Source organism: Molothrus aeneus, chromosome 1, assembly GCF_037042795.1.
Source record: "Molothrus aeneus isolate 106 chromosome 1, BPBGC_Maene_1.0, whole genome shotgun sequence".
NCBI classification, from domain to species: Eukaryota; Metazoa; Chordata; class Aves; order Passeriformes; family Icteridae; genus Molothrus; species Molothrus aeneus.
In genome coordinates this window covers 60,411,502-60,533,397 of record NC_089646.1, presented here as the reverse complement: position 1 = coordinate 60,533,397, position 121,896 = coordinate 60,411,502, and the positions used below count along the sequence as shown (strand labels likewise).

General features: G+C 38.8%; 1 protein-coding gene across 1 annotated transcript; it reads right to left on the bottom strand.

Annotated features, from left to right (window-relative positions):
* Positions 1-604: 604 nt before the first annotated feature.
* Positions 605-57,460, bottom strand: KIAA0319 (KIAA0319 ortholog). Its single transcript, XM_066557914.1, has 21 exons — positions 57,313-57,460; positions 45,525-45,689; positions 35,614-36,383; positions 28,191-28,374; positions 25,941-26,039; positions 25,184-25,281; positions 24,716-24,803; positions 24,069-24,161; positions 23,326-23,458; positions 21,424-21,652; positions 18,986-19,109; positions 17,482-17,614; positions 16,411-16,559; positions 14,367-14,518; positions 13,161-13,299; positions 11,802-11,961; positions 10,323-10,465; positions 9,227-9,349; positions 8,145-8,235; positions 6,523-6,614; positions 605-5,669 (listed from the first exon to the last, which is right to left on the bottom strand). Exons 2-21 carry the CDS (start codon positions 45,571-45,573, stop codon positions 5,491-5,493), a joined length of 3,228 nt encoding a protein of 1,075 aa, XP_066414011.1. The 5' UTR covers positions 45,574-45,689; positions 57,313-57,460; the 3' UTR covers positions 605-5,490.
* Positions 57,461-121,896: the final 64,436 nt, after the last annotated feature.

The window sequence follows — 121,896 nt, the reverse complement described above, 5'->3', positions numbered from 1 at the left end:
CACCCAGACTGTGGTACTGGGTATGCAAACAGACTTAAAAAGTTGCTTTAATGCTGTGTGATTTTTCCTTACAGAAAGACACTTGTATCTCATAGCACCGTTTATTATCACTATTCAGCACAAACTTAAAACACGGTGATGGAAGGATTTTTCTTTTCCAGTTCAGAAACAAGAGGCATAACCTACCCCTCTCTAACAGCATATTTGGGTTATATTCCACACCTGTATCTCTGATTACTGCTAAGCAGCTGACTCAAGTATGGAGTCTGTGACAGAGTAAGCCACTGAACCTGTGAAACTACCCCACTTGGCATGACAGCTGGTGATTACTTCCACACAGACAATTAAACCAAGTAAGGACAAGCACCACATGAAAATTTATTGTGAAGTGCAGTAAATTATTTTTTTCCTGCTCTCTGATCTACTGAATTATATTACCTCTCTAGTAAAAGATGCTTCTGCCAGTAGGGAGGGAAGGAATCAGCTACTGCATTGCTTTTATGTTTGAGTATGGACAAGCTATGGAAGACAACATATGTCTATTAACCTGGCCTGACTGTGGGATCCAATACAGAATACCATGCCTAAAAAAGTACCTGACAAGTTTCTAAAAGGAAAGACAAAACTTTATTAATAGTTACATAAATGTAGTAATTTCAGCTCAGAAATGGTTCCAGTTACAATACAATAGCATTTGCAATAAATTACATTTTCTAGAAACAGATTCCTAATATAAATTCTGTAATAGCTCACCCATCCACCCACAGGGAGAAGTGCTTTCATACAGAGACAAAATACAGATGTGCAGCTCATCTGCACCTGATTCATAGCCTGTACAAAAATCATTTGCCTTTGTTGCCTCCTTCTTAAAATTTTATTTCTAAATTTTATATTTCCCTCCTTTGCCTTGGGGAGTTAAGGATATAAAAGGTACATGAAATGGGTTTTTCTTTGCTGCAGAAGTATAGGATTAGTATTCAAGTTAAGGATCCCTGATAAGCAATAACTGACATTAAGAAACTAATTCACCTGTATCCCATTTCCTTCTCCTGAAGGAACGTTTTCCTCTCTCAAATCTCACCAAAATGTCAGAAGACTACACTTACTGTTCTTTTATTACCACCACCCTGAAGCTCCATCTGACTACTGCCCATTACCGGAATACAGGGAGCAAAATTAATTTCACTTGAGGTGAGCAGGAATAGAACAGGAATAAATGCAGGAATAGAACATTTCCCTAGGAACTCAATTATTTCAAGAACATTAGAGTATCTGAGGAAAGTTTGCACCAGCACCAAGAACACATGCATGCACTCACTGTCTCACTGTTAAGTTCCTTGCATGTGTGTGAACTTTTGATTGCCCAAAGGAGACAAAAGAAAGGAAAATTGACATTGTATAAGCAAACATCTGACAGGACAAAACAGATGCTTGAACAGCACTTTTATCTGATGCATCTGACAGAGGGAGAGTAAGACTGTTTACCTAAAAGACAGAGTTGATAATCTATTCTTACACACAAAACAAGAATAACCTTTTTCACCTATGTAAATAAACAACTGTCTGTAATTAGACATACTGCATTATGCTTTGTTTTTCTACTTAATATGACAGGTTGAACCACAGGTCAGAGAACTTGCATGTGGATCTCAACAGATTTGCCAAGGTAAACTTTCTTCCATACTGCAGTATGATTCTAGTTAGGAAAAGAAAATCCACAAGACAATTACCTGTTGACAGCCATGGCAGTTTCATGCTGTGTATGTACTGCATTGAATACTACAATTGGATACTGAACCTTTTTAATACTTGGGAAGTTTTTTTCCAAAATACACTCCTTCCTTAAAATGCAAACAAAGGCAGTCCTTTTACATAGCTGGACAATCCCTTGTGCGTGTAAAATCAAGATGCAAATGAACATCCAGTGCTTGCACTTCAAGGCAATGAGGCACTGCAAGTATCACCACACTGCCTGCCTTCAACAAGAGGCAGTATCTTAGCAGTGCCAAACTGAATTATTCTTTATTTTCAGTAGACTCTGAGCCACACATGACAAGCTATCTGGTCTCCTCTGCTTTTCAGTGCAGATGAGTCTTTTGGGAATTTTACAAATCAGCTGCCAGTACTCTTTCTGTATGTGAAGGAAAACAGTGTGCAGAAGTAAACGTGAGGACTGAGAACCTTCTTGGAATCTATAATAACCTGAAACAAAGGGTTAGAATCCAAATTCTGCCATTGTGTTTGCATTACAGCCAGTTTTCTGACCCTTCATTCAAGGTATGAACTGACATTCTGCAAGAAAGCAGTAGTTCTAGAAGTAACAATTATACTGAATCAAGATACAAGGCTTGCTATAGTCCCTCCTAAATTCCTGACACAAGTGACACAAACTTGCCCAAGTGACACAAACGTGATACTACAAATTCACAGAGCCAGAAATTATTGCTTTCAGCTTCTGTGCAATGCCACATATTAAAAGCAAGCCTGCTCTTATGGTAAGAGGAATAACTTCTTCCAAGCAGGTGGAATAATCAAACTAGAACCAGAAGCAGCTGAAAAATTTAAACTATATTCAACTTTGAAAACACAGCTAAAATACTGTTAGCAACAAAGATGTTAAAGTATCATCAGAGAACTGAATTTACCAAGCAACTTCCACTTGCTAGTGCCTTATACAATGAGAAACTGGTCTAAATATTTCTCATTTGTTAGAGTGAGAAACACTTAGCCAAATCATGCATATGTTCTCATGGCCCATGAACTTACCAGAGATCCAAAGGATCTGGGCCCACCAATGTGCATCCGTGGGCATGGGAATAGTCCTGGAAATTCTGCAGCATTAAGGAATGCAGATTTATGATTCCTGGAGTTGTTTTACTAGAGAAACAATTCTTCATTTTGGTGGGGTTTGTATGTTTGTTTTTTTTTTTTTTTAAGATATTTCAATACCTTCAAAGAAGAACATCCTAGGTTTCAGCACTGGCTTTAAAAACATAAAATAAACCCAAAAGACATAAGTCACTAATTTCACAAAACTGACAGATGCTGCAGACTGCACTGACATGTCCTAGCATGTAAGCTTATAGATAAAGGCACACTGGAGACAGTATTTATCAGAAGCATCAGTGGCAGGACAGCACGTACAAACTTGAAATTATTTAGGCAACTTATTTCCTTGTTTAAAATGCATGTTTTCAAGAGAATAATTCCTGAAAAATCCAAATCCCAACATTTGGATTTCAAAGGACAGAAATAAATTACTGTTTTGAGTGGGCTTTAAGTTTTTTCAGGAATGCTTTAAAATGAACACTGCTTTTATTATGTTAACACATCTGGAGCAGGAACTGAAAGACATCAGAAGCTGACCTTGCTTTTGTTGACCAAGATATTTAAAAATATATATACACACACACACTCACACTCTCAAGAAGAGGGAGAGTGTGATAAAGTAGATTTGTTTCAAGAAATACCCCAAACCCCCCATACACAGAGCTGAAACTTGGTTTCTGAATAAAGCAAATCATACCATTCCTACTGCACTCCTTATGGGAAAAACATAGACAACTCCTGTATTAGCCCTTTTTAGCTCTTCACAGCCTCTCCCACCACAATGACTCCTGCAGCCACACAAAGATCTCCAGAAAAATGCAGGGCTGGACACAGGATAAAAATACTCCTCAGTGCTGAATTAGTAGTCTTAGGGACTGTTGCTGACTGCACTTGATAATCAAAAGTATGAAACAAGTTATGAGCATGCTATGTTGCTGCAACTTCTGACCACTGATTTCTTCCAGCCTAGACAGTTCTGACTGTTGCCCAAGTCCAGTAACAAGAGAAGCACAGAAGCCACAGTGTTCAAGCCAGCTACTCTGTTGTGTCAGACTTCAAAGAAAGGATGGAAAAAGCCCCAAAATCCTCAACTACATTATTCCTCATGATGGAAATGGGCTATGTACCCTCCCTGACCCTTCTAAACTGCTCCCCTTGATCTCTATACTCCTCTATTCTCTGATAACAGGTTCTTTACCACTGGATTAAAAAAAACCAAAACAACAAAACAAACCCCCAAAGCATTAAAAACCTCTTCAAAAATGCTCCCAGAGGAATGCTTTCTCCATCAAAACACATCTTCCTCCATCGCAGTCCTAGACTTCAGTACATCAGTAGAGTAGCCCCAGGAAAAGCTGATGTCATGGCTAAACAGTACCACTGATACAGATGCTCCCACAGTGAAGCCTGTGTATAAAAGTCAGGTCTTCAGTTCGGGATTTCAAAAGCAGTATTGGGGACATGATTTCAAAGCCTAACAAGCAGACTGTGAAGAAATTACCCAGTCTGTAAACAAGAATGTCAGAACTGCAATACACCTACCCTTGCCAAAGACCAAAAAGGACCTCTTTAGGCCAATACACCCAGTCACTCAATAGCCAGAGAAAAACAGTCAAACAATCTTATGTTCAAGCTAAAACATTGCTCAGTACCAATTACCATGACAACGAAAGTACAATGAACCTCCTGCTCCACACAGGGTATGTGCCACAAACATTTCATTGCACAAGTGCCCAGCGCATCCTTTAATTGGGCACTTGATGCTGACAGATGGAAACTCAGCTGAGCATTCAGTCTTAAAAGGTCCAGAGCTCCTCAAAGTGATCTAAAAAGATTGTTTGGGATGCTCAAAATGCTTCTCAAGGTGCATCACACCAAGTCCTTCCTGCTACAGTTTCCTGGATGGACATGGCAGAGCCAAAGCAATTTGATCATTACAGAAGCAACCTAAGGCTGGATTTCCCTGAAGACATCACACCTCCTATGTGAATACAGGGGATGTTGCATCCTACAGGACACAGATATACCATGTTACATTACAGCTGATCCAGTGCAACTGCTCCAGATTTTAACTTTCTCTGAAAATAAGAATGTTTTCACCCAATGAACACTATCCTAGAAAAGGAAGTCCCAAAGTACAGATGGATAAAGACAATGCACTAAAAATGCCCTTTGTGTTTCCATCCTAAACTAAAATTAAGATGGAGCCTGTGGCCACATATTGCTCTCTATAATTGTAAGGAACTTCATCTATATTGGCTTTTGCTGTTGTAAATCACACCACTTCTCAAAGAGAGCATGAGGAGCACATATGAATCTGTATGCGGTTGTTAGTTACCATAGTTTATAGCAGAACAGCCCTGGCTAGTTTTGTAGCAGTGATATAGAAAAAAAGGCCTTCTGAAGTTCAAACATTCAGCACAGAACATGCAAGGAATAAGATGTGCTTTTTCTTGTTCCTAGAATGGTGACAAGAGGAGTTAGCTGACCATCTAATCCTTTCTCCCTCCTTCTGCCTTCCCCTACCTGTGCTAAAAATTTACACTTTAATCTGCAATTAGTTGATATTTTAGGAAGATTTTGGTTCTGGAAAAACAGAAGTGGGCCAACATGTTTCAGATGTGTCGCACCAGTGTGTTCTGTGCTTTTACCCTCATTCAGTTATCTGTCTTTGGAGCTGTAGTTGAAGGAAACTCCATTTCTGATGGACCCATTTATAAGTGTTCTAGAATTCTCTCTTTCGATCTTTTCTCTGCTGAAGATAGTGTCCTGATCACTGTCAAACTCTGACTCAGAGACCATCAGACTGGAATTGTGTTCTGTACTTCTGTGTTTTATACCTGACAATAAAAAAGCAAAACAAACTCATTAGAAAGGCTTGGATTTTTAGTAGCATATTACCATCTTCTCCCCTGCTGTGATATGAAAAGCAAGTGAAAACATTCCCTGAAGTGCAATGTAACAGCACACAGCACACACCAATACAAAAACTGACTTTAGAAGTATCATATACAATTTCAGATACTTTTATGACTTCATTGCAGGCCCATCAGTTTATAACTCTGAAATGTGAATATATGTATTTAAATTTAAATGTAGTTGAACAACTGAATTATCTTAGTACACACCCAACATATTATTAGTATCTTGAATCTGGAATCAATCTGTCCACTCAATGACCTTATTAACATGACTGGCAATGAAAGGTCAAGATTTCTACAGAAACATTATCTCTGTATCTAGGACAGCAATTTCTCAGAATGATTTTGCTTCCTTGGATTCCAACATTTCCCTTGCTAAAAACTGAAAGTCAGGTAAATTAAAAGACATGTAAACAGCAGCTGAAATCTACTGATCTAACAGGGCACTGATGGGTCAGGAGGGAACTGCTGTGCAGCCACAAAACCAGCTCCAAATTAAAGCATGTGCTGAGGAGGAAGGCTCACATGGAGAAAATCTGTGGGGCAATTGAATGTTCTAAATTAAGATAAACTCTGAAGCTCAGAGCAGAGGCTGAGCCCAAGGCTTTATCAAAGGAATTAACTGATTCTCCCACAACCACTTCACTGTCTGTCTCTACCATTCCCAAACTTGTAGGCCTGCTTCTGGGCTCCTCCTGCCTACAGGTATCAATTCAGACACACTGGCTGCAGATTTGGAGGGTGAGCTCCTGGGCTGCCATACAACACCTACCATATTTGGGCCGTAGCTCCATCCTCTCCTGTTCGTCTATGTTATCTAGGATGGTATATTTTGTTTTCTTTCTTATCTTTGTCCTCTTCCGGCTAAAAAGATAGTAACCAAAAAGACATTTAATTCTCATGTACACACATAAATCTGCCCCCTGCTTCCTTTTCACATACATACACCAATATACAGAATGTTATTGTATTTTCTCACCTCTACTTAAAAATATTGCTAGTTTATACCTGAGTAAGGCAGTTGTACAATATGGACGAGACAGTATAGCTAATTTTCACTGATATAAAAAGATGAAGAAAGCAAGGCAGATTGATTTGCTATCCTAAGCCACAGTTTGTTCAATTTCAGCATAGTAACTAAAACATGGTAGATGAATATTCATGTGCCCCACAGTTCACAGTGGAGAAGCTACCTTACTGCTCAGCCAGCATTACAGCAACAGCCAGCCTTGGCCTCCCCTCCATGATCTTCTGTAGAATTCATCTGGCACCTCAAAGTTTTTAAAAACTCCAAATCTCCAGACAAATCTTGAGTCTACACTGTCTTTTTCATGTGGTTTCCACAAGGCAAAGGGAATCTCTTGACATTCTGTCCCATGGTGTAATTCCCTCCTCTTTTTCACACGGATCTGTATCAACCAGCCCTCACTCTCAGGCACAAGCCACATGAGGAGAAAGGACAAAAGCAACTGAACTTACAAAAAAATCCCTCAAATAATCATCCAATATGCACAAGCCTGTGAGGCTCCACCCTGCACTGTGGGAGTGGAATGGGACACACTTTACTATTTAAAGTTTTCTATTTACAGCGCTGTTCCTTCAACCATAAAAAATAAAATTGGTATCAACTCCTACACATCCTTTACATATTGCAAAGACACCCTAGAAAAAGATGAAAACCCAGAAAGATTGTGATGGCATTTTATTTTTGCTAACACCTGAACAAATTATCTATTTGCTAAGTTGTTTGAGCTGCAGCAAAAACACTTGCTCTCATGACAGAAATTGCAGGGGCTTGTCACTTGAAAGAGAATTTCTTATCAGCTCACTAGGGAAGACTGGAGGGGAGGCAGGGAGGGAAACAACATTCAGTAGTATGAATGCTCCTGTTTAAGGAAAGAGGAAGCAAGAAGTCTGCATGACTGAGATCACTAGAGTAAGCCTTGCCTGTAAGCCACATGTAGCCTGGGCATCCACCCTTCTTGTCCAAAGCATAAAATAGATTGGGAGCAGATCCTTTCCCATGGCCTAGAACACTCCTACATCAGTGACCTTCAGGGTGTGCCTTTTATTTTTTTAGCACGGAGTACCTGCAGGTCTCAGTAGGAGACTGAAGATCTGCAGTATACTCTCAGCATTTTAACATCAATTATCACTTAATATGAAGGATACTGCAACATCAACTTTTTGGTTTTCATAATGCAGAAGAGCACAGACACACAAATGGATACTCCTTTTTTTCAAAAGAAGGATGTGTCTACAGAAACAGCTACAGGAAGCTCCTTGCATGTCCAAAATGAGCTCAGTGGTTTAGTGCTATGGACTGGACTAAAACGTGGCAGTTGTGTGCAATTTTTGTGTGTACCCCATCAAAAAGAAACACAAATCATGTACCTTTTACAGCAGCAGATGCAGAACCAGGCAAGCCCTACCATGACCACAATGAAAATAAAAACAGATACAGTCACATAGAGTATACTCCACTCTGAAAAAAGAAACACAACAGTGCTTTGTAAGGTCATATGAATAGAATAACTTCTAATACAACTCCATTAAAATAACCAATCCTGAGGAATGGGGAGTGACAACAGGAATGTAGGAAAACTCAGCACCAACATATTCTTAGATGAATTCCTAAAAATCTTTAAGCTTTAAGATTAAAAGTGCACATTAGATATACTATTAGATATCAGATACTCTCAAATAGCTTTCACCACCTCAAGATATCTGAAGTCTATGTGGGAACTGACAGTCCTGCAAAGGGTCGTGGTTATCACCTCAGTTATCATTCCCTAACTGAAATAAAAAGAGGTGCTCTGGGTCTGGCACTTTAGTAGTGCTTCATAAGAGGAGCTGATTAGAGTAGATCCTTCTAGCTCCACATTTATATTTATAAATCTAGGTAAACAGGAAAGGATATAGAGAGATGTGCAATCATTTGAACTCCAACATGTGTATACTCACAGTTGTCAGTGTTATCAGGTTCTAAAGGTCAGTATTGTTCAGTCTGGAAGACTGATGTCTTTTTTGCTTAGATGAGATCATATTCTGTCACAGAAGCATCAACCACCCACTCAGAGAAATTGAAATAGTTTCCTCTTTTCCAGCTTTGCAACAGTTCTACTCAAAAGCTTTGCAATGCCCATGTTATTCAACAAACCCTCCAACTGGCCGCAAATTGTTTCAAAATCTCCCTCCCATTACCAAGTTTTCACATTATTTGATCAAATAGTGATTCTCTTCAAAATCTAGGCTACTCCTGTCAAGAAATTTCAAGAAATCATTCAAGAATCATTTCAAGAAATTATTCAAATATCTTTCTATAGAAAGGTATTGTTGGGCTGGAAAACACAGACTGTTCTAGTCTCCCCTCAGCATCTACCTCTTAAGTATTCCCCATTCTGAGAACAAATAATCAACAGTCTCACATGACAACAAGTTACTCTTGAAAGACATCCCACAACACCCAAACTTACCACAATTACTCTCTCCATCATTGAGATAACGATGAATCAAGTTTTCCATCCACAGCTGGTAGCAAATGCAGCGCTTTGTTATGGGGTCACAGTGCCCATGTCCAGAGCATTTCAAAAGACAGGCTAAGAACAGAGCCAAACACAGGGTCTGTTGTGTAAAGGAACAACTTTTCATACATCCTCTTAATGTTAGACTAGATTGGTGGCAAAGCATCTGGCTCATAACACTGTGATATGTTTTGAAACTCCCCTTCCTTTGGGGTTATGTGTCAAATAGATCTACAGTCTAGCAGACTGCTGGTTGTGTGAAGAAAGAATGTAATCAAAGTATATTTATAATAGAACAACAACCTTTTCAACCAGTAAATAAAGACAGAATTTACTGCACAATCAGTGACTATTTTATCACCAGAGCTTGCTTACTTTGTTTGTACTTGAATTGTTGTGTCCTGATTTTAAATTATGGAGAAGTTATGTCTGTAATACCTAAGGATCATAAAGGGTTGACATTACTAGTGAAGCTTAAAATAAGCTTAGAAGTTCAAGCATCTTTTGGGGCAAAATAAAGACTTCATTATAGGAAACCCCAACGGCCTGTGTATATTGTAAAGATTAGAAGACTAGGTGGTAACACTGATATCATCCATTTTGCCTGATACAGGCAGACAAGAACAAGTTAGATTACAAGCCTATTTACTGTAAAAGCCCTGAAGGAAGCATAGACATGAAACATATCTACTTTATGGCTATATTAAGTTTTGCACATCTTGTAAGAAAATGTATCTTTATCCTCATATCCTCATTATCCTTAAATATACCTTTAAGGTATCTATCCTCATTCCACAGGCCTTCCTGATGCAGACCAGATTAAGATGTGCCTGCTGATACAGATGGCATCTTTTAAGAGTGACTGACACCAGTCTACCTACCACAAATCATGAAGCATTATAGGTATTGTCCTCAACATCATCTTTTGTAAAGCTACCAAGCCCAGACACCAGATGGCAGCCAGAAAGACTTCATGCAGTGTTTCCAGGTGCTGCGTTAGCCAAATGTCTGCAAAGTTCTGAGATGGGCAAGCACAATCAAAACATACCAGCTGTGTCAACTCGCAGGACTTTAAAAAGCAGGAAGTCGGCCTTCTGTTTCAAAAGCTGCACGTGCAGAGTCCGTGAGACATCTGATGCCTTGATCACCGTGGAAGGATGCCCATTCTGCACATAGAACACAACTGCAGTGCTGCAGAAAGAACAGCTAAGGTCAGGACTGCTGTCACAGACCACTTTTGTAATGCATTTAGCAATAAAGTATAAAGGCATATCGCGTTTAGTCTTTTTGGCTTCTGGAAAGCCAACATCACTACTGATAAAGACTAGAGAACTCTGTCTGTGGAGCCCTGAACTGATCTTCATTCTGAGCTGGGAACACCAGCAGTTCTTGGGATTCTCAGTTTCACAGACAATAGAGAAGGATAACAGCAAATATAATTCCCTCCTTGGTCTTCCTGACTTTTGCTTTAAATATGTATACAGTTGCTTTCTCCACTGTCATATAAAGCCTGTCACAAAACACTCTGAAGCAATTTCACTAAATTTAGGAAACTGAATTTAATAGGAGAAAAAGCTCAGAAGCAAAGGATCCAGAGAATTTAATGTGGAAGCCCTTCTGCCCTGTCATCCACAACTTGTAAGTTGGGTGGTGCTGATCTCACCCAGTATCAGACACTTCAGGGAACATTTTAATTTGAATTTGAACAATTTAATTTGAAAAGCTGTGATTAGAAATACCATAGCTATAAATGGTAGACTTTCCACACTGTGTTTTTAAATTTTAAGAAGCTCCCCAAAAGCTAAACAAACATCAAAATGGGTTTTAAATTACAAAGTGGTTGACAACAGGTAATTTAAAGCTAACTCATGTAAACAGCTTCTACCAATCATGCTGAGAAGTTTCTCAGGATACACACAGCCATTTCTAGCATTCTACACCAAATGGAGGGAGTATTTCTTCTTCATGGTAAAATACCACAATTAAGAGAATCCACTGGGGAGTTTTCTGTGCAAAAAATAGATTTTCATCACCAGTTACCTCAGAAAATGTTTATAAAATATTAAGAATATCAAAACCATGGAGAAGAAGTAGAAAAAAAATGGGGAAATAAAATGGGCTTGATTAAACAGAGTTGGAACATTATTTTGAAATACAATACATGCTTCACTATGAGAAAGTCTGTTTATCTAACTCCATCCAACATTTGGAAAAAATAGCAGCACAGTATGGAATAAAGACACTGAAATATATATGCATGCACTTTCTTTAAAGGAAAAAGAAAAAATTTGTCCAGAAGAAATAGGATTTTTTTTTTTTTTAAACAAAACACATCAGTTCTGGGCGTCTACAGAGTTTACTTCGTCAATTTTCTACCACAGAAGGAATTCACCTTTTAAAGTACATTCTGTTGAGAAGTATAGCATTTTTTGTCATCTTAGGAAAGATTATTTTACAACTAATTATGAGCAGTGAGAGAGGCAAAGTAAATCACAAGTATTTCTGGCACAACAGGACATCTTTGTACCTTATATCCGAGTAGGCTTGTATCTTCTGAACTTTGATATCTGAATCCAAAACATTCAGCAGTACAGCCAACTGTCTCACCAGAGTGTCCTTCTGCTGCTCACTTAACTGTCCCACTCCAACCTGCAGGATCAGCTCCACCAGGCCACTCCTTTTGGGATCTGACAGAAGAAGAACATGCTATTCCTTCAGAGACTGGCAAGTATTTCAGTACCAACATGCAGTGCTTGACAGTATTTATTAACACTATAGTTTTCTGCGTAAGACCCCTATCACTGATAAGCCAACTCTTTTGTGTTCTTAGAGAAGTACTCAGCTTATTTTGTCACATTATCTATGAAACAAACCTGGTGAGTCCTAAGATAGTAACCCATCTTATCAATAGAAATAAAGTACTTCAGAGGGTGCACTTTCAGCATTTACACATTTCTGTGCAGAAAAGCAACTTCTGCTCTCCTAAGTGCTGCCATCCTGAAGTCAGAGGTAAGCACTAGATGAGTCCAATTATCAAGTTCCCTGCTAGTAATCTACCGCTGACAACTCAGGAAAAGGGAGCCAAAGATGGACTTGTAGCATGCAAGACAGAGAACAAGTCTAAATGAGGATGGTAAATTTGAGAAATATCAGGTATGTTTACCCTGCCTACCCTTACAAACTGAGGTTTCTGTTACATGGTGCTCGAACTTCTAGAGTGCCTTGCAAACAAAACAAACTTCACAGATATCTCATGAGAATCATAATCCAATTACTATGACTACATTAAACAGTAAACTGAGGAACAAAAATAAAATCATTGCCCCAAAGCCAGATAAACAAGGTGTCTCTGACAGAGCCAAGATTTCAGACTCTTTTCCTGAGACTTCAACTTCCATCATTTAGCTATTTCATCTGCATTTAAAACCCCCTGAAATTCTTAAGAGGAATTTTTTGGTCTTTCAGGATGAAAGGAGAAAAACAAACAAAACCACACTTTTAACCACCAAACAGCAGCATTTGTACTTGAATTTAATGGTCAGCACCCATCTCTTTCTATTGGTCAAACTAATTAACAACTAGAAAAAGAAACAAAAAACCTAAAATTAATGAGAAGCAACAAAAGCCTAATGAAAATATTAACTACTAAGTATAATTTTTATTTATTTATGGTCCTAACTGTGGCAACTGTAGTAGTTAAGAATCCTTATGTCACTTTTTAACACACTTGGGCCTAGTCACAGAACAGTAACAAGGCAGAAAGAGAGAGACCTGTTTGCTCTGTGTTTTAACTTGAGAGATTCTCATCAACATCTGAATAAATAAGTGAAGAGGAGAACAAAGATGTGGTATTCACAACATGTCGATGACCTTTTAATTGTCATACCAGGCCGAACTTCAACAGTTGCTGAATCAACATCTGAGTCTCCCTTAGCATCTGTCACTTTCAAGTGGAAAATATAGGTTCCTTCCACAAGGTTAGTTAGCTGCAGTACTGCCTCGTGGTCTGAGCCATGGATCACATCCTGCAAAAACAAGGTTCAGAATAGTTACACCTTCAGAGAAAGATTTCATTTGCAGGTTTCATTATCAAGTCAGCTATCTGGTATGTTGCTGTGTGTTCTTGCTTTGACTTTTGGGACAAATGTGACCTAGCCAGAGTTTATAGCAGAGTAATGAAATTTGGCAGCGATAGTTAATGAGGATGTCTGCACACTATGGATATTTTCATTAAAAATACCCAAAGAGAGAACAGCTGACAATTTGAAGAACTTATCTTCTTGAAAATCCAAGACAGTTACATTATTATTTCCCAATTCTATTCTGGTATCCTTAGTTCTGCTTCCTTAATTCCTAATTTTTTCTCCTTGGAGTTCATGCATTTTCAACTATCAACTCTGCCAGCTATATTTAGGCTAAACCTCTTCAATTCTTACAGCTTCATGTAAATTTCTTCTCGCAGTTTTTTTTATGACTTGGCTTCTTCTCCTCTCCCAGTACTTGCTGATTTACTGATATTGCTGATCTTCCTGAGACCAAAGAGCTATCCACAAAACTTTTTGCAAATAGGGAAAAAAATTATCCCAGTTTTATTAGCTGACACATAACTGAAGTTTATCCTCAGGTATTTCTGCTGTCTGCCCCGCTCAGAGAGCAGAATTCCCTGCCCTAACATCCCAGGCTAATTGTCTGCCAGGGAAGGTGCCTACACATGTAATGCCAAAGACCATTTTTACCTTAAACTTTACCTCATATGCTACCAGGCAGGAATCCTTAATCTTTACTGGTACTTGCTCTCTCAGACCCTCCCTCCTTTGGACTATCTGGGTTTCAGATTTTATTTTTCTCTAAAACACATTAGCTTCATGCTATCACCAATTACTCTGCATTGCTGCAGTCCTTAGTTACTATATTCTCTAGCTGTGCTGAAAATATCTCCAGCCTCTTGAACCACAGCATTACAGAGAGCAGGAGAGACAAACCAGAAACAGGTAGCACACCTGACAGCATCTTATGGGTCATACCTGCTCTCCCTGCTGCAGTTATGTGCACAACAAAAGCCAAATTACGTTACAACCTTCAAGAAACTTACCCCAGCTGCTGGGCTTTGACCATCCCGAATCCACAAATATGACACAATCCCCTGGTCATCAGCAGACCCTGAGCCATCCAAGGTAACAGAGTTGTTTGGAAGCACTAGAACATGCTTCCCACCAGCATGTGCCCGGGGTGGACTGTTGTTTTCTAACCATAAAAATAGTGGAGAAGGATTTGCTTTCAAAACATGTGACATGCCATTGTCAATACACCCACATTCCAATTCTTCACCTGACAATTACAGACAATAACAACAGAACCTCATATCAAAGCTACAGGGAAAGGATGAGTTGGCATACAAAATCTGGCTCTGAGCATACTGCAGTTCAGGAGAAAGATCTTTTTCAAAAAGCATTGTGGGATATTCTATTTATAGCCCCACAATAACTTAAGCATCAGATCTTCTCAGTCAAGCAAAAAGATTTTCTGCCTACTTAGAAACACAGCACAGCGTGAGATCACCATGCTGGGACCTTTTCATCTGGAAAATCACTTATTACCCAATAGAAGCTTGTGCAAGATCTTGTATCTTCAAAATGCCTGTATTTAGGCAAAATGCAATCAGGAAACTTAAGAGCAAGTCTAATTCCCAAATGTTTTTTCTCACCACTAGCAGTGGAACTACGACATGCATAGGGCATACGGTGAAGAAAAGCCAAAGAAGGATGAACATGCTCTCTTTTCAGAAACTAGACATCACTGATTTTTTTCAGAACACAACCAGTAAGCCACGGCTCAAAGAAGCTGTGGGGCTGAGTGAAATACCTCACTGTACACAATCAGCTGGACATAAATAATCAATCGCAGGCAGATCTCAAGAGTGTTGTCTGTTAACAACACACGGTTGTGCCTCTTCCAAGTAAAATCAGTTGACTAAACTAGGCTACTGGAAAACTGTGTATTTTTAATATCAAACCCGTGCCTGTAGACAGAACTTTATTGTGGCTACACTTCACAGCACAAACAAGACCATGGACATATTTGGGCGGAGCTGTTGCCACATACTTCTAACTGAACACTAACTGAAACTCTGAAACAGTTCAAGCAATGTTGCACATGAGTAAAACAAAGTTCAGCTTCTTCTCCAAGATGCACATGGGTGACAGCAATGCCGATCCCAAGTATAATTTGGGCAGAGACTAGATCGGGAATAGTCAGCATAATGCCTCGAATCCTTGAAGGACTTGGGGTGTTGACTGACAAGAAGCTCAGCATGACCCAGCAATGTGCACTTGCAGTCCAGAAAGCCAACTGCATCCTGGGCTTGCTGAAGTCAACACATCCCTGGAAGTGTCCAAGGCCAGACTGGATGGGGCTTTGAGCTACCTGGTCTAGTGGAAGGTGTCCCAGCCTATGGCAGGAGGTTTGGAACAAGATGATTTTCAAGGTCCCTCCAAACCCAAACCACTCTATGATACTGTGATTTTCCTAAAGCCTCTTCTACAGCTTTCATGTTGGGGAAAAAACTCACAAAATGTAAAATACCCCACACTACAGCAACTGTTTCTCTGTATAATTAAAAAAAACAAACAAACAACCCCAACAAAAATAAACCCACCACAAGAACACACCACCAAAAAAAAAACCCCAAACCTAATAAAACAACTAAACAAACAACCCAGGTCTTTTAATATTAAATTTTTAAGTGGAACTTGGTTCACTGAGATGTCACTTGGATGTTACTTTAAAATCCACAGTGAAACTGCTTTTCTGCTCAAAGCTTAATTTCAAAGATAAAATAAAAAAGTACCTTAATGATGTAGACATACAATTGTCAAAAATATTATTTTGGAGCATGTTTATTATAACTAATTTTGCATATATTGAACATTGAAACAGCTTGCAACAAAGGAAATTAATTCTTCAAAGGAAATTAATTAATACTAGTTCACTACAAAAGAGCCGTTTTCTTAAACACATATGAAATATAACAACAAATATGTTACACCTTTCTGTTCTGATTTCCTTCACATTACACTAGCGAATGAATGAAGTGTCCAGTTGCACGCCCTGCCCTAAGAGGCAGCAGCCAGGCTTACCTTCCTTCACAGTAATGGAGAGCACAGATGCACTGCTCAAGCCCTGCTGGTCTTTCACAGTCAGCCTGAAGTGATAGGTGCCAACCTGGAGACCAGTCACGGTTGCTACTGCCTTGTCAGCGTTTTCCATCTGTACAGAGCTTGGCCCACTGAAATAAAACATCTCACAAAAATAACTGTGCCCAGCCAGCCAAACTGTGACTTCAGCAGCATTGCTCAGGCCTTTTGATTTTGTGTGTTACAGTTCTACTACTGCTGTAGGCACTGATGGCTAAAGAACCATTTGAGACATGAGATTAGTTTAGAGAATTCATTAATGCCTTTTCTCAAGACATTCAAAGCCCCCAAGCACATATCCTCACCTATCAGAAGAGTAGAAAACACCCCCCAGAAGTTCAACCTCACCACAGCTCTAGCTCATGACAGCATGAAAATAGAACTATAACTAATATTTCATGCAAATTGTATTGCTCTAAGAGCCACTCACAACCCGTACTGTCTGCCAGCATAACTCTTCTTGTACCAAGAACAACAGCTGCACGAGTAAAGTACCTTTCCCTTTTATTAAGGATCAGTTAGGTTTGCACATAAACATACAGTTATAAGATTTTGTAAAATATTTTCAATTATCATTCAAGAGTGATTTAGTCACCCATTCCTGGAAGTTCAGGGTAAAGTGACTGACACTTTACTGTTCAATAAACAAGTGACTGAAAAACCCTAGTTCTGAGCACAAATGGAAAATTTTGTGTATTACAGGATGCAACCCAAGCCTGCTACTTGCTTTTTAACAGGAGACACAGAAGTTCCCATCATTTTCTCTTAATTTTATAAAAGTAGGCCTCAAAATGAAACATTGCAAAACATAGGCAGAGAGTGTCTGAGCTTTTCGAGTTCAGCTTAAAATTGCTATTTCTTATACTATTACTTACTCAAGTGGGATTGTCCTGAAAACAATTTTCAAACATAATTCACAATTCATCATTCAACATGATTGGATAAGAGGCTCTAGACTCAATCATTTACACTTTGTTCTCTGTTTTACTAAGGATTAGTAAAATCTTTTGATACCTGATATTTTCCCAGTGATAGAAGACAATGCCTTGGTCATCTTGGCTTTTGCTTCCATCCAGTGTAGTACTTTCTACTGGGAAGGTCAACTCCTTGTCAAGGCCAGCCACTGCTACTGGAGGACTGTTATTTTCTGCAAAATTAGTATTTAGTGCATGACATTTTTGATGTAGTCACTGGCAAGGCCTGCCAATCAGATTTTACATAGGGTATTTTAATAAAAATTTGGTATATTGGCTCAAAAGGTACAAACCACAAGTATGACATGCACAAGCCAGCAGGTGGGAGGCCCACTCTGCAGCAAGCCAAATCCCACAGCAAGTGGGATCACAAATCCCACATCAAGTACTTCCCTTTTTCATAGTCCTAGCTGAAGGCATAGTCACACTCCCAAAAATCTTGCTGCATGCTCAATGCATTATATAAAATGTCATAAAACATGAGGGGTATTCTCCTGGTTCTACCAGTCCACCTCCTTCAAAACCTCCCAAACAAATATGATTCTTTGCCCTCAGAGAAGATACTGACCCCTTCTCTCTGCTGCTCAAGGCCACTAAGTTACTGCCAACTGAGAGCCTTTGAGAATTTAGCAAAGAAACATAACCTGCTACTCTGTTTTCAGCCTCTGCTTTTGTGACATGGTAAAACTGGCAACGCTACCATTTTTCTGTATATTCATTTACCCTTGAGCCTGACTTCAGCAACAGCATCTTTCTAACTCCACACTATAATGGGTTCTAAAAGGCACCACCACACACCACACTTCCAATTCATGTTCTTGTTTCTGCAGTGAATGACTGCTGTAAACTTGCCCCAGAGGGATAAACTACAAAGGATGCATGTTAAGCAGCAACAGGAAGATAAAACATTTCTGCATGGTGGAATATGAGACCTGCACAGGGGCAGAAAAGGCTACTGTGGATGTAAAAGGCAAACATACAGTGAAAAAAAAAAGGCATTAAAAATCACACAAGATCATTTTGGCTTATTCATCATTTGGCTCCCAAACCTAAATAAACATGTGAAAGATGTAGCTTTCAAAAAGTCCTTGGTCGACACTTCTTCCTTGGAAACACAAGACAATTTGTTTAAGTGAATTCAAATCACACAAGGACTCTTGCAGGAGAATTGCAAAACAATAAGAAAACTGAGCAAAGCACTGATTGATACGCTGAGCAGCTTTCAAAACAGACTCTGTAGGACATTAAACTCAAGAGCTACACTTTGGGTTATAGAAGCAAATTCAAACAGACCTCTGTTGCCTTACATAACCAGGCTGGTGTGAGCCCTCAGGATCACCACCTGGATTTTGTTTGATTCTGCATTTGATTCTACACTTAACTGCCTGCTTTGACAGAAAATGGAGGTGGACAAGTCCTTTTTGTGGGGTACCAGGCACTGGGGCTGCCCTATCAGTGGTACAATGCGAGGAGAGGAGGTGTTGGAGCCAAGGCAGCAGGCTGGGCCAGCCCTGAGGGAGCCAGCCATGCCTGCACTGACTTACCAGGCTGCACAATCAGCGTCACCTCGGCCGTGGAGCGCTGGTGTGCAGAGTCTGTCACAGTCAGCTGGAAGGTGTAATCTCCTTCCTGCATTGCAGAGAGCTGCAGGTACGGCGTCCGTACTCCCTTCACAGCATCGGCAAGGACAGGGCACAAGATTAAACAGAAATGGGTTGTGGGCAATGAAAGGTCTTACAGAGAAAATGTAAGGAGGAAGAAATGCTTAGAGTCGTAAATACAGTGTTTGAGCAAGGAGTTATGCACCTTGCAGATAAAGAGGAGGCTTAAAATTTGGCACACAGACAGAGGTAATGTGTTCACTATTCCAACTCTTCCTACCAACCCAGAGAAATATCTATAGGCAATAAATCCTACTTTCTTCTGTTGGTATAACCACTGCATACACCACATCTCCACAACAATAATTGTGAAACACATGGAACACTACCATTCTCAATTAGGAAATTAAACAGTGGTGAAAATTCCTACAGCTTATTCCATTTCCTTAGGGATATTTTAAAACCAAACATAATGACATCCTTTACTACTTATAAAAACTGTTAAATGCAAAACCAAGCTTGACTTGAATCCAGACAAATAGGGTTATGGAAAAAACCCCCATATTAAACAAGACAACTCTGTTCTGAGTTTACTCTTCCAGCAGCATTTACTGATACCTATAGAAGTCATAAAATGACTGGGCCCAGCTAAAGGTCCTTTTGCTAATAAAATGAACATTTGTGCATCTTTCATATGAGGAATACCAAATCATAATGCAAATAAGTATGGCTTTCTTTTTTTCTTTTGGATAAAGATGACAATAAGAACAGAGACTTGATAAATGATTAACTAACCAGCAGGGGTACTTGCTACATTGCACTCTAACAGTGGATACCATCTAATACAGCACAGACCAGCATCCTCTAGCATGGTCAAAAGAAGGGCCATGAAGAGGGGTCAGAGGGCTGGTGCACCAAAAAGAGGCTGAGAAAGTTGGAGTTGTTCAGCCTGGAGAAAAGAAGGCTCTGGAGAGATCTCATTGCAGTCTCACAGTACCTAAAGAAGGCTTATAAAAGGAGGGAGAGGGACTTTTTATATGGGCAGATAGTTTCTAAGTGAAAGAGGGCAGGCTTAGATTAGATATTAGAAGAAATTATTACTCAGAAGGTGGTGAAGCACCAGCACAGGTTGCCCAGAGAAGCTGTGGATACTCCATCACTGGAACTGTTTAAGGCCAAACTGGATGGGGCCCTGAACAATCTGGTCTAGTGAGTGACATCCCTGCCCATGGCAAGGTGTTGGAACAAGGTGATCTTCATTGTCCCTTCCAACCCAAACCATTCTATGATTCTGTGATCCTCAGCTTCAGGCACATGAAAAAGATTACTAGTCTGTTGAAAAGAAACTGTAACATGCACTTGCATTTCCACATTAAATACCCAGTGAATCCATTGGATCATTCGAGCAGTTATTCCCTTCCTTCAGAAAGGTTGCTCTAAGATTGAACAGCTCTCAAAAACTACAAGTTCAGCTTGCTTGGGTGCTTTTGGAAAGTTTTTGTCGTGGTGAATGATCAGAGTCATCATGCTGTAAGTCTTTCCATAATTTTTCATTTCCTCTACACTGTAGTCTTGCATTAATAATATTACTTCTTTCCTGAATAGATCTACAGCGATCTCTTTTCAGTTCTGAAGGTCTAAAGCATTTGCCAACATGGCAGAAATCAAGTCTCATAAAAAATGGCTCCTGAGTTTCAGCTGTATTCACTACATTAATTATCTCAACCACCTACAGAGCTGTAAGAATCTCCAACTTAACAAATGCAAGTCCAATGAAAATATTTATTAACTTCTCAGATTAAAAAAAAACAAAAAAAACCAAAACAACAACAGAAACAGTCATGAAAATAACAGAATAAATTCTCTTAAGCCCTCACTGGAAACCCATGTTTTAGTGAGGATAAAAATCCACCACAGAGCATGGCTGCATAAACACTGCCAAAAGGTCTTGTCATCTTTCATTCAGAAAATGAAGGTTCTATTTGAGTTCTACTCTCTCCAGAAGAAAGTGTTACAAGAAAACTCTGACCATCCCCACATTCTCCTACAACCAGTTTTCAGCCTGCCCAGAGCCTCAAAAGATGGGATTCTGTAAAACAGCTTCTAGGGTTCAAGGACAGACAATGTGATCTTGAAGTCTTTCCAAACCACCAGGGAACAAGCAAGTTTGTTTGGCCCCAAATAATTAAAAAAAATATGAAAAGGAATTAAAAGTAGTATCTAAAATAAGAGCTGAACACATGTGAAAGAAAAACAAAAAAATAATAATGTAACTCGAGTTATTTCAGTGCTTCTGAGCAGTTACGTAGGTATGTGTTTGCCCATGTTAGAGGCAAAGATAAAAGAGCTTTTCAATCCTATGAAAGGAGAAATACACATACCTGCATTGCTACAACCTTGCCTTTGCTTTTGGGACTAAGTGACCACTCATAACTGACAATTTCATGGTCATCACTGCTCTGGTTTCCATTCAGTGTGATGAAGTTCTGGGGCAAAGTGACTGCCTGATTCGGTCCTGCATTAGCAATAGGTGGGTAATCCACTGGCTTGTTGACAGTCAGAGATGCAATGGTGGAGTTGGCTGCTCCATCTGAATCAATCACTGTGAGTCTACAACAGGAAAAACACTATCTGTTAAGATGAACTTCTGCCAAATGGAAGTATTAATCTTTTTCTGGCACTTTTTCAAACACCACCTAAACAAAAGCCACTCATTATATGATATGAACTTCTGCTTCAAACACACATATCCCTCAGTTAAGGCAAGAAAGAAATTCAGAAAACTTTACAAAGCCAACTTTCAACCTTTCACAACAAAAAAAAAACAAAACAAAACTAGATATTCTGAATCCCTTTACCTGCTGTCAATAGCAACTTCACCATTCACTACAAAATCTTAGAAATGTACTCAGTAAAAAACAAGGATTTTATTCATCATCTATAGTGAAACAGCACAGAGAAACATCTAAAACTACTCTGGATGTTCAGAAGCTCTCCTTATAGAACAGTAGCAGATCCTCACTTTTTTTTTTGTGGCCCATCATTACTAATTTTAATTAATATCAATGTCAAGTTACAAAACTAAAAATTTACAGGGTTTTAAAAAACCTCAGACATTACTGCCTCTCAGAAGCACAAAATATTCTTAAAATGAGACTACTGCAGGCACTCCAAAGGTGACCAATTAATCTGTAATCCACCTCTGTTATGAAAACTGCATACAGCTGACCACGTGGAAGGGAACTTGAGCAGGAACAAAACTAGTGCTCACTACCTCAGACAGTAAGGAACCCATACATTTTGCAATGAGTGCACATCAATGTGTATTAAGGGCACTGGACTTTTTTTTTCAGGTTAGTCAGCCTCCCTCAAAGTTGCAGAGATGCAACAACTGACTTCTGAATTCCCTATGGTTTGGAACACACTTAGAAGCATTGCTTGTAAGCCAGGCTCTGCCCTTTTTAACACAGAAAAAAATTAACACTCATTTCTGCTACTGTTTGTTATGGAACAATTCCAGTAAAAAATACAGAATTCAGAAGCAGAAGCTGTAAAACTTTTGGTGTAACTTATGTGAAGCACCACAGTTAATGTAGATGTATGCTGGCTTCAACAATCTGCTGATGATAGATAATACATTGACTGATAGGCAACCCACTGACAGCCAAAGAACCCAAGCTGGGTCAGTGGGAAGTCTGCCTCTGTACACACTGGGCTTTAAGTTAAACAGTTCAGAAAAAGGACTGATTTTTACTAAAGCACCTTGAACCACAAACATTCCTTCCACTATCTGGGCAGCCCCCAGCTTCAACAATGCATAAACAGAGGAAACCAGTAGCAAGGTAAATGCTTTTATAAAGAACAGAATGACTCTTAGTAAAATCAGCACACAACAATGTCTTGTGAGGACCAGTCTGCCAATATTATTCTGTCTGCCACCACCCTTCAGAGGATGACTTTCACAGCCTGACTCATAGTTTCATTCAGGGCACTAGCCAACTTCTAGGCTAGGAAAGAAAATTTAGTCTGTCACAGTTGTTACTGCTGGAAGTGGCGACATAATTAATTTATGATACTTTCCTTTCTGTAATTTTGAGTTATAAAGGATCACTGCAAGCATTTTTTGATAAAACCACTCCATGTTTCTCCACTGTGCAAAATGAAGAGTAACAGCATGCAGAAGAAAAATTCTTTTGTTTGAGGAGATACAGATGAGCACAGAAAAAAATGAAAATTTAGCTGATATCACAGATAAGCCCCCAAGAAAATAATCATGCAGGTACCTGAAGGTGTAGTTTCCAGGAACAAGGTTAGACAAGTGCAAGACAGGTGTGTCAGCAGATGCCTTCTGCTCTCTCAGGGGACCTTTAATTTCCTCCCAGTGGTAACTCACTATCTTCACATCATCTATGCTTTCTACATTCATTGAAGAAAAACACATCAGTTTCTTGTAGCAATTGCTGGAATGAATATTTAAGTAATTCATTTGTTCATCCCTAACTGGTTTTCTAAAATTGTCTCTACAAGTATAATTGAACTTCATTAACGACAGAGTCATACCAAGTTACCTTTGGTATGATTTATCTAAACAATTCTTTACACACATGAATTAAAAAAAAAAAAAATCAGTCTCAGATTCTAGACTTTCTGACTTGTCTGTACTTGGTAATTATGAATGTAGTTACAACACCTCATCACACCCTATCTGACAGCTCTCTACTATGGCCCCAGCTGTACTGGCACAGAGACTCTCTGGGCAGGACAGGAAGAAGCTGTAAGAGTAGCTGCTGTCTGGATGCAGCAGTCTATGACACACTGCATCTCAATCTCCATGTGCAAGGTAGTGTTTTATAATTTTTTAATTTATTAAAATCATTTAGAACTGGACACGTATTCCCAAAATCATTATTCAGGGAACTTCTGAGAAGAGTGAGAATAAGAAATTTCACTTGAAATTGACAAACAATAATGTTGTAATTGTATATTAAAAATATAGGATATAAACACAGGATGGTCCAGTACATACGACTGCCATCGATGAAGGTAGAAGTTGTGGGCAAGGAAATTTCTTGCACTTTGGGTGAAGCAACAGCAACAGGTGGCTGGTTAATTCTGACTGCTGTGAGAAAGACAGGGGGGGAAGAAAAAAAGGGCAAGAAAAAAAAATTAGTGAAAGCCCAGGCAAAACTTATGTTAAGTCTACAGATCAATAGTCCCCAGTGATTAAATCTAGGAACACACAGCTTTGCAGCATCTGCTGTCCTTTTTGGAAAAGGCAAAGAAGAGGTTAGCGATGAGCAGTGTGCTGACATAGCAGTGTTCCACTGCAGTGCTCCCACGTGGTGTAATTCAGATCAGAGCCGTGCACTGTAACTTGCAGATAGAGCTGGATCAGCACATGATTGCTGTCCCTAGCTGGAGAACAGGACCAGGAAAGGTGGCATGACAATATCTCAGGCTTTGCCTGAGGAGGGGGAAAGACTAGAGAGTATTTAAACAGTGAGCAGGACCCTTAGCTCTGCTTTCTTAAAACCCCTTATAGACACCAAGATATGAAACACATCAGCATGACTGGACTGCCAGATGTCCTTGACAAACAGTAACTGAGAGACTGTTTGATAAGTATGCTGTACTTGTGTAGAATAAATTTATTATATAAGTCAACTCATTTACCTGGTTTGACTGTGACATTTACAAAACCTTCGCCAAAGGCATTTTCACCAGAAACCGTCACTTTGAAGGCATAAAGTCCCACTGATAACTGAAACAAATACAGAACAAATAGGGTTACATGCTGAATTATATAAAAGTATGCTTAAATCTGACAATCATATCACCAAAGAGCAAATATGTATGTCTGAATCCTCAAACTACTTTAATAAACACATACATAAAAGGCCACTAGCCACCGCCTGAAAGTGGAGAATATGAAGTAAACACTGAGGAGTTTTTACTTTATCTTAGAAAATTATTAGAGCACTTTAAGATACTGGCATAAATTTGGTGACACAAGCAAGTGAAGAGACTCAGGATGGCTTGAAGCCATTTGAACTCCTTGAATCAAGGTGCCCTTCCCCACAGCTTACAGTTCTGTGAAAGGACCACACAAACATAATGAGCCTGAGCTTACAGCTCACTTACATGAGAGAGCTTCAAAGTCTGGCTGTGCCTGCGCTCCATTTCCCCACTATAGTCAGCAGGGTGACTGATTAAGCTCCACTCATAGGTGTAGGCTGTTTCTAAGAGCAATAACACAGGGTAAGAACAATCAGTTTTGTGTTCAAGATAAGGCCATAAAACAAAGAAATTAAGTTCACCACTCATCAGATAAAACACTACAGTATGAAATCATGACTGCTACTGCCTAAGCCTGTAAAATGAAGCAGTATGACCACATGTTAAACTCCCATTGTGTTCCAAATTGGTAAAGCAGCAAGGATATAATGGACTTCACAAATAATAACTTTTTCACAAAAACCAGCTTCGTGTGAAGCCAACATATTTCATATAGCTACTTATGAAACATACTTGCTCCTGAAATTCAGAAGCTGGTAGTTTTAAGGCAAATGTTGCATTCAAAACCTACTTTCCCACCTCCCCTGAGCTTTATAGCAAGATGCTATAAACTAGGCCTCATCATCTTTTGGTAGAAATTACAGGCTTTCTACTGAATCATTTGGCTAATGAGTTCAGGTTCTGAAAGGAAAAGCCACTTAAAAAAATTCCTCTTTAAAATCCAACAGAGGAAATCTCTCTGCAGTTAGAGCCACAAAAGAGGCAGTAAGAGAAATAAGAAAAATTGTTCTATCCCAAGTGGTGTATGTTCACATAACTCAGAACTTATCTGCATTTACAAGTAGTGTATGCATCTCCTTGTATACCAAGGCATTCAACTCACCTGTAGATGGTGGTGGGACAGCAAAGGCATTTAGTTCAACTTCATTTTTGGGTAACATCACTTGTATGTTATCTCCAGCAGACACAGTAAGTTCTTTAACTGCATATAAGACAGGATGACTACATTGTTATAACAGATGGAACTGATATAAATTTAGTATCATCAAATATTATTTGGAATTGATTAAGTAAAATTTGACAAGTACTCTACAGAGAACAGGCAGCAATAATTAAAAAAAATCCTTAATGTATTATAAAATAATGATCTATTTAATCATGACTGTGATTCCTTCACCTTTTACCAAACAAAAGTTTTTTTTCTTCTCCAGCTATGATGCCTCATTTTCCCTACTTCTGTTTCAGAGAAAAGCATTCTCATTCTTCCTTTATATCAGAGGTAACAATGCTCTGCATAAAGAGTTATGTATTTTTCTCAGTAATTGGAAGTGCATGAAGACAAAAAAATCATAGTAGAACTTTATTATCACACTTTCCTTCACCAAGAAGTACTATTCCTATGTTCGTGTGGTACTTGCAAGGCAGGTTCCAATGTCCATCTTGTGTTCCTTTTAAAAATTCCACTTGCATAGCATGGCTAATGGTTACTTCTTATCTGAACTGCCCATTCAATCTACTTGCTATCCTGTCCTTGTCTGTGAAAACTTTTGCCTTTCAAAAAATGCCAAAGTACACAAAACCAGCCCCCAGAAGAAATATACCCAAGCACAACTTAGTCCTGTATTTCAAATGTTTCAAATATCTTCCTTTTAATATTGGGAAACCACAGAACAAAAGTTCTCCCAAGGCAGCATTCACTAGTTTCTAAATGTCCAACTCACAAACTCAGAAGAGATGCCAAAGAAGCTACTCAGCAGTGGCAGCTGATGGGTCTAAAAATGATGAAATGAAGACACTGACAACACACTTTCTGTCACTGCTACCTAAATTCACCCAAGGCTTCACAATTGATCGTGGAAGTTGCCCTAGACACCTGAGGAGCAAAGGTTTGCACTTGGACCTTCACATGAGATGATAATAAAATGGCTAGAAGAGGGTGATGGCCAAAAGAGAGAATGAGGGACTGTCATTGAGACTTTCTAGACAGTCTGGCTGAGAACACACAAACTTTAGGCAATCCTTGTATAAAGCAGTACCTACTGTGAGATTCATCACAACCTTCCCTTCAGTTTCTTCTTCCAAACTCCTTTTTGGGCCCTCTTCAACCTCCTCCTTCACAGGAGGAGGAGGAAGAGCTCCCTAGGCAACAGTCAGTGGTAATGATGATCCACTGTCTTGGAGAGAAATCTCTTGTAGCTTATCTCTTCCTCTTACCTTCTATTGCTATCCTGGCTGGCAGGTTGCATTTTGGTAGAGGCTGTCAAGAATGTTCCAAACCAGACTTGCTCTACCAGGAAGCAAAGGGCTTAGCTCTCAACATCCCTCAGTACATTAGGAGTGCAGAAAAACACACATCTGTGCTTCTCTGCTTCTTGTGGTCATTCAAACCCTTTGTCCATGTGCACAGAGAGGCAGGAAATTCAGCAGGAGAAAGGAGATACATGAACATACACACAGAATTTAACACAACTACAGAGGACATGATATTTAGAAGTCCTTTTCAAAATAAAACCGATTGTTCTGCAGCTCTAATTATCATAAGCTTCCCCACAGTTTTGAAATTAGAGCAAAATTTTGTTTTCCCAGGATTTGGAGGCCATGTTCTCCACTGTTAAGGGCTGAGCTTCCTCAGGTCCCACCTATGTTGCTGCATGGTATCTGGCAACTATGGATAGGCTTCTACTGCAGAGTTTCTGAGAGGGAGCAGTGCTCTGAAGAGTCACACCAAAAACAACAATATGGGTACAAGAGACTATTCTGAAACCCCAGAGAGCTTCAGGTATTGCTTACAAAGTTAAAAAAAAAAAAAAAACCAAACCAAAAAACCCCAAAACCTAAAACATTTAAAACAGGTCTTAATCTCTGCTTTTTACTTTGCTGTATTTCCTTGAGTTGTCATTTCCCACTAATGGTGGACTTGGCCAGGGTTTTGTCTCAGAATTAAGTGACTACAGGCTCTGGGGTTTGCAGTGGTACTGTAGGTCTACAGGTTTAAAGTGGGATTATGTAACATTTGGATAAAGAATGAGCTCTTACTAACAACAGGTTGGAAGCCTGACAGTAGAAAAGTCATGCTCACCCTCTGCCCAACCTGCAGGTACCCCTCAGATCACCAGCTCTGTTGAAACATTACCTGCTTTAGCAGCAGTAGCAGGTGGTGTGAACAGCTGCATGGGCTCGGATGGGGCAGTATTAGTGGGAAGTAGCATGATCCCACCTTCAGTGGCATTCTCTGGGGCCACTGTGGGAGTCTGGGTTTTCTCTGACATGCCTGGGGAGAAATCTGGTTTATCTGAAGAAGAGGAAGGTGTAGCAGCCTGAAAAAAGGAATTATAGAGAAAGAGTTGTTGTGAGACATTTTTCACATTTCTAGATTTAGAGGTATGCTGTGTTTTAAATAGCATGTAGGATGACCCAAGTGATTTATGTTATTAAGAGATTTTATTCACATACAGAATATCCATTGAACCAGGACTGGGTTTTTTTCCAACCAGGCCTTGTAACAATTGCTAATTTTCCAAGTTTCAGATGTAGAACAGTCATGTGGTAACCTGGAATACAACTAATGCTACAAGTTACCAAAATATTAAAAAAATCAGTACAACAGGTCTAAATACAGTCATAAACCTTTAAAAGACAATGTCAGAAAGTCTATGTGGTATTATTGTCTTTGTGCCATACACAAACATAACAGAGTCTTTGCTTCTTACTACATCTGCTCAGTACACAAGTTGCTTGTACCTTTTTATCTCCTCAACAGGAATAAAACACCCTACATGTCTCTACTTCATTCATCAAGCAGCACTGCCTCACCTTGTTAGTAAATCAGAACTGCCTCAAAGGACATGGCAAGAGTGGCACGAATAACTCAGCACTGGGTTAATCTTACCTTTTAATGACACATTACCCTCAATGGGTCAGCAGGTTTTCCTTAATATTCTTAAGACTTATTTCTGATCTAATGATATGGGAAAAGCATTTTTCTAATTATGGCTACTGTGTTTGGCATATGAAGGTACAGCAAAATACTATTATTTGTACATCATCTATTAACTGAAGAATAGGATTATGAAGGTTGGCAAAGTGTACACTAAGATCACAAACAGCTGAGGTGGAAAGGGACCTCTGGAGGTAGCCCAGCTCAGCCCCCACCCCCAAAGCAGGGTCAGGTACAGCAGACTGCTCAGAACCAAATTCAGTCAGGTTATGAGCATCTCCAAGGTCAGAGAATCCATCTCTGTGGAAAACCTCCAACGTTTGGGCATCCTCACAGAAAAAAATACAGTGTTTAGTGTTTAAATAAAATTCCATGTATTTCATTTTGTGTCCATTGTATCTTATCCTGCCACAGAACAGCACTGAGAAGAGCCTGGCTCCATCTTCTTCACACCCATAAGAGTTATTAATACACATCTGTAAAATCCCCCGAACCCTCTCTGCTCAAGACTAAACAGTCCCACTTCTCTTCCCACTCTTTGCATTTCAGGTGCTCTACTTTCCCTTTGCAGTTTGCCTCCCTAGGAAATAAGAGCAGCCCTGCCTTCTGGACAGGAGAAAAAGCTCCTTGTGCAGCTGGGAATGTGAAAGCAATGCCAGGAACTGTTCATTCCCAGCCTACAAGAAAACAGAGCACAGAAGTCATCTGCAACTCCATCTCAACCTTCAACAATGGACACAGGGAACAAATCCCTGTGCAGTGTCAGGGATTACAGCTGCCCACCCTTGAAGATGCTGAGGAAAACACCAAGAGCTGCACCTTTGGGTGAGTCCATAACACAGACAAGACAAGCACCTTTGAGGTCGCACCTCCAGCTCTGCTCCATATGCAGACAGTACTCTCTGAGCAGCTGGACACTGAGAGCAGGATCAGGGACTGCAGCTCTCCTAAAGCAGTGCCTTCAAGAATCTCACCCTTGACAGCATCATGTACAGGGAGAACCTCAAGCCCATCCTGCTTTGTATCTTGACAAAAGGTCTTTCCTCCAGATAGGTCTCCTTGACATACTCACTCCACCCCTCATCTTTATAGAAGATTTTCTTCCCACACTTGGGCAAACCACAGTGTTCTTTTGCCTTCTGAATTTGAGGGAAGTCTCGAGCTTCCTCTGGCTTCTCTCCTCTCCTCATTCTTTGCCAATCTAGCAGCTGAAAAGCAGCCATCATGGCTTTGTAGGACAGATGGAGACAAAGTTACCTCAAACATACCTTTCCAGGGTGCCTCTTCTGCAGTGGCACCAAACATCACTTCAGTCAGCAAGTCTAGGCAAGGCACAAAAAAGGTGCCCTGTGGCATTGTCATGTCTGAAGCGCTGTCACAGCCAAAAAGACAAACTAAAAATGTTAGCAGACAGCAGACAACTGGGGCAGGGACAATATCAGAAATTAAGCTCTCAGACAGAAACTGAGAGTTTGCTGGAACAGATGTGGAGGGCAAGATCAACCTAAATTCCAGCTTGGGAAGTGAAAGTTAAAGGAAAGAAAAGACTTCTTTCTGGGAGTGAGTCCGATAGGCAGTTCTGCTGGTAGGGACTTTGTGGGTTGTTTGCTTTTACCCTTTTTTACAGCCACTTTTACTTGATACTAACACACCAATGGTGAGGGCCCACATCCTCCAGTTCCCTGGGTTTGACTTGAGCGCAAATCTCTTGAGAATTCCAACAGAAAATAAGAACAACAATATACCATGAAGTACACACTTCAAAATAGAAAGAAAGATAAATCTAAGTATCAAAATATCTTTCAGGGGTTTTATACATCCTCTATGGATCAAGTCAATGTATTTTTAACCAAACAGAACTGTTCAGTTTCTGCAGACATCAAAACTGAAACAAAGCCAAAACAAGAGATGAATATCTATGTTATTCAACTGCATTCTAAGTCTTAAATACGAATTCTGAAGGCAAGCCAATCAAACACTAAAAGGCTCACCATCACATAGAGTCCATCAGCCATCTTAAGGCTTCTTAGGTAGAGATTTATGCATTTTGACTGCACCATTATCCCTGCAAATACAATAAGCACAAGAATTAAGTAAAGCCTTATCTATTGAGTAAATGTTTGGAAGATTGCAGCATCAACATAGCAGCAGCTAGACTCTGGCTAAGACCTTAAAAACCCTACTTGGCTTAGCAGATCAGCTGGAAATTAACTGTAAATTTTAAAAATCAATTTTAATTAGAAATTTTAAAAAGAAAATTAATTCTTTGCAGATATCTCACTTCAAGGATGGGCAGCACTGCAGATTTCTGATCTGGGCAGGTGGACAGCACATACTCTGTACAGGTTTCTGAACACACTCATGTTATTGAGCTGCCAGAGACTGACAGTCCATAAGATCCCTCTGAACTCAGATGTAAACCCAACAGTCAGGTGACTCATTTAAGTGACAAACCCCATATTCTCTCTCCCAAATCACATACAGAAACTCCCTGCATTTGACTGCATTTATGACAAGGATGCTCCAAGGGCACAGACTCCAGAGGTCTGTATTTGGTTGGTTTCTCAGTTTAAAATCTCTGTGCAGGTCCTTGCTCAAAGAACACAGCACCTGACACCACATCCTGCTGACTACTGTGAAGGGAGGGAATCGGGGAATTGCATTTTTGCCACCTTGCTCTGTCTGGCTTGTCAAAACAGCTTTGTCTGGAGAAGGGAGTGCATCAGCACAGATCCAGGAACAGAGATATAGAATTGCTGTGGCAGAACTGAGAGGATGATAGGAAAACATTGCATAATGTGCAATAAGGAGGGCAATTCATTAAACTTAGTAGCAAGCATGATGTTAAGACCTTCATATTTTCATAACCTATAAAAAACCACTACAGTTTGAGAGGTTGTTTGGATTATATACCAATGAAAAAACTATTTGGAAACCTCTCGGCATTTTTAATCCAGGGTGAAAATGTAATCTTTCCTTCATAACAAAGTTTGGTTTTCAAAAAACAACCTTTTTTCAGAAGGAAACACAAATATGTGCTAAACAATCCATATGAGATTTGATGAAAATATGTGCTTGCTGGAGAAAGAGACACATAAGAAGGAAATCCTATCACCACTATACACCACAGGCAGCTTCTATTTCACTAGGGTCATAAGTAAAGCTCTCAAACCAGAAAAACTTGAAGCCAAGCTGGAAATTTGTGTTGGGCATACCTGACAGGGCTTAGGTGGCAGAAGACTGGCTGCAGGGGCCACCCTGGTGGTCCCAGTCAGTTTGGCAGTGGATGGAATCAAGCCACCATGCACCAGCACCACAACCTCTCAAACCTAGTCAAACAAGGGCAATAGCCACTGTGGGCAGGGGATGCAGGAGGATGTGGGGGGTTGCACAACAGGAAACATCTGGAAGCAAACATTGTGCACAGGGCTGGAGACACTCTCATGGAAACATGCACTCCATGCCACCTCCCAGGGAAATGAGGCCCACAGAGAAGCCACACCAGTGCAGATGAAACAAAAAGGAAGGAACAGTGGCAGGAGAGAGAAAGAAATGACAAGTGGCAGAAAGGAGACTGCCATGCACTGACTCCAACCTCCTGTGCCACCTGTTTCCTCATCAAAGCAACTGAGCATAATCTGCAGTGAAAGGGAGTGGAGACTAGGAAGGGGACAGGAGATGGGTCTGGACTGAAGCTAATTCTAGGGAAGGTCATTCAAGGGAAAACTATTTGCTAAAACTGCTCATCATCTCCATTTCTCCACACATGTCTAAATTCAAAGGAATTCCCACCTAGGAAACAAAGGTCACTTAGACTTTGGCAGTTTCTGAAAGCCTTCTGCTTCCCCAGATTCTATCTTTACATTAATAGAGAGCCTTTAGAGCCATTTCTCAATACATGTCATGAACAGCTTTTGATGTTATCCCATTAACATGCTTTCTACAGCTCTGCTCACAGAGCACTTCCCAACCACCTTCTAACTACACTTGTCTTACCAGTTCCTCAGCATAATTATCAGCAGTCGCTAAAGACTGACCCAGGTTTGGCATCTCATCCCTTCTGCACGGAAAGCAGCAATCTCATTCCTCAGCCTTTTTATTAGAATTTCAGTGGCTGTGCTAGCATAATGTTAGCATAATATAAAGATCACACAAAAATAACTCTGTGTCCCAGTGAGAAGTAGGTTTCTCTCCATTTCACATTACAATAAACTCCCGTCTACAGTTAGTGTAAAAAGATAAAGCAAAATCTTTATATTCTGGCTGGGATGGGAAAATCAAAGAAGAGACCTACAAAGTAGGCTTGGCCAAATATATTTATCACTGCTGCAGGATGTGAAATCTCAACTTTCATAAAATAGTATTCACATGATCCCTTAGAGACAGGGAACAAACTTGCTCAGCTCTGACACATAGTTTAGGTGAACTTGAAGTTTTATGACTCCTCTAAGGCACAAGGCATAAGCAGTTCAGTCAGCATGGATCCTGACAATTAGCTAAAGATTAGCACCGTGCTAATGGCTCTTCCATTAGGCAGCAAAATGCAATGGAAACAAGTTTCAAGTCTTACTGCATACCTAAAGTATAATATAGAACAAATATAGTGGAGCACAGAGCTACTGCAGGTTCTTGGTGTGGCTTGATTTCCACCACACTACACAGGCAGCAACTAAAAGATGCTTGCAAGTTTTCCCTTGTAGATGGAAGGAAATATGGGAGACGAGCTTAGTATAGCAGTGGTTGGATGGCCTTTATTTTAGCTCAGCTATTGCCCTGTGCTAGGACTAACTGCACCACTAGTGCATGACAGAATGTCACTCTAAATTTTATTAGCAGTGACAGTCTACTTTGTTCTCATACTCTTCATATGTACATATATACATATTTTTTGCATGCTAAGAAAAAAACAACCAATATCTACTCTTCTCACCTAAACCTCCATGTTAATTATGCTCATTTGGAAGTGTGCATGGAAGGAACTCTTAAAAACAAGTCTCCCATCATCAATTCTGCTTGCAGAACCAGCTTGCCTCAGCACTCGTTCTATTTTCAAATGTTCTTCCATACACATGAAAATGAGTTCTGATCTCTTCTCACTTGTGCCAATACACTCCAGACCAATTTAGTCAGTGATAAAAGTCACAGGCTACCTTGACTCTACAGGAGATGGTCCTCAAAAAGCAGCCTGCTGTCATGGCCCCCACTTAACTCCAGGGCAATAATTTCCCTTGCAATTCTTCCAAACAGATCCCACAACAGACCAAAGACTGCTCTACTGCAGCCCATGGTTGTGACTCTGCTTCCTCACTTATTCCTGCCCCTCTTAGGAGCTTCTACCTCATGCCTGCATCCCTAACCAATCCTTTGTTTCCTGCAAGGGTGAGGTCCAGCAGAGTCTCTCCTTCTCAACTCCTGGAAACAACTCAAACCAATAACATTCTTGAAGTTATCAAAAACCTTCAGAAACTTTCTGCACAGCTTTTGCCCTGCTCTCTTGCCCTCCCAGTAGGTATTGGGGTGTCTAAAATCCACCAGGAGGACCAGGGCTGTTAATAAGAGGTTCCTTCCAGTTACCTGAAGTCTTTATCTGTTTCTTATGACTTGCTGCTCTCCACACATCAGTCATCCCCTCCCAGAACTGCAGTTGTCACAGATTTCATGCAACTTTCTTATTTGCTTGCATTTTACTTCTGTACAGTAACAATAATAAATTACCATTTTTACAACAAGAGATACTTACTAGTTACAAAATCTTGTGGTATTTAGAGCAAGTCAGCTAAAACTGATCAATTTCCTCTTTCCTCTGGCAAGGGGAGTCAAACCCAGGGAATACTGAATTTACAGCCTGTTTAAACTTTCCAGCTGAACCTACCCCGTTCTTAAGAAACCAAGGCCCCTTGAGTCTCAACTGATCAAACTAGTTGGCATAAACAGAGAATAAGTGCACCTTACTTATATTGACTTAGATATTGGATTTTAGGTAATTAACCTATTTTTCTAATTATCAGACTCAAGGATTCTGAGAACAGAAACACCTTATCCACTTTATCCAGCTGTACATCATGGTCCAAAACTGCTATCATCCCTCCTTAAGTTCCATGCCCCTCTCATGTTTTAAAAGCATTATAAAAATTAACTCAGCACTTACATCTGTAACACCACTGTGCATTAGTAGCATGAAACCATGAAGCAGGCCTAATTTTGTTGATGGAGGAGCTTATGTTCCCTGATTCTGGCCTTTGGATACCACAGGGTCTGCTAGTACTGCTCTGCTAACTTCTTCCAGTGAGTCACCAGGGGTCAGAAATGAAGAACACTGTAACACTGTAACACCAGGTCCAGGTTCACTAATTTGTACACTTTCAAGGAAACCTCACAGTGCCCTAAAGGGAACGTTACTCCTTATCATCTGATGAAAAAAAAAAAAAATCCTTTAGTGATTCATCTGTCTCTTAAGACAATCCTCTTCCCTTCAGCCTCTTCTACACAGTAACACGACTGTAAGCCATTTGAGAGTTGTAATATTATAAAGCAATAACCTAAGATTTTCAAAGATTTGAAAACTAAAATAATTGCCAAGTAGCCTCACCATAGCCTGCTTCCTTAGGGGTAAACATACCTCTTTTTGCAAAGCATCCTCAGGTTGTGAAAGGAGTGGAACTGCTGCTTCCCTTTCAAATGTTTTCCCAGGGAGTGGTGTAATCTCCGGAGGGGACAACCTCTCTGTGGGGTGTTCATTGACAGAAGTCAGTTCAGAGCTGTTTTTATTCAGAAGGCTTTCTACCTTCCCAGATACCCCTTTCTTTTCAGCAAAATATTCCTGGTTATCTCCATCATCACCCGTGGAAGTGTTGAAGCCATTTTCACCTGCCACTATCAGGCCCCAGTCAGCATAATCCATACTGTCCTTCTGCTCATTTTTGATGCCCACCTGAAAGGGGTCCTGCTCCAACTCTTTATAATCATCAATGTATTCAGGTATCTCCTCAAGGCTGGGATCTTTGCCAAGCAGAGACAGCTTCTTCAGGCTGCTCACTTCCTCTGACGGCTCATTCTGGACTCCTACAGAGTGGACCATACTTGGGATCACTTGCCCAAGCCCTAGCAGTGAGGCTGGCCTCTGGGAAGGCCTCAGCACAAAGGTAAGGTAGGACTTCACAGTTTCAATTTTTTTAGGCTCACAATTGTCCTTGTGTTGGCAGTTGACGATGTAACAGCGTCGTTCAAACATCCAGGACAAGTCACAACCAGAGAGGTCACAGCACGCTGCGATGCAGTCGGACACGGACAAAGCGTGAGGAACTCGCATGATTTTAGTGGTTTCTAAGTTGGGAGATATTACGGCACCTGAGTATGTGGCTCCTTCTCTGCACTGCTCACAACTGGAACCTGCAACAACACCACCAACATAAGGCACAGCACTACATCCAAGTGATAATAGAGTTTATTGTGACCATAAATAGCTTTCAAGATAGAGACACATGGTATTCTGTTTAAAAGAGCGCATTTCCTTTCACTAACATCATCACTACTTTTTTAAGCATGTCCCTTTCCAGTAAAAATTGTACTTTAGAGGATTTTTCAGTGTAGGACCTTGACATATTTTGCAGAAGTAACTTTTACTCCTGTGCTACAATTCAAATACATAGAGATAAAAGCAAATTGCCAACACTTAAAAACAAGAAAAGAGCAGAGAAAAAAAAATACAACACCAAAAAAACAAAACAAAACAAAAAAAACCCAAAACAAAAACAAAAAACCAAAAAAAACCACCAAAAAAACCCAAAACCATGTGGTATCTTCATTACTTCCGCAGCATGTTCCGACTGGAATCTTTAGAAACATGTTTAGAAACAAAACTCAAATAAGATGCTGTAACAGGTCATTTTTTCACTTGAGAGAAAAGGGAGCAAAACTCTAAATAGGAGAAAGATTTGCCATCTCATCTTAATGTCATGACGAGTTCCTCACCCCAACATACTCACTGATCTTAATATAAAACCTGGATCAATTTCTCAAACTTCTGCTGCTTTACCCACAAGTTCATGTGAAAACCCAAGAGCTTGCTCCAGTATGGAGCTCTTTCCTTCATTTCCAGTAACGCTGAAATTTTTTAACATGACATTGGAATTATTTTCATAGCACATTACAGACTGAGAGTGAAATGGTCAAAAAAAGCATGAATCAACATTACATATTCCAGTCAGTTTTTAACATCTTTTCTAGGTGTTTTTTCCCTGCTTATAACTGCTCTTCATAATTCTTCTCCCTAAAATCTGATTATGTTTCAAGAAAGTTGAGTAAAGACAGAAAATTATTCTCTTTGGTTTTCAACTGGAATTGCTATCTCAATGAATGAAAACAAATGTGACCCCACTGTGGAGCTAACACAGGAATGGAAGACAAAGCTGACTTTGCTTGCTTGTACCTCATTATTCACAATAGGAAAAATGAAATCAAGGAGTAGGAATAGTAGGAGTGGCAATAGGGGTTAGGTCAGAATATGAGATGCAGAGATTCTCCAGCACCACATTACAGTTCCCACCACCTCATCTGGGCTGAACTGCAGCACACTCCTTCACAATACATGGTCTGAATATGGCTATCAAAATATATGTGCAGAATCAAACTGCCTGGGAAGAATGTAAAGCTTGCAAAGTAGGTTAGTTCAATGAAAAAAACCAAACAAACCCAAATCAAACAAACAAAAAAATTGCACAATATACTGAGGGACAGAGAGGGCAAGATGGTATGATGGTTTTGCAGAGCTGGCTGTGTGGGGTAAGGAAAAACATGAAATGAAACAAATTTTAAAGAAGATTGATGATATGCAAAAATATAGCTGAATAGGAAGCTGACAAAAAGGATAAGAACTTCAAGAACCATTTTTCTGACTGCAGCTGCTCCTTCACACAGAACTAGGATGCTGTCAACTGTTCCACTTTACACTTTCAGTGAAAAAAATCTACCCAGGGAAACAAGCACTTAAAACAACCTATCCTGTTCTTATACAGCCCAAACATGACGTATCCTTATCTGTACCCAGAAGATGCTCAAGATTTCTGCATTTTTTTTCTGTTACACTGCATATAAACATTTTCTCTACATTCCCTTTTACCTCCAAGAACATAAGACGGTGGCAGAGACTCAGAATTGCCATCACAAGTCTTTTGTTTAAGTTGTCTGCACAACTTAGAACAGGGGAGCCAGAAAAAGTCTGGGTTAAAATGAAGTATAGGAGTCAGGCATCCCATTCAACCATTCTGTCTTTTTGCAGCTCAAATGCATTTAGTTAATCCCATAAATCAGTAGAGAGATGAGTAACAGGCCTTTAAAAAGGGAAAACAGAAACATGACTCTGTGCAAATGTGTAATATCAGGTCAGCAAAAAATCATTGCAATGAATACTTTAGGAACAGCACTATTAATGTGGGCCAAAAAGCTCCTTTGATGGCTGCTTTCATCACCCCCACTTCTTTAACTTATTCCTGAAACAGAACGTGAAGAGTATGTTAAAAAAAAAAACAAACTGAAAGTTTCACTATTTATTTGCTCAGAACAGAATGACCAATAGTTTTTGCTTAAGAGACAGGCCTACACAACTGGGACACTCCACAGCTCTAACGTGAGGCCAGGCTTCAAGTCCTCAATCAACTTCAAATCTCACTGCACCACTTTCAGTTTGACACATCATTTATCACACTGCAGTGTCAACATCCCTCAAGATTCATGGTGCTTTTTTAACCATAGAGAGAAACTTGTGCAGCATATTTCTAAGATGATACATGACTTTGAACCTAGATCTCCCCAAGTACGCAACCTAGCCACAAACCTTGGCTACCTGCTTTTGCAAATGTGAGAAGGTTTCATCCCAACAAGGAGCAGAAAAAAATCTCAAAGTAATGGAAGTTTCATCTTGCTTTATCTAGCATTACACCTGAGCTGAATTGTAGCAGTAGGTGTGCAAGAAAGGATGAATTCATCAAGCTCTTTTGGCCTCATACTGGGTGCGTCTACTTCACATAAAAAATATGTATGATTTACTTGGAGTGAACTTGATCTGATCTCTAATTTCATATTCACTTACATCTCATCTCCAGTCTGCAGTGGACTCAGAGATAGCGAGGTCTCTTATTTACAGAAAATTAACTGAAGGTGTGCAATATAAAAGGTCACTTAGTAACATTTGTATCTGTCACAGTACTACCCACTGTGTGAGATCACAGCACAACTATTTTATTTTAATAAACTTATCTCAGTTATTAAACCTCTGTTCTACTCCGACCACTAATGGCAAAACCCAGCATCATGCAATTCTGTTTCAGAAGAACTCATTCAAGTTACCAATAGGAAGACTGATTCCCTTTATTTAAACCCCCCAAAACCCTCTGGAACATAAGTCAAAAGCCTAAAACTTCTGCAAGCAAAGTGTTTCCCTCGCTCTTAGCTGCACCCTGTTACATCTACAGCAGGACAACACTGACATATCCAGAGACCTAGTCAGGCAAGATGGTTACCATTAAAAAAAAACCCAACCTGTATCCCCTACCAAAATCCTAACAGAGTCACAGTGTGGAATACAGTTTCATTTTAAAGAGATTCACTCTTTTAATGAGGGAACATCCATACGTTTCTTTGAGCTTCACACTTCTGCTCCTTCACGTCTTGGAGCATGAGTCCATTGATGTCAGGAGCCCATTGGGAACACAGCTGTTCCCCTGTTGCGGCTGGCTGGAGACCCTTCCTCAAGTGGACAAGGAAACCTAAGAGTTTCTCTCCCCCATGCTTGTCACAGACATATTTTATGAAAAATCCTTTTGCCAGGATCTTTTCTCCTGAGAAGCTGAGAACCTTCAGCTTCTCCATGTTTTGCTGCTGTGGAATGCATAAGGGGCATCTTTGATTGGTCTCATGTGATTGTTTTTAACTAATGGCCAATCAAAGTCCAGCTCTCTCAGACTCTCTGGTCAGTCAGGAGATTTCATTATCATTCCTTTCCATTCCTTTCAAGCCTTCTGATGAAATCCTTTCTTCTATTCTTTAGTATAGTTTTAATACATAATTTTCTTATAATATAAAATATATCATAAAATAATAAATTTTAAATATATCATAAAATAATAATTTTTTCAGCCTTCTGAAAAATGGAGTCAAGATTCTCATCTCTTCCCTCGGCTCTGGGACCCCTGCAAACACCACCACACGTGCTCACACAGCCATGAGCACTTGAAAGATTTGCCAGCAAGTATTCTTTAGAGAGTCGGTAAAAAATTGACCATGTACTAACACTTAGGTCATCACAGCTCATCACCCCAGCAGAACTATCCACTCTGCTTGCTTTCCCTAGCAGCAAGCACTGTAAGAAGAAGCAGAAAGAAGTGGCAAAAGGAAATGTACAGTAATAGAGAAAAGCTCAGATTCAGACCCTGCACCAAGAATCATCACATTTGACCAGAATCCCATTACCTTTTTTCTGGCAGCACAACATTGAGAGTCCACATAGCACATTATTCTCACAGCCTAAAAGCCTCTACCTGAGCATGGAGGATCCTATAGCATTTTGCTACAGGAAGAGTAGGATTGTCCCTGTTTTCTTGCCATATGCTCCATCTACTCTCTTTTAGCAGCAAACTAGTTCTATTCTGTTTTTAGGCTTAGTGATCCTTTTTAAAATCTATTCAAGTAACTTTTATCTCATTTGGTGAATTTTGAGATGAAAGACATCGCATCAGTAAAAAACAAGTTTTGTTTTTTCCTACTACCATTATAACACACTGAAACAATTTTGATAAGTTTCTGGAAACAAAATTAAAGTAAGTTTTTAATTTTAGTTACAGTCATCTAAGAGGAGAAAGTAAAATTCCAATTTTCAAGCTAGAGATAATTTCCACAGCAGAGCTATAAACCCCTGCAAAGCACACTTCATATCATAAATGATGAAAAAGGCTTATACTCAATCACCTTTGGTAATGCCCTACAGAGGGTACTGTCCTTGAAACCAGAAAAGCAGTAGCACTGACATCGGAACATTTCAACAGCTGAAATTTTACTGCATTGGTTCCTCTAGCAGCAGCTAACATCCCTCCACACCATGAAAGCACTTTCATTCTTTTACTTCAGGCTGCCCTGAGGTTGTCTCTCAGGTCTTTAAACACAGATACATATGCGATAACAAAGGCTATCAACAGTAATCATCTGCAAATAATGATTTGCAAAGCCTTTATGGTCATTACAGCAGCCTTCACACTTCTTTTGTCCAAAATCTGTCAAGGCATCATAATTAGTTCAGTGGGTCTGATCATCCTTTCCAAGTATTGTTTTCATTCCATCAATTGTCATATTCCCTGTTTGTCGCTGATAAATCAACTAAGTGCTATTTAAAAAGAAGGGGGAAAAATATTAAGAAAACAGAAGGGTAGATGCACAGCTGCAACTATTGCATCCCTCCACAAGGAAATACCAGATCACTTCCAATGGAGGCATGGACAATGTGAACTAACCTGGCATATGGTGTAACTCACTATGATCTCAGAGATTGTAATCAAGCACTACACCACCCTGTATCTCTGGAAAGACCTGTGTGAACCAGGACACTAGAACATCTAGGCATGGTAGTATAAGTAACAAAGAATGCACCATGACCCCAGGGCAGTGGTTCCACTGTCATTTCAAAGGCGCACCCACATCGTAAAGTGTTCCTTGACACTCCTGGCTTGGGCTTTACATGTTAGACATGTAGGAAGAAAAGGGTATTAATCTTTTTCAAAGTCCAAGACCAGTAGTAGTGAAAAGTGTTGAAAATTGAGGGCTTGTAATATATTTAGAAACACCTTTTGCTAGAGTAAATAAAAGGACATTGGTTATCAAAGTTTTATCAAGTAAATAAAAGGACATTGAAGGTTATCAAGGAATCTGGGAGGTCATATAATCTACATCTGGGCTAGGTGGACTTGAAAACAGGAGACCAGATGACACAAGACCTATGACTGCAATTACCTGGTAATTGCTGTTTATATTTTTGTTGGAGAGGCTAATCTCAAAACAAAGCACACAACACGCACACACAATATGACCAAACCAAGAGTCAGCCATGAGAATGCTATTGACAATATTTGCAGAAATGCATTTTAACAGCAGTATTTACAAGGTCTGCTTCAAATGCCAAATTAAATATGCCTGCTCAAGATGAGAGCTAGACTTAATTGCTTCCAAGATCGTGGACTCCCAGTTGCAAAGTAAACTCACTTTTCTGTGCTGGAAAACAATGTCTCCTCTCTCTCATAGAGAAAAAAGAAATTGATACATTAGCAAAAAAACATTAATTAATGGCCAGGATAATTGAAATGTATTTCAATATATGCTGCTTTCATCAATGAATGGATTCAAAAAACTGAAACAAGATTATAAGCACACTAAGGAATATGTATATGGATAAATTAGGAGCTGCATCCAGAGATTTTGGAAATCAATCACCCAAAATGCATGAGATGTTGAGTGACAGAGGCATGGTACCCACTCATATCTATTGCTACACTCACCTCAAGCCTCCTGAGAGGCATGCACATTTGTCAGTGATGGATATCTGTATCAATTAGGTTTATGTGGCACATCTTGGTAGTTGGGGCAGGGGGAAATTGACTGCCAGAATATCTTTGTGAGAAGACACCAGAAAATGCCCCATGTCAGGACAGAACCTGTTACAAGACTGACTCACAACTGGCCAAGGTTGAACCAAATGGATGGTGGCAGCTCCTCTGTGATAAGGTTTTACAAAGAGGCAAAAAATCTGGCACAAGTGCAGCAGGCAGGAGAGAGGAGCAAGAAAATGTGAGAAAAGCCATGCTGTATACAGCAAGGTCACTGAAGAAGGGGTAGGAGGTGGTCCAGTGCCAGTGGAGGGATTCCCCTGCAGCTGTGGTAAAAACAATGGTGATTCACTGCTTCATTGTCCTGCTGCGGTCCATGGAGATCCACACTGAAGCAGATACCCAGCCCTAAAGCCCATGGAGGACCCCACCTTGAACCAGGTGGGTAAGCCTGGAAGGAAGTTGTGAACCCTTGAAAAACCCAGGCTGGAGCAGGCTCCTGGCCTGAATCACAAGCCCATGAAGAGGAGTCCATACAGAAACACATTTTCCAGCAGGACCTGTGACCCCACAGGGGATCCATGCTGGAACAGCCTGTACCTGAAGGACTTTCATGTGAAAAGGACCCATGGTAGTGTAGTTCTTGAAGAATTTGAGCCAATGGGAAAGACCCCATACTGGAGTAGGGAAAGGGTGAGGAAAAAGCAGCAACAGAGTGGAAGCATTATGAACTAATTGCAACCTTCAGTACCCTGATTTTCTGAGCTGCTCACGGAAAGAAGAAAGAATAATTGGGAGTAAAGTTGAATATAGAAAGATGGGAGAAGTGAGGGCAAGGTGTTTCTATAGTAGTTCTTACTTCTCATTATCCTGCTCTGCTTAATTGACAATAAATTAAATAAATTTCACTAAGTCAAGTTTTGTCAGCTCTTGACTGTAACAGGTACATGAATGAGACATGACCTGTCTCAATCTCAGTCCATGGAGTTTTTAATCTTATTTTTCTCTTCTATCTTGCTGAGAAAGGGAAGTGATAGAGTGACTTGTTGTGTTCCTGGCAGCCAGCAAAGGTCAACCCACACATTCATTAGAAGCAGTAAAACACTATTAGTCAAAAACTATCATGCATGAAATAAAACTAAGTAAACATTACCTAAACAGGACAGAGTAGCCCACCTCAATGTCTTTTAATGAACCAGAGCACATTTTTCAATATCCTTCCAACATTATTCATCAGTGAGGCTGTTTTTCTCTTCCCTCGGTGATGGAGTATCAAGCCTTTCTTTCCTATATTAAGTCAGTCTTCTCATTATCTTAAATTAAAGCAAGTGTTGAGATAACTTGGGGTTTTTTTTAAAGAAAAGGTAGCTTTTAAAAGCACAAGCTCATGTGCAGAAAAAACCTGCAGAATGAACATCTAGCAAATTCCTGAGTGTCAGTCAATTCACTTTAAAGCCTGCACTGAAAAGAAGTCCTTTTGACTTAGAAAAGGTAAGTATTTACTGATACACTGTAGTAAGCAAATCCCGGAACTTAGCAGGAACCTCCCAGTTTAATATTAATTGTACTAAAATACCACAAATTACTGAGATGGAAATAAATACTAACATTTTTACTAAAATAATATGAGCTATTAGGTTATATTATCCTCTAAACACTGTGAACTGGTAGTGAGATACAGGCAGAGGCTTGAAATACAGCCGGCATTTTGAGAGCAATGGTCTTGTTCTCAGATAAGCAAAGAGAGCATAGCAAATTTGCAATTAAAACAGATAACTTCCTATATGCATGTGGAAGATGTTCTAATCTGCTAACATTTAACAGTATTATCACAAGCATGAAACTGTGACATTCTCTACAGGCAAATTTCAGTATTTACTGCACATTACTGTCTTCTGCTGAAGTTGCTTTGTTTTTTTTTTTTTCCCTAAAGATGCTAGCATAGACCGTACAGCAGGTACTCAGTATCTCACAGGAGAGGATTTTATTTACAAAAGGCACACTTCTTCACTACAGCAACAAAAAACTCAGCTCCATGTTCTCTTCAAAAAGCTTGGCACTATGAGATCCTCACGGTGATCTTGATGACTACCTCAAACACCACCTACAAGCTCAGACATAGGTAATGACTATCCCCCTCAGCTGTAGGCTAATATCCATCCCCTTTAATCCAACTTTTCCAAATTCAGCAGTCAAATTAAGCTTTAGCATATTAAGCAAGTCTCTCCCTCATGAAACAGCTCGAAGTGAGAGTCAGACAGTGGTGCATTATTTTCTCAATTTCTGCTAATATGGATACTACCAGTACCACCAGAGATAGAATTCAAACAATATTTTTTTAAGGAAATAAACCCCACTTCTTAATATATTTTTCTTCAGTTACAATATCAAAACTACCTGCACCAGATTAAGTCTCTCTCTGACAGAGGCAGTATTAATCATTCTTCATCTGTCTGCTTATGCAAATAAATTACCTATTCCTGTGGCTGAAGCAGAAACTTACAGGACTTTCCTGTGTTTTTTTGAAACGATAGATATGTTTGTAGAGAGTATGATGAGGTGAGAGATGTGAACCATGCTACTCATATATAAAAATTCAGAACAAAAATGTAGCTCACAATGCAAGCAACACATTATTCCTCAATTGCTCTCCTGGAAGTGAAAAAGAGGGAAACCTCTTTGAACCCTCCCACCACCCACTCTCACCCTATGCATCTCCCCCAAAGCAGCCTGCTGAAACTGGCTTCAAACATCTACTCACAACTGCTTTCCTCCCTTGCAACTTACAAAGTTGTAACTTACCAAAACTTTTACCACTGAGGAATCACAGCATTTCCCAACTTTTGCCTTATTCATATTTATTTCACAGCTGTATACACACTTCAGGAGTATTAAATTCATTTGTTCTGTCTGGATGATTCAGACACAGAAAAAGTACTCCTACCTGTTATTGTCCATAGGAACAGGCAGAGTACACCAGGTCCAAATGCCATGCTGCACCAGGAAGGCAGTGACAACCGCTTTTCCAGCCAGTGGTGTGGGAATTATAGGTCTTAATGCTGGGGTTTTTTTCTAATATTGTTTAGTGCCCTGCTGTGGCCATCAAGCACTGAAACAGATAGCACAGGAAAAAATTAGGTCAGATGTGAGCATTAGAATTAGAATTAATTAGAATGTCAGAGTTAAAGACAATAGACAGGTGACATGCAGGCTTTATCATTACTTCCTGACTTCTTGATGGATGACATAGTAGATCAGGCATGCTGAAGATACAGAACAAATTACCTACCTGGAAATCTCTTTCTCTAGAGATACAGAAACACCCTAGAAATATTTGCACTCTTGGCCTCCAGTATCTCAAACCCCACAAATTCTCTGTCTGCAGTTATCCAGACCCTGGTTTAGCTGTGACTTTAAACTAGCAGGTAATTTTAACCAAGGAATCACAGACAGCATTCTCCATGCTAAAATCCATGCAGTGTTAAGTCAGCTTTTGAGTGCTCAAGCTATTCTTTCCCAGCTATCAAGGCAATGCAAGCAGACACTACTCCAGAATTTCTAGGGAGACATCCCTTGTCAGGACACTAAATTCTCCAAGTAAGGTATCCTGAGCAACAAATAGATGTAAGGAATGAATAGTTCAAAGCAACATTACTCATGCAAGACTCATGCAACAAAAAAACCAGTTTAGCCAAACTCCCCCCACATAAAGGATCCTAAATGGATGCTTGACCAAGAAACACTTGTGTAAATGAAAACACAGGTAGTGTTTTTTTCAGTGAACAGCCCTTTTCAAGGCAGAGTATCACACATTCATTACATGACTTTCATATTTCAGCTGCCTATATCTACATGTGATAAAAATGCTGCTAACTGGCTGTTCTTGGCAGGTTCCTTGCCACACATAATTTTATATGATGAAAAACCGCCTAGGTTTTTCCCTTGCAAAAGGAAAAGTAAGTTACTTAGACAAGCCAGGGCTGACTGAACTAGATTAGAAACCCTAGCAGCTCAGCAGTTGGACTTTTGCTCTCTGAAAAGGGATCCTTTATAGGTGGCATGTGTTTAAGTCACACAAACAACTGGACTCTGATCTGCAACTTGCACTTCTGTGACTGACCACAGCTTTTGCAAAGCAAGACATGTATTTATCTCAAGACAAAAGGGACCAGTTGTTTGTTTTAGATATTAGGAGTTCTATCAAAAGCTGAGTGGATCAACTGATGGAATAAATATTTCCCCCAGTTAGCTCACTAAAGAGTGTGGCTGCCTCCCTGAGGAAGCTGGACCAGCACAAGCCAAGTGAACACGAACAGGTCGCTTAACCTGATACAGAGTATAAAAACTAAACAACTAGCAAAAAAATCTAAAAGACAGCAATGGGCTTGAGCTAGCTTCAACCCATATGTCCCATTCCTCTGACAGAGGATGCTGTGATGCTGGGATTATAGAAATCAATGAAGGGAATCATACTGGTATTCAGATAAAACTGCATACTGCCACTGCTACATTTTGCCAAGTATAATGGATTTTGCATTGTGATTTCAGCATACTCTGTATTGCTTCACTAAATCAGAAATCCCATGTCACAGTAAGTATCTCCAAATAATTAAGTCTGATATTAGACATTGCATTATTCTTACTCTTACTAACTTTCCAAAAGCCTGATCCTCAACTTCTTGTTTTGTTCTATCCAACATAAAACAAAATCCCCTTCCTAAGGCAGCTGCCTTAGTGAGGATAAGGTGGTCTCCCAACCTATTCCATGCTTCACAATTAGAAAAATTATCTCTGATCACAAAAAAACCAAACCCAAAACAACAAAAACCCAAACAAACACACATTATACTGCTTCTAAGACGATGCTATTTTAATACCTGTTGTTAGATGTTCTCTCAGGAAGCAATTCCTGCCAGAGGAGCTGTGCTCCTCTGTAGCAAATTTAGTAAGTCTTGACTTGAGAAAGAGCAAAAGGTTGTTTGGATGCTTCCAGGTACTACTTCTGTGATACAAAATTTTCAGCAACAGGGCCATTTTTTGCTGTCTTGCATTACCTAATTGCTCTTCTGTCCTTCTATTAACTATAACCTTATTAATATACTATAATATATTCCATATACTTTAATCTTAGTTTTGTAGCAGACAAAGACCAAAAGTTCTTATTTTCTTTAGGCCAAGTCATTCTAAACGATCCACTTCTGCAGCCACTGAAATAGCCACTGAGCAGGGTCAAGGTACAGGATCATTGGCAACTGAACAGAAATGAGCAATTTTGCACAAGAGGGAAAGTGTCAGTCCTGAAGGTCCCACAACATGGAACCTTGTATTTTGATTTCACTGTAAAGGTGATGCGAACGGAATTGCTTAATTTCACACTGAAATGAATTATGAAGATTAACACAACCCATCCACACAATGGTTAGGGTTAGAAGGGACTTCTGTAGATACCTTATCCACACCCCTCAGCTCAAGTGGGGTAGCCTGGAGCTGGCTTCCAAGGACCACGTCCAGACAGATCCAGTATCTCTGAGGATGGAGACTCCACAACCTTCCTGGACAATCTGCCAGTATATGGTCACCTTCACCATGAGAAAGTCTATTTATCCAGAATCTCAGTTATGCAGACTGATCTCCAGCTGAAGAGAGATGGCTTCTTAAGCCTTTCCTTAAGCTGAATCGAGCAGCATACACTTGCCCATGTAACAATGTGTCATCTAACACATTACTCAAAGTGATTATTTTTATTTGGTGCTTTATTTCAGACACTCAAACTAAACCAGAAAGATATACAGAGTGTAAAATGTTTACAGGCTTCATCTTGCAATGGTTTTTGAAACATTTCTGTGGATTTTGAGAAAAAACAGAGTAGCAGAAGTATGCTATGTTCCTACTAAATATCCCCATCTTATTAGCACAAACCCCAAATACTTCATCCTTGAGAGATAGAAGAGATTATTATGGTAAGATCACAATTTCACATACAGCCTTTTTCTTGTTTCTATAGAAATCCTTCTAGATTTGGAAAAGTTGTTAGCCACAAAAAAATCACAATTTGCAGAAGAACCTACTACTGCAGATAAAGGTTTCTGAGATACTGTGCATTTGCTGTAACCTTCACCCATTCCCAGAAACAGCTAAATGGACCAGATGCCTAAGAGAGACTTTTAGTTCTTTAGCCTAAGGAAAAATGCATCAGGCTTGGTATCAGAACATCACAAGGTAAAAATTAACCACAACCAGAGGCGGAAAAATATTTTATTTATTTAACAGGTCTTTTCCTCTGCAAGGCCAACTCTACAATCTCACTGCCACTAAAAAGAGACAAGTAGCAGCTTCTTTTTACCATAGAACAATTCCCTGAGGAGTCCACATGACAGCAACACTTACAAGATAGTCCACATTTTAGCAACACTAAGAAAAACACTGAGAGATGGTGCAAATGATCCAGACTTTTTCAATGTTACTTGTCCCAGATTCAGAAACAAAAGTTCCTGAAGCAAAGGGTCATAGATTTGGTTGTTTGTTTTGGTTTGGGTGTTTTGTTTGTTTGTTTGTTTGGAATTTTGTTTGATTTGGTTTATGTTGTGTTTGTTTGTGATTTTTTTTATAGTTTTGGGGTTTTTTGGGTTTGTTTTGGCTTTTTTTTGTTTTTAAATTTATATTAAGAAAACATGACTTAACAAAGCTGCAAAATGGTAGACTTTGTACCACATGTACAATCTTCACTGAATCCTGATGGGACACACCATGTGAGGATACAGTGAATGCACAAAAGCAGCACTGTGTCCTCCCATGCTCCATTGTGGCTCCACATCTACTGATGTTTAATATCCATATAATAAAAGAGCTCACATTCACTGCAACACTAGCTTGTGCTTCCTGATATTAGGATCAAGCTCAGACACAAAGCACACCCAGTCACAATTCAGTGCCCGGCTTCTGACCCACAGATGAGAACAAAGCTACCAGACACTGTGTGCCTTCTTAAACTGTTAAAACAGTAAACAGTGCTGCAGTGTGTGCATGCAATGCTCCTCTTATCTTCCCCATGATACTTTTCTGTTCCACACAAGTGCAAGTTTCATCACACAAACACAAGACACATTAAAATTTAAGGTGGCCAGCCCTGAGATCCTAGCAATTAAAAATAACTAAGGCCACAAGATTATTTTGCTAGCTGAATCTCTATCCTTCACATATAACACAAAGCCTGCTATTTTTATAACAACACAAGCAGACAGCATTGCTGGTAATTACTTTGACATTTCTTGGCTCTTAAAAGTTCAAGTCTGACTTGCACTCTTAGCTAGAAGACGGATGGCAGCCTTGAGCAGCAGGTATGGTCAAACCAGGTATGTATTATACATATATTGCCTTACTCTGAAAACTTGTTTTTCTGTTCCAGCTGGCAGCTTTTGGCAGGGCTCAAGGAAACAGGATAAGAGAAAAGTCTGAACTGATCCCTCTATACAAACATTTTGACTCCATGACCTTTTAAACATTTGCAGCTGCTGATCAGGACCACATCTTTTAGTAGCTAACACATGAACTACAACAGATTTCCAAGGAAAGAAATTACTTCCATATTCCTCTTCTCCTCCACATCAAATCTCACTCTGCATTTTGGTTCACCTGAGGCAGACTCAAATAATTTTCTCCCACAGAGAGAGAAAGGGGTCAGCAATGCAGAACTATATTGCCACTTCCTACACATAATTAGGCCAGGGCCATTAGCAGTAAGAATGTGTACAGACTGAATTACCTGTGTCTGGGAATACATTCAAATCCTTCAGCTGTGAAACGGCAAAGAGAGCATAAGGTAGTATGCAGGTGCTCCACAGAAGGTGTAGCAGAATCCCTGCATGCCAACAAAATCAGAGACAGGGACAAATGGTGCCATGAAGGCAGTCAGAGAACACTGCCTGGCAGCAGAAACCTCCAGGAGAATGAGGGGCCTGAACGCTGGGCCCAGCCACACTGGCATCAGTGAGAAAGGCAGGCAGGAGGTCCTTGCCTCCTTGCCCTTATGGTCACTAGTACAGCTAGGGAACATGCCAAAAGAAATACTGAAACAGCATCTGAAACTCAAGCCACAGTAAAGCAAATCCCTATTTTTGAATTGACAGCATTTCCTTTATAAAGCAGCCTGGCTGAGTAAATGAACATATAACCACACTTAATGAAAGTGTCTATATGCATAAACACACACACACATACACACATATTTGTCAGCCTTTCTATTAAATGTAGTACAAAACAATCCTTCAGGAAATCCACCTCTCATGAAGAATTAAAATTATTTATCAGTTATGGTACCTGCATTAGTACCTGAGACAGTTACTTAATAGCTGAGCATTGACATTGCATAAATACTGTACAAGGAAAGAAAATTAAACTTCATGCCAGTAGCATTTGTCCCTAGTAACAGAGAGAAATACTCAGGACACGTGCAGCCACTAGGACTTCTAACAATAACATATGTTGTCTGAACACACATCATCAAAACTGCCACAAGTTAGGCATCTAAATAAAGGAGAGAATTTTCACGCCCTTGAGCAGATGTGGCAGGTATTGCAGAGTCATCAATGCTTATGACCTGTGCAAAGTCACCTTCCTCTCACACAATTTGCTAACAATAGGTATACCTATACTTGAAAAAAAACCCATGACTTCTGATGGAATGTTATTGCAACTGCAGGATATAACTATAATTGCAAATGTCTCTCTGCTTTATTAAGAGGATCTCCCGCAGGTCTTGGTGAAGGCTGACATTAGATTGGTATTACATCCCAACTCTGTATCAATTTCCTCAGTCAGGTCCAGGGCACAAACAGCAAGGTGATGGTGACAGAACAACAAACTGAATAGCTTAATATGTTCTGCCATGTTCAGCTGGATTGGATACAGGCTCAACTAGCTCCACTGGTAACCAATCCAGCTCTGTCAACTGCTAAGTGACACCAAACAGCCAGACAAAGAGAAAAGAGCAGTGCTGCACAGAAAGAGCAATTTTATTCTATAAGATCTCAGGAAATCTTCTACAAGATTTCCTTCATTACAACTGGGGTGGAGAGTGCAAACAATAGAGCAAATCCTAAAGCTGAGAGAATTAGCAGGGGTTTATGGGGTGAAGAGACCAGGAAGAAAAAATTTTGAACCCACCAATGAATGGTGGAACTACTCTCTGCTAAGCTATAAAAACACTATAATTAGTGTCAGGATTGACATGTTTCACGATTGTTACTACTTAATTTTCAATACAGACATTTGCATAGCCCTGAGGTCAGAGAGCCCAGCAAGGAGGGAAGGCTAATCAAAAACTCATCCTTAAGAAAATTAATAGCACAGAGTGAGATCAGTAAACACCTGAGAGCATTTCCCTCCCCACAACAGGCCAGACACATCAAAATACCTCTCTACAGAAGGCAGTCTAACTGTTGGACAGTTCCTCTAAACCATTATACTCAGTTTCCATTTGCTTTCCACTTTCACAAGGACATCGAGGAGAGAGAGAACTGATAAGTGAGGCAATTTTCAAATATGTACTCCACAACGAAAATTAAGTGACACCCATAAAGGGAGAGCTTGAAGGAATCTTGTGCCTTCCACAGCAGAGGCAAGACAAAGCAACCTTGCATAATCCTCTGGATTTTCATCTAGCCTGTCATTAGCCTACCATGAAGGGTACTTTAGAATCTATCTATCTATCTATCTATCTATCTATCTATCTATCTATCTATCTATCTATCTATCTATCTATCTATCTAATCTTCTAGTATTTAAATACTTTTTTTCCCAACAGGAAAACAGGTGACAGAAGAAAACTATCCAATGGGTGTACATAACATCATTTTTGACCTTTGGATGGAAAAAGCAAAACCAGATTTAGCAAACTGCCTGCAAAAAGACACATACAACTGCAGAGAAGGTGGTAGAAATCTTCTTCAGTTTGCAGAATCCAAATTTGCTGCTGCCCAACTGCTGACTGAAGGCCTGTGTGACAAAGTCGTGTGGTCTCAGTGGTGTGCCATTCTGGCAGAAAGCAATTACACACAGCAGGCTGCACTGCACAGCAGGCTCCAGCTAGGTACTGAGGTATCTCTGCGCAGCTCAGGGACAATTTGCAAGTGCAGGTTGATGCTTCTGGAGAAACTTGATGAAATTAAAAGGAGAGGTGCAAGAAAGATTCTCACATGGATAGTTTAATCTGGATCGCATAAACGCAAAGAACACAAGAATGTATTTATTTTGCACTTGCTCAAGGTCAAAAATTACTATATCAAAACTATGAAAAGCTTTGCTATAGCATGGAGCTGCAACTAAGAGCAATTTTTTTCCACTTATATTCTACATCCTCAAATTAAAAGGAAAAAATAATTGATTCAAGATGCCATTATTAAATTGCAGTTCTTAGGATTTTGACAAATTTTCTTAAAGTGCCATTTCCTGAACTACAGTAATTATAGAAAAAGTCTCAATCTTCAGTAGGGAAAGAAACCTCTCTCTACTGAAGAGAAAAATCCCACAATTTAAACCCACAAGATTCATAGTTTTCATAGATTGGTCAAGACTTTAAATATTGCCAGTTTTTTTTTTTTAAGAAAAACTTCATGGGGCAAAGTCATGACCACATTTAAATCAGTGCTAGGATTTAGATAATCTCTTTTATGATAACTTGAACTGTTGCAATTGTTAATACTGATATTTAGTATCTAATACTTAAAAAAAAAAAAATTACTCTTCTGGTAACATGATCTCTACCTAGGCATCAAAGCTAGTATTTCCAGACTGGTGACCAAATTTTCAAACATACTATGCAGGAACCCCAGACACTGATCTCAGAAGTGCTGAATACAGAGATGATCACACTTCAAAGGAAATGGCAGACATCTTCTATCTTTGAAATGCAGAGGACAGCTGTCACATAAAACATGAGGGTGTCTCAAAAAAACAAAAGTTTGGAACCTCAGCCAAAGGAACACTAGCTACAGAAAGAGTTGCAAAAACATGTATGTTATTGTCCAGTGCAATTTGTTGCACTTAAATTAATGACTACATTTTACTTTGACACTCTAGCACTAATACCACTCACAAGGCAAACACTGTGAAGAAAAACAATGCAAAACTACTACAGTAAAATTTAAGTTTTACTGTAGAAGTTCTCTGAATCCACTTCCCTTACAGGAGATTCAAGCTTTCTGATTTATGGCCTTCAGGTGATAAATACTACCTTCATTAATGAACAAAGCACCATACAATAGAAGAAATGACAGTCTGACACTTGAAGTCAAATGGATGCACTAGGATGTTAGGTAATGTTTTTTGTATCATGCTACGGTGTGATGAAACCAGACTTAGGGGTAAATCTAATTTATAAAAGCTTTCCAAGCTCTTCACAGATTGATTGGCAGAGACTGGATCAAGAAATATAAGTATTAACATCAACTAAGTTAATTGACCATTTCTGAGATTAGAGTATTGAACTCAGTGACTGCCTGAGATAAAACAACACACACTGCAGGAAAAAAAGCTTGCATAAGGGGCGTGGATACAACAGCAGATAGCCAGAAAAGCCCAATTCTTCCACATGAAGTGGAACATCTCTCCATTTGTCTTGTTATTTTATCACCTTCAAGGAAAGAGCTTTAGAGCAGTTGGATGCTGAAAATCCATTTCTAGACATGGGAAAGTCTTTTGACCCACATGACAAAGGCAGGTTTTTATGCCCATTGTTAGTCTGCTGCCCTGTAGAGAAAAATCTTGTCTGAAAGACTTTTTTCACTTATGTACCCTTTAAGCCATTCATTGATTTCAACCAGAGGAGAACTGATTACCAGAAGGTAATTAAATTCTCATGACTTCTGTAAAATAAGCTAGGCCAGAGAAAACGAAACTGCAATTTGAACATCTTTAGGCTCAAACCTCATACAATGTGCCATCCAGATTCCATAATTGAAAATGGCAGCTCACGTATTGCGAAATCAGTCCAGTCTGTGGAAAGAGAAAGCTACGTGGCAAAAAAATGCAGAGGTACAGGGAAAGACAATGAAAAAATCAGGTTTCAACCTCAATACACCACTTTACAGAAATTTTAATTAACTCTGCTGTTCAGGAAATCACTTGCTTGTAATAAACAGCTAAAGCACATGTGCACACACAGACTCCGCTCAGATGCAAACTTCTGGAGCCCAATCTCATATAATTGAGTATGTTTTACTTCTCTAAAATCCCCTTGTAAAATAAAATCTGTATTTTACAAGGGGAACTCCTTGCAACACACAAAACAATTAACAAACTGTACAGAGAACAGATTTATCAAAGAAAATACATCAGGATAGGAAATAACCTTTGAACTGTCTCTTCATCAAGGTCAACTAGCCTGAAAACTGGCATTAGCCTTACAACATTTATATTATCACCAACTGGACTGACTCAATTCCAACCTACTCAGTAAAAAGTCACATCATGCTGAAAAATACTCAGTGGTCATACCCTGGCATAATTCAGGAAGAGATTAGATGCTTAAATGGAAAAGCAACTATATCTGCTGGTAAATTAGATTATAAATTTGTACAGAAAGATACCTTGTGACAGAAATTGAAAGGTAACAGCCTGACAGTAGGAAAGATTTCTCCCTATGGGTACAATATCCATTACAATGGTTTTTGCCTTCTCCACTGTCCTGAAATTGGAGACTGCTGGATATGCAGGACTTGTTCACAGCTCTACCTTTAATCACTGGTTTTCCATTAAGGATATACCTAACATATCAAAACTAGCATACATAAACCTTTCCCACACACCTCCTTAAATGAAAGATCTGTAAGCAAATCTGTACCACTGGTATGGGTGGAAGCCCGCAGAAAGCCTTTTCCAACATTACAGAAAGTACAGCTGGGAAGGTTTAGAAAGACTCCACCTGAAACAGATATTGTGTCTTTGCACATGGGTAGGAGAGAGAATAAACTGTTTTTAAAGCATTCCTGATGGAGATTTCACTAGCAGGTTCAGAAACCTGTCCACAGTAATTCCTTCATCTCCATGCCACTGAAATTAGCAGCCTGCCTAAACAGCATCCAAAACCTAAGTGGTGAGAGGTCAACACAATGCAAAGCTGAACCAAACTACAGCATCTCCAGGTCACCAAAACTTTGTCACTTCATGCAGTTCGTTAAAATCGACAGAATTACAGCTCACTGATACACAGCTAGTGAAGATGAAGCAGATTAATAGTTGCATGTGTTCTCTGTGGAACCTGAAGTTTTCCTAAGTGTTACAGAAGTGTCTCTGTCCCTCTGCACAGAAGTATTCCTTCAGCCCTCCACCACAGTATTCCCCAAAGGAAATGGTGGGGAAAAACCTAAACTGGGCAAGCAATCCCTGCGCACAGCATCCTCACCAGACCACCATGATCATGATTCTACTTATCTTAAATAATGTAAAATCCAGGCTATACTGCATTCTCCACTGCCTTGTGCCTAGGGAAAAGCATCAGCCCAAGAAGCTTGTACACACCACTCTCACCTTACCTGTACCACTCAGACTTAGAACATGCTGAGCAGCTCATCTCCCATCATCTAAGCTACCAAAATGAGTATAGACAGTACCACCTATTAACTCTGGTTTTTAGAGATTCAAATTTGGTTCAACACAATGTCTAACTGTGAAATATCAACTGCAAAAGTCAAATTTTGTAAAACACAAGGATACTTACGTGATACTTACATCTCTCAGAATTGTGTGGCTGAGGATCAATCTCCAACTACAAGACATTGCAAAGACAAAAAGAGATAGAGAACCTACCCCAAAGAGTTTAATATATCAATTCCACTATCTTGTCATGCAGTCAGTGTGAAGAATATGAGGGTGTTCCTACAGTATAAACAGATAAGGGAGGAACAGAGGGCAAAACAGTTTGCATTTCATTTTGTTCCCTCAACTATCTGACTATTCTGCAATAGGCGCCTGAAGGGGGTCAGGAGAAGGATGGAAATGTTTCTGTACAGCAACCATAATGCAGATAACACCCAAAACTGCAGTGATATAAAAATCACACATAGCACTTTCTCCTGTTTAAGCTCTGTCCTACTGCTCAGAATGAAATCTAACAAAGCATTTCACATACTACACATTAGCACCATTCTTTCTCAGCAGGCACATAAATACATGTCTGGGCTGTAACAAAAACACACTTTGACAGAAGACTGGAGGGCAGCTTGGTGAGAGTAATATTCTTACATTCCTTGGATTTATAAATATCAATATATACACACACACAGAGAACAACATAAAGCTATGATTGGACACAGATAAATGCACATGAACACCTAGGAAATATCCTATCAAAAATGATCCTTCATACATAAATACTTATTTTTCTACACATACATAAATAAATACATCTATCTGCCAACATGTACACACGCTTCCCCAAAGCAGCCCACTGTTGTATCTCCCCACGCTCCCGGCCTAACAGGTCGCACAGAATACACACGTTGCTTCACGCAGACGGGGGAGTCAAGGAGTGAAGGAGAACTCCCTGGGAGACCGGGTGGCTCATCGCTACCGCTGTCCCGCAGCCTTCCAGCCCGGCTGCGCCCCGCCGGGAGCCGAGGGCGGCTGCCCAGCGCTCAGCCTGGGGAGCGCCTCGCCCGGAGCACCGGCTCCGCTTTCCGCCCCTTCCCCACCCTCGCCCAGGCCGCGGCGGCGATCCCATCTCCTGGCGACCCTACCTAGCGGAGGGCAGGAGCCGGCGCCGCCCCGCCGCCCCTCCTCGCTCCCTCCCGCGGGTGCTGAGCGCCGGGAGCCGGGAGAGGGCGTGGGGCCGGAGCCGGGCCGGGCTGGGCAGGGCGGGAGGTGCCGCCACCTCCTTCTCCTCGCCGCTGCTGACTCAGGAGCAGGCGCCGTCCCTCACGCCGCTGCCGAGGGGCGGCCGCCGCGTTCCGCGCAGGATCGCTGCCCACAGCCCCCGCCGGGCACGCACCACCCGCGGCAGCGGGCCACACCTGCGGGCAGCCCTGGGCACGGCAGGGAGGGCTGGGAGGTGGCTCCGGGCGGGGAGGTGGGGTCCGTCCAGTTCCATCCCAAGAAGGAGTTGGGGGCGGGGGCGGGTTCCTGCTGGCAGCAAGGAGAGGAGGTGCCGCGTCTCCATCTTGAGGAGGGGGCGAGCGGGAGGCGCAGCCCCTGGGCGCAGGGTCTCGCTGCCGCTGCTGTCCTCCCCGCCCGGCCGGACAGTGGTGGCACCTTCCACGGCATTGCACCCACAGGGCTTTTACTGTTCCACGGACGCGACCTGGAGGTAGAGCAGCGAGAGGTCTCCCAGGTCTGAAGACCTTCAGCAAGGGTATGAAGGTGTTGAGCCAAGAAGCTGTAGCGGGGAGGCAACCGAGCTCTGCCTCACGCCACTTTGGGTGCCAGCGGCCGAAAGGCGACCACGGCACTGCTGCTGGTCTGCCAAGGGCCTCGAAGGTGGGATCTCGCACCCAATCCCTGAGTGCAGGTCTCCCTACTTTTGTCACCTGCTCGGCTTTTCGCTGCTCTGTTTCCACGTGCAGCGTTTTGAGGGACACTGTTACTGCTAGTAGGGATTTCCCACGGTGGCTGCAGCAGGAGGCCAGCACCTGTCAGGCATGAGATGCACTGGGGCATGCTCCCCAGCTCACACATCCTCATTGTATCTTCCTTCTGATCCTCACCTTTCCAATCTTCTGATAACGTTGGGCTGGGGAGCCAGTGCTGCTCATCTGATAAAGTCCCACATCCTAATGGCAAATATCTCTGTTGGAAGCCTCTGCAAGAGAACCCATAGCTTATTCAGAATAGCTTTTCAACAAAATATTCATCATTTCTCTGTCTTTGATTTTGCTCTTTTCTTGTCACGTTGCCATTTTCCGTTTGCAGTCAGAGCATGCAGAAATGGTTTGATTGCTTCTTTGATTTTTACAGCTCCACTCCAAAATAATACACCAGTTTGATTTGGAAACAGGCGTTTTTCTACTCAACACCAAAGTCCATGTGGCATAGAGAAGTGATTTAAGTATATCTCCCTCAGCAACATTGTAGAACAAGCAATTTCATTTTTAAGTGAAATAAAATTAAAAAAGCAGTGAATTTCAGACTTGTAAAGGTTTCATGCTTTGCACCCGCCTATCAAGGTCCCAGATCCTCTGTTCTACCTGTTTGTGATGCTACTGTATTGCCAAGTTCTGCTCAGTCTTTAATGAATTGCTTGACTCGGGGTAAACAGTGTTTTGCAGGTACTACAGGATGATGAAAATATCAAAGCATTTTAAGGATGTAATAATGTCATCTCTTGAGTGAACAACAGCTTTTACCTCCTCATCTGATTCCCACCTTACCAACTGTATTCAACAATGGTCTGTTATGATATTTCCTGAAGCTACTTTATGTCTTCCTCAGTATGGGAAGGTCATGACTCATGTGCTTGCTCTCTAAAGTAAGGAATGATATCTCAGAACTGTAATTGTGGATTGCTTTTGAATATATATGAAAGAGCCTAAAGGAGTTGTCTGTTGACATTTAAAAAAATTTTTTTTTGCTGTGTTCTTGTGCCAATTTTGATTCCACAGTTTCTGCAATTTCTGCGTGTTGGCTGTTTTGGCCAGCTTAGGGAGACCAAGTCTACTCATTTGAAGTAAAAAAGTATCATATGAATTCCTAAAACATGTTCTAATAACAACACAAAAGGAAGAGAAGACTTATTATTTCCACAGTTGACCTAGTCTACTTGACTTGGAAAAGGATGTGTGTGTAGAGAGAGGAAGCCTGGATATCTTTCCTTTGTGGCAGCCCTATTTCTCATGCCTTGAAGCCTTCCTGCCAGCACTGGGACTCAATTTACTCATCCAGTGGGAGAAGAAAATTGACCTCCAATGCTTCATACGGTTATGTGATCCTAATTTTACTGACTGCCAGCAGATACAGTGGCACTGTTTTTTTTTTAATTATTTTCTCTGCAGGAATGATTATTCTCTCAATGTTAGCACTTTTTGAAGGATCTGTGCAGGTATGCAAAAGGTTCCTTAGCACAGCACATGCTTAGGAACACAAGTCTTCTGCGTATCCTGTCAGGAGGTTCTTCCCACTCTCTTAATTAAAACAGGGTGAAAAAGGATGAAAGCAGTAACTGTCCCTGTTTGCTTTCCCTGCACAGGGGTAGATGATCCAGTGCCTTTGGCTTTTCAGACTGCCTCTTCCACTGAGTAATCAAGATGCAACTACTCCTACACAAACACAGAGGAATTGGAGCAAACAGCTCCTGTAGAAGAAACCCAGCAGCAGCACCTGGTGCCTGTTCTGCTGCTAGTCTGCAAACTCCAGAAATTCTATGAAATGAAATGGCTAAACAGATTGTGAAGGCAGGTTTGCTGCAGATGGGTGAGGCTAAGAAGGTATTTTCTTGCTGAGCCTTTCTTGCCTTTCATATAATTGATAAATTAATAGGCTTAATCCTCCCAAAATAATAGTCTTAGCATGCTATAATGTTATCTCAAAATCATTAAAACTTCAAAATATAGCCCTCTAGGTGAGAGGGCTATAGTGTTGATCTGGTTACCTCCAGCTGCCTTCCCACAATAAGTGCTTTCATTTGATCAGACAAAAGTCTTGTGAAGCTGTCATCACCCAGGACAATTAACTCGGCACCAGATATCCAGGTTCATTTTGGAGTCTGCCCCTGACATGCACCTCCCATCACTGCCAAGTGGACCTTATGAGCAGCTTCTTGCTGTCTCAGGGAAGCTCTGACCTGAGACATAACACAACATTATGATGATGTACAGGAGGTCCCTCCCACCACAGGGGGTTGGCACAGCCCTTCCAGTCACCCTGCACCCTACTCTCCTATCCCTTTTCAACTGGATTGCTAAACCAGCAGCTTGGAAGTTTTCCCTGGGACATCTGTTACAAAAGAAAGAGGTTTGGGGCATATGCCACTTAGTTCACATTACTTAACCCTGATTAGATCGTGTTGCACTTTCCTGAAAATAACCTTTTCCCACCTCCCATTTAAATAAGTAAAATAACTTCATCTGTTTCAGTTCAAGGAGGTGTCTACCAACACTGAAAAAGAGGGTAGTATTCACCTTCAAGGCACCTGGGACAGATGTTTTTTTTTTATTCATCAGTAATTGTAAAAGTTTTTGAAAGCTGGAATGAGGTGCGTTCCTCTTGGCCACATTTGTCTGGTTGCTCTTACATGTCATTTCTACTGCCAGCCCAGGAAAAGCTTTTGCCTTGACCAATTGTGTCTGAGTAGGTTTTTATTGGCTTCTCTGTCCCACCAGTGACAGTATCAGGAAATCTAATAAGAGTGCAGAAGTTTAGAGTGACATGGTATAATCCTTTCCTTCTTTCTGTTATGTTTCATTGAGGCAGTCTATACTTTTTCCCTGTTCCTTAATCAAAACTGTAGTTTTACAACATCTCTGTATGTTTTTAAGTCCATTTATTGTTGAGTATGCATGAATCTGTAAATAATGACAGTGTAATGACCTTACCATGGGTAGTTGCAGATGCAATATTACTTTCATTTCAATTGTAATGTAACAACATTCCTGCCTACTGTATCTCCCATTTAAGCCTCCTGTTTTCTCAGCCTTACTGAAAGGACAGCCTCTTTGTAAACACATTTTTGTTATTTACAGTTTTGGATTATTTTCTGTAGTTAAAATCAGATTATTTTCAATAGCTAAGAGCATAAATGTTCTTTAGATGCATACTTTTAGTCATGATAAAATGATTTCCTGTTATTACTGTTGTTTTGCTTCCCCCCTTTTTTCTTTTTAAATCCATCTAATTATTATTTACCTCATAGTTGTTTAACATTTCTTTATTTTGTTACATCTCTTCTGTTTTAGTTATTTCAGGCTATTTTCATGTAGAAATGTTTAAAGCTTTGCCCAGATTCTCAAAAGAAGTTGCTTTTCTTGATATGTAAATCAAAATATTAATAAAATAAGGCTTCTGATCATACGGAATTTTATCAAGGTCTGTTGTTGTTTCTCATCATCAATGGGAGATAATCACTGCATTTTCTTACATTCCATGCTCATGTAAATCCTTTGTGATGGATTGTTTCCATAACATCACTGATTCAGGAAAAGAATTCAAATTCCAAGTTGTAGCCTAATAAATATTTTGTTAGGTTTCACATTTTTCGTTTTTGTAACATTAAATATTTTGGTGTTTTCTTACCAGTTTGGGTTGCCATATTCAGCAGGTATTTTGCCTTTTACATCAAAGAGGTAAATTGATGTTAGTGCTCTGTCATTTGACTGTCAGTGATATTGGTACATATTAAGTGGTTTAAAATGTATTTAATTAAAGATATAGTGCTTGGTTAATATTCATTAGTCAGTAAAACATTTAGCCTTTATGCCTCTTTTTTTTAAATATGATTGCTTTATTGCAGTTCAAAAAGATTTTTAAAAGCTGTATGCAAGATTTTCTCATTCTGGAAGAATGACTAACCACTTAATTGCACCAAATATAATTTTCTTCTTGCCTGTCTTTGCAATTAGAAAAATGAATTGTCTCTTACAAAGTGTTATGACTTTGCTTGTACCTAATAAAAATATTACAGCCCCACTCACTCACTCTTTCAAAGGTGAAGAAACCCTACTGATCAAAGGAGGGAGCAGTTAGTCAGCTCTGGAGATGGATATGCAGCTTAAGTGTGATGCTAAGTCGCTCAAAGTTCTGAAACGTCTTTTTTCTTTTCTTTCTTCTCCAAATTAAAAACCTGTCCTACAATATCAGCCATTAATAGCATTTTTCCTTTTTTTCAAAATAGTCCTGAAGGTACACAAAGAAACAGAAGTAGTCATAATGTAGTAGGGTGTGTAAACTGGTGCTTCTTTGACAAAGCATGAGTTTATGGTGCTTTCCCTTTCTCAGGGATTCTTAGGAATGTTAAATTCCTACTCCCTGTCTTCACCTTGCCCATGAGTCCTTCGGCTGCAACTCCCAGGGAGGTATAGGAGATATAAGCAATGAAAGCAAACCTCATGGTTTTTCTTTCCTCTTAGTGAGGAAGAAGAGAATGTGAAGCAAATCAAAATTTGTGAGCACTGTTTGCTTGTGCTGGCATTGTCACTCACAACCAGATGTAGGAGAACAGGGAACACTTGCATTGTTAAAGTTACAGATGTAAAGTGACAACTGGTGCAGAAGAAATTCCTTAAAAATTCCAGTAAATATGAACTGAAATTGTGAGTCTTAACTAGACTGACTTTTTTTCTGCGTCATATGACACTAATAATTAGACTTCCAAATTTCATACCACTGTTATCACTTTAATTACAATCTCAGGTCTTAGCACTCAAATGCTTCCAGTCACTTAAGAAGGAGGGAGTAATTTAATTTAACATTAGATTCATTCCTTGTAAAAAAACCCACATAGATTAAAGGTGTATAAAAGGCAAACATAAAAGATAGTTTGGCAATGTGGGAAACCACAAACAAGGTTTTACCACATTTTTCTCTATCATCATCATTTCCTTGAATGTCTAAGCAAATATAAAGCTTTTCAAAATGAAAAAAACCCCAAAAAACAAAAACCACAAATACTCTCTATTGGTGGTATTTTTGAGAGTTGTTCCATAAAAATTAGCATGCACCTGAGGATTTAGTTATTTGGGAACATAAATGAATAAATAAAATACGGAGTTTTCTGCCTTAGCCGTCATGAGACTTTACAATGATGTTTCTAAGCTAAGTTACTCCTGAGAAGCTTTCTGGGTATGTTAAGAATAGATCCTTTAAAATTTTATTTCAGTTGTCATATCATGGTTTCCCTTCATGTAGCCAAAAATAATGAAAAGCTGTGTCTAGTTGTGACTTTCCTTTACACCTGGGCAGCTCATTGAGGCCAGGAGGAGACCAGGGCTCCTGATTGTAGAGGAAGGGCTACTTCTCACTGTCTACCCCTCTCCTCAATTTGAATGTCCTCAGTGATTTCATGTCGTGCCATGACCTTCTGAGCAGATAGGCACAGTCATGACTGTGGCTGTAGGGCATGAGCACCCTCGTGCATGAGCAGGATGAGCCCCCTGCCCCAGCAAGGCCAGGGCATTGCACAGCCCCCAGCAGACCCCAGGGAGGGCCCTCAGGTCCCAGGGTGGTGAGAGGGGAGGAAAGGGTGTGTGATGAAATAGGAGGTAAGATGGGAGCTCTTAGCCCTCTGATCCCTGCAGCTGTCTTCCCCTGTGTTTGAAAGTTTATTACTGTTGCCTGCAGTAGCAGGATCCTGTAGCATTAAGCAGTCCTTATAAGCAACTGAGCTGTAGACAACACAGGAATTAAACACAGTGGCATAGGTTGCACACATCAAATTAGAATAAAATGATTGGCCTTTTTGACCCATGGTGACAAAGATACTCAACCAGAAATTGTTCTGTGATACCAGCCTTCCTAAAAGAAATAGCTGACTGGAACAAGGAAATAAAAGCAGATAGAGCCTTTTGAAAAAAGAAATGGTGTCATCATGGTCCATTTTTATAGCCATATCACTGTACTGTTTCTATTTATGGGGAGATGTGTGGGGCTCAGACCAGAAAATCCAGGCTATTTCCAATTATCCAGGCTGAGCTTCAAGTGTTTTTGTATCTCACAGTGTAGTTTTATCTTGAGCAGAATCTTTCATGTAACACTCATACTTACTGTCTTTTATGTTGGAGAGCTGATTGTTAAAATTACATGTCAAGGGTTTCTTACATAAGCACAGTCAACCCAAATGTTCATTCAGTGTAGTTCCCTGTCCTATATTGCTGCCAAAATCAGGCAGCTAGGGAAAAATATATATGGTAGCTTTTACATTTGCCCAGCATCCAGCTAGTTTTGTCTTTGTGAGCTGATTGTAGCATTCCTGTGTATTTCTAGTCCATGAGAATCCAAGTTCCATTTGACCTTATGTTAGTTTTCATACCATCTGTAGGCAAGAAGTTACAGAGCTCTAAGACTTCAAACACCTACAGCTTGATAACCTAAAACAAACTCAAACAAAGCTTAGGGAGGTTGAATTGTCAAATAAGTGACTCAGAACAGGCATCAGAAAAGTCTGATAACCTGAACCCACACCAGACAGGCACTGTGCATCATATTCTTGCTTTACACATTTTTTTTCAGTATTGCTGAAATTCTGCAGTATATTTTTTCTGTTTCCATGCAGCTATTTTCAAACACACAGAAGCATGTTCCATGGCTAAGAGTGCAACTCTCCTAGAAAAGTGATTTTGACCAGTTCTTGAAAGTCACATGAAAATCCTGGACTCAAAAGCTTGCTAATGTTTGAGCTAACATCCCAATTAAATTTTTGTGTTCAGGTCAAGCCTAAAGATTTAGCTCCATACTTTGCGTCAACATTTTTGACAGTGTTACTAGAATGTTTTCTGCTTGATTAGCAGATTAGTGTTTTGAGGACAGCTTGAACATAAATTTGCAGCATCCTAGTGAATTCTGCATGTAATTTTAATGCCTTTGGTTTGTAGCACTGGTAACTTAAGAAGTCATTCCTCAACTACAGTTAATATTATTTAATTTGGTCCTAAATTAAGTATGATGATGATGAATTTGCAAATCTCTTCACAGAGATGTTTACTCAGCTGACTACTAGCATTCTTAATCAGCTAGCAAACTCAAAACTCAAACTTTGATGTAAGTTGTGAAAACCTGTTTAAAAGAGAGGAAAGGAGGCAATTTGACAGAAGAAAAAGAATTACTAATTATATTTAAAAAAAACCAAACAGGCTTTTTTCTTCTGCAGCTAATCAGACTCCTGCCACAGATTCTGTAATATCTTAGTATAAGAATTGTCAGCCATCTAAAATTGCAATATAATATTTTAAGCAGCAGACTCTGGGTCTCTAGAATTTATTCTTATGTTTCTAAGCAGATTGTAAGGCTGTCCATTAACTTTATCCAACTTTAGAAGGAGAGTATATGTTTCAGAAATGAAAGCCATTTCTATTTTTTGCCCACATTTTGTACATTTAAAAAGTTACTGTCAATAATACACAGTTAACACTAGAAAGAAAGTACTAGGAATTTCCTGTGTGGATTTTAAAAAATATTTATAAATTAAATGTAGTGTCTTAGACAAGGAAATAGAGAGATATCCATTTACAAGGAAAGATCCCCAAAAATATCAAGACAGAAGAAAAATAATTCAAGCTTTTTTAGACACTTAATTCTCAGGATTTCTAGAAGTTGCAGCAGAGAGTGAACATCCATTAAAAAAATTAAAGCTTTCTCTTTCATGGGGGGAAAGGTGTTTTTTATTCAGTTACATTCTATTTCAGAAACGTGATCTGTTGTTTCAGACAGCAATAAAATTCAGAAAGGTTTCTAAAATATACTTTACACTGTCTTTCATAAAATAAATATTATTACAACTAGGATGATATATTTTGTGCTATAGCACCCTGTAACAATTTTTGAGTTTTTACAAGATCAGGAGTTATTAATTTTCAGCAAGTTGTTTGTTGTATCTGAAAATTATAGGTATTCTTATTTTTTGCCATTTGAAAGAACTTAAAAGCTTAGATCTTAGTGAACTGCGTGCTAATGAAAATACAGGGGTATATTTTTTAATATAGGTGAGCTGCAAAATTAAAAAGAGCATCTATTTTTTACATGCTGATGGAAGTTATTAAAAGCTCAGGTTTTTAATATAGGTTAACTGTGTCTATTGTGTATTTCCATGTAGTTTAGACACTTAGACATACCAATGCCCACATAAACCTCTTGCAATTTTGTGAACAGAAAAATGTAAACCTAGTTCGGTGCACTTCCTATTCTATCTCTTTTTACATTTATAGGCTGTTAGGTCTCGTTTTGTCAGTTTACATGTTGCAGCAGACATTTGAAAATAACTGTGGATTTTTTTTAAACAAGGATCTACAGTGCAGGACATTTTCACAGTTGATAAGATAATATTGACCTTAACTGTAGACAGCACTCTGCTCTGATTTAGTTTCTATTGGTCTGGGTTGGAATATTATAATACAGTAGGATCAGGATATTCCTATCTTTTGCCAGAAGGTACTCAAGTGGTTTATTTCAGGCAGCGTAGCCATGTCTTATCCATTTTATGTTTGGTGAGCATCCTCTCCTTTTAAAACAAATTTATTAACTTGATTAACTCCAAGAACTCCACTGATTATGCCCTCAGGATTCAAATGCTGTGTCAAACAAGATACATTGCATATATGTGCAGCATGCAGGAGGACTATACTCCTGCAATCTTGACTTGTAGCTGCTGTATTTTTTGACTTGTATCCGTGGCAACCAATGGTGTGGAAGAAAGGCGCCAGAATCACCTGAGTAACCATGGAAACCAAAACAATGTTTATGGGTAATTGCCCAATCTAACCCTCCTACCTACACAAAATAGGAAATAATTGATATTTAATACCTGGTGACACTGGCCTGAAATTAATAATTTGGAATGATTTATGTCTTCTCATCATTGGTCTCTCCAATCCAAGCTATTCTATGATTCTATGTTTCCAACACTTGAAGCAAGAAGCTACATGCAAAACATATGATAAAGAAAATGAGATCACCTCTCTGTAGTCTTTTCCTTTTGTGATCACACCTAGGTCAAGTTAAATACCCTTGCACTGTGAGGATATTGTTTAGTCAGTATTTGTTTTAGATGTCATACAAGGAATTACTGAATTCTGATCCAACCTTGATTTGTCTTTGATATAAAATATTTATTCTCCCATGTCATTCAAGGAAAAAAGTGTCAAATCATGTGAAGTACTTCCATAATGAAAATCTGTCTATGTTGCTGTTTTGAGTAAGATGTTCAAATCAAGACTGAGAAATGGGGAAAGACAGTTTGAAAGGGCTGTGAAAATACTCTGATCTGCCTGGTCTTGACTGCTCTCTAGAGTTGCAATAGGAAACTGTAACTGGCTTCAGCTTACTCAGGGAACTGCTGTGGGAAGCAAGTTGGTGTAAGCCCTGCTAAAAAAAAGAGTTTTGACAGTGTACTTTTATCTAGGAACAACACAGTGTCCTTTGAGAAGGAACTGGCATGGAGGAGGAGATCTAAGACTTGATGCAGGAGGCTTGATCTTTTCTTTCTTCCCCTAAAATTCTCATGCTGCATCTTTTGAATGGGCTTGGAGTCCTCACTGCTGAGCCTGGTGGGAGAACGTTGCAGGGTCAAAGTAGAGGGCAGTGAGGGTAGTTCAGTGAAATTATTACACTTGCAGCTGAAGTTTTATATCTATGAAACTGCCTTTGCTTCATAGTGGCCAGCTCCTGCATCCAAAAGGGAAGCATAAGAGCAGCAGAAGCTGTATTCATCCTAACTTACTGCTCCAGGCTCATCTCAGGCTGTCAGGAAGCAGCCCAGAGAGTGTATCTGACAAATGTATTAAATCAGGGAAAAGGAAAGAATGCCAATAGAAGATACTCAGTAAGAGAACCTTGGAATGTAATTGCAGGGAAAGGAGAAGGAGTCGTAATAAATGACAACCATACATGATGTCATTGAGCTTATTGCAGGAAAAGTCACCAGCACTGATTTAGGGTATGAAAGCTGCTTTAATCAAAGGACAGAAAGGTAATTACAGTCAGGGACTTTTACAACAAGAAATCAGATACTGAGATATCTAAAGCAAAATTAACTGCTAAAAAAGACTTTCAATTAAATAGGTGACAATGGGAAAGCAACAATGAAGGTCGTTAGCAAGTTGAAAGAAATGTCTGAAAAGTGAAAGGTAAGAGAGCATTGTGAATGAGTGGTCTAGGTCACTTAGAGAAACACTGACCAAAATATTGACAAAAGCGGGTTTAATATAAGTTTGCAAAAGCACAAAGTTTGGTGATAAGGTTCATTCTATTACTATATGCATAAAGCACACAAAGTAAAATCAAGTTAGAATCAATCTAGAATGGTTTACATGAAGACCAGGGATGGTCTTTGTTAGGAAACAGGACCTCATTAGACAACAGAAATTCCTGGGAGCAGACAGTGTTTCCAATGATCTCAAGGGGAGCCTAACTGCATAAGAGGCATTAATCAAGGCTTGGTCCTAACAAGCATTCCAAAATTGTAAAAGAGCCCGAGGGGTAGTGGGGGGATATGCACCTCAGCAGAGAAATATGATTACTTTGCCTAACAACAGAGAAATAACAGGTTGATTATTCCTGGGTTGAAGGTGAAGGGTTTTTTTTTTGATACCCTTTCTTACTAGGAACTTACAATGACATTTGAAAACTCTCAAAGCACAACCACACAAAAGGATAGCTCCTGAAAATGACAGTCTGGAGAAACTGGCTGGAGAAACAATTCATGTTAGCAGAAGGAACAAAAAAAAATAGTGCTAGGATGGGTATCTAAAAGAATTACTACATCAAAGATTGAAAACTGAGCTTCTAAGCCATTTAGGAGATATTTACTGAAATTGATGTGAGTAAGACTATGGCAGATACCCAGACTACTCTTGGAAAAGTGTGATTATAAATGCTGCTCTGGAATAATGGTTTGTATATGACCTTGTAATTGTAAAAAATATCAGCTATTTCATCTGTCCTTGGAGCCTTCAATAATTTAGGCATGATAATAAATTGCACCAATGGTTGTTTTGTGAAACATTGAACATTACTATTTCATTTGAGGTGGTTTGAGAGATTTTCTAATTCAGTACTTCATGGTACTAAGAACTTAAAAACGTATAGATATACTAGAATAGCTAAATATTATCTTCGAGAAAAGCAAAAATCTGTAACAACAACTAGATTTTAATTTTACTTTCCCTTTCAAAAAAACTGAAAGGACTCCTTTCCTTTCAGCAAATAATTGAAACAAATAATTTGTACAGTACACAGAATGCAATAACTAGTCCAAATTATTAGACCACTATGTGCAGCCTAATAATTTATTTGAAAATCAGGATCAATACACTATTAACTAAATGAATATTGAATATTAATTACCTCATTCTAAATGACATCTCTAATTTTTATTTGATTTACCCAAACATTTCTTCAACTTTTTCAATTTTATGATCAAGGAATTTTGATGTTGACAAATTTAATACCCGCTTAAGACTATCTAATGTAATACTGAGGGAATTTCAATGTAATACTTAAGGAATTTCTCATGCTTTCAGCATAAAAAATTCTTGCTTTCAACCAAGAATTACTCTTCTATTGCTGCATAGGGAAGTTCCCTGTATTTATAAGAATTGAGATGACTGTGTTAAAAGTATTTTGTACATGCAAAGTAGCAAAATGCCACCCCTGAGATTTCTGCACATGTGAATTAATGTTTTAATGTAATGGGAAGTTTACTTCCTTTCTGGGGTGCAAATGAATTCTGATAGATGCTCTAGTTTAAGAGTGAAATGGCAAACTTATTTTAGCTGTGATGGTGTCAGTGAAATGAAATTCCCTGTGTTTTCCTTTTCTTCTAATTCACATGTAAGCACTGGGAGAAAAAATATGACAGCAGAAGTACATGCTAGCTAAACCTCCTTTTTATTGCCAGCAATAAAGGTGCCTCTGGGATGAGAAGGACCCTGTGTTACAACTCCAGATTCTTTAAAAGCAACCTGAACACTACTTGCCTGTTTATTTGTACACTTTACAGACCATATTTGCTGTGGCCATGATATCATAGAATCATGGAAGCATTAAAGTTGAAAAAAATCTCCAAGATCATCAAGTCCAACCTTTGGTCTATCTTTGGTCACCATTCACTTGTAAGTAAGTGATTGTACATGCAAACCTCCGTGCCCATTTATTAGCTGAGTTTATATGAGTTTGTTGCAGCTTTCTTTTAATACTCTTTTCAAAAGCCTTTCCTTCCTCAAAGAGTATGGAAACATCTTTTTACTTTCAGGTAGAAGTGGAGAACAAAGCCCTTGGAATATGTAATTACTGAAGTCTGAATTATCATTCACAGAGTGCTTGGCAAACCAGATGGAGTGAAAGACAGTGCTATGTGATTGATTTGGGAAGCTTGGAAAAGAATCAGAGGGAGAGGTTTTATAATTCTACTCTATGGTGTGACTTTCATATATTTTTTACTAAGCAATAATTTTAATTTTTATTTTAAAAAGGATAAATATCTGATGAATAATAGTTCCATAGTTAGATGCCAAAATTATTAAGCAAATACACTTGTTGCAATATTTAATTCTTTCTATAATTTAAAGACTATTTAAAGACTAGTAAAGCTCTATGAAATCAAAGATATAAATTTACCTTATAATATAGGAAACTACAAACTTCTGATGAATAAAGTTGAAGAGGACAGGCTACAGCAGATAAACTAAAAACCCATGAATTCCAAGGAAAAATGGGTGAGCAGCTGAGAATATTGGCAAAGAACAGATTCTTTATCCCCACTTCTTCCACTCATTCTTCTTTTATTCTATTTTGTTTTATGGAATTAATTTAATTTTACATGTGAAATATAGTCAGGGATGTAGTGGGGCCAAAAGTTTTAATGAGTTCAAGAGAAGTTCAGTTTAATTGTAAGACATATATCAACATTACTGCTATAGAAAACTATTTTGATAACTACACAGATGATTCAATAATTTTGTCTTGTAGCCTGTTGTATGTTTATTACAGTTGAAAAGAGTGTCTGCCATGCAAGCAGTACAACAGAACTTTGTGTTTACAGCTCATGGGCAGTATTCATTAGATGATTATTTTTACTCATCTGAAATAGAATGGCAAACATTTCATAAGTAATCAAAAAAATTTGCTTTTTTGAAAACCTCCTTGCTGCTAGACATATTCATAAGGTAACATTATACTCTATAATGGAAAAAGGTAGTGGAATTTTACTTGAGAGTTTATTATTGTTTATGCTGAAGTAAAGCTAAAGGGCAGTCCTGGAAAGAAGGACTTGGCCTAGAAGCTTAGAGCTGTCTGTGAATGAGAAAAGACATGCCTGGGTGACCTAAACAGCGCCAGCATCCTAGCTCCTCTAGCACATCTCTGAAACCCTCCTGGTGTCATCTGGCATCATAAGGACTTGTCTGTCTCAAGACTGACTCCAGGAGCATCTGGATCAACAGGCAGCAAGAATGCTGCAGAAATGCTGTTGCTTTGCAAAGTTTTACTGCCACCAGTAATTCATAATAGGGGAGTTATTGATGACTCAAATTGTGTTGTACCTGAACAATTCAATAAGACTGTAAAGAATCAGAAACCTGTGTCAGTCCATATTTGGGGTGCCCCAGTTTGGGTGGGGCACGTGCATGAATGAATATATACACTGGCAATTCTAGACTTTGTGTCCAAGCTCTGCTCCTCAGTCATCACTGACCAATTGCCATTTTTCTCAAGAGCCCCCATGGAGGAGGGTTTTGCTTGCCTGAATCTGCAAGCAGATTCACTGTGTTCCCATAAAAAATAGTGCCAGTAATGAAGCATTTCATTTCTTCTTAGGCTTTTAGGACTTTCTTTAGTGCTTTAACTTAAAAAAATGGGGAGGGGGGGAATGAAGAAATTATTTATAAGTTCAGTGAAGATTAAAGCAACACGAAAACCATTGATGTAAATAAGGAATTAAATCCAGGGGCAGAAACAGTGAGATTAGTAACAGCTTGTACAGAGTACAACAGTCTGGAGAAATGCTGTCCTGGGGTCAGAATTTCAGCACTAATTTCTGCAAATATGTTGCAAATAAAATATTCAGTTTCCAGAACAAATTATCTAAATTCAATGCACAGAAGCCAGGACGGCTCAGCCCTGAGGCACATGTGCATTGGTTGTATGCACACGCATTAAGTATCACGTACCTGGTGTGAGCAGAGCAGACATTCAGCTGCTTTTCTGCACTGGCACAGCCATGATGTACCCTTGGTTCATCTGTAGGCATTGCCATCATGTTTGGCATTTGTGTGGCACAAGCCTTCACGGCAAATTGGAGTGCAGACTAAGTAACAGTTCCCCTTGCCTCAAAATGCACCAATAAGCAAAAAAATCCCTACATTTAAGAAGTACTATGGACAATGCAAAAAATGTTTAAAGATAAAGAAGAGTGTGATGTACCAGTAGTATCGGCTCATTTTTAGGTAGGTATTGTGTTTACAGGAACAATTCAAAAGTTTGGATTTTTTTTTGATGTTTATGTTCTGCAGTTAGGAAAAAGCAAACTGAAGATGTATTTCTTTTGAAGAATGACAAGTAAACATGTTGTAACTAAGCTGCTGTTCAGAATAGGGAGATGAATAAAGACAGAGGGTTTAAGCCAGCAGTCCAGAACAGCTCCATCCAGCAGCTGTCCAAGAATCTCCATGAGCTGGCAAGAAGCTAGCACTGCACCAGAGTCAATAAGAGTGAATAAGATAATACAATAAGTTATTAATCCATCAGCTGTGATATTGGTCCTGGGCAAAGTGATAGAATGGATTCTTGTGGAGCCACTTCTTGATGAGGCTGCAATTTTGGTTGATAAAGGTATTTTTTGATGTAGCAGACTTTCTTGTGAGGCATTTAACTTAGTGCTGCATGGCATCTTGATCGATTATCCAGCAGGATAATCAACTTGGCACTAATGAATTTAGGGCTGATTAAGTGACAATTCCCAATAGTAATTATAAATAGGAAATTACTGAGTGAGTGTGTATCTCATGACACCATGCAGAGATCCATTTTCTGACTTCTGCTGCTTAAAGATTTTATCAGTGTTTGGGAAAAAAGTCTAACATAAGTGATGAACTTTGCAGTTATGCTGAAATATGAACTGTTTCATTTTGGGTGATTTAGGTTATGAAGAGACCATGTATTCAGAACAGTTCTCTATTTCTGCATGTGCCACAGAATGCAGCCTATCAACAACCAAAATAAGGTGGGGCAGTGGCTTCTCTGCCAATCAATTCAGGGTGGTTTAAAATTTTTTATTTACTTGTGGGAGTAAAGGTTGGAATAGATGCATGCAGTACTAACTTGACTTGCACTTGAAAGCAAAGTCAGGATCATGCATTCAGTCTGGAGTGTGAGCAGAATAGGACACTATAGAGGTATCTGCCAACCCAGTTCTTCATGGGATCCTAGCAAGGTATAGAGGTCTCTACAGTATCTAGAAACCTACTTCTTGGAGAATCATCATGACTACCCCCCCTTTTTGCAGCTGTGCAGCTGTTCTAGGTGGCATCAGTGGGTCGCAGAACCTGTTCTGTTGAGCCACAGGCACACAGGGCCAGAATACGCTTGCACATCTCTCAGAGGACCAGGTTTTGCCTGTGTACAGTTATTATTACATGATTTTTAAATAGCTCAATTTTCACACCAGTTCAACTATGTTGTCTTCATTGGAGCTGAAGGGATATTCCCTGAGAAAACCGATGATGAAAGCTGTTTTTGTTTCTCACTGCTAAGGTAATATGACATATTAGATAGAGCCACATGGCATGCTTTTCTTTGCAGCATAGCCATTTTTTAGAGTCACCTAATTTTCCTGTGCTACCTACTTGTTCGCTGTCCTTGTTCTCCTTCACTTGCACCAATCTTCCTGGTTTTAAATATTAAAGACCAATTAAATTTACCAGCTTAAAGTGACACTTTTGTTTGTAAGGACTGACTATTTTAATGGAGATCTTTGCAATGATGAAGTGGTCCATAAAAGTTGTACCAGCACATCTGGTAGACAGAGTTTATGAAAGAGTCAGAAGAGACAGGGCTGAGAGGACTGAGGAGAAGGAACTGCATATGCTGGCTTTGCTGCCAAGGGTAACATTATAAAAACACAGTTCTATGTGCTTCCACAATTTAAAACATGTTCTGCCCATTAGTCTCATAACACCTGTGATTGTTTATAGTATAATGACCTTCATGTGTTAAAATTAACATTTTAACTATTAAAATTGATCTTTGTCACTATCATGTCTCTACAATTCAAAGTAGAAGCATTACCCTATCATCTTGTAGATAAATCACTTGCAAGGTACCTTTATTACAGAATTAATTTTAGAGTAATTAGGAGAGAATAAGTCCTTTTGTGTGACTTTTAGTTTGATAATACATGGTTAATTTAGTTCATAGAGATATTTCATATTAAGCCTCCTTATTATGATATTTTAATAATCTCAAATAGTGAAGTAAAACTTTATTGTAACAGGATGGCAACATTTTGAAGGGATGAGGAAGATTGCTGTGGTCTGACTGCCAAATATTTCTCTGTGTTGAGAATAATGTTTCTCTAATGCTAAGGTGATTTCACAGAGAGGTTCAAAAATTTTCTGTTTGATTGCAAAGTATCAAAATATTTATATATTTTGCATGAAACAACTTGAAGATATCTGTCATGTATTTTCCCAAAAAACATTAATAACTTCTATTAATATAGTTGTATCCATCTCAGCAATTAATTGGAGATGATCTCCTCCTTTTCTTCTTCTCACTCATCTTTTGCATTTGCCTTAGTAACTCAGCAGTGATTAGGGGTGAAAGGAAAGTTCTTAAAATGAAATGCATTTTAAAAATTTAAAAGTAAGATTTTAGGAACCAGGATTCCAAAAGGCATGCTAGAATGTGTTATGGAAAGTTATGAAATTAAGGGAGAAACTGGAAGCAAACATTAAGGTGTTTTAGATTCTGATTGGTTGTTTTGTAGTCTCTTTAAGTTCTCAAAATGAAGAAAAAGTCAAGGGAGACTGAGATAAATACCATAAAACTCATAGTTATGGATTCCTAAAAAAGGACTCAGATTGTTTCATTTATTTCCAAGCTGAAGCTTTTCAAAACTTCCAGTGAGTACCTAATGTAACAAGTTGCCTAAAAAACTATGTTTAAAACTATGTTTGGCACATGTTTTTCAAGCTTTTCTCTACACTTATTTAGACCAGGAGTTTCCTTAAATAATTGAAATATATTTGAAACCTGTAAATCTAAGCTTTAAAATATTTGGTTTCTATGAGGGAAACATTGCAAGAAACCATTTTTGCACACTTAAAATGGCAAGTATTACTATCTACATTTTTAATAGTTGGTAGTTAGTAAGGATTGAGTTGTCAGTCATTTAAGTTGTCAGTTTCCACCTTTTTCTTCACTTTTTCAGTTTTATTTAATTCTTACAGATAATTTTCAGAGTAGGCCAGGAGTCTTTCTCAGTATAGTATTTGTGCCTTGAAAATTCCAAGATGTTCTGAGGATTCCTTATAAAAGATCCTCAAAGAAAGAAATTCTCAATGAGATCCTAGAATATAGGCCTAAATTTGATGAAAAGAATATAATTTTAGCAGTTGCCGTTCCAGTCTCTAACACTAAATACGTTTGTCGTCCTGGGCTTCATCAGATTCTGTTGCCAGTCTGGCCTGTTAGCAAGATATTTCAGGACTCAAGACTGTCTTGAGATCTCACTTTCCTTCTGTAGCATTGAGTGTGTGTCATTTAGCACTGATAAAATTCAGTGGCTTAATTAGTTACAGGCTATATATGGTATGAACATCTTTTTTTCTTTCTGGAATGAAAAGTGTTAATTCAATTCATGAAAAGTGCTGCAGTATAGCTATTGTCTAAATTACTCCTTTTTAAACAAAAATAGCAACCAGCTTTATTGAATGAATTGATTAACTTTCACTGCAAATCTGAGAAAATATCTTGTGGGTTTATTTATTTGTTTGTTTTTTGAAATTAGGAGTTCAAAATTCTTTCAGGCTTCTGTTAAACCTGGAAGAGCTGGAGAAACAGACTGTAATACTGAAGATGAACACAGAATTTTTAGTATTTTTTAATATCTCCTCAGTGTCAGTGAACACTAAATAAATAGTGTCACATGTTGTTATGATCCGATTAGCGAGAGATGCATTTGCCTGAATTAAGGTTCAGACAAGACCATGTGTCCAAGCCAGTAGTACAGATTTTATTTAAAAGTAAGTGTGAGGCAGAGAGATAGAAAGAAATAGAAAAAAAAAAAGATGAGGGTGGGGGGAGAGAAAGAGAGAATGATCAAGCAGAAGGAAGTCATCACCCATGGTGATGCATCCCATTGGCCCTTCCTCACCCTTGTCTTTGTGCCTTCTCAGCAGTGGGGGTCCCCAGGTTGTTAAAGGCTTTTTGCTATTTACACATTTTAGCAAAAAAAGGATTTAATGCTCATTGACTACACAGTTCTCTTATTGTATTGGTTAAATGAGTCCCTCACTTCTAATGCTTAGTCCCATGCTAAGTCTTTATTTTCTTTTGGGTTGGTGGCTTTTTTGAGTTGGTGGGTTGTTGAGTCAGTGTTTGCACTCTCTCTCTGCCAGAATTGCATTTTACCCAGTCTGAGCTGATTTCAGCACAGTTTCTGGGTTGCCTTTTCTCTTGGCCCATAAATTCTGTATTCTTTGCATCCATTTTCATTGATACATTCTGCTTCCCCAGCTTTGTGTATCTCCCCCAGGTTTGTTAGCCCCCAGTAGATCGGAGATGACATCTGGACCACCTTTATCTTATCTCAAGGATCTCTTATCCCATCATGGTGGCTTAACTTAAAGACCAAGCTCCAGGCATCCACAACAGCAAATCTGGGGAGGGGCTTCAGGGGTCACAGATGCCATCCATCCCACAGACCTTTTTTTGACTGGTGATATGTGTATGAGCACTTCTTTACCCGTTTATCTGCAGTGGGAATTTCTGCCTGGATGCATTAGCCAGACCTCACCTCCACCAGGACAGAGGTTAGTGCCCTACAGTCACTTATCTCCTGGCAAAGTCTTTCTGTGATCTTAACAGTGTTTGAGGCAGGTAATGTGCTCTTTAAGCCCTTACACATGTCTTTGTAGAAGCTTGCTAATAAGGTGTTTTAATACAAGTGAGTTCAGTTTCATTTTAGTCTCTTTTAAAAGAATTTTTAAACCCCTACCATGAATAGGTGGTAAATTGCAAGGTACAAATGCCACGTTAACAGCAAAATGATGATTAGGAATATTTACTTCTTGAGTGGTTAAATAGAGAAAACTGTAAGAAAGTCTTGAGAGCAACTGCATCTCTAAATAAATAAAATACTGTGGGACTGCTGCCATCTTCTGGGATATGAGACAAAGACATGCTACTTCAATGCAATTAAATAATTTGACTTGCAAGACCAGAAGAAACTTATCTCTTTAGATATAGAATGATCAGAAATTATTGCAGGTTGGCTCAGTGACACATGGCTTTCTGTCAATACCATAATCCAATTCCTCAACATTCTCGTAATTGACTTCTAAACAGTAGGTTAACATCATTCCGTAAGTACAGCAAAATTGTATTCCTGTAATTTAAGCTGTGGGAAAGCTGCTTGTAAGCACTTGTTGCACTCTACATCTGAGATGTTTCTCAGAGTAATTGCCTTGGGGAAGAGTAATTTTTTTTCATCTATAGCACTCTGACTGAAGTGGCTTCTCATGGTTCATGGCTAGGGCTTACTGAAGTAGTGTGGTAATACAAACATAATTCAGTAGATGTGTATGGGTGATGCATGTTGTAATAGCTTTACTGCAACTTCAGCCTTTTTCTGTTTTGTGAAGGGCTCCACACCAAATAGAGTGACAGAATTCATTTGCTCATTTTCTTTTATATTTGCTGTGTATTCTGTGTGCTTGTTTGTCCTGTAAATCAGTTGCGAAGAGAGAACATATGAATTTGATAACCAGCAAGAAAAGTATGACTGATCTTGTTATGTCTCCTCAGGTGAGAATGATTCATTATCAGGAGGCAAGTATAAAGAAGTTGCCTAGAACCAGGGTTATTAGGGACAGGTAATATTTCAGGACCTCAAAAATAAATGCAGTAAGAACCCTTCATTCTTCTCAGAAGGTATAAAACCCCCTTTTAAAAGCTACAGATCCTGTCCAACCTAAAGGTCCTCACAGCCACCTACTAGAATAAACTGTTTAATGCACATACCTGGTCTTGAAGGGTGTCAACAATTATGCCTGCTCTCTTAAGTATTAGCCTGAGGCATAGATAAACCTGGAATGTTTTCATCAATTTGCCAGTTTCTTAACATTTTTTTATCTCTACTTCAGGTTGGAAGCTTCCTAATCAAAAGTTTTGATTGCCTCCTGGGGATTTTTTTTGGACAACACATGCAAACAAACATAAAATATTGCCTGGTCAAAACTCTACCCACTGTGTGTGTGTGGTAAGAGAAAAACTGCATGTGACTAGCCCCAGCACAGCAGGATATATGGGAAATGGGATGGCCTTTGGAACAGGGCTACCAAATGTAAATTGTGTAATGTTTGGCACCTTGCCTTGGGTTTATCTTTACTGTTAATACTTGCCATCAGTCTTGTTTCTCCAGTGCCTGACTGTTCCTATAAGAAACTACTTCTGCCCTCTCACTGCCTCTAACTTGTAAAAAATGAAACTGTACTCTTGGTGCAGCCAAGAGTATCTACTTTTTGGGTCAGCTGAAATAACCCAAGTCTTGAAGAAGTCCCCTGTTGTGAGGTGGGACAGCTGAGAAAAGCTGTTACTTTCTCCCACCCTCTATCAGAATCTCTATACTTATGGAATATTGACAAGGTCAACCACTGTACAACTTTATAAAACACATAAGAATAAGCTAAAGGCCATATATCAGGATAGTAACAAAATCAACAGCTATATAGTTCTATCAATAGTTGTATAAATTTAATCACATCAATCACTATCCAACTTCGTAAAGTAACATGCAAGGATAAGGCAGAGTCTGTATGTTCCCATCACCCACATGTTTCTGCTGTCTCCCTTTCATTGCTAACTCTACCTGCTCTAATGCATCAAGCGCTCCTGGGGATAAGCTCCTGAAGATAACAAGGAGAGATTACCTTTAATACATCAAAAAGCAGTGCCAACAGCATATTCAGTAATTCCAATAATGGCCTCATCCAATTAATTGTACTTTGCAATTTTTGCAAGTCAGTCAATGTTTGTATAAAATGCAGAATAGTCACCACCTGCAGTTCAACACTTTGGTCTAAGACTTCCATTCCCAAAGACTTCCAGGGTGCGTGTTGCTGTAAACCCTTGAGTCAAACAATCACATCCCCTCAAATCTAATGGTACTGAGATTACGTAAGGACAGATTGTAGCTACCTGCCCCCATCAGGATTAACAAGACTCAGAGGTACTGTGTGGAAGGGGCTGACAGCTGGTCTGTGAGCTAGGAAGGCTTGGTTGGACAAGAGACTGATAAGAGTTGTTTACCCCTGAAAGGAATTCTACCAAGGTCATTGACATGGAAACCAAGAAGTAGAGAAGATAAACAAGGGGGACCTGCAGTTGGACATTAGCTGCAAACAGTAGTGGAGACTGCTCTGGAGACCGCCAACGAGCACTGTGTGTATAAACTTTCCAGAAAGGTATAAAAGAAAGCATGCTGTTAAAATAAACAGAGAAGCCTTCTAAAAAGCATGGTGTTCTGTGTGTCGTGACCATCTCAACAGTGACATCTGGTGATCCTGACATAAATGCAATTGAGCTGTGGGGTCCACAGCTGGAGATGGGGTCCAGTGTAGCTTTGAGAGCAGCAGCAGGGACACTGCCAGTCTAGATCAGACTGATTTTGACACCTGGGATACAGGTAAGCCACTGGGGGCATTATAGGGAATAAAATATTTCCCATTGAAGATAGACTGTTTTGTCTACTTGGAAGGCTTTGTTGAAGAGAAAACATATTGGGACTATTGATTATGCTCTTCATAGTATGCTACTGTGGACCAGGTTACAAGATTTTGAAACTGATATAAGTATGGCTTTTAGCGTGAGAGCATGGAAGGAAGTTGGGGAGAGACTTTGGGATGTGTTGGCAAAGGACGGCTGCTGAGCTGGCTACCACCTGGACACTGCTCTGTGAGACTTTGAAAGAATGGAGCAGGACAGGGGAGAGCAGGGAGTGGGAGGAGAATTGGAGTGAAAAAAAAAAATCAATGTTAAGCCTATGTATCCCTCCCCTGTGCAGCAGTTTGCTGAATTAAGAGCTATGTCAAAATATGCTACTCCTGCACAGCAGTTAGATGAAATGACTTTAAAAGAGCAGCAAACTGAACTGTCTGCCCCTCTGCCTTCCCCCAATCTGCATAAACAAATGATACCATCAACACCATATCCTCCCTTACCTGATAATAAGGATGATGAAATGTCAGTGGCAAGGAAACTTGAACCAGTGCATGAATCTGTCTGTTGCAGACCCTGTAATAGATCTAAGCCTACTGCTCCCTGGACTTTAGTCCCCTATCAAGTGACTGTAATTGCCTGACACCCTTTACAATTTTGGGAGCACATTAAAAAGAAGGCAGCTGAAGTGGGGGATTGGGATTTATTAGAAAAAATAGGCCCAGCAAAAATGTCAGATATGCAGAGTGTCAATGGGAATATTGTTTGTAATGAGCCTATGGCTTCTCCTGTTTTCAAAGCAGTTCCTAATTCAGGAAAAAGTGATAGTCATCAAATTTTTGCATGGAAGGTCATGCAAGACCTCCACACAAAGGTGGCTAAATATGGTATTAATTCTCGAAAAGTAATGCAATTAACTCGTGTTATTAATGCTGATGTGCTTGTTCCCTATGATGATATGCCACAATTTGGTTTCAGCCAATATAGTGTATTTCAAAATATCTGGAGACAATTAACCATACAAAGAGCTTGGAATTACATGCAATTAAGTCAGCAGGACCCTCATCACACTGTAGGAGTTGACGCCCTGTTAGGCAACAGACTTTTTTCTAACCCAGATTTACAGGCAAGGTGGGACCCTCTAATTTTGGCACCGGCTCAACAATTAGGTATGAGTGCCTTAATTTAAGCAATGGAAATGTCAGCCTTCCACAGCACTGGACCTTGGCAACTGTCAGTTGTTTCCCCAACTCCTGCCACTGCCGCAGAAATTACTGTGGGCCAAATAAAAGGCCACTGTGTCTTTGAAATAGTAGTGACATTAGCTCCTGTGTTAAGTCTACCAGCAATATTCACTTGGGGGGAGTTGGGCAGTGGATGGGGGGTAAAGGGCAAGGGTGAAAACCTCATATGAGTTTAAACAACACTTTCTATTAGATCTAGAGTCAGTGACCATTTAGGTCCAAAGGCCTTGAGGGTGCCTGTAGATCTGAACCATCCAACTTCTCTTTCAAGAGATTCTGCACTAGGTAACTGCATTGCAAAAGGTGCCTGCAAGAGGGACTTCATAATGAGACACCACAGCTTTCTTAGTAACCTTCACAGTTTTTCCTGTTTCCTCCAATGACCTATTTCTGTCTATTTTTAAGAGACCAAATAATCTAATTCCACCTCTTGCCAACATCAGATCTTTACAAATGCATTATAGTGATTCAAATTCCTGATTCCTCTTGCCTTTGACTGAGATACAGGGTTTTATTCAAGATGCTTTGGATCGGTGCATAAGTGTAAACCTCCTTTTGTAATTAAACATTTTAGAAGAACAATGCAATGAAAAAGAAAATAGGAATATCCTGTGGCTCATTTCCTTCCTTATAATATTCACCTGTCAAATTATGTGTCTATATAGACATATACATATATACAGCAGTTGAACAATATGAGTGTCCACACCATGGCACAAATCTGCCCAAGATAGTCCACATCAATAACCAGTTATATACTTAACCCATATCCCAAAGGTCCAAAAGCATCCAACAGTATCTCATGTACCTTGCTGTTGCCTATGGTGACTGTGGCAGGTGTGATGACATGCAGTCCAGCACTTCCCTTGGTTCTGGCACTGAGTACACTGCATAAGCTTGGAAGGGGTAGCTGGACGTATTCCCAAGCCTCTGGGAGGCAGTGCTCGGCCCTTGCAATCAAACTTAGGATAGCACTGTTTGGCATAGTGTGCCCGTCTTCCACAGCGTACACACAGCCAGACAGGGTGTGGCCTCTTGTTCCCTGGCACTGAAAAGCCACCAGGCTGATTAATTTCTCTTGAAATGCCATCTTTGACCACACTGAAAACAACTTCTGGAGACTTGCACAGCTGCAGTAACCTGTTTTGTAACCTGCTCCGTTTGATACTTTGTTGCCTTGACTTTGCTGCAAGCCTCAATCATACCTACCAGAGTAGGATTCTGCAGCAGCATTAAGGCTTGCCTACACTCTGCATTAGCATTACCCTTAGCCAGTTGTAAAAGCAAAGTCTCTTGGGCTGCTGTGTTATCAATTTGTTTCTCAATCACCTCTCTGAGGTGATCTATAAAATCACTTAAATGTGATACATGTCTTACTAGGTTTCTGTTTAATCATAGTCTATGACTGACATGGAGCCCCCATATCCAGCGCATTCTGCATAGCAACAGACACAAGCTCTTTTCCTTGCTGTAGCACTAAGGGATGCAGCCTGGGTTAGAGCTGCAGAGTGTTATTTGGAGGGTCTCCCATGAGCTGGGGCAGACCTGCTCCAAAGAGAGGGTCATCCTGGGAGTGTTTTCAATTACTGAAGGTAACCTCATTCACTAACTATCTCCACTGCAACTCAAAAACCAACATCTGATTTGGGGGGAAGCAAATCTGTGCTATCTGCCAACAATCAAAGGGGGTTAACTCATTAGTAAAGGTACCGCACAGCATAGACTGAGTGAAATGAGAAGTAAACCCATAGTACATCATCATATTTCCTAAGTCTTTGATCACGCTCCGATGAAAAGATTCTCACTGAGCCAGGCTGTTGCCATTATTTCAGATCCCAGTACATGCTAGTATCTGATTTGAAAAGTCTAACTCCCTCACCTCCTGTGCTTGTTCACACAATTTTTCTCAAAATATTTTTGGATCTGCCCCTCTTACTAGAGCTTTCACTGGTTCTGCTGCAAGTATTTCCTGCAGCAGAAGGGTGGTTGGCAGGCATCTTGCTTCCTTTAACTCTGCTGACTCCAATGAATTGATCAAAACATGCTTTGGTTATGAACAGGATGCGCCATCGGCTTTTGCCAGAAGGGAGTGCGCTCACCCATCTGCAGCCTCAGCGCAGCCTTCACCATAGCAGTTCTCTGGCTGTAGAATACAGACAGAGCCATTTGATGTGGCTGGTACAGCCCCACTAACTCTCCTTGGGGCTCAGCAGTCCCCACTCTGTCTGCGGCAGCAGTGCATGAAAGCAGCTCCTGGTTATCTCCACACCTCCTGTGTAGTGGCAGAGGCAGCTGTTTGTCAAGGGAGCCACAGCAGCTGGCAGCCTGCACAGGCTCCGGGCCACCACCCCAAACCTCTGTGGGCCACAGCAGCTCCACCATGGCCAGGTTGGACCAGCACAACTTCTGAGACCTTGGAATTTTGGTACCAGCATCTGGGGGAAGAGGGCAATTCCCGGGTGATATCATCAGGATAGGACGCTTCACAGAAGGAGAAGTCATGGAGAAAGGAAGAGACAAGAAGGACATGGCTACAGCAGCACAGTTGCTGGAATGGCAACTATGACCAGAGCTGGGGGAGCGACAGCAGCGACTGCCACTCTCTATCATCCTTTTTTGTAATAAGTTATCCTAAATTGCACACCAGATGTAAGCAACCCTGCAGTTGTCTCATCCTACAACATAACTGTGTGCCACAGCGCATGCTCTGCTTTTGCCCGTGTTTCAATAAAGAAGGCAGTCTGTGTGTTCATATTTATGCCATTTCATCCCCACCAAACAAACAAAACGTACAGCGACCCTTCCTTACATTTTTTCCTTTCCTCTGTAGAATTTGCAGCAGGACATCCAAGATAAACTCTTCCTCTGCCAATATCTGGACCCCCATTTCTAAGTTCCCAGCTGCTCACCTGGGCATGGTGTGCTTGTTTGAAAGTTGCCTACTCAGTTCCTCAGGCTCTTACCTGGCTCAGTTCTGCTGGGCCCCACCATCTTACTGCTCTTCTTTCCACAGTCATCTACTGAAATCACTTTGGGAATGACATCAGGGTCACCAGATAACAGAGGCAAAGACACAACTGACACCAAACTGCTTCAAGCACCAGTATTTTATCGTTCTTCAGTACAACCTTTTATACCCTTCATCTTACATGCCTTACACCTGTGTGCCCTCTGTACCCCTTTGTCATTGGTCAGTACACCTTGGCACTCCATGTCTCATTACCTTCAATGCTGGTCACCTGTCCTGCTTTAGCCCATTGGGGATGAGGCTTGGCCTTAGCCCCACTCCTAATCACCACAAACCATGTGCCTACATATCTCCTTATCATAACAGCTAAAATACAGCCTGGTAGTGCTGAGCTAGTTTATTGGTTATACATTGTAGTTGATATTGTATAGACCTCTTATTCATAATACCCCAAGCTTATATTATACTTTGATAAAAAGAGCTATTTTTTTTTCTTTTATTGCTATGGAAATCCACAGAAAACAGGGTCAGGTCAGTCTTCTGTACTTTTAGCATACTACTTGATAAAAAATTTATTTTGTATTTATAATTCTGCATTCACACTACTAGCTTCATTTTTAGCTGTGTTTGACTGGGATTGTTAAACATGAGAAATTTGCCAAAAAAGTGACTATCAGCTTTTAGTTCAAACACTACTTTTTCTGTAATAAACAGTATTTTGTAGAAGATTGTTTTCATAATTCTATGGAAACAACCTGTCATCTGCTAGTCAGTGTTATTCAATTTGTGTCCATGCCCCTAGGAAATATGAAATACAATTTAAAGAAGTACAGCAGTGTAATTTACTTATTTATTTATTTATTTATTGACTTATTATCTTTGAATCTTAAGCAAAGCTATTCTATACATTCTCATGTTAATGTTTTTGCTAATGTTTTTGCCAGTAATAACTTTGCTGGCACCATTGTTTTTATGTAGAGCAAAGGAATTTATCGCTTCAGGCTGCCCCAACATGTTCTCTTCTCTTTACAGTAAAGTGATGTTATTTTTCACTGTACTTTGGTTGACAAGTGGAAGATGTAGAGTGTATGAAATCATTTAGAGATGACCTTTGAGCTATTCATGGGAGTCTAGAGCATAACAATTTACAAGTCATTGTAAACATAATCAAATCTTAAATGTATCGTTCTTTAGGTTATGTGATAGAAACTCCTTGTGCTTACCTACAAAGAAGCAGAAAGAGGTGGGTGGAGCGGACTCCAAAAATTACCCTGCCAGGTTGCTCCCAGGCCCTCACAGGAGCCATCAGCCCATCAAGGGCCAGTGTCCACAAGCCTAGAGGAGCACATGGATACTCAAAGGCAGACAGGAATCCAAACTGTGGATTCAGAGTAGGGGACACCCTGCCTGGTCCCTCCCTGGGCAGCCCCAGGAAAGCCTCAACCCCACTGTGCTAGGATGACACACATAATGATGAGTCAGTTCTGGAGCACCTTTTGAGCTGTCACCTAGGAAAACAGGGCACATTATGGGGAACAAGGCAGTGCATTTTGGGACTGCACGGGACTTATTATAGGATGCTTAGGGGACAAACCAAAGGTGAGGAAAGGGAGAGATTTAGATGATTTGGGGAGGAATGAGAGGGGGGAAAGCAGGAGGGAATAAGAGGTCTGGTTGCATGTGCGCTTCTCTGGCTATGACCTGCTCCTCATCAGTCTGTCTTCTTACTAAAAGCCTTTCTAACCCTTTTCCTGGATGAGGGATTCTCTGTTTGGTATGAGGGAGTGGGGTTTGGGAAGGTCTGGATGGCAGTGACTGGAGTCACATCATGGGTCAGGATTGCCCCTGTGTCTTTGTGCCAGCCACTAGAGGTACCAGAGTGACTGAGAACCAGTGCCAGTCCCTGGAATAGGACCATGGGCACAGAGGTGTATGCCCCTGGTGCCAGTGGCTGGACTGGGAACCAGGTGTGCAAATAAATGTGTTTGCATTACCACAGGTCAAGCGTGACCAGACAGGGAGTAGCTGAAATGGCTGGGGATCTGTGGGTGCCTCTGAAGGTGAGACCATAGTGGGATGGGCTATCAGGAGAGTCCCAGCTGGGGAGATTCACCTGTGTATCACAAAGTGATCTCTGTCCTGCTAAGTGCAAGCTGTCAGCTTCTGCTCATCGCCTGGTGCTTCTTTTTCCCTCATCTTTGAATTTGCTATGCCAAAAAGCAGAGGTTTGTTCCGACTGCAGATGAATGAACAGGATAGTCAGAAAAATGAAGTAGGATTTTTTGGCCTGGGAAGAAATGGAAATCTTGCTCCTCTTTCCCACTAGAGGTCTCTGCAGATAATGCTGAGAAACCTGAAAATCTCTTTCACTGACAGGGCTGCTGATGTCGCTGTTTCTGTGCAGAAAACTGCTTGCAAGACAGAGGCTGTACAGACACTTTATAATCATAATGTAAGTAGATCCAATTCCCCCAATATTGATAGGTGGTAATGTTTGATTGTCTTCTGTGATATTCCACCAGGTGAGGCTCTCAGCTGATGTCTTCAGTTAAAAGGACTAATTCAAGTTTCATAAGTACAAGAAAACCAGAAGGACCAAACAATAGAAAGTCTTAAAAATTAGTAGTGAGTCATCTTTGTTTTCATAAGGATATTCACCCAAAGAAAAAATCCTTCACTCCTAATACATCCTGAAATCACTACTTTTAAATTCTGTAAATTTTAGCAGAGTTACTGGTGACTTAACTGGATTTATTGGTTCTTCCCTTTCTCAGATCTCTGTAATTGCATTTGTTTGTGTGATGTCTCCACTATGGCTAGCCATCTGTGAAAAATAACTGACATTAAACACACTACCAAAATTCACATTTATTTAGATAAAGCCTGCTTTGTTTAAAAGAGCATTGTAAGGTTGAGTATGGGCACAGGTAGCAGTAGACTGCGGCATACTTTGGGAAGATGGAATAATCTTTCTCTTCAGAACTGAAATTTGGATTTCCTGTTTATTACTAGATGCAATAGTTGTTTCAGTTTAATTTCCAGAAATGAAAACTTTATCAGATTTTCTAAACTATCTCAAATTCAGGCTTGCTAAGTAAGCAGCAGAAATGAGCATGCCCTGCATAAATGGGACAGAGTAATACTCTAAGCACACAACAGAGGGAGAAGTAGTAGAGCAAAATTTCTCAGGGATAAGTAATTTGCAAAGACCCTTTGGCTATGTTTAAATGGTAAGGCTGCTGCGCTGACTTTGCACACAACTAACAGCTGGGTGCATTTGAACAACTCCCTGCCGTGCCTGTTCTGCCTTGGTTTCCACTGGAAGGAAGGTTGGATGTGTAGGCTGAGGACAGATGGACCTCAGGAGCCCTGAGGGAGGCCATGGAGCACATCCAGTGATCAGGTTTGATGTAGATTTGACACTTCTGAGGCAACTGCAGAGAAGGCAAGAAGAAAAATCCTTTCTAATACAGCATCAATCTAATTAATGTTGTGGAGGATTTGGGTAGTGAGTAAAGAGGTTAGATACAGGGACACAACCTCCTGTGGAGTCTGTGATTGCAGAACAGCTTGGAAAGAAACAAGTCCTCACTTTCAGATACTTTCAGTGAGCCTCAAGAGCTGGTGCTCTGTGAGCAGGGTCTATTGGAGTAGCAGATGTGACCAGAATACGGTAACACAAGACCTGGGACTGCAGGGTTTTGGAGCACATATTGCAAATAAGCTGTGTTAGTCTACTCCGGCAAAGAGAAAACTCTTTTACAGATGGTCAGACTTCTCTGCTGCCTCTGGTTCAGAGCTTGCAGTTTCAGGTTTCCTATCAGCAGGATATTTTGAATTACTCTGCAGCATTTTTTTTCTGCTATGACATTAAATACGTTCAAGTTACTCAACGACTTTCAGCATCTTTATCTTGTTTTCCTCTTTTCAGGTACAGTTTTGTATAGAGGAAATCTGCTGTATTTTGTGCGTCAACAAGGATCATAGAAGTGTATGACATATTTAATTTCTGTAGTTGTAGAAATCTTGCTACTGCTAATTGACAAAATGCTACTTCTACATTCTGGAAAATTTAGATATAATTAATTCTCAAAAGAGTGGAGAAATATAAGTTTGGACCTGTGCCAGAAAGGGTTGTGGGTCACAGGGTAACTCATCCCGTCTATAAAATAAGAGATCTGATTTTGTCCTTGAGGGTATCTACTGGGCTCATTGAGCTGTATCTGGATGTGGTCTACCTTGCATGATTCCAGTTGTTCCCTTCATTCCCAGAGCAGTCTAACTCCCAAAGGCCAGTCTTAAGGCTGGGGGTAAATGGAAATTTGCATGAAGTGGATTCCTTCAGTTTTATTATTGCTGTAATTCCAAATTAAATGGTAAGTATTTTACAGTGATTATCAAGCAAAATCTGAGCATTTCCTATTGACAGCACATTCATTCATATATTGTATAGGAGAATAAAAGTCAGCTATTACTGTCCTCAAAGGACAGAACTACTGACCCTAAATTCAAAATGAGCCACAATGAATTTAATGCAGTGGAAAAGACAAAAGTGCAAATAATTTTATTAAATGATGGTATATTTTACACCCCCATTCAGCAAAATATTTAAACTAAAATATAAAAGAAGGTGTCTTGTTCCATTGGATACTCACAGCTTTAAAGGTAAATGTGATTTAAGTATTATCCTGAAATACAGCCACTGAGCTGCATCTATGCACCAGAAAAAGATGTAGGCATTTCTTTTGAAAATAATAGCAAATTGCTCTGAAGGTATTGAAGTGGCATTATATTGCAATGTTGGCTAATTTTGAAATATCTTATTTACAAAGATTTATGCAATATCTGATGTAGAGTTAGAATAATCCTCCTGTAGCAATATGCAGCATTTCTTCATTTTAAATATGTATATTCATATTACTTTTTATATATGTATGTGCCACATTTTTCTTCTCATTAATGAAGTTTGACAATTTGTGACAGGACAGAAAGGGAATTCATTATATTTAGTAATAGAAAACCCATTTCTCATTTTTTGAGAACCAAGCAGCTGCAATGAAATTGCCTAAACCACTATATCACAATTCCCCACCTTTGTGGTTCTTAAGGTCACCCTCAAGGGTCTTCAATTTCCTTATGTTCACAGCTTGGCACCTGGTAATTTTCAGAATCAGAAAATATAAGGAAGCTATATATTTTTATTCTAAGAAGGATTTTTTTTTATTTGAGAAGAAATAAATCTGTCAGGTTGAAAATATTAAAAAATCAGAAGCTTGACTGTAATAATCACAGCAATGTCAATGCCAATTTTGTTTAGAAAACTTTGGAATGAAAATTTTCTGCATGACAGAGAAACTTTCCTTCTTCCTGAAAGAAGTTGTCAATGTGTAAGGGAAACAGGGTGTTATTTTAATAATCAATGGAGTATAAGAGTAATTTAGGATAATAAGACTGCAAGGCACCTAGCATTACTTTTCCTTAAAAAATTGCTCAGTATTCTGGATGTCGACAACTCTAGTGGACTGTAGCATCTGAAATGAAAGAATTTTAGTTGTTTAGATTAAATTTAGAGGAATTTTCTCTATATATAAAACTGTTACATACTTTGTATTTCAATGTTAATTATTGAGGAAATGCAACAATAGGCAATAGTAGAGAATTAAATTGATTTCCTAAAGAATGTCTTCAGATGGTCTCCAGGTTTATAAATTCCAGTAGCATAAATTGAGAAAAGTACATTATTTGGGCTTTGCAATGTGATGAAAGAAGGTCGTGTTTGATTTTTTTTTTCCTGACCTAATTTCTACTGAAGATAAATTTCCTTATTCTTTCAGTGCATGGCTTGAAATAAAGTACAACAAACATTTATCTTCCAGTTAATTTTTTTGCTATTGTAAGTAGTAGACACTGAATATGAAGACAGTAATTAAAACCAGCAAAAATTTGATAACTAACATGTTGAAAAGTGAACAGTTTTGTATTTATTCACTCTATTGCAATACAAACTGATCCAGAAATTCAGTCATGAGCACTACCATATTGTCATAATCAATGGCACTACTGACAATGCTGCTCAGCATCAGGTTTGTGCTCTTCTATGTCCTGCCCTGCTCGACCCAACCAGCTCAGCCCTGCTAGGACTTGCCTTCCCTCAAATCCTCTGTTCCCAGTTCTGGCTCAGCACCTTCAGATCCTTAAAGAAAGATGTCTGAATTGTGTAAATAATTGATATAGAGGAAGCAAGGCAAATAAGTGAAATGAATAAAGTTTGTTTGTGTGTTTGGATTTTTTTCCTAGTTTGATAAATAAAAGAGCTTTCCACAGCTCCATCAGGGAATGTAGAATTATTTGCACAAAAACCACAGTCATTTCAGTACTGTGATTAATACACAGATTTTCTAAGAGGTTGTGGAAAACACCTGAGGAATTTTCCACTAGCTTATGGTTCTTATAAAGAGGACTGAAGCAGTGCTCCCAGCATGTCTTATTTCTCAGTAGGGTTAAGTGGGCACTGAAATATTGAGAATTATCTTTCATGGATGTCTGTAGCTATAGCAATAGCTACAAAGTAAATAGCAGGTAAATTCACTTTTTATTACTTCTGATAAATTCCATCAATATCTTGTTTTATAGTGTTTGTAATGCATAGGGCTTGCCAATATAAACTATTCTTACAAAAAGCCAATTTTAAATACTAGAATAAACTGTTGGATTACAGTCCAAAGGGACATGATTAAATAATATGATTTGCACAAATGTTTTAATCCCTCTGGATGTATTCTCTGACACAATTTATTTCTGGAATGCTCACAATATGAATTATGGAGGAATTTTTCCATGTATATATGTACAAGAATTGAAATCAGAAGACATCTCAGCTGTGGGTGTTTTCTTTGTTATACATCTCACTGAAGGGAGCAATCTCCATGAACAACTCTGTTTTTCTTCAAAATGCAAGTTCGTTTTTTGCAATATCTTTCAAAGATAATGTTTCTGTATCCTTCTGTATGAAAGTGAATTTTATGGGACATCATATCATTACAGGACAGTAGGAAAACCAGTCTGTTTAATATGTATCTATAAATTTCCTGATGCAACTAGTTTCAGGTCTGAAAAAACAAGACAACAATAAATGACAGCAACAACAAAAAGCAAACATTTATCCTTCTCATGTCTTTCTATGGCTTGAAAAAGATATTGGTCCTTATTTAATGAAAATATTTGATAATATATTTTTCCTTGAAAATAATTAACTGTCTCTTTTACTTAATTTTCTATTATTTTACCATAGCGGCTTTTTTATTCTGAAAAGGGATATTTTGGTATTGTGTTTGGAAATTGTATAAATGCAGATGTGAATGGTGTTACATGCATTTGATATGGATACTTGTTTTATGTTGATGATGTACAGCATTTTTCCCCAAGTAATATTAAATTTAATAGCAGATACTAGTAATGACTATTATGATTGTTATTGTATTTGTCTGTCTATAGTTTTGATTATCTTGTGCTTCACTGATGAAACTTAATTGAAGCAAGTTACAATGCAGAATAACAGCTTTGATTTTTATCAGTTTGAGATGTTACAATTATTGCTTTTGGGAAAATTTAAAAAAGCATTTAAGAAAAGAAGTTAAAAGGAGAGCCATCATTATATTTCAGAGCTGCTGCTGAGCATCTTTGAAGTGCAATGAGAAGCCTTTGTTGCTAAGAGTATCATTATTGTAAGGGTCATTCTGCATGAGTGTGTTGTGATTAATGCCACTATAAATCCAGATTTGGAGATGAGATCACTTATGGTGAGAAATATGGCAATATCACTAAGTCTTTGCAATCTTTAAATTCACAAAGTCTGATTTCAGAATTATATGGTTGAATTTCTGTCACTATTGTTTTGGATGTTTTGTTGTTTTGGATGCTATCCTGTTAAATCCCCAGGTCTACTATTTTCTAGCACTGTCAGCTGCATACTTGCACACTTGAAACTCTTATAATCCTCTGTAACTCACTGGTGCTCCAGCTCAGCTGTGCATGAAAACAGCTAAGCATGTAAATATATATCACATCACTAGATGTCCTCCTCTCACAAAATTTCTTTTCCTCAGTTAACAAACTGATGATCCTGTGTTTAAAAGAAGAGACCTAGAATCATGTACAGCAATAACAGATGGCCAGTGCCAACTCTTGTAGTCACAAATGACCTATTCCTGAAAAACAACCTCAGGGTAGGTCAGAAGAGCTCTGCAGTTATGAAACGTGTTCAGTTGCCCACGTATTGGACCATTAAGGACTGCAGAGGAACCTCCTATCACTGCACCTGGCACAGAAGCAGGACAAGCCCCTTGCTGGTAACTGATAAAATCGCAGACTGCCTGAACGTCTAACTGATTATTTCACTAGTAACATTTTGGTTACCCCAAGCACCAGTTTTATGATACTTTTTGATCACAGATGCATAAACCCTTATGAAAATTTCTTGCTTAAGTGTTGTGTGGCCAGTGGCCCACCTGTTCTTTTCTGCTGAGGAAATGCAGGCAGCCTTTGCTGGTGTTTAATGTGCTGTAAGCCGGGCTTTTGGTTTATTTTTCCCAGAGGATGTTGTATGGATAGTCATCTATAGAAGATCCATATAGAAGAGGATCAGTATTCATAGCCAGCAGGAAAGAGTGATCTGCAGGGTCTCCTGTTGCCACAGTGGCCCAGGCAGTTTCCCTGATGAGATCCAGCCAGTCTGCTTTGTGCCTGGGGGGGTGGCTGAAGGGTCTAGAGGGTGGGATGGAATGTATGTGTGGAGGCAGTGAAGAGGAATATCCATATCATTTTTCCCGGGACTTACAGTGGTTCCTAACTCCCTTGCCACAAAACATTGAAATGACATAAAAACTGCTGCATTAATCAAAAATACATTTAAATGCTGATGACATAAAAGAATACCAAAGTAATAGCTGCAGGACATGCTGGTTGTGGAAATGTATAGCTTGAGAAGTTGAAGGATACCCTGGACTTGGAGGAAGAGTGATATTTTAAAAGATTTTTGCTATTTCTGTAACACTGGTACTGAGGGCTGGGTTGCTGTTCTGGGGCACTGGACAAGTAGGGGTGTTGGATTTTGTCTGAGACTTAAATGTGACATGCGAGAGACAGCATTTCACACCATGTTTAAAGATACTAAAATAAGTGGGGTACATGACAAAGTGAGCAAAACATTTTGAGAGTGCTTCCTGATTTTCATCACTTTTTTACTCTCTCCATGGTATCTCAGAAAGAACTCTTTCAACAAAAGACAGATGTGGAAAGCCCAGTCTGAAATACTGGGGCATGAGTTCATAGGTGAGGTCATATTCTAGTTGTTCATATTTTCTGAGGATTTACTGCTATTTTCAAAGGCTTTTCAATCTTTTTTCAATAAGCATAGTACAGAGGTTTTATTATGGTAGTGAAGAGCCACATAATTATCTATCTTTAGTGCCAGATTCTACAGGTGTTTGCTGAGCTGTGATTTTCAGACTGCTACACGTAGCTTCCTTAGTTTTCCTAACATACATCTTCATAGCTCATAGCTGTCTGCAACAGGTATGATATTTTGCTTTATTTTAGGTTGAGACATATTCTGAAAAGATGGAAATAGATGGTTTTTTTGGATGTTTTGGATGTTTTTTTAAATAAAACTGTTACAGAATTACCCAACCAGAAGGAGTCTTTTATTCAAAGACCACTAATAGAAGGGATAGAGTTGCTCATTAGCATCCAGGCAAACGTTCTTGTAAGGAAAGGGAAAACATGAGAAATCTGTGTAAATTTAGGGAAGAGAGATAAAATTCATTCAAGAATCATAAAAATGTTAGTAAAAGAAATTAGTATTTTTGTGATGGGTCTCGCATCTTTGGGGGTATTAAATCTTGGTCTGCAAAGTCTGGCTTTATATAACCTCTATCAAAAAGAGGCTTACTCCAAACAGACTAGTAGTTCCTGATCTGTTACTTAGCAATATCCCATGAAATGCATGGAATGAAACATAGAGCCTACAGCATGTATGAAAAGGTCCCCAATCATTTTGATTAACCTCGTCTAAACCTGAGATCAGCCATGAGAAGGACTTACACGTTAGCAGTTCAAAAGCCCAATGTAATAAATTTGTGTAGTATCACAGGTTTTGCTTTTGATTCAATTTCTAAAGTTTTAATTTATCTTTGTTATTTCAGTCTATTCTATCTCTTGTATTTTACTATGCCCCTCACTGACAGATTTAGGGACCCACATGCTGATGTTGTGTCAGAACTGAATATCACTCTGCTTTGCAGTATTAATCATTACCTTATTCATTATAATTAGAGTAGGGAATAAAACCTACAACAATAAAAACCCCAGCAGTGCTGGAATTGAGCACTGAGCACAGTGAGGCATGAGTGTAACTTCATGCAGAATTGTGTTATTCACTTCCCCACCAGGTTTGAGTATTTTAGCCTCTTCTATCTCAGTTGTAGTCTTCAGCCACTCCTGCCTTTTCAGCCTCTATGAGTGATTAATCACACAGCTGCCATGGTCCTGGTGTGGTCCCTAGTATCTCTGCTTTTTCCATTCCTGCAAGGTTCTTAGATGTTTCTGTAATGCTTCTAATGCTCCTTAGCTGAAGGTTTCCCTGAGACTCCTCTTCATGTTTTAGAACAAAGTTTGTTACCAGAACAAAATTGTTTGCCCTAAAAAGAATTTCAATTCCGTTTTAGATGTTTTATAATGAACACAAAGCACAATGAGAAAAATAACCCACACAAAGTGATGAGAAGAATAACCTATTTGGGATTTTTTTTGAAGAATAGAGGTAATGAAGAATTAGTTTTCACTAGTCATAGGCTAAAATTATTTTGTGAAAGGATATTAGAAATATTGACAAAACATAAAAATTCAGTTTTCTGCCCAGAGCACCATGCTGGAGATGAAATATGTCTCTTGTGTTCATCCAACTCTATTATTTTAGTATCAATGACATGCATCCCAGAAGGCACAGGAAGAAATAATTGGCAGATACATTGTCCCTTCAGAGATAACTGGCTCTTTTTCCAGATGTATAAGAGAAACTGGAGGCATCTGCTGGGATCTTCTGGTGCAAGGGACAGTGGCTCTGCATCTGACCTATGTCATGTCATGTCTGCCACTAAAGTTTGTCAAAGCTGTGTTTTCCTCTGTCTGGAACTGCAGTGTTATGGATGCAGAGAGACAGAAGCATTGTAAACTGTTTTCTGAAAGACCCTTTTCAGCTCCATCAGTGCTAATTTTCTTGGTTTGGTTCTCAAAGCAGATTGTCCTGTGTCTAGAAGACATTCCATTAATACATGTTTTTGCAATCAGCCACATTTGCTGGCGAAAAATAAAACTATTTCTATGATTTATTTTAGTCACATTAACAGAAATTTCTTCTCTTTCTCAGTGTTGTTGAAGTACTGAAAATTGCTTTAGTTAGTTTTCATTTTAATCTTTGCTCTGTTTTTTTTCATTTCAACCACCCATTCTAAATTGACCAGTTAATTTTCTGGGCTTCTACTTGTTTGTATTTAACAGGATTATGATGCAGTTTTACAAAATGTCTTCTCTACAGTGCAACAGCTCTGAACAGACAGTCATCTGAAAACAAGCAACAGTAGAACTTGAAAATGCCCCACAAGATTTGCTGTTGTATGACCTATTTCCTTAGTTTGATCTTGAGATATGACAGCATTTTACAAAGTGAAGGTAAACATTCTTGGAAAAGGTGCAAAGTATTCTGACTGTATAAGACTTGAAATGAAGTGCTGCACTGAGTATCAGTGCAAAGATTTCAAATATGGCTTTTATTTTCTGATTGTGCTTCTCATTTCAGTTAATTATGTCGACCCTTCATGTCCCTGGATTTGTTCACACTTCAGTCCCTGCTTTCAGTGTGTATGATGTCACATCACCTGTCTAAGAAATGGATCTAGAAGCTCCCAGCTGGCTGTAGTTACAATTCCCGTGCTGGTCAGTAACACAGGGAGCATTATAGCTGGAGAATGAGTGCGCAAATGCTGCAGGCCTGAGGCGTCTTCTTTCTGCCCATTCACCTCTCCTTCCCCCCTTGCTGCCATCCCTACCTTCTCCACAAGCCACAGACACAGCCCAGAAATTGTTTGCATTTCAAATATATTATTTTAAATAGTGGAGAAAGGCTCTGAGTGTTATGGTACATAGAGGAAATTGTTCTGCTCAAAAGACTAATACACTTAAGAACAATGAAGTACTGTATTCACAGGCTAAAACAATTTGAAGTGTTTTTTGTTTTGTGGGAGAAAGACTTATTTTATTTATAAGCCAAATATCTTGAGGGAAAATTTTAAACCTTACTACAGAATCACAGAACCAAGTGGGTAAGGTTGGGAAAGGACCACAGTGGGTCATCTTGTCCAAGTGCAAGTATCTGCAAATTAAACAAACAAACCAAACCAAAACCCCACCAAAGAACCCTGTCACCCCACTTTTCCATAAAAGGGGCAGTAATCTAGCAATGGCTGGACCTCTAATCCTGCTAAAATCATATTCTGTACTTTAATATAGAGACCCAATACAATTATAGTGACAGCATTTTATCACTTCATTTTTTCATGTTGCTCATGAAATTTTGATAACATACCTAATTTCCCATTTCTCATTTGAAAAATACAAACAAATACTTAGTATGGTAATTATATCTATTGAAGAAATATACATGTAGATATTTCTCAATCTGGTAGTAAAATGATTCTTTAAAAATGGAAATAATTAAGTAATGGGTTAAGTTTCCAGGAGTCATAGAGAAATCTTCATTGGGTAAGCATTTCAACTCAGTTTGAAGTCTTTATAAAGGATGATCTACTTTAGTTACAAGTAATTTTGCTGGTGGAGGAACTGCTGGGTAAAATTTTATTTCTTTGTTATCTAGGCAGTCTGAGGGAATGAGCACAATCCCAGTCTTTGGAACATTAATGAGTCCTTGCTTCTTAACAAAATCAATTGCACTTCTGCAACCTTTTTTATAATGAAATAAAAGGGTTTTTTCTTCCATCGATGGAGCAGATGGCAACAGAGCAGAATAATGACAATTACAGCCCTCCCCACCACCTCCTCCTTTTAAGTGATGTTTGCCACTTGTAACTGGTACAGGTACAATCAAGTAGAAAGGGTGAATTGCTAGAGAAAAATGAAAATATATCGAAAAAACTCTTCTAATCCACAAAATAAATCAATTACTCTAATGCTGTCTTTCCCCTGACATCCCAAAGAATTTCTTGCACTTGTGGGGAGTGGGATACATTTGTGTTCTGCTACAACTTATGTGGTGGCAGAGACCTGAAAAAATAAGTTTTGTTATGGTCAAAAAAAGTCTTGGTCTGATGTCTTGGAATGCAGTGAAATGTTTGATGTCATGCTACAATTTCAGGAATTTACCCTTGAAAGTATTGTGTGCGAGTGACTGTATATTCGCATGGTAGCAGACCAAAAGCTTTAGGAATGTTGCCAGGAAGTGATAACATACTTGTGCACATGCACTTTTCAGTTTCTGGGCTGGAACAGAGTCTTTTCTCAATTTATTTGAACATATATATTAATAAAAATTTTCTTAATAATGGTGAAGAGTAGAGATAGTGAAAGAAAACATTTTCATTTGTGATGAAGTGCTTTTTGCTAATTGCTTGAGTTCATTGTCACAGAATTTGGCTGCAGGAGGGAAGACCCTGATGTGAATCCTGGCACTCAGGTGTTTCATTCGGGGTTTTACTGGGAAGTGAAAGTGCCCCAGGGTGAGTGATGGAGGAGCCTCACCTACAAACTTTATCCTAAGGCTAAGCAGATAGTTAGCCAAGAAAATGAATTATTTAAAGGGGAAAAACATTGTGACTCTGCTCTGCCATTTGTTCCACTTAGGGAAATTAAAAAAATCACAACGAACATGGTGGTTGTTAGGAACATAGCATATGTGCCCTTGGTTTAAGTACAATGTCCAACCACATTCTACAACCATAGAGAGACCGATGTATCCAAACCAGGCTAAGGTGTAATGTGTGTGCTAAAACCTCAGAACAAGTTGGCCATTGCATATGCAACACCCTTCCCAGCTCTTCTGGTGTGGTTGGGAGTGTGATGTGTTAAATCCTCTGTAGGAAGTTTCATGCTGTGTCCATTAATGAAGCAGCTACTGGTCCCTTTCATAACATTAGTTGTAGCTCAGTTTCACCATAATTGAAACTCTTCTGGCTGTAATGCTACTAAGGCAATGGACAGTTTAAGTCCATATAATGTATATTTTACTGCAAGAATGAGCTTAGCAGCCCTTCAGGCAAGCCCAGAATTAGCCCTCACAGCAGCATTTGGCTGCAGGTGAGCCCAGGATTGCCAGCCCTTATCTGGGATCTGATAAATTCCAGTGGTATTAATATTATTGTTGTATGTAACTACTTCTGGGTTGAACTGAACACTGTGTTGTCCCAGTTGGCTTTGACTTCTCACTAGGAAATCGCAGATGTGTGATTCCCTTCCTCACACTTTGTATGTGAGACTAACAAAAGGTCTTTGAAGCTACTGCTCAGCACGGTCATGGCTGGGGTAGTTGGTTGTGTATCCAGATCAAGGACTTAAAAAAATATCAAGAGTGGGTATTGACAAGGGTTTGTAGTTAGCTAAAAGCTAAGTGGTTTCCAATTCTGGCTGTGTGTACCACAAGTTGGAGTCAACAGGGTATTTGGTGGTTCTTATCCCTTTTAGGAATAGTGGGACTGTGGTTTTTTAAGTATATTCAAAGCACATGTCCACGACATTGCTGCTTTAACTGTTCAAATTGATGATGTCTATTCATTTGATAAATTTATAATTTCTCCAAATTAGCATTTTCAAAAGGCCATTGTACCTTGTACAGCAATAATTGATTTGGCTGTGCACTACAGCACCAAATAGCACTCTTGATTTCCCAGCCAATGTGAAACCTTTTCTGCTGGGACATTCAAGGCTTTATTGGACTTCAGATCTCTATGAAATAAAATAGGGAGTCCAAACTTGTCATATATGACAGCTTTCAGGTAAAAGCCCTCCATAGGCATTTAGACTTGATGTACTTTGTCTGCAACAAGGATGTATAAAAGATTTTTTTCAAGCTTATTATTACTCTCTTAAATAGATAAAATGTTCTTTTAGTCCCGTTGGGACATTCTCTGATGTGTTCCTAGGCATTTTCCTTATCCTTCTTCCATTTCCTTAACGGCATTCTAATAATTCTCAATCATGTTTTTGCTCAAACTTTACAAGAAAATGTGTCTGCATAGCTGCCATTACACTGCAGAAATGAATTTTTAGGAAGGACTGAGAATGGAAGGCAAAATAATCAGAGCAATGGTGTCCTTGCAGTATTGCAACAGATTGTCTACTTGTCAGTTTTCCTAATACTGGAAGTAATCACTCTTTTATACAGTCAGTTAATGGTTTACCTTTAAACATTATGACAAAGTTAACAAGAAGAATTATGAAGAAGAATTAGTTAAGTGTGAAGAATTATGTAATCATGAAGTCCATGGGTCATGTGGCATAGAGAAGTGAAGGGAAAAGGTTGATTTCAAGCTGTTGAAGTACCTATGATTGCTATGTCACTTGTCCAGTGACACATCTTACTAAATTCTACAGAAGTAAATACCTTTTAATATTTTTTCCTAGAAGTAGTTTTTCCAAAAAACCAGTTTCAACTGGGAAAAAAATACTTATCTCAATGTTTCTGCTTAGGCAATAATGATAAAAATTAGATCTACTAGGAAAACGCTTTTTAACCTTTATTCGTAGCATAAATCAAGAGGCTCATTTTTCACAGTCTCTTTCTATAGAATTCAATTAAAGGTCAGATTTGTAATGGGGGATCCTAATTATTAATGTATTGCCTATTTTGAATTATTAATGAATTGACATATTTGCATAATGGGTAAAGAAAATGCCTAAGATCAACTTTATAGCATATTAAAATCCTTCAAAAATATTTAATCAAAGTCTTTTTTCATGTCCTGGAGGTAATTTAACTTTTCACCATTATGTCAGTACTTAAAAAATAAATTCAAAATATTTTACAGTTAAAAATTAGTGTAGTTATATATCACTAAAGGGAATTAATCTTGTTTGGAACTAGTACACCAGTCATGAAATTGGTAGCTTCACACTGGGCATCCATACTGTAAAAGGATGATGCCACCATGTGGTGGACATTTTGTGTTTTGTTGCAAGGGGCAATAGCAGTTTAAGAACTGTAAAATTTGCAGGACCATGAGAATGGAGACAATTGTTATAAGCATTTGCCTAATATTTTGGCCCCAGTGATTTTGGTGTATTAAAGCACTGATGGGCTAAATTTGCCTCACTGAGGTCTACGCTGGGATCATCTGTGTGTACTACTACATAATAATGAAAATATATTATCAGAGAATGATGAACACATCCTAAACTTAACTGTGGAAATAGGATTGCTACATTCTTTCACCAGAAGTGTCAGGTGTCACCACCATATCAACAATGAGTGCTTGCATGGTTAAACTGATCCAGTGTAGGTGAACCTTGTGATAACTCCTACCTGGGAAATTGTGGAACCTAATATGATGACTAAAAGGTATATTTTGATGATAAATGAGTACCTATTTTGTTTATTGGCTTTCTAGGAATAGACTCTTTTACAGAGAAGTCAAAGTTTCTTCTCAATTTTTGCTTCTATGACCCAATTTACTGTAGTAGATTTTTGTTCCTAAGCAAAATTTGACTCCTCACTTGGCATAAAGGGTTTCTTGTGATAAAATGGTGTTAGAAAAAGGTTAGAACTTGTGACTGAGTCTTTTCTAGGTAGACTTTTTCCATATTTACCCAACTGAACCATTAATGATGAGATCCATGGGTGAAGCATTTGAATACACTTTATTGTAACTTCTCAAAGGAACACCTTACAGAATCAAAAACACTTCATAAGATTAAAGACTCTTCTAGTGTAGATTTTTCTTCTTATTTCAAACTAACAGAAATGCAAAATCTCAGATTTTTTCACCCATATCTGTTATCATTCCATTCCAACCATTAGCTACTGAGTAACACTCTGGCTTGAAGCCACTGGGAAGATCCTGTTCTGCGGTTACTGCACCACAAACCACATTATCATTAAATGCTAAAGTCTATCTATAGGTCAAGGTCAGGCCAGGGAGGTGATTGGGAAAGAAAGTAACTGTCATGGAGCAGTCAGAGTTCTCATTTGTATTATACCATTAGAAAAATCAGATTGAAAGATGGAACTAAAAAGCCCCTCTGTAAACTGGAATGGTTTATGTGCAATGAAGGAGTTTTACTTCTAATCAAGTAGCCTCTCTATTAGTGCTTAATAATTGGTAGCACTGCAGCAGTTTCCTCTCCATTCACTGTGGATGTCTTGCACAGCAGGAGCAGGGTTATCAAATGGCACCTTTTGCACCTGACCTTGTGTAAGCAAAGCAAAATTTCACCAAGAGGACTGCATGGCCTGTTTTATAGATGGCATAAAGCTTGCTCAGTTCTCACTTCACAAGACAGCAATTCAGAATGTAATTGTCACTTGGCAGACTTTTCAGCCATAAAGAAGGACCATTGGAAATAATAGGAAAGGGATCAAGGAACTCAGTGACTCCAAATCCATGCTTGTCTTGTTAGCACACTTCTGGTTAATAGTGTCCTGTGACTTTAGACTACCCACAGACTCTATCCAGGGCAGAATCTTTCTATTATTCTCCACTCTTCTGCTTCTTTTATTGTCATCTGAATATTTTGTAATGACATCTTAAGTAATGTGACTAATATTCATCGCAAACAGTTCATCAGTTCAGTCACAGGATGAGATGGGGAGAACAGGGAATCAGTGAAACCTTTGATGCAAATCTCAACTACTGGAATGGTGCTGTACCAGATTGGTTAAATGAACCACTTTTAATATGAAGCAAATATTTTCCATTTGCCCTCCACAAAGCAGTATACCACGTCCACTCCACTTGGAGATCATGGAAATAAACAGCACAAATTTCTGTCCCGCTCCAGAATGATATAACAGAGCAACTCCTTGCAGGAGGAATTGCTTCCTGACAAACCCTATCTGATAAACTTAATTTCATGAACCTCAAGATTATTCCATGGGTCTCAGTGCTATGTAACTTCAGTTACTAATACTTAGCAAATTCTTACACTCAGCTGGTGGTGTGAGGTGATTTAATCTGCTTGCTTTTAATTACATCCTGTAATCCAAATGAAGCCTTCTTATGTTTTCCTTTTTATCCCTCACCTAATGTCTCTTTTTACAACATGTCAATGCCACTCTGCTTGGTAGTTTACATAAATTTCTTAACTCCTGCTGACTTGTCTTATTCCTCAGGTTATTCAGGTTACCAAACCAATAAAAAGGGATAGGAAATAAACAGTAAAAAGGAAAATGTTAACACTGGGGTCTAGAGCAGGCTTCTTCAAAAGATCCTAGTTTAACTCCCTGAATAATCTTGAATATAACATCAAAGATTTTCTAGAAGAGACCCCAGCTCCTGTGTTAAGCTACAGCTGCAGCATAAAGTTGGAAAGACACTCAGAAGGTGCAAAGGAAAATAATAGAATTCAGAGTGAGAAGATGATCTTTAATGAGGTAAATGAAAGCTCCTGAAGATCTGGGTAAGATGCTTCCTGTCATAGAGTCTGTACTGCTGGTTCGGCATTATTTTGTTATTTTGTTTGGGGTCTCAGAAATGAAAAAAAAAAGTGGTTCGTTTTCAACACAAAAGATAATTTCCTTGTTTCATATTACTAGAATTCTGAGATTCTGCACCAAGTTTCAAAAGTACCATTTAAATATATATACCAAAAGTACCATTAACAAAAAAAAAAATATATATATATATATTTAAATGGTACTTTTGAAACTTGGTGCAGAATATATATACTATATTCTATATATATATATAGTTTCAAAAGTACCATTTAATATATATATATATATATACACATATATATAGTTTCAAAAGTACCATTTAAATATATATACCAAAAGTATCATTTAAATATATATATATATATATTTAAATGGTACTTTTGAAACTTGGTGCAGAATCTCAGAATTCTAGTAATATGAAACAAGGAAATTATCTTTTGTGTTGAAAATGAACCACTATTTTTTATATATAAATATATAAATAAATAAATAAATAAATATATAGATATATATATGTATCTGCTGCATTATAGGTATTAAATACACAGTTACTGCTGAAAGAAGGGCCTAGATGAAAATATGTGATTTGTACTAGAGTAAAGCTGAGAAAAGATGAGAAGTATTTTAGCTATGTCTGAGCAAGTGCATAGTTTGAGCTAAAACTGCAATGATATAAAGCCTGGAATTAACTGGGATGTCTGTTCTTTTAGTGACTATTTACAATTCCTCCTGCCCTCCAGAAGAAGAGAGGGGAAAAAAAAAAAAGAAGAAGAAGAAAGGAAAAGGAAAACCTGATATCTCCGGAAAGAAAATGCTAATGATATTACCTCCTGGTGGAACATATACCACCTTGTTACACATGCATGGTAAATAAATTCCTTTGCAAGAAATGTTCCACCAAAGAGTATTCACTTCAGAGAAATGATAACCATCTCAAAAAAGCTGGGCAGTGAGAAACTTGCTCTAAAATCCTGCAGCACTGAGCTGCTGCAGTTTCATTTACACTTGCAGCCCATCAATAGTGAATGCACTTCAGTTAATCACCTCTTCCCTGTAATGAGGGCTGTTGCCATTTAATAATTACTATAAAAACTGAAAAGCAAAGTTATTAAATGGATTTGGTGTGTGTGCATTTTATTTAACTCTGACCTTGTTTAGTGAGAACAAATTTTGACAGAGAAAGACAAACAGAAATGTTTCCACATAGCATTTTTCCATAACAAAGGCCTGTCCTATAAACGCCTCTGGAACCACAAGAAACTTAAGCTGGTGGCAGAGTGGCTATCAGTAAATGGCTTGTTGAAAATTTAATTCTCTGAATACATCATGTGGTTTAAGAGGACAATGTATTCTAGGGTAATCCTCCTTCCTTATGCTGTTTCTTCTGGATGACAGAACTTGCAGCTCTGGGGCTTGCAGCCCTTGATGGGAGCAAGATGTGCAAAAAAAAGTAGAATTATTGGCAGATGCTTTTAAAATTTTAAGAAATATCCCAAACCCTGTTACATAAGTGAGGAACTTTTATATGTAATCAAACAAACTGAAAGGAGTCAGAAAAAGCAAGATATATACAGGATTAACCCAGAGAAAGTTGGAATTAGTTAGGATTGATATCCAGTGGGCCCTTCCTGTGCTTGAAATTGTCAGTAGCATTGTTTGTTAATGGTATTGGAAATGACTGGTTTAATGATATTCCACTTTCCTGCTAGATATGCAGATGGTAGCACCACATCAGGTAAATCAGGTAATAGTTTGCTGATAATTTTCAGTAAAATTAAGTTTCTATCTGTAGTTCCCTTCTGTCTTTCCTAATCTTTTTGTGTCTCCTCTTTTTCAGCAGAGCTGCTTGTGACAGACACTAGGATTTATCATCAGTGAGTACTAATGCAATTCAGGACTTGGGAGTTGTAGAACATGAGAGGATAATGAAGTGGGTTTAAAAAAGTCTCTATGATAAACAACCCAATCTCCTAACACTGGTAATTATTACATTAGTAATTATTTTTGAATGAGTAGGGATAGAAGAGAACATTATTTAGCTGCATCCCAAAACTTTGTCATACAGAGTGGGAGTTGCAAGGAACAGTGCCTTTCACAAATCAGAGAACCAAAACTGCCTTTGTCACACTGGATATCTTATGCCTCTTATAAAATGTGTTTTCTCTGCAATTTTTATAGGATTTTTTAAGACACAGCTTCTTATTTGTGTTTGAAACATGCAACTTTAAACCAATATATATCTTAAAAATAGCCAGCAGTCATTTCATCTTAAAGCCAGGGACAACTTAAGGCTTGAAGTTGAAAATACTCAAACTTTTGGAAACTCTTCTACCACACCCAAATTCTGTGAGGGTACAGAAACATAATAATCTGAGTTCTGCTCACAACTTTTTTGTTCTCCAGACAGTTAAATGGAGGCAGTGTCATTACTGATTACTACTTCTTCATGTTGTTTCCCTGTCAGCAGCTCCCCCTTCAAATTGTAGCTGCATTCATATGCAAATCACAATTCAGCAACACAGTCTCTTAAAGTGGGCATTCTAGGAACAGCAGTGCTTTAGGTATAAGCAGTCCTTGAAGCATCTCAAAGCTTCATGTTTCTTTAATTTGCCCTAGGCTCTGGAGAGCCAAAACCACATAAATACCTTGGATGCAGTATTAGGGGAGAAAAAAATCCTTCCATTTGATGAGTATTGAAATCCAAAAAAGTAAAGTAGTATCTATAAGACTGCAAGCTGAGAAATCAGTAACATGTTTTGTACACACTAAATTACATATATAGATTATTATGACGTCAAGTGTGGTTGGCACTAATTTAAGAGTAATCTCTCCTAGGGATGTGAATTTTCTTTTATAGCTACCTCCAGGTGTATGTGTTGTACCTACCACCTCCCTGCAGCCATCGTGCTTCCAAGAGAAACCTGAAAAACAGTTGAAAAAATTTGCAACTAATTTTTGGAAAATGGTTAGCAAATAGTTTTTAATTCCTGATGTCCTGACTTCAGCTAGGGTGGATTTAACTTCTCAGTAGCAGTTACAGTGCTGTGTTTTGGATTTAGAATGACAAAGATGTTAATAACACACTGTAAGTTGTGCTTATTCTAAGTTAAGGACCTTTCTTTTCTTGTCCCATGCTCTGCTCATGAGGAGGAATGCAAAAAATCCAGACTGGGAGGAGCATAGCTGGGGCACGTGTCCTGAATTGACCAAATGGACACCCCACACCATGGAACATCATGCCTGGTGCATAAACTGCAGGAATTACCAGAAGGATGGATGATCTGGGTTTGGGAAGAGGAGTCTGGCGTTGGTCAGTGGGTAGTGAGCAATTGCGGTGCGCATCACTTATTTTGGTTTTTCTTTCTTTTTAATATCATCATTATTATTATTTACCATTTTCAGCATACTGAACTTTATTTTCAGTTATTAAATTGTTCCTATATCAACTGTTCCTATATCAACATACAAATTTTACTTTAATTCCACTCTACATTCCACTGGAGAGGGGGTAAAATAGGGGGGGATCTGTGCAAGCATCTGCCTGTGTCTCATCTCCAGCTGGGCTTAAAACCTCGACACCTGTTTATCCAGTGATAACATGTAAAGCTTCTGCAGCTCAATAAATACAGCTCTTGAGAACATGGCTTTGAACTCTTCAGGCACTCCAACAAAGTCTTTCACCTGCTAATTCTACCAATGGCTTGATGATTAAACATTTGCTTCCTATGCTGGTTGTTACAGTCTCCTAGGTATAAAAACTGCAGGTGGCAGCTTTCCTCTCAAGATTTAAAACAACCCCTCTTTTTCTTTTTTTTCTTTTTTTTTTCCAAATGGTTACAGTGGACCCTGCAGAACAGAGAAATCTTTAAATTTTCTGGAAAATCTTCATTATAATATGCTACTCCTTAAATTCAGAAGAGACTTCTACTCTCTCCTCTTCCTGAAGAGTTGTACGTCTTAATGACTGCTACTGAGCATCAATATCATCTCTCAAATTCCATTTTACTTATCTTTTCAATCTGGTAACTGTAGCTGAAAGATCAAAGAATTATGACTACCCAAACAGAGAATTCCAGATGTACTTTGCCATCGATTTAAAAAATACTATTATAAGAACTTCTGAGCCTCTATCCTTGTTATTTCACTCTGTGTCTCAACGAGACCTCATCCTCACTTTTCAACATATATTAAAAAAAATTATTATTTATCTTGAATTTTCTTTTCATTTGCACAGTATCTAATCACAAAATTATTTCATATTTAGCACTGATGTTTGGTATTTGTTTAATATTTTGAGCATTTGGAAATGCTCAGGACTACCCCTCCTGACCCCAGCTCTTAGGTAGAGATTGTTTGTATACTGATTTAGTAGGGCAAAATACTCTGGTAATGCTAATTAGAGATCCTCTAGAAGCATTTCACTCACTGTTTACATCTCTCTACATTTATTTTGATATTTTTGATTAACTCTTTTCTCTATAGTGACTATTTTTGTAATTATAGGAATAATTATATATACAAATGAATGTGGTTGTTATCCCTGAAATACCAACCTTTCTATATTTTTATTTTCAAGAGCAAAACAGCAGGCTTAGGCTCAACATTGGTAACTTTTACAAAAACTTTAGTCTCAGTATTTTGAGCTTTCGTTGTGCAGGTTCAAGTTCTGATAAAAGACTGCAAGAGGAAGTTGCATCTTTTATTGACATTTTTCATATTCAATCTTGTTTCAATAACTAGGCATCACAGTAGCCTGTAATATGTGACTGATTTATGGTTACTCTTGTGACTGTCATCCTTCTTGGTTTTGTGCTTAACTTTTTCTTCTTACACAAGCACTCCACACAGCCATTCCTTTGCTTTTAATCTTCATTGTTATGTCTCTCTGTCTCTCTCTTCTTAGTTAATCTTTCTACTCAGATACTGTGGTCCGGTTGATCTTCATCTTATGTCTCTCTGTAAAGAGCTTGAATTTCCTGGCTGGAGTGATCACAGCACAATGGGCCCAAGGTTTTCCTCCTTGGCTGCTGCATCATTTTCTTACCACTGGACCCTTTCTCTCCTCCCCTAGTGGTTGTGGGTTTTATTCTCACACAGCCTGTGGTGGATTCCAGAGCAGAACAGTGAGTGTTCACTAGGCAGGGAGATTGATGCTGTAGGAGGAATAGGATATCCTCTAACCACTTGGTGAGGTGGACTGTGGAATTGGTTTGCTGTTGTAAAGGTGACAGATGGGACAGGCATTCTCTCAAGGTGAATTAGAAAAATAAATATTATCTGACAAATATTTAAGGTGATTACTACTGCAACAGCTGAACAAGTCAGAACTCTCTCTCCACCTCTCTCTGTGCCATTATTTGCTCTAGTTTTCCTGTTTCTATTCATCCTTAAATACCTCTGTTCTCTCTGAAGCATATAAAGAATCTTGTATATGAAGCCATTCACACCATTCACAAACGATTGTTCCCCAAGACCTATGCATAGACATCCAGTTCAGAGTACAACTAAAGAACAACACTGGTTGCTTTCTTCAGCTTGCTGTGCACCTTCTTAATGATATTCTCCTCACTAATTTGTGGGAAGGAGATTTTTCTCTTCTGTCTCCATTATTTGCACTGGTTTTAATTAAACATATGCTCTGATTGGGACATGGGTAAAAGGACAGTTGTGCTGCTGTTTGAAAAGAGCAGCTTGCTGGCTTGGACAGTTTTCCCAAGCTTTCAGAGCTCTAATTAAAATCCACTGAACACATGAGCAATGTTGGCACAGTACTTTGGAAGTGTTTGTTACAACAGTGTCAAGGAGTAGATAAGGTTTTTAGGGGATTAGTGTAAGGTGTTTTGTTTCAGGTGGATTATTTCTAATGAATGGGTCCTCTTTCTTTTTTTCTGCTTAGGAAAAAGGGCCTTATTAAACTTTTTGAAAAATTTATTTTATTTTGAGGACCTTGTGAGCAAAATAATGATCCTATTTTTAATTTTAAGATATTTTTAAAAGATTGAGCAATAATGCTTCATATTTACATTCCTGATTAATAATGAAAGCCTTCAAAAGTTGGTGTGAGTCTGTGAAAGCCAGAATGTGGCTGCACACACTGGAAGCAGAGCTGTGATATCCAAGGGAACCTTGGCAAATAGAAAAGACTGGGAAGTTCATGCACTGTGTAACTCTATTCACTTTGTCCCTTATGTGAATGTGATGTGAAAAATAATTTCCTGCATCTCCAGGTATTGCTGTTCTGAAAGGGTCTGGAAGATAACCACAGTGTTGCTCATGTTCTCACTTTCAGCACTGTTTGTCCTAAAACAGGCAGAAAAGGCTAAGTATTTCAATATCAGCAAAAGAAAAACAATGAAATAAATTTACTTTATTGGAAGAGTGTAATGAACCTTTATTGTATATTAAATTTTAAGCTGTATCTTTTAGCTTTCAGTAGTGTACTGACTAATTAGATGCATGTGATCAGTGTAATTATCTTCTGGCAATAAATTGCAATACATATTCATAGTTACATGGATTTCATCTTCTGTGAAATGGTCCTTATAAAAACAGTAATAGTTGGTATGTCATTAGAGCATATCAGCAATTAATCCTTAAAATGATCAATGGAAAGAATGTCCTTTTCCCTCTATCTCTGGTTTATTTATGTGTTCCCATTAATTATGCCTAATTTTCTGTTGGCACTTTTCTCCTTAATGTAATTCAATTTAAGCATATCTTTCCAGAGACTTATTAATAGATAGGGTCATTTATATTGTGTAGCACAAATATTTTATAATCCACTAATCTTGACAAAAAGGCAATGCCTTCCTCATAAAAAATGTATGAAGAGTAATGGTTCCCTATTAATAACTTATTAGGTCAGATCACACAGTTTGAAGTGTCTATTACACTTTAATTTTATCAGATTTCTTCCTTTGCAACCTGCTACTTTTTCTTTATCTTTTATTGAGATTATTTTTAACCCAACAGCTGGATCCCTTGCCAAAACCAGCTTCCTATGGCTGTTGTTTCTGTAGTACCACCTAAGCAACCAGTTTTATGTACTGGGCTTTGTGGAAACTGTGCAATGCACCCAGCAGTGGAAACTCAGATTACAGTCCTGCTTGAATTTTATATTTTCAGTGACAATGCTATGCCCATGACACTGAGTGGTTCAGCTTTCCTGGTGAAGCAGGATTTTGGCAGGCAAATGCTGTTTGCTTTTGCTCATTAACCTCTGTAGATAATGCTCTGTCTGAAGTTAATGAGAGAAAACTTCTTCAAAAGGGTGTGTTTGGCTACTTCTAAAGGCAAGACTATAGGATCCAAGGGCACACTGGGGAGCTGAGGGGTGAGAAGTGCTTTTGGATCCTTTCATCCTGATTTGGGGACCCACCCTTGTGAGCCACTCTCCTGATATCTGTGTCCTACTGGGGTTTCCAAGAAGCATTAAGGAATAGGCTCAGCTCCATCATTCACTTCCAAGCCCTTTTAGTTCAGGTACTTATGACAGAGGCTGGTTCAAATGAATCAAAAGCAGTTTCTTCCAAACAAACCATCACCTATTCTTTAACCCAAAGGTGCATAGTGTGCAATGGGAAAGGCAAGAGAGCAAAAAATGTTTACACACACATTTTCTCTTTCCTAGTGCTTAACTTTACATTCTTATGCTTTTTCTAGGCTTTGGAGAAGCCAACCATCCTGCAACATTTTCTCTGTTTTGCTCATTGCCCCCTTGTCAGTTTTCACCAGTAGTTCCTGATGATTTATGCAAAGCTAAGCAAGTTTTTGTTGTATTTGTTGATTCCAGATTTATTCTTGAAAAATTGTCCTTTTTCAGTCTGACTGGACTTAAGCTGGGATACTCAACAATTCTTTTCAATTCTTCTCCAGCACTCTCTGATAAGAGTTTATTCTTGACATTACTAGACTTTTTTCAGCTGCTTTCTAGTTTTGTTAGACAACTTCTTATAATGCAGCTCTGAACATACATAGTTTGTTCTTTCAGCTTATCAGGTCCTGTCCTGAATATTGCTTTACAGACTTCCACTTCTCAAGTGAAAATGTGTTCCCAGGATATCCTTTTGCCGATTTTAAGACTGCTTCCTCAGTTTCTGCTTTGTAAGAAACAATTACCTCAGTAATTTGAGTTAGATTTTAAAGAATTTTGTATACTCTTTTTTAGGACTTGCAATTTTCTTGAGGAGTCAGCTGTTCCTGTTAAGAGTAGCTGTGCCTGCAAAAGATGAACTCTTCAAGACATGAAACCTGGAGTCAGTCAGGCAAGATAGAATGTCCACTGCATCTACCCAGTGCTCACTCTTCACAGTGGTATTTTGGTGGGGTTCTCTTGTTTACTCATTGCCGTGATTTCTGTGGAATCATTTGAGGATCACAAGTGGAACAGGAGAGTCATCTGCATTTACTTTGGAGTTTTTTAATGTGAAATACATAAGTATCAGTCAGTAATGCCGCAGGCATTATTATTTGTATATAGAAGCCCTTTTCTGAATATCCAACCAAAAGGTACATAGACAAAAAGTAGGAAATATTGTAGAATTGTCCAGCCTCTGCCACTGGCATGGATAAAATCCATATTCTAGCAAAATTATTTTTAAGGTAAAGAAGTTTCTGACTAAATATGAAAGTATCCTAAAACTTAAACTGTATTGAGGAGGTCCTTGTTTTGGTTTCATGCTCTATAGTTTCATTTAAATCTGTAAATGCTGCTGATATGAACGACATCTCCACTAATCTTCATCTTTACTACAGCTGGTATTGCTAAGCAATTCAAATTTTCAGAGAAGTCTGGATGATACGTGACATAATGAAAATGTCATTTACATGTGTTTATTTATTTATAATTTGGAGCAGAGGATGGAAGCAAATAAAATGTTAGCATAAAATTATCTGTTATTACCTGGAAGAATGAGCTATCAGCAACCTCAGAAAGGCAGGAGTTTGTATCTGGGGTGGAATAATCTCTTGCAGCAGTAGAAACTGTGTCTGACCATCTAGAAATCAGTATTTAGGAAAATAATTTGGGTTACCATGTAGATTCAAGTGGTTGACAGGTTAAGAAAAGTGATGGTACCCATGAATTTAGTGCTTATGAGGTGGGCATTTGGAGTATAGTCCAGGCTTTGGGGACACCCTCCAGCCCCAGCCCAGTGCAGGAGCGATTTTTGCAAACTGCAGAACTGGGACGCTGAGGTGGTCAGAGAGCTGGAGCACAGAAGATGCTAGCAGAGGCTGGGAAAATGGAATTTCTCCAGGCTGTAGCAAGGGTGCCAAGAAGAAGAGATTAGTGATATTTCTACAAACTTTTGGGTGGTTGTAGAGAAGGTGGAGCCTGAGGTGCTTAGTGGACAAGCAGTAGATATAAGCTACAGCAAGAGAAGTTTAATCTGTCTTTAACCTCAAATGTCTCTGTGTTAGGAATAGTTATGCACTGGGACAATTTGTCCAAGGGGACTGAGAGCTCCATCCCATTTAAAACAGCTGCTGGAGACTGAGCAGCCTGAGCCAGCTCTGAAGAGGGCCTTTGCTCCTCTGGCTGATGACATAAATTTGCTCACAAAAGGTAATATGGGACAGTTTTAAGAAGACAAGGATATGGACAGGATAAGGAAGTACTTGATCCAAAATTCTCTAATCCAGCTGCCTTTTGCATCAATGTACCTGTTTGCCCCCTGACTTCTTCGTTCAGAGTACCAGTGCTTGGGGCTCTGTGTGTGTGTGCTCCAGTGCATTTATACATAGCCTAGCAAGTAGCTCCAGCTGAGAGCATAATGGCATCACTAATTTGTTTGTACATAACCTTCAAATTTCCAGAACTTGTCCTAAAAAACTGGTGAAGTTGCTTTACCTTGCACAAGCAGTGTTTAATCACAGTTAGAAACAAAACAGGCTGTGATCATAATCACACAGTGAAATGAAAAGTGAGGTAAAACTTGCTTCTCACTCTCCCTTACTTCTTGTCTGGTTAGATCATTGATATTAAAAAACAGTTTGTGTCAAGATTTTAGCCAGAGATAAATAGTTGATCTCTAGATAATGCTCTCATTAAAAAAATAAAAAAAACCCAAAAAACACCAAACCAAAAAACCTCCAAAAACCTAGTTTTCTCTTTCTGGTTGGAAAAGGCCAGATAAAAAAGCCTGAATCTTAGTCCACATGCAATGATGTGGGGAGACACTCCTGCTGCATGGTAAGTGGAATAAAAGCCCTTTTTTGGGGGTTATTTGTAGCATCAGCAGTTGCAGGCTGATGTATTTGCTTTTCTTTTGGATGAAAGCTGTGGTGTAAAAATAGACACTAGTATTTACTGGAAGTTTAAGTCTGCTAAAGTAAACAGATTTAGAAAGTTCACTAATCACTATCAATAAAAAGGCTGTCTCATTGTTCCATGAATTTGGACAATGTACTCTATTACAGAACCTTCTCAAAATACTTATTTTGAAAAAGTGCTATCAGATTAAGGCAGAGTGGCACTTTATAGTAGCAGTCAAGGCTTTCAAACTGCTACAATTAAAACAGTTTTTCTAAATATCTTATAAACTCAGCAAGAGCATGTTACCAGGGTTCTCACATCTGATTCCTGTAGAACAATGTCTGGAAGTCAAGAACAGAAAAGCCATACCTTAAACGTTGAATGCCTGGAATAGATGGAAGCACATGATATTCACACAAGATTCTTACATTAAAGATTATGACCTAGAACAAGAGAATTTGTTCTACATTCTTATGAGTGAAAATAACACAGCATTCACTTAGTAATGTCTTCCTGAAAATTCTTGGACAAATGCAAAGTTTCCAGGATTTAATTCCTCTCAATTACACCTATGGCAAGGCTTCTGTTAAGTTTCCTATTATCAGTTTTTCATTCATCACAGGCCTAACATTCAGAATATTTCTAGGGGAAGAAGAACACACTTTGGTTCTGTACAGACAACAGTGGTTTTATACAGAGCTCTTCAGCCCTATGTATAGCTTTCAATTCAAGGCAGAACTCACCACTTTCCAGTTTTCCATCAGTTATTATTTCAGAGATATCTTAATATTTGTCAAAGAGTGGTGGTCTGCCCTCGTTGTAGTGCATTGTGTTAAATGAGAGACAGCACACAAAGACTTACAATCTGGTTTAGTCCAAGTCAGAACTGACAGACTTTTCTTGGAGGTTTGTTTATTTAAAGCAATCATTTAAGTCTGGATGTCATGGAGTGCCAAAATGAAGATGGTGTTACCTGTATGTACAGTGCTAACTGGAGCTGGAGAATTTGAATACTGAAGTCTCCTTCGTCTTCAAATATTACAAGTATCCTGACCCATGTGAAATGATTCTTTGAGGGAAAATAGAAGTGGTAAAGACACATGAATACTGATGATGATTTCTTCATATTCCAAATTATATATATACATTTTTTAAAAGTCATTATAACCTACTGAATTGAAACATAGAAAGTACATTTACCTGATGGAGGCACGTATTAAACATTCAAACCCCCTATCCAAACATTGCTTAACATTTTTAATGTTATGACTTGATCTAAATCTACAAAAATCCAATATCAGACAGAAGAAAGATGAGAATACATGCAAGAAACTCAGCTCTTTTAAGTAGTGTTGTGGAGAGAGCAGCTTTCATGAAAACTGCATTAACTGCAACACTTACAAAGATGGGTAGTTACAATAGTTCTGAAAATTTACATAAATGATTTTTCTGTATTCTTTTCCTTTGGTCATAAAACCAAAGAAAAACTAAATATGTTTTCACAAATCTTTTTCCAAAAAGAGGGGTTTCATGTGCTGTTTTCCACTCAGGAAAATTGATTTACAAGTAGATGCAAGCAGATTCACTGTCCCACATGATAAAATTACATTACTATAAAGGTACTAAAATCATGTTGATCATGAGCTAGTATTTTGTGGATTAAAACATTATATTTATGACAAAGCTGTTATTACAGGAAGCTAAGAACTTAGATGACTTTTTTAAGACAAGACAGGATCAGATCAAAGAGAGAGAGAGAGGGAAGAAGAGGAAAGAATAAGATCCTCTATACTTCTTTCGGCCAATTAAAGCTAGGCTGTTCAGGATAAGTACAATGAAATGGATCCATTATCTCCCCTCACAGTAGGAAGGCAGGAATGGAGCTTGGCTCAGGCCACTTATCAATGCACCTGCTGGCTGAGCTTATCTGATAAAAGAAGAACAGTCACTGAAAGACTAAAGCAGACTATTTATTCTCTTTCTCCCCACACAAGGCCAGGGCCCCAGTATATAGGATGTTTGTTATACAGGTCCATATGACCCAAAGATGAAGCACCAAACTATGGGGAAAACCTGAATGTGTCTAGATTCTGGGGGCCACCTAATTACCTAAAATATGCTGTATGCAATGATCTTTGGATTTACTGATGTAATTGGTATAGGTAACATAAGCTTTAGAAAAGGAAATACAGGGTAATGCTTGTTTAAGGAGTGTTTTAGGGAAGAATATCATCCGTTTTCCTCTCAAAGATATGTTTCACCTGCCTTCAGAAATGTAATCCAGTTCCAGTCATAATAATTATGATATGAAACATATTGTAATGCATACCATTACACTTGCACTTTTTGAAATCAATATGTAAGTCACTATAAAATACAATTCAAACAACTGCCTTGAACTTCTGCCTTCACAAAATCAATATTTAGCAAGATTCCTGTAATCATCCAGTCTGTTTACATAAGAAAATGTTATTTTCACTCTTCTGTTTGAGGTGGGAATAGACATAATAAATTATCCAATTTTTTAAAAAATGGAGGGAATAAACCAGAAATAGCATGTCCCTTCCTTATTCATGAGCCCTGGAACAAGTTCTCATACAGTCTCAGTATCTGCTCTCTACTCAGTTATGTGTTTAACAGTAATGAAATCCATGATATTTTTTTTTCTGCTTCTTCGTGGTGCTTTTTACAGCTTGCATTTACAGTAAAGAAGAAAAGTACTTTATTGTAATGCAAGCATTACAACTGCATTACAGAGCTTTGTAAGCACAGATTATAAACAATTAAGACAGTGAAAACTCAAAACATTTTAAGGAGAAATTAGAAAAATATGAAGAAAGTAGAAACAGTGGTCATTCAGTAGCATTTCTCTTCTGTTTTCATAATGACCTGTGAAAAACTTGAAAACTGCACAGGTACAAAATTAAACAAAGGAGGTCCTAAGAGCAGAAAATGTCTTCTTGATCTGGTCACTGCTACTTGTGGCATAGGATCACTGAGATGTTTCTGAAAGTGATGCAAGTGTTGGGACAGATTAGAAAAGGGAGTGAAATTTTAGTTAGCTTTGTGGCTTGACCTTCAATTACAGAGTTTGTAGCTGCAGTTTCCAATAGGTCTGCAGGGCAATTTTCATTTTCCATTAACTCGTAGACAGACTGATGTGTGTGAAAGTTAACATTGTTGATACCAAGAACAAATTATAGTGCACTGCTAAAGTACAAACCATTTGATTTTGGTACAGAACTCCCTTTTCCCTCCCCAGATATTCCTATTGCAGCTTAATTGCTGCCTCCAAAATAACTGAATAGCCAAATGGTTATATTTCTTTCAACTTCAAAATAACAAACAACCGTTTGAAACATCTTGGCATTTCTACGCTTTGCTGCAACAATAGTCACGGGAAAAAATGTCTCTTTCAACCAAGCCCTTAACTGTTGTCTAATTTCAAATAGGAGCTGTATGTCCTGGAAGGATAAAATTATTTTGGAACACACAGTTGTATATCTTGCTGGAAAAGTTGAAAAGTGACATTATTGTGGTAATACTACAGTCCTTTTGGAAGAAACCACAAAACCATACACAAAAGAAGAGAAAATATTTTGAGAACTTTGCTCATAGAAGCAATGATATTTTATTTTAACAATAAAAATACTTTAAGCTTCTGTTTCTGTGCTGGCTTACATCAGACAATTTTCCCTGAGTAACTGAGAAAATACCACTCTGTAAAGCACACTTAGCAATTAATGTATCAAATTTACTTATCCATTATCAAACACTAACTTCTCCTATTTGCATCAGTGTTTCCTCACTTGTGTTGTTACAAGGGCACAAATTCTTTTGTGGTAGGTATGTTAGCAAGGAAAGTATCAGAGATGAAGCACAAACTGGGAAGGTTTCAGAATCTCCTTATGTGCTCGTAATTAATTTAGTGTAAAGATAGGGGATGGGATAAATTTGATTCAATACTCATTTCTGGTCCCTGAGTTGACTGTCTACAGTTTCTTTACTCTTCAATTTCTTTCTGGATAAATATTCTGTAACATGCATCCTCAGGTAGTTGCTTGTGGTCTTGCGAGTGGTTTTAGAGGGATTTGGAGATCATTGTTACAAAAGGGTACACTGATAGTTTCTTATGGTTGGAATCTCCCTGTCAGTTCAAGATTATTAATATTTACAGTACTTAGTATTGGTTTACAAAGTTATGGTTAATCTGATTCAATCTCTCCCTTTTTTTGGGATGAATAAAGAAAATCTGACATGCAACTTAAAGTAAGGCACAGGTGGTCATGCTGAGGAAAATTACCTGAGATGTTCATTTAAAATAGGATATATTTGAAAATATTAATGCCAGGTATAATCCTATAAGTGTTTAGTATTGAGGAGTGTTCCTGTTATCAAGTCTGTGACCCTCTGACTTCATTAACCCTGCCTCTCAGTCAGAATGAAGTTACAGAATAGAAGTTTAAAAAAAAATTGTTTTGATTTTCTCGTTTATTTGTTTTCATTTAATTTCTTTTTTTCCTCTGTGTTCTGGTTTCAGTAGCTGGGATGTGTATTTTGTAACATTAGCTAGTTCCCCTTAGCAGCTGTTAGAGAGAAATCATTCTAAATTTACAAAATATGAATTCAGCATTCTCACCTATCAGAAGTTGACTGAAAAAACACTGGGTCTTATTAGATTTATAACAGTCACCAGCTGCCAAGTGTCTGTGTGCGTAGTCAGGGTCTGTATGAGCATTTGGTTGGAACTGCAATGTAGAGCTGGGCTAGGACGTAAAACTCCCCCTCTCCCACTTGCTGTGCCAAATATGTGCCATGTGATGGCAGCATTGTATCAACCTAGAGGAGCAGAGCTGCTCAAAAGGGAATTCTCTCAATTTTTCTTATCATAAAATTAAAAAAATAAACCTCACCAAGTTCAACAGCCAATAAAGAGTTCCTACAATCTGAAAATGGCACAAACAGATTTAACACTAAATTCTTCCATGCAGTGGAGAATAATAGAAAGAAATTAAAATATTTGACATGCCATGAATACAGTGGGGGTTTACTACTGAGACAAAGTTGATAATTTAATGAAAAATATTTTGCCTAGTAATTATAATGATAAAGTGAACATGGTATAAATGAATTACCAGCTCAGAATATTACTGTTAATACATGTCTTTCAATAACAGGCATTTATTAAGTATCAGGCAGATTTTTTCCCACTGTCGAAATAACCAGTAATTAATCACTATTTAGATAGACTTCCAAGTGGAAGCATCTGAAATCTTCAAGGGCTTCAGTTTTTCTGACATCTCCAAGGTGTTTTAAGGAGCAGACAGTACTGTTAACTTTTGGCACCTGTTAGCATGGCAAGCAATAGTTTCTTTAAAAATTCAGGTTTTAATGCTGTTTTTTTGTAAGGGGTAAAATACAATAAAATTAGTATTTACTATTCCAGTTTATTCACTTATACTATTCTTAAGCTGGTAAATGCTGTAAAAATTCCTCCTTCCCTCTCAAACTGGACTAACTCTCAGTTCACTGAAGAGAGTGTGAAAGTACTTTTCAAATCCACTCAGTAATGACTTTTCTTTTACGTGCAATGCCTTTCTTTGGAGGGAGGGCAGTGTAAAAGCAACCCCGAGCTTGCTATGGAAAAACGAAGGATTGAAACAATGAATTTGTTATTTGAATTCTTCTATCCCTTGGTTTCAGCAATATGCACATATGTGACATCCCTGCCACTCGATGAGTGGGACTCTGGAGCTGAGAACCCATGGAATCAGAAGCAGGAGGAGGATTCCTTGGTATCAGCTCTGCAGCCCATGCTCTCTCCTGCTTGTGGTCTTAAATGCAGGAAAGCTTTGTAGGGCTGCACTGAACAGGACTCTACAGGGAATAATCTCAAATTATACAGCACATAAAGTGACTTCTCATGAATTTTTACAATTAATCTGTGGAAGTATATGCAAATTAAAATCTATTGGAATTACAAAGGAATGTACTTTCTGAGAAATTGTATGGGATTTGTTTGGGGAAAGGGGAAGGAAGCGCATGCTACAGGACTTGCATTGCAAGTGTTTCATTGTTTTTCAGATTTAAGGAAATTTTGGGTTGGAGACACAGGGAGGGGAATCTCATGTTTACTGACAAATGTTTTTATATTCTGGGAAGCTCATGAGTAGTTAAATTATGTGTTAAAATAATTTTTAATTTTTTAAATAAGGGCCGAAGGAAGCATGATGCACACATATAATTTTGAGAAAAGTTTTGCTTGAAACCAGTAGGTCATTCTGCATTTAAGCTTTTATGCATTTTTTTATGCATTTAACCAATGCCATAAAACAGATGTTAACCTTAACAGTCATGTCAAATTACTAAGATTTTAACCAAAAGAAATAAAAATGGTAGCACCAAAGTACTTCTTTGGGATTTGGATTATTTCAAAAATCAATTAATTTTGTTCTGTCCCATTGCACTTCTTGCTGTATTTTCTAAAGAGAAATAATAAATCAGGAGAGGAGAAGATAATACCAGAGCAACTGATTCTTGAATTATATCAATTTATATCTCTCTTGTATAAGTAATGAACTGAAGTGTGAATTAGCCAGAGGTTCCTTCTTCTTGATTCAGTCACAGAATTGCTTTTCACTTTCATGTGGCCAGTCTAAGCTGGATAATGTTGGTAAATAAATAAATACCAGACTCATGCATAAGCAGCAACTGTAGGAAAGGGGGTAGAGATCTGGGGTTTTAACAAGGTAAAGAGACATTACTTTTTAGATTTCTGTATTTGGATTAATCCTAGGTGATGCTCACTAAATATGCAATTTAAAATAATTCTAGTCCTAAATGACTTATCAGTTTCATTGGCATTCCTCATGCTAAACAGATGGGAAATTAGATTATTGTCTAGAACATGGCAACAAGAGCAAGAAGTGCGTGACTTTAAATTTTCTGTGACTCTGTGCATAAATTAGAACAAGCTCACTCTGTATGAGCTTTCTTACTGTTTATCCACAGGACTTAAAATTAATTCCTAATATTTGAAATGCTTGGAAAGACCTCTTTGACATGGGAGAAAAATACCATGTATGAATAGTATTCAGAACTGATCATTTACCACATTTTTAAACAAAATAATTTTAAAACAGGTCAGAAGGTAATTGAGCATCAGAACTCTAAAAGACTTCTTTAATAGCCATTCTAGTATTAATTACTGTTGATGAAGTGATTAAAATTTTTGGGTGATAGATATTAAGTCACGGTGGAAATACATCTGAGGAGATCTGCACTGTGGTTAAGAACAATATTCCTTGAATTGTCATTGATAAATCACCTAAAGATAATGCACAGCAGGATTTACTCTGTAGAAAGTGCCATTCACTATCTGGATCTCCCCTTACTCTTACAATGAGGTTCCAGATACTTCAGTTTTAAATCAAGTTAGAGGTTGGCACATTGTGGTTTCTGGTATTTTTTTTAACATTTCTAGAATTTTTGTAATGTAACTATAAAAAATTAAACTGCAGAATTTTCATTGGATTTGAGTTTTGGGGTTTTTTTAAGGTTACTATAATCTTCCACCAGGCAATGGTTCAAATGTGAGTTGTTATGGTCATAGAGCATGTTAAGTTGCTTTTGCTTTTCCTATTAGTGTTTCATATCTATCTTCCACAAGCTGACTTAAGAAGACATAAAGAGCCTTAAAGGTACTGCAGTCGGCTACAGACACCAGTAATATGGACAGTTCACTAAAAATCACATTAAAATCGAAAAACCAGTTCAGATATGGGCTCTGCCAGAAGTCTGTGCTTCCACCTGTTTTTCATGACAATAGTGTAATGTCCTTTGGCTGATAATACTAAACAAATTTCGTGTCATTCTTCCATGTGTTACAGCAACAACTCTGACTCTTAAAAACACCAGGTACTGAATGAGATGGATTGGGGTGAGAAGAGAGAGAACTCAGGCTCAGAATACACAACCTGTTTTTTCTCTGACCAGAGGTTATTTTTACCATTTTTGTTACACAATTATCTTTTTCCTTCATCTAAACAACACTTATATTGTTCCAGGTGAAAATGGCAAGATATAACCTGCTTATTGCTGTCAGCTCAGAAATTGTTTTTTATTGTGTGACAGTAATTTTTTTTCCTAACCCAGAGCATTATTGGATATCAGAAGAAGAGTAAGGCTGGCCAGCAACTTTCATTTTTCTGTCTTTCTGTCTTTTCATCTTTTCTTATGTGTGTTTTTTCTATCCTTAAGTATCTACTCGTGTCCTGGCTAACAGTTGGGTTTAGAATGTGCTTCTCATACAGTTGGTCAGTGCCAAACCAGAAGACAAAACTCCTTCTTTTCCCAGTTCTTCCCACTGTAGCGTAAGGCGATGGAAACCAAAATCCCACATCCGTCATTTTCCAAAGGAAAATCACCCTGAAATATTTCATTTTGTGTGTTGTTGACGTGCTCTGACTGTGTCGAGTGGCTGCAGCAAACTGTGAATGATGATGTGTGAAATGAGAAGTCCCTGTCCAGTGCACAGCAAGAATAGCACTCTGAGATCTCTGCCCCACTGCG

Coding starts and splice junctions, on each gene's coding strand:
- KIAA0319 (XM_066557914.1), bottom strand. CDS start 45,573: ATGGCATTTGGACCTGGTGTACTCTGCCTGTTCCTATGGACAATAACA. Junction 10,466..11,801: donor CAAGCCTACTCGGATATAAG/GTACAAAGATGT, acceptor TTCTTTCTGCAG/CACTGCAGTTGTGTTCTATG. Junction 6,615..8,144: donor TGCATCTGCTGCTGTAAAAG/GTACATGATTTG, acceptor CTATCTTTTTAG/CCGGAAGAGGACAAAGATAA.